General features: G+C 42.5%; 3 protein-coding genes across 3 annotated transcripts in view; 1 reads left to right on the top strand and 2 right to left on the bottom strand.

Annotated features, from left to right (window-relative positions):
* Positions 1 to 7,528: 7,528 nt before the first annotated feature.
* Positions 7,529 to 103,987, top strand: iglon5 (IgLON family member 5; the record flags this gene model as incomplete). Its single annotated transcript, XM_079227801.1, has 8 exons — positions 7,529 to 7,589; positions 86,730 to 86,808; positions 89,285 to 89,517; positions 91,143 to 91,262; positions 100,248 to 100,379; positions 100,652 to 100,772; positions 101,903 to 102,054; positions 103,884 to 103,987. 8 exons carry the CDS (start codon positions 7,529 to 7,531, stop codon positions 103,985 to 103,987), a joined length of 1,002 nt encoding a protein of 333 aa, XP_079083927.1.
* A 16,249-nt stretch (positions 103,988 to 120,236) lies between these two features.
* On the bottom strand, positions 120,237 to 121,250 carry LOC306745119 (free fatty acid receptor 2; the record flags this gene model as incomplete). Its single annotated transcript, XM_079227855.1, has 1 exon — positions 120,237 to 121,250. The coding sequence occupies one exon, from the start codon at positions 121,248 to 121,250 to the stop codon at positions 120,237 to 120,239; it is 1,014 nt and encodes a 337-aa protein (XP_079083981.1).
* A 21,520-nt stretch (positions 121,251 to 142,770) lies between these two features.
* Positions 142,771 to 144,179, bottom strand: part of LOC306745072 (uncharacterized protein) — a 4,061-nt gene continuing 2,652 nt past the window's right edge. The window contains exon 4 of the mRNA XM_079227806.1: positions 142,771 to 144,036. Coding sequence (XP_079083932.1) covers positions 144,007 to 144,036 — 30 coding nt within the window. The 3' untranslated portion in view covers positions 142,771 to 144,006. The remainder of the gene's footprint in view (positions 144,037 to 144,179) is intronic.

A 144,179-nucleotide genomic window follows, 5' to 3' on the forward strand; every position in this document is an offset into this window, starting at 1 on the left:
GGATATCAGGATGATGAATGGCATGATGAATGCTCTTGAAGTACTGTCATTTAGAAGTTTTTAATTAGTAGGGGATGGTTTGTGTAGTGAGACGCAGCAGTTATTACCGGACTGAGGGAAAAGGAGCGAACTCGGCAGCAAAGGCCTCCTCATGACCAGAAGGCAACCAGCGGACGCTAACTGAAGCACTGATGTGTTATGAAACACGACCGGCCGATCCCACATCAGTCTATGCGAAAATCAACTTATGACACTGATGTTCTTTTTTTCCCCGTGTCATTGTATTTTAATAACCCATGTCAGGGACTTGCATCTAGAAAGTCTTGAGTGCAATGATGTAAACCGTTTGATTGAGTGGCAAATTAAAAGGAATGGAAAGGGGAAGTTGCATTTTGAAAGCCGTAAAACAGAGCGAGCGAGAAAGAAGAGAGAGAGAGAGAATTGGGCAGCAGACATGATTAAATTCCATCATCTATTACAGCTCGGCTCGTGACTTTGATCTGGCTTCAAGGCCGCCCTCTCTGATGCGCTGAGGCTCCATCCGCTTCTTAAAAGGTGACTCTCCCCGCGCTGTGTTTCGTCCTTCATTTACGACCCATCATTCTCCGCTTTTGGGGAAACGCATCCATGTGCATGTATGCTTACCCACCCACACACTCACTGTTTGGTTACGGTAATGAGCAGCCTTGGCCGAGACGGAGGACAACACGTACATGTTGACCCTCAAAGGGAGAAACCTTCACCTTTTCTATTTTTCAACTTATTTTTTCTCTCCGCTTCCTCCATCTGTTGGCATGCTCTCTTTGTCGTCTCCTCCTCAGATGCAGCTCCTCAATTTCAAGGTACTTTACAAGCGTGGCGCGTGGTGGCGGCAGCAATCATCGGTGAAAAACAATTGTGTGCTTAAAGTGGATGTAACAACAACTTGTGAGGCGCAAACCGCAAGGGTTGTATCAGCAGTGGAAATGAGCCAAATTAATAGGTCACGGTTAATAAATCAATTTTCTTGAATTAGAAATCTGAGGCGTGTTCCTTTTTCAGTCAGTTTGAAACGTTTACAGAGGACGGGAACCAATTTAAGTACAACAGGTGGAGCTCTAATGTCAATCGACCTCTGTCATCTTCCTCTGACCCACCACTCCCCTCTCTTTCCTTCTCATCATCTTCATGTCACTCAAACATCCGAACCCCCATCCTCCATCCCCTTTGCCCACCGATCCAGCTATCAATCTCCATTCGTAATCCCCTACATGTATCTCCCATCCAATTCTTCTCCACTCCCCTCTGTAGCCCTCCATTTCTTCTGAAGCAGGGGAGCTTATATCACAATTTCCTCTCCAACTTCTCCCTTTCTTTTCCCTCCTTATAGTCCTCTCCCTCCTCCCAGTCTTCCATGCACGTCTTGGGATAACATAACTCAGAGGACCAGCCTTCAGAGACCAAAGACTCTCGTTCGCTCTCCCTCAGTCTTCTCTCGCTTCCTTCTCACTGGGGTTCTCTGAGGGACAATGATTACAACCAAGTCACTGCCGCCCCTGCCATGCCAATTAATGTGTGGGGCTTAAAGATGGAGCGGGGGGAAAGAGGTAAAACGTGGCCATGCCCACATCTCCATACATTAGCATACTAAACAGACTGGTAGGGGCGTCTCAGTCCAACTGGTGGCTCTAACAGACACTTCAGGGCCATGTTCCCCCAAGCAGACGCAACCCAAGTCAGACGTGTTTGCATAAACTGCACCGCACCTCAAACAAGCTCGGCGAAGTGTCCTTCTGTGTTTGTCCTTACCGTCAAGGTGCCAACATCTGACATCATAGCACAAGTCTGCTTTATTCTATATTAATTGGATGTGAGATGACTGTCATTTCAGCCCAGGCTCTCAAGGTGTCTCAGTGACTCTGACTGTGGGTGATAGTTGAATGGGCTCAGGCTCAGACTTTTACTTAAAGTTTACTTAACGAACATTTCGGCAACAAGGCGATACAAAGTGCTTCATATAAAACATCAAAATCATTGAGACAAAGTGCAAAAGAAACACACCACAAAAGGATGTTCAGATACAATCAATAGCCAACAGAGTACAATATTAAAACAAGGTCAAATAGACAAAGACATGTTTAAAACACAACACTAAAAGTTACAGTGCAGTGTAAGAAATTCTTGATTTAAAAGTAGTGAGAGTTGCAGCTGACATGCAGTTTTCTTGGAGTTTGCTCCAGATATACGGATGCATAAAAACTGAACGCTGCTTCTCCTTATTTAGTTTTGACTCTGGGGACAGAGAGTGGCCTCGTCCTAGACGTCCTGGATGGTTCATAATGGAGCAGACGATCAGAAATAAATCACTCTGTGGAAAGATTCATTGAAAAATATCACTGTTGGTTTCTAAAGCACAGACAGGAAGCTAGTGTGTCAACCTCAGAGCCCTTAGCTGATGAAGACAAACGTATGCACACATTATGTGACTTGATTATATGTATCTTGCAGAATTATAAATAGCTTGCGGCAAAGTGTGGCTAAGTTTCCGTCTCTCAAACTAACCTCACTGTTCCTCCCCCTGATGAGTAATGATGCAGTCAGCGTCATCGCGGACAGTCAATCACACTCTCTGCGTCGTGACCCCATCGCACATCAAGCAACCCCGATTACTGTGGCTCAAAGATTTCACCTCGTACGTCAAAGAAGCCATGGGAATTAAATAATGATTCGGCGATGCTATGACTGCGCCGCGACAGCGAGGCAAAGCTTGTTATTTCCGTACAAGTCGGACTACATGAAAACGGTCACTCACCGAAGTCATAAAAAAATGCAGATGATGAGTGTAACAATTTTTGCAGGATTGATTGGGATTATTAAGTCGAAATGTAGTTATCATAACCGGTTGTGGCAGCTACGAGAACATTCACTTAAAAATAAATTAAAAACTGGCAGTAAAAAGAGAAGACCGACAAAAGGTCAGAGGTCTAAGATGACTTCTCTAATTAGTACCGCCGCCGAAGAAGATGAGGTCTTCCTCTTCAGAAAAAGTCTTGTGCTTTTCTGTGAGTAAGTGGGCCGGGGAGAAATGTTGTAAAAGCTCGAAGCTAAACTTCTCTTTGGCACATCTGAAAGTATTTTATGCAACATTTGTTCTTTTCCCAGACCTTTAAGCTGTCCTGACCGTTGCATTACCTCATGCCTAAACAATGACCCACATGTGATTTGCATTACTTTGCCCTCCTTCTCCCTTCAGCCAACATATGAAAGTACAGAGCAAGCGTACACATTTCTAACCATAACCATGCACTTTCCTACCATTGTTAAATCTCCATTACCATCTTTAATTTGTTTTCTTTCTCTATTTGCCCCTTCCAAAAATATGTGTCTTCCTCCTGCATGAAGTCGCAAATGCGGTTCCCCGGGAAGTCTCTGTAAGTTGTCTTACTGAGTCCCTGCGGGTCCACCAAGTCTCTTGGAGCCCTCAAGTCCAGCTGGATGCTCACATTAATCCTGCACATGGATGCAGGATTAATAGGATTGTTCATGTTCCTCTCTGCAGCGTTGCCTTCAGGGATAAAATCTGAGACAATAACGCGTTTAGATCCAAAAAATAAATTAATACAACAAATCGATGACAATTTGAAAACATTGCAGCGGACTTAACAGCCAAGATGACTCTAAACTGAGCAGCCAGAAGATATAAAGAGATAATAACTTGCTCTGGTCCAATTCCGGTTTCATTCCAGCTCTCCACTGATGATAGAAATATTCATTTTGGTTGCTCCAACGAGCAATAGCCATTTTGGAATAAAATGGTTGAATTTAAGGGAAAGAATTTAACACATTTAGTCAAGTTTAGGCAACTTAAATGAATTATTACAAAAAAAAAAATAACAATTCAATTGTATTCATAATAAAAGTATTTTCTGTGGATCGACCCTGGTCCATTGGAGTTTAAGGTTCATTTTGGCTACATGAGCATATTCCCCACCGTGACCTCCAGCAACCTTTTGTTTCTTTCTGCTGTATAGTGTGAAACTAAAGTCTCCCTGAATATTTATAAAAGCCTGCAGATAAAGATAAATCTGCCCAATTGTACTCAACAATCCACTTTCTGTATGCCTTTCTGACAGATTGGTTTGCTTTTCAGATTTTTTTTCTCACTAAAGATTTGGTAACATTCCCTTCACATCTTGAACCAAAAGGAGCAAAAAAACACAGCAAAAAAAAGGTATATTCTTTTATATCTTCATGAAAGCAAAGGAATATTGCTCACATCCCTTACAGGGACTTTGTCTATTAGCACACAGGTCTGGGGTCCTCAGCAGTCTGAAAGTGTCATATGCAGTGTATTCTTTTGCACACTGTGCTTTTCCACCCATTAGCATTGTTTAAGTTCAGATAAAAAAAGTCTCTTCAGGATATACTGCTGAAATAGAGAACCACGGTAAGAAATATGACGTATTCCCACACCCTTCACGTCAAATCCTGCAGCTTGGTCAGTGGGCATATAAGATTCAAACAATGGAGCTTTCGGTACCTCTCTAGTGTCAGTGTCCGCTTGTACAGTGTATTTTCAAAATAAACTTTCAACGTAGGTTTAATTTCGGTTTAAGCAAAAAAAAACTGTGTGGTTGGATTTGGGGAACACAAGTGCTTGGTTAGGCAGGTAAAGATATAGGTTGGGTTCAAATAACTCGTAAAATAACTAAATAATGAATAACTGTCTATTTAACTGGTGTTAGCAAATTATAGAAGTTACATAACAAAACTATGGCAAAATAAGGTGACTTGATTTCAGATCAGCGGTCTCCTGGGTGAAAATCCTGTGTTTGTTTGACCCACCCAATCCAAACACCCCCCCCGACACAGAATTTCTCTGTTTATACCGTCTAATAATGACCCAGATGGGTTTATGTCGGATTCAGACACCGAGCGGCACTGGCCAAGTATTTGACAAGTTGGGAGTGAGAACGGGTTGACTATAACAGAAGTTTTAAGTGTGCAAGAACATGAGAACCTGTGGTGTATCCACATTTTGCATTTGATTACAATGCAAAATGCAGCCCCATTTCCTTATGCTGATGCACGTCAGTCTTGCAAGAAAGAAATATTCTTCTGTCCTCTTCTAAGCCCGCTCCCACTGTGCTCAGGATGTCATACAGTGTGATGAGAGCAGGGGAGGTCTGAGGGTAATTGGCTCTGTAAAATCTGAGTCAAAATGCAAATTTATGTCAACATTTTCCCAGGTGTTTCTACTTTTATTGAATAACTTGCAACAACTGAGTATAAACAAACTGCGACTTGTGACAGGTCTATAAATAATATCTGCGTGTTGACGGAGACCCAGCTGAACTCCTGATTGCAAACATGAATATCATTAATGAAGCTTCGCAACTGCATGTACAGTATCTCTCGTTTGGATCAGAGATTGTGGTTTTTTGGTGTCACACAGGTGCAATTGTTCCATGCTAATGTGGAGGCTGTTCAATAAGTACCCTGCGGAATTTCAGTGCAAATATTGTACGTCCAAACGAAGAGGAGAACATGCTGATTAGGAACAGTGTAGCACACTGTATGTGCAAGGAAGCAATTTGTTTGACAAAAGCATATAGTAAAGGGTGTAGTATCCATAAATCATTAATTGTGCATCAGTTACCCAAAAATGTGAAAGTGAAAATAAAAATATAACATTTTAATGAGCCAGTGACTGGCTGCTGATTTACTCCTCTGTTTCAAATCTAATTAATAGTGAATACTTATTATTATTTACGAACACATCACACACTGTAACTAATGCTGGGCCTTGATTAGCTGACTCATTAATCAGTCCCGGTTTTCTCGGTGCTTGCCCGCTCATCTCTCTCCATCTCCCATCCGAGGCAGATATGCAGTCGGTTAATCCCAAACTGTATTTATTGTAATTATGTCTGAACACTATAAATCAGCAAATAGTGTGTTACTCATGCACACAGCAGTGATAAAGGATGAATTGGTTATTTGGGGAATAAAAAAACAAGTAAAAGAGCAACACGTCAGCTAATATCCAAAGAATCATCTCAGACATACAGTAAATATTGCAAGGAGTGGACCCAGTGGGCACTGCGTGAGCTGTATGTTATGTGTTTCTGTCCGAGGATGTGATGCAACATGCCTGTAATGAATCTGCCAAATGGTGGCGAAGTACGCATGCATTTGGCAATCACGTTTTCAGAGAGTTTTCACGGCTTCCTGTGTAGCAGTCTGCGACTGTCTCTGGCTTCACGCGAGATGATTATCACCTTGTGAAGGGTCTTTTAAAGAAAATTAGATGCTCACTATAAGCAATGGCTCCTCACACTGTTTGTGTGCCAGATGCAGCGCAGAGACTAAGAGACCAACATGTTTATAAATGGCTCATTAGTACTTCTGCCTAATATAAAGTGTCTTCCTGCATGGGTTCATGTCGCCTGCCATTAAGTCAGCAGTGCGATTGAGTCAGATGGGTTGCTTTCTGCAGGGCTGTCACAATCTGCTCCGGCACTCTACAGAGTCCACCCAGTCTACCCACAACTTCTCCTCTGGTCTGACAGAATTCATTTCCAGCAAATTGAGTAACATCTGCTTATCAGCAGCACAACCTGTCATTCTACCTCGTTCTGTTTTCATTTAGGCTATCGTCTCCAAAACCCCATATGGCTCCCTCCTGCCCCTCACTCACCCTGTAGTTATTATTCCCGCCTGTCCCCCTGTGGAATGTTTTCTCTGAGTACTGCAGCAACACCGAACTGGCTATAAATCACATCGCATTATCACCGCGCCGTGCTTTGCCTCGCACTCCCCCCCTCCCCCCACCCGCCCATCGCGCGGCTCCGATTGGCCGATGAGGCTCCTTGGACGGCCTCTCCGAGCGGGGGCATCGGCGTAATCGTAAATCCCGCCTCCTTCCTTGGGCCCGGCGATTGGGAGAAAGGGGCTTTCCTTCAACTGCCAATCAAGCCGCTTCTCGTGCGCCTCGCATCCGCTGCTGCTCCCTGCGACGCGCTGCATACCAACAGAGAACCACTAGCAGGCTAATTAGACTCAAGTGGCGACTTGCGACCGGCCAGGACGCGCAGAACCCATCTTGTTCTCTGACAAACAAACACACACACACACAAAAAGATTTTTTTTCTGTCACGCCATTGGACAGTTTACGCTTTACCTTCTCTTCCCATGCGTGTTCTCACATATTTTCCTTCAAGGCACTGAGAGCCAAACTAAGTGTTCGGGATATTTGTTTTTTCTCTGATATTTTTTCTTCTTCTTCTGGCTGACAGAGTCTGCACAGGAGAAGACGAACAGCCCTCTCCGCCTCTCTCTACAGTCACGATAAGGAAAAGTCAAGTGGATAAAACTGATGTTTTCGTCCAGTCACATGTAGAAGACGCGTTGGACTATTGCTGTTGACATTCATCCACTGGTTCGTTTTTTTTTTAAATAAGAAAGGAAACAGATTCCCCGCAACAGCACCACAAAGGAGGAATACCGAGGCTGCAGAAACAAGCAGAAAATCAATCAGAACTCCATCATGGGCTGCCCCCTCTTGCGAAACGCGTTTGCTGGTTTGATCCTGGTTCTGCTGTCGAAAGGTAAGTTGTTACGAGCCACTTTGGCGACGTGCTGACGGCTCCGTGTGCTGCTGCGCCACGACTCGTGCATGTTTGCCTTTCATTTTCTGAAAGCGGGTTGTGGAGGTGAATACTAATGATCTACCTGCCTGTGAATCACGCGTGTCTGCTGTGCCACTGCGATGCTGTATGCGTGTGTGTGTGTGTGTGTGTGTGTGTGTGTGTGTGTGTGTGTGTGTGTGTGTGTGTGCACGCGTCTGGATGTGCGCGTAAGGGAGCGAGGGAGGGAGTGCGTGCGTGCGAGCGCAGCGCAGCGCAGGTTCATCTCCAAGCCAACCTCGTGGTTCGGTGTAAGCAACGAGTGATGCATGTTAAGATGTTTACTATGAGAAAAAAGAAAGAAAAAAGACTCGCATCCCCAGTCTTCTGTGAACATTCCTTTACGTGACTTGAATGGTATCCCACGCACACGACGCACCAGCAGCGCAAAGAGGGGTGGGGGTGCTGTGGGTGGTGTTGGTGTTGGTGTTTAAGTACTGGGAGAAGCAATGCAGAGAGACTCGGGAGAGAGACAGTGTTTTGTTCTATCGCTCTCTTCAAAACCAAGGTCGAGAGAGACAAATGGATAAAGATGGGCAGTTGGACAAAACATGAACTAGCAGCGAAGCTTAAATCCCCTCTTATCACTGGAATAAAACATCTTTCCCATAGCTCAACAAAAGAGACAAACACACTTCATCCATCTGCTCGTTCACGGTGTCGAGATAACTTGCACAACCAGAAGAGTCAGATGGCCTTTAAAACCGCTGTGTTATTAATAACACAAACGGACAGTGTTGTTATGTTGTTGTCCACGGGGAATGCTGACCAGGGGATATTTCAAATCCACCTCTTAATGCTCCCTCCATGCTATGGGATGTCCCACCATATATTAGTTGCGCACGGCAGTCTCCCCATGTATTCTAATTTCCCCATGCCAATCGAGCATGAACTAGACACACACACACACACACACACACACACACACACACACACACACACACACACACACACACACACCTGGCTCAATTAGTCCTGCCTTCATCCTCTGGGAAATCAGTATATAAATAAATTACTCTGGCCCTTAATAACAATAATTGATGTGTCAGTGCAATAAGATGCGAGGTTAACAACGTGCAGATGCGGACGGGCTGTAGCCTCCTGCTCCTGCGCTCAATGTGGGCAGGAGAGCCCAGCTGGTCACGGTTGGCTTGCCACAGCAAACCCCTTCACCACACCAGGCGGAGAGCAGACAGCCGGCCCTGCAGGACGTACACAATGGGTTCAGCACTGCACAAACTCAGCCATACAGAGTCTCATTACTGGTCCCAGTGCTGTGAATTTGTAACCTGTGGTTGTTGTTGTTTTTTCCCCAATGTGAAGGTGTGACCAATCACGTCAGCCGCAGTTGAGAAATGATTGGATATCGATGGGAGTTGTGCACATTGCAGCACATGTGAAGCAGATGCATCCCTGGGAGAGGGGATCCGGCTGCTGCTTTGAGTTTCTGTAAGACGTAAAGACGTCCGTCTTTTAAAATTAGAAAGCGTGCATTATAAATAGGAAGAACATGGCTGTTGAGAGGGCACCGTCCACTGCTCGATAAATCATGCAGCAGTGAAATAATCCTTTGTATCTGTGCCTCCGAGAAGCATGCCAGTGTGGTCCCTTAAATGCTTCACCGCCATTGTTTGGCAGATTGTGTGTGAGTTATTAAATGACTGTACAGTATTTTATTAGCCTGAAGATATTTCTCCTTGACTGTGATTATCACTCATTGAGCCACTTCACATTATGCACAACACAAATGTATTAGGAGAGAGCCCATTATATCTTCCATGTACCCTCAAAAACAACTAGTAAAATGTGTTTCAGACCTGTACAACGGCATACCAGCCAGGTTTTTTTTCTTTGCTGCAAAACACAATTAGGCTATTCAAAGGTTTGCTACTGGCTTGGCGTGTGAAGGTACAAAACCACTCCATGGGTGCAATGACCAGCTCCTGGCATGCTGTTTCCCTTCCACATTGATTCCCCCTTTGAGAACCGTAACTCCAGAAAAGGGGAGCGTCCAAGCGTCCGCTCACACATGCAGTAAAATATCATCTTTGTATTTTTGGCACACAAGCTGTCGGCAATAAATCAAAACCTGTTTCATCTATGAGATCAGACATTGAGGTTTATGAAACATTAAGGCTGTGAGTGTATCCACACATACACACACCTCCACACAAAATTAAACAATGTACCCTCCACTCAAAGGATTTCTGTTGTGACAAAAACCTGCAAGATCGGATAATGAGAATAATGCCGTCATTGATTTAGTGAAAAGTGAAGATGACAAGAGAAATTGTTTCAGCTTTCGGGCCTAGATAGGTCACAGCAGAGGACGTTTAAGGTTATATTGCAAAGATAATGCAATATATAGATATTTAGGAAACATATTACTGCCTAACAGATATCAAGTTACGCAATATTGCAGGGAATCCCCCCCTCACAGCGTACATATGTATGGATGCTGCACATGCTTGCCACTACTGTTGAAACAGTCTACAGATGGGTCTTCCCCCCCACATGCACCGCTGTGAGGGAGGTTGTGGTAAGAGGAAGTGGGCAAGCCAACACGGGTAAAAACAGGTGGGGTCGCGTTGCCGACACGCCGTCCTTCTTGTTTCAGCAACATATGGGGGCCAAGTGGGGTCAATGCGCATTGCACATGTTAGCACGTAGCCACACTCCATCGTCCCTGCACACACACACACACACACACACACACACACACACACACACACACACACACACACACACACACACACTCACTCTCAACTGGATCCCCAGTCTTGGCTTGGAGATGAAGAGAATAGAGATGCCAGCATCAACAGATGCCTTGCACTCCTATTCTGGAGGGGACTCTGCTTTTTCTTCCTCCCTTTGAAATCCATGCTTTCTGTGTGCTGTTGTTCTCCATGTTTGGCTTCGAAATGCCCTGCCATTTTGGCGGGTTTTATTTATCTGCAAGTGTTGGAGTGAGAGGGCCTGGATTTGGTCTCAAGAGCCTGGGGGACAAGGGTTGGAGGTTTAACCAGCCTGGAGTGGGTCTGCGGTCTGAATGTTTCTCCCTCGGGTTTCACTTTTGTCTATTTCTCTTGCTGCTGTGTGGTGACCTGTGGTGCTGAATCTATTCCTTCCACATAGGGGATCCAAGATAGTAACCTTAAGAACATCTCGCTGCGTTTTGACCTCGAACTGGCAGAGACAGGTGCTGTGATGTACAAACAAATTGGTGTTGTATAGAAACTTAATTTTAATTAACGGTCAAAATCAAAACACGATGCCGACCTGCCAAAGGCAGCATGGTTGAATAAAGCAAAGGTGAACTGAAAAGGAGTTGTGAGACGTGTTTTACATTTTGGTTTATTTTTTATACATTCCACTTTTTTTCTCCAAAGTAAATAGACGCTGTCATGGTAACAATCTTGAGATTTCATCTTTTAGCTGCAGAAACATTTGGAAAATGTAGTTTTGAAAAGAGTCAAATAGCAAGATTCAGTAGAATCACTTAATCTTTCTGACTGACATTACTACTTTACAAGTACTATTACTAAATGACGTAATATAGAAGTGAAAGACCTTCATCCTTCTGAATTCAATCCAAAGAATCATGTCATTCTTACTCTAACAACCACTCAGTCATTGGCTTTCAAGGCATTAAGGAACCACATCAAGGCCTGTTATTATTGTCCCTCACAGGAAATTGCAGCATGGCCAAACACAAATAATCATCATGCAAGGGTTCTTATATCTGACGAAAAGTTGTTTATTTTTCAGGCCTTTTTTAACAAATGTTTAACAAATGTTTAACAAATGTCCAGCAGCAGCGATCAGTACTTCTGCACAAGCCCCTGTAGTGCAAAACTGGTTATTTAGGCAACAAAACAATTTAGTTTGGTTCAGCTAAAAGATTGTGTTTTGAGTTTAAACAAGTATGTTTGTCACGTAAAATAACTTTGCCTGTTATATAACTACTAGGTGGTGCTAGTCAAGTACTGTTGTGGCAAAATGATGAGAAGAGATGTTGATTTGGAGATGCAACCCAGCGGGAAGTGTTTTAATGACCATAAGGCACACTCAACAAGACCAGAGTTTAGAACTTTCAGCATAAGCATGATAGTGTAATTCAGCTCTTCCAGATCACTTCAGATCAAATAAAGCCCGTCCGGCTTTCCAAATATTGTATGTTCTTTTGGTATGACCGTCGGTCGGGTCGAGATAACCTTTGGCAGAACACACGATTCATGTACGGGAAATGTGTTTACTCGACCCAAGTTTCATGATACAAGAAGTGTTATTGCCAGAATAACCGTACAGAAAAAGTCAGTTAAAATACGTCAACGTTGACCTTTGCTTTCCCACGGGACACGTAAAGCAGTTTCCCGGGTGAAAGAATAACAGTGCATTACTTTTTGTATCGGTAATAGTATATCCAGTGAACAGTCAAAGAATGACACACAATAAAAACAACAAAGAGAGTAAAGATATATTTGAAATGTCTGAATCTGTTGCACTTGGCTCTGGAGTGTGTGTGTTCCTCCACCCGAAAGGAAGCAGCTTGTTTAAGTGGTGATAGGTATCAGTGGCAACACGATACGACCAGAACCGAGGGGAATGTAGAATTGTATTCATTATCAGGGCCTCACTTCGTGGATTTTGCAGCACTTCCAATTACAGGCTGGACAGAGATGAATAACCCCTGAGCTGGTGACCCCGCGACCTGCCAAGCTGAAGCTGAACTCTGCATCTCATAGTGTTAGCAGCTATCTTGCCAGAGCGGTGACTGAGAGGTCACAGGTTCAAATCCTTTGAGGATGGTTAGCCGAAGTGCTGCTGCGGACGGTAGGGGGCCGTGGCACCACCTTGCTGCCCTTGAGATCTCCCCTGTCGCTTTTGATAAACACTTCACTGGGCCTCACATATTGGTTCGGTGGCTGGGCAATTACACATAGTGTCAGTGTCATAAATAATGATTACAGCAAAGCTTGTTTGCAATTATAATTGCAGTTATAATATATGGAGTTCGGTGTAATCGAAAGGAACTAGGACGGCACTCATCTCGGGACAGGTACTGTGTTTAATTACTGTAGTAATTTGCTTCGTTACAACCTCCCAGCGTCCCAGTCCCGCCTTAAAGACCTGCATCAGTCCAGGTGTTAATATGAACCCTGGCTTTGGGTTCTCACTTTAACAAATGGAAAAAAAGCTATGTTTTATTTAGTGCAGGCGAAGGATCATTCAAGAGGGAGCAGAGTGGCTGTAGAAGCAGGAATAAGTGGTGGCTCGTGTACTCATCAACCACCGCCCACGCAGGCACGCACACAAACACACACATACGCACACACACATGCATACACACATAGCTCTCAGAGAAATAAACGTATGCATGCATACACTGTGGAACAGCTTCTTTATGGGCCACTGGGAAGATGAATTTAAACAATTCCCCCTTTTTAAAGGTGTGAGCGGTAAATCAATGGAAAGTCAATGGAGCCCAGCCATGAAGGAGACATATATACAAATATATGTATACACATACATACACATTATCATAGATATTAATAACTCATTCTATTTTCTTCGTATGAACGCCATTGAAAAGAGATCAATACGTCTCAGCACAGTGCAAATTACCTCCCTTTGGTTTCTCAGGCTTCAGTCCACACTGCAGCTTGAGCTTTCTGCAGGGAAAAAAAAGAGTGAGGGAGAAAAAGAGATGTTTTCTTGTTTGGAGATGTGCAGATGTTACACATTTAAGGGGAATGAATACTGTTAGAGGGGGAGAGAGAGCACCGTGTGATTTCTTTTTTCCCCCCTCTGTTCCTCTTCCTTCTAGTCTTTTTGCGTGCCAGGGAGTTAGCATCATTGGAAACACAATTCAGATTAGTGCAGGCGGCTTGTCCTCTGGGAGCTGGGAGGAACGAGGGTCCCGCTTCTCTCCCTGTCCTCATTACCAAAAGACAAGGAGCTCGCCGGCAAATCAATGGAAAAGGCTTAGGCACTAATTCAGGCCATGCCTGGTGATGGGACTTAGCTTTATGTGTGTTTTCTGGTGTCTCAGTGTGTGCATGCGTGGGACGGGGACATACGATAGCGCGGCAGCCCTTTAATTACGCAGAGATAACGTCAGATCCATCAGCGGATCCATTTAGTCCGGTGGTAACACCGTTACTATTGTAATTCTAATTGCTCAGGGTATTGTTGCTATGACTACTCCTACTACATCAATAGCTTGCAGTTGTGTACAACTTCCTTGATGCTTAAGAATAAAAAGAGCAGCACCTTGGCTTATGCCAACCAATCTGCCGGTCTCACGGCTCAATCCGTGCCGCGTCTGTTTCCCGCCGTAGCCGATGATGCTCGCCGTCGCTCTCACATTTTGCCGTCATTCCAACCTCGCGCCTCTTTGTTTTGTTTACACAGGTAAAACTACTGGGCGCAACAAATGCTAAATAATGGTTTCATGTTGTGGATTCTCAGCCCCTCTGCCTCCTCTGACATCTCGTGGTGCTGGAGGTGTTGCTGGCTCTGTGCAAAGGGGAAGGCAGGGCGAGAGCGAGGAGAGGGAAATAAATAAAACTGTGGAAAACAGATCAATAAATATTTCAGCAGCTGCTCCCTTCACAGACTTCTCCTGAAGCCATAAGAGGTGGAGAGAGAGAGAGAGATATGGCGAGAAAGGGAGGGAAGGATGAAGTGCAAGAAAGAGAGAGAGAGAGAGAGAGAGAGAGCGAGAGAGAAAGAAAACAGGGGTAATTGTGTTCCAGACTCTCATTCACAGTGGGCGAGAGAGATGCAGGGTGAAAGAGAGAGGCAGAGAATGGGGGATAATTGTGTCCCCGACTTAAATAGACGGAGAGAGAAGGCACGAGTGAGGGGTGGAGAAGCGACACAGGGTGTGCTAACGAGCGGCACATACAAACATTCTCCGCTATGGGAACGGGAAGAAAAAAAGCCATACAAGAGGATTGGTCCCTGGACTTTGGCACGACATAATAGTGACTGTAAGAATCTCGCACATCATTTTAATTCCTGTCAGGAGTCAGCGACATACCATGTGGGTGTGTAGCTCGTGCAGCGAGCAGATCTAAATGATAATGAGCCGGTCAGCAACTGAGACGGCTAACGTGCCAGTGCCACTGTGCTCCAGTCATTAGCCGATGTGTTCTCACGTCGCGGCGGAATTTGCTCACACAAGATGCACTTCACATGCAGTGTGTAGGTTTAATGCAGGGAGCGAGAAGCAGCGGGGGATGAAAGACAGAGAGGGCTCACGAGGGTGGACGGGCTGGAGAGATGGAGGAGTTATGAAGAAATGATTGAAGCAGGGCTGCTGGGAGGAAGCGAGGGAAGAGAGACAGATGGTGTGAGGGAGGAAGAGGAGGAGGGATTCAAAGACCCGCAACAGGCAGTGATCAAGATGGATCGATTTTGCAGGCAGATGATTAGGTGGAATCAAAAACATGGCAGGTTTATCCTGCCAATGTAAACTGTGTTTTGTGATATCACCGTGAGTGGGAGTTGCACAATTGTTTCAGGGTCACTTGTTGTGTGATATTGCGGCATTAAGGAGCTGGTGCTAATGTGATATGCCACTGGTTAGGGAGTCACTGCAGTGAGGCAGCACATCTCTAATAAGACGCTCATGCAGTGCGCCCACATCATAATGGGCGGTTTGGAGCTTGTCAGGAAACCACAGGTTACATAAAAACACAGAGACGGTCTTTAAAATTGCCAGCGCACACGGCAATCAAAGGCGAACATTACATGTTTTGGTCGCCATTTGGAAAGCTACATGATTGAGGAAAACAAACTGTGCCGATGCCCAGTGGCAAGTCGGTGCTTGGCGTAGTCGCTGCCCTCCACTCTGAGCTTATGCTGCGATTCAGAGATATGCCTCAATTGTCCTGTCGTTTAAGGCCGGCACGCGGCTCCAGCGCTGGCTGTGAAGGTGCCGGTGGGATTTTCCTGTAATAAAGTGTCTGTATTAGCGTGACATCCTGACAGTAAGACTCGGTTAAGCAGAATTTCACCCCAAAAAGATTTGTCTGCGACAGCCCACAAATGGACTTACGGTAAACGCTCCGCAGTGGTTCCTGTCACAGTGTCCTTTCGGTATCGGCAGTTAAAAAAAACACGCTGCACACATTTTGAAGCATAAGATGACAGGGATTTCTTTTGAACAAAATCTCATAGTTGTGATATTGTGGTGCTAATGTAGTAATTGGGACGTTAGGTGAGATTTCATCAAACATTTGTGCAGCAATAGCCCATTAATTGGGTTTAGTAGAAGACACTGCAGTGTTTTTGTGTTATATTTCACTAATTAGATGTGGGGTTGGATAACGCTAAAAGCCTGAGCTGCTCTTCCCAGTTTTGTAATGCAGTGAGTGAAATTCCATTAGTGCATAGACCTGCATGGGGGCGGTTGTTAGCACAATATCTGACTCCCACATTATTTAAAGACATTTCAAGGATATGGTGTGCTTTTAAATTGTGTTTCAAACACATTCGGGTCCCTTTATTCATTTGTAGGGATGTGGGTGGATACTGATTGTCTAATTTGGTGTGTAAAATATTTCTTGTATGTGTCACAGTGTTATTTTGTCGCTTTTGTCTATTTACTATGTTTCTAATCTTTTTCTTCAGACATTTACAAGGCCAATCGTACCTGTGGTTCACTTTAATTATAATTTTTTCTCTTATGTGTTAGAGCAGCGGTCCCCAACCTTTTTTGAGTCACGGACCGGTTTTGTGTCAGACAACGGACCGGCCTTCACGGTGTGGGCGAAAAATATGACGTAATAAATATGACTTAAATGATACGACCGGGATAAAGACACGTATAAAGTGCATAAAGATACCACTCACCATTACGCCGAATTAGTGGGAGCCCTGAGCTTGTTTCTCTGCTACGAGCTGGTCCCATCTCAGGGTGAGGTGGTTGATTTTAATCCAGAACACCGAGTTGAAACAGTCTTTTAAGTTTCATTTTGGGGTAACGTATCACGGAACCTCTTGTGTCAAGATGTTACGTTTGAGACTACGCACAGACGGATGTATCCGGTCATTTTTCACACAGCTCATGAGACATTCACTGACCTCCTGAACCCAGTAATTACAATGACCAGTCTCCTTATTTAGGACAACTTCTTCCTGTGAACACAATAACATTTATAACATAACAGGTTAACGTTACATTGTCCCTCAGTCCGTTACAATATGAAGGAATGTTGCCAAACCAGACTCATGAACATGCACAATGTAATTCCAGAGATTCAAGTCAAATTTCCAGTTAAAATTGCTGTTCTTATAGAGCTGCGGTGTCCTAGTTGCAGCAGTTATTCCAATTCCAGAACATATGTAGCAATGCAAAGGATTACCAAAACCCACAAATATTCCCACGGTTTTCTGGGCTAATGTTTGATATACTCTTTAAATAAAGTGCTAGAAGTTCTCAATGGGGTTATCACATAAAAAACTAAAACATTTCGAGAATCTTCCTTCAGACTGTGAAATACATTTGTCACAGTAGCAAAACATCACTCTCTCTCCCGATCAAGAGGGTACCGACTGCATCAATGTGACCTTTATCTGGCCAGCAGACCTCCAGTTCCATTAGGAATAATGAGGGGTTCAGAAAAGGTCAATTAGTTGCTTAATGTTGGGCAACAGTACTCGTTTACAACATATTTGCACCGACAAGTCAATATCTATACCTGACAAAAATCGCTGTGCTTTGAGACGCAGGAGGAGTTATTGGAATTATTGACATTATATAAATGGATTTGTTGATTTATGTTCCGCTGAGTCGGTTTCACTGCCCAAAACAAAACGCTTGTACATTTCTGCTGCGATCGACCCAGACGAAAGTAAATCAGTGATAGAGATGCCTTTTAAAGTGGTACTATACAATATAAATCCAAACATAGACCGATTGATAATGTGATGAGAGGCCGCCAATACGAAATAAAACATGAGAAGGTTCAGGATTTGAAAGAAAAAACTAAAATAGTTTAGCAAAACAACAAAAATAAAAATCAGGGTGTTGTCAGAGCAAGACCCACTTTATTGAAGATTTGAATCAGATGACATCTGAAGCATAGAAGATAAACAACCCCATTCTACACTCGCCAGTAAGCTCCATGTTGGCCTATTTATCGTAAATATCTGCTTTATCAAACCTGCAGTTACCTTTGTTTGTTATTTAGAGTTTGACAGCTGTAATCAGAATTGATCTGTATACTGCAGGGAGGCAGCTAAATCAGACATGACAAATATGGGGCAGACAGTGCAGGTGTTTTCTCAATCAGGCTGACGTGATTGATCCTCTCTTGAATCCATCATGATCAAGCATTATTGACATTGAGCTTCTATTAAGGTTTTAGTTTTTTGGACGGAAAAGAGAAAAAAAGAGATAGCAGCTGATCGACGAAAGTACAAAGAATCGCCTTTCAATCCGAGCATTTATAAATCCAGAAAATGTTGGAAGGACGTCTGCTGTGGCGATTGATTTTCCTTTAATAAGATTTCTTTCTGGACTTTGTTTTGTGCTTTGAATTAATGAGGAGTTATGATGGCAGGAGGAGAGTTGCCTTAAGGTTCAATTCATTCAGACAGCTAAAGCAATGGCATCGTATGAAATGGATTGCACTTGATTAAAGGCTGTTTTGCCTGCTAAATTTGGTATCGTGTTGAAAATGATACACTTGAGCAAATATGTTTGATATCATGCGCTGAATAAGAAACGCTTTAGCCAATGTGTGTCATGTAACGCCTCATTTCTACTCCCTTCATCACAGAGGGGGTTTTATTCTCAACTATATAGATGTCCGTCGTCAGCATTTTAACAGTGCAGTCTGATGTAGTGCAGTAATTTTTCTTTTCTTTTCTTATAGCGGGGACTTCTAAACGAGCAGAGACTCTCTTTTATAGAAGTGTGCTGTACGATCTGAACACAAAGATGGCGCGACACAAGTTATCAAGCCGTATAGACCAAATGGCTTTGAAATAAATAAATAAATCTTTGAAACCGCAACATTTCAATTCAGAGGGCAGCAATTACACAGTCAAACATGCAAGTGAATAGAATTGCATTACAGTAGCGCCACATTTATAATAAAGGTGGAACCCAGTCAACTTGTGTTGTATAAGTTATGCCTTGGCGCTCAGCCCCAGGGACCCCTGGCACTCCGACTGTGCCCACTCACCCGGTGCAACTTCCTGCTCTCAGCTCATACTTAAAGATACGAGCGCAAAACCTGAGGCCATCTGTTCGCTTTTTCTTGGGCAACTGGATGCCTACAGGGATATGGCCATATGTGATAAAAAAAAATACCTTCAGAGTCACCAACCTTCTGAGGCTGCCCTGATTACCCATGGAACGCCACATCTTCACAACTTATAAAGTAATGAAAGCGGTGCCTCCCCTGCTGCGGTGCCCACTGTAACGTACTCCCTTTGCGGCAAATTTAATGTGAGCGGTAGGAATAACTTGATTCGTGCCTCGCTCGTTAAAAGATGTCATGTAAATGGTATGTCACAGCAGGTGCTGGCAAATAAACTACATGATGCTGAAATCAACCTGGTGCAGGGCCATGTGGCTGTTATCAATGACACTATAATAATAAAAATACTTTTCTAACACGTGCAAATGACTGAAAACTTTCCAATTAACTAATACAGTTGTATTCCCTTCTGTGGCCTTCAGGCGCCCCTGGTTACAAGCCGCTGATGTTAGGGTGCCATTCAATGGATTCTGTGTAACTGATTAATCCTGTTTTGAAAGAAGGTTCAGGTGGAGGTAGAACCTGTAATGGCTCCTGCATCTAAGGAAATGGTCAGGGAAAAGAAGGCTGCATTACACAAGGTAATAATTGGCAGGGCTGGAAAGGGTAAGGCCACTCCTGGGATGGACCGTACTTGCACAAAGGATGGATGAGCCAGATAGAGTTGGTTGACACAGAAGCACACCATATGGAGGGCTGTGTCTGGCTGTTTTATTTATTAGCTCTGCCAGGTTGGTTGCCACATTCATTTCATGCCTGTGTTACTCCACCTGCGACTTCGGTTGAAGCTGTGATTTTAATAGCTACATAATTCGGAAACACTTGCTTTCCCTCAAACTGCTCGAAAAAAAAAGAATAATGCGAATGTGGCATTAAAGGTAATTATAAATGACTAATAATATGCTTTTTTCTCCCCAGTGTTGGCTTTAAGCCTTTTGATCTTGTGCAAGATATTCAGATATTCAGTATTGAATACAGCTTTTTTACAGCTTCACTAAAGGTGACACATAAACTCAGCAGCAGACTAATGTTAGATTACATCATGTTCCCTGGCATGTTTGCTTTTATTTCTCACCAGCATTCCTTCAAGTTACTCATTTTAATGTCAAGTTGAATGAAGGAAGATTTGTTTGACTGAAAATAAAAATATGTTAGTACTAAATGTATGGAATATGACAGCCTTCTCTTGCCAGAATAAGACACAAAGAACAAATATCTGGATGTTGAATCTGAGTTGGAAACAAACATCGGACTCACATTCTCCAAAAATTGAGTAAGGAGAAATTTGATTTGGCCAGAAAGGTGAGTTGTTTGTAAAGTGCCAGACAAACTACAAACTGGAGGGTGGTGGAGTGGCTCAAGAGACGAGAGGAGTAAAGTGAGGAGTCTGACCTCTTGACCAATCAGTGAGGAGGGAAGGAGAGGCTCTCAGCGGCAAGCTTTCACTCTCTCATTTTAAAAACAAAGAAATAAGACCAAAAATGTGTCACGTCGTAAGATTTCACACAAACATTAAATCTGGACCAGAAATCAATTGTTTCTCCTTCACAGGTTTCCATAAATAAGAGAACACGTGTGTCTGAGACCTGACTCCCCACTTGGCGTCTTTCTGTTTTGCAACAGGATGACCAACCGGTCCAAATGTCCGAGTCAAAACCCACAGGGGAAACGGCTCTTCCCTCTTTTTCCTCCCGTTCCTTTCCCCATATCAAACAGACAGCCACCACTAAAAGATTCATGCATGTGGACTTTGGGTCATTAAAGAATGATCCACAGCAAAGCTGTTTCTTCACCCTCATTATGAAATCCAATATTCATGAAATGGATTTTCCTCTCTCTGCTCTCCCACTCACTCTATTCACGGATGTGTGTTTGCTGGTGTATTCAGTCTGTGTTTGCACAGCCTTGTTAGGCTAGCACTGGTTAATGGTATCCTAAAAGCGCATTTTCAGGCCAGACAGTTAATTACACGGGGTTGACGGATGACCTTGTTTTATATTACCTGTGTAAAAACAACGCAGAGTTTGGCCTGGGCTTTTCTGAGATTGGGGTCAGAGTAAAGACCGCTTATTTAAAGCTGTGCTCATGCACGTGCGACTCTCATCTTGCAGAGCTAGAAGTACCAAGACGACGTAATCATATTGGTATACGGGTACCCGAAGCATACAGTATGCAAATTTTGACATTCAAATACAAAATTATTGTCATACCATATCAATCTGTTTGTGATCCCGCTGTGGGCTTCTGCACATTTTCAATTCTGTACAATTTAAAACAGTGGATGTGGTGGTTAACCATTAATACTAGAAATACAGTTTGTTTCACAAAGCACGCACACACACACACACACACACACCCCCCGGCCCGATTTGTCACCATAAAAATGTTAAGGTGTGTCGTTGAGAGTAAAATGAAGGCTGAGTTTGAAGATGTGTGTGGTCAGATCAAGCGTTTTAAACCCGATGTGGCATCATGGCTGGCGTAATCCCATTGCAAAATGGTCTTTAGTTTCTAATGAAACGTGTCTATCAAATTAAACCTTATATTAAGGTCTAAACACAACAAGACGTTTAAATGTTGTCTACATCAGTCCTCCCCCACCTACTGGTGTAGCTCCAGTTTGTGAAAACAGATTTGTACGCTGTAGAATTTGATTTCCTGCATGTATGGAGATCAAATAATCACACAACATGACGCAGTGTTCCTCCCCACGCATAGCACTTGATATCCCCAATCCAGACAGCACAATGTAATGTGCTCCTGTACTGCCAAGGGACCCAAGTAAAGATCCTTCCTCTAATCAGCCTGTAATACATCTCTGACACTGGAGTTGTTCGAGATAGATGTTCTACGAGATGCCATTCACTTAAAGTCATGCAGTTTTTTGGCCCCTGGGCTGAACATTCCCAGGCAGAACTAAAACCCAAAAATGTGAAATAATTTATCGATGTTGCAAATTTCCACTTTTTCATGTTCTTCCACACCCGTGTGGGCCTTTTATGCTGCTGCCCCTTAGCCTCAGGCTAGATAATGTAAAGCTCATCAGTATGGGTGGCAAGAGTCAACAACTGAGGGGAAAGAGTTGGGAAAATATTACAGTTTATTAAATCTAGAAATGTCACTTCTGTAGGTATAAAATGGCAATGTAGCCCTAATTTAATTTGCAGGGTTGGCAAGCATACTAGATTTAAAATAAAAGCAAATGAGTGACACCAGTGTTGATACCCCAGGGCAGTATCGGTGGTTGAATATTCATGAAGTAATATGGAGGAGTGTGTTCTACAGTGTACAAAACCAAAGGGAATTATGTGATGTAAAACAGCTTTTCGCTACTGAATTATGGCAGAATGTGTAAAATCTAGAATCTCTGTGATTAAAATTGTGCCCAACAAAACACCACTATCATCGCTGGCATCACGAGCAATTTTAATCAAGTTATCTTTTTTTTTTTGCTCATATCATTGAGACATTATGCCACGTTTGATCCTCGCCACCTTCATTATGATAACCACCAACACTGTTATCATCAACACTGATAATCAGCCGAATCTTTCCTCCCCATCTCCTCAGCGTTATCTCCATCTTTATCACTGCTGCTGACTCCCAGCATCACACTTGGCTCTCTGCAACACAATTGTGTTTTGTTGTCACAGCGAGTCACTGTGTCTTTAACCACAATTACATACTCCACTGAAGCAAGGGAGGTAATCCTTTCTCTCACTGTCTTTGATTATATTTCATTGTGCTCATTCTTTAACTCACCCTCCCCTTTCCCCATGCCTCCTGTGCACCCTCCAGATGTGGACATCTGTCCTGACCTCTTTTTGTCAGTTGTTGACTCGAGGTCCCCATTGTTACCACTTCATCTACGTCAGTGTATGTCTTTTTAAAAATTGTGTTCTCTTGTGAAGTCTATCTGTTCCTTTGGGTGTTCCTTTTTTTATGTGCCGGACTTCAGCTGTTCCTCACCTCTTGCGCCCCCCCTCTTTCCTATAGAACAGGTCTACACCTTGTTCTGTTATTAAACAAACTAAACAGCCGTATTTTATTGATCTTCTCCACATGACAGCTTGTCATTGCTGTCTCTACATGGTCCTGTTAACACTTCTCCTCTGCTCCCTGTATCGCGCACGGCGGAGTTCCACCCCGTTGCGCACAGACACGTGCGCGCACACACACAGGTGAGCACTGAGGACACACAGCAGCGGACAGACAGCATCGAAAAATATGTGGCGTGAAAAGCAGACCGCTCTATCTGCGTTTTAAACGCTCCCAGGGTGAAGATGGCAACACTCGCTCTCCGGCGCACCTCTCTGAACCCGGAGCAGCTCTCCTGCTCCAAGTTAAACGAGCCAAAGTGCTCGTGTCTTCTACCCAGTGGTGGGCCGTCAGGGCCTTCTAAGCCTTCTCTGCTGGCCTAAACCGAATCACAAAGTTATAGCTATTTTATAATTTATTTGTTTTTCACAAATACACTACATGTATTATAATAATATTTCCCTATCAGGTTATTTTCTCATTGTACAGCTCTGTTGTTCAGCCTGCAGTCTTCAGCCATCAGACTGCAGCTGGTTTGAAGGAGAAGCTTTCATCCAATCATATTTTTTCTCTCCAGTGTCTCTAGGCCAGCAAGGCAGTTTAAGCAGGCCTTTGCAGATTAAAGTACACGGGGAGTGGACGTTGTGGTTGATTGTCATGGACTTCAACCAATCAGATCGTTAGTTTGACAAGCTGGGCGGGTTCTTTGACGTGCAGGGCCTGCGAGGTGGCATGGTGATTGGTCCGTGGCCCAGCGTGACCATTAACATGCGCTGTGATTGACCAGTGTGTCAACAGGGCGGCGCTCAGTGGGAGCTGGAATGATTCAGGCAGAAGCTAGAGAAGTTGTGACATGTTTTTTGCGTGTTTTGGCGCTCGGTGGAAGATAAGCGGACTTGGTGGTGGATTTGGGGCGTCGACTGCTGCTGTCGAGCGGATATGTTCTGCCCTAGAATGCGTGGAGGTTTCCGGGTCGGGAGACTCTGCTGTCCTCACCGGTCCATGGCCACCCGTTGCTGAACTTGTTGTTAATAAGGATAGACGGATGGACTTTGTCTTTAAGTGAACCGCATCAGGTGAGTTGCTTTTTGTGTTTCATCTGCGGTGGCGTTGCGTCGTGTGCTGTTTCTTTTAAATCATGGATTGTGTGGTTCTTGTTGATGCGGGGAAATCCCGGGTCAGAGAGGCGATGCGTGAGCTCTCCCCGACTCAGAAACGTCCGCTGAAAAAAGAAAGAAAAACTACTTCCACTTCTTTCTTTTTTTCCGAGAATAGGTGCGGGGGGGCTTGGCGCTTATACGGTGAAAATAGCTCCGCGGGTCGGTCCACACCGTGTGACCTCCATGCCCGTAATAGTGCAAAGAAATCGGCCATATTGCAGAGTGAGCGTCTGCTGTCCACACATGACAGTCTGTATGAAGGCGCCGTGTAGTGGGCATCGCGCCGTGTTCAATACACGCGCGGGTCAGACAGGAACTCCCGGGACACTTTTTTTTTTCTTCTTCCCCAGTCCGCACCGGATGTGGACACACGTCATTGAAGGCCTTGGTCTAAAACCCACGGCCCGCCACTGCTTCTACCCAACAATGAGCCTGCTGGCTTCACATATTACAAAAGTACAAAGTACACAGGACATACAACTAAGTCATTACTAAATACCTGGAGAAATGCCTGTACTTTCGGGTAAATGGTTACGGTACACCGTTAACAGGTTATGCTTGCGCATGCGCGACTCGCCGATTTTTGGCGTTTTGCCAGAAGTCTCCGTGAGATCGTCTTTTCTGCTGCTGCGTCTCTCGAAACAGAATACAGATCTCAGCTCAACATTGAGCATGAATTGCATCAAATCTACAACCCCGTTTTATAAAGATTTGTAGAGGAAAGCAGCTCACTGCAGCCACTAATACTGATACAACCTGATGGCTCACATATCTGCATTCTGTTTTGTTTGGCAAAACAATAAATAGTTTAGTTTTCCACAATGAGCTATTTAGTAGTAACTAAATATTAGTTATTTTTTGCACAGCTAGAACTTTATTTTCATTGTTCTACGTGATTGCAATTTAAAAAAAGAAATTGTCTGATGGAGCAATCTGATTTACTTGAAAGTGATTGCAATTTTCTTTATTCTGTTACTTAAAAAAGCACAGATGGAGTCACAAAATTATGTTATTTACAGAAAAAGTTTGAGAACCACTGCTTTAAGTGTTTGTATTGTCGCCCCCCCCCCGAAGCTGTAAACTGGGGGAACACTGAACTGTGAGTTCGCTGTGTAGCACTGGGGGCTGTTTGGGTTGCAGATCTTGTGTAACAGGGGTACTGGTATTTGAAAAGGAGGAGCAGTGTGCGCATTTTGCCTCCATGCACGTGTACATGTGCATAGGCCTATTCTTAGTGTGTATCGAATGCCCCTTTCACACATGCACCGCAACCTTGAAATTATCTAGACATTACCCGGAGGAGCACTATATGCGAGAACGCAAATGTCACAATCGTTCGGATGGGCATTAAACGGACTTTACCCTGCCAGCTCCCTCGTACTAAGTCTGTGTAATGTCCGATTGAGCCCAGGTGTGAATAGAGTTTCTCATTGTGCAGAGATTTAATGGCGAGCAAGTGGGCGTGTTGATGACGTTACTATCACAACGGGCAAAGAAAGGTCTCACTGGAGAGACAAGATCTGTCGGTATAAAATAGTAAAAAACAATAAGGAACTGCAAGAGACTTGATTGTTCGTGACCCACTCCCAGCGACTATGGGACCCGCGTCATAATGTGCATCCTGCACGCTCGACACAGGCGCCTCACTCTCCGAAACCAAACCGAGCATTGCCAGCAGGTGAGAATGGGTCTGACACGGTCGGTCTCCGCTAAAGTGAGCTACATATGTGAAACTCTGGACAACGTGTGGACCTGATTCTCCGGCAGTTGTCCCAGTTCGTATGAAAAAGTGGCTTCAGTGAATCCAGAATCCTGGAAAAAGAACTGTCAAGAGGGCTATAGTTGTGAATGCTCACTGGACTGTTCATGCATGTGTGGGTAGCACGCGCTCATGGCTGCGTGTGTGACAAGAGAAAAAGGAGTGGTCACGTCTGTGAGGGCCCAGTGCGGTGTGCACCCCCGAAACCCTGAGGGGACCTCCACCCACAGGGACAAACGCCTCGTTATCCTCTTCATTGTTATCTCTGTTACTGTCGTCCTCACCGCTGTTGCCGTCACTGCGAGGGAGAATAAAGTCATCACACACACACACACACACACACACACACACACTGAGCGGGAAGAGGAGCGCTTGCTCTATTAACAAGTGTTTTCTAATTGGCCCTGAGCACTGACAGACAGCCACGCACCGAGCAAGAGCTTTCTATAAATACAGTCTAACAGGCTTGCTTCGCCCCAACATGAAGTAATGCACACCTGCCTTCACACAGACGCACACATGCGCACAGACGAAGCACAACTTAGACAAACAAGTGGGTAAATCAGAGCCTGAATAAATCGGGGCATCTGGATATGTATTTTTTTCCCCCCTTTTCTTTTGCCTCATCCGTTCCTGCCTTCTGCTTGATCTTTCAGTCTCAACAGGAAAAGAAAAAATGGAATTAAAATGTGCTTTTGATATCTCTTCCTTGCTTCAGATAAATAAAATGATCAAACTCTGTCAAAAGGATGACTTCCTCCCCCGTTTCCCTCTCCTCCCTCCATCTCTTTGCCCCCACCTACCACCCCACTCCTCTCCTCTGATTGGAATCTGGAACCCATTTGGTGTCTTGCTCTCAGACCCAACTCTGGCCGCGTCAGTTAGTCTGTGCACGTCCCACTCAGTGCGTCTCCCCTCTTTTCCCCTCCCCTCTCGTCTCTCTTCCCTTTTTTCTCTCTTATTGCTCTCTCCTTTCGTCTTTATCCCCCCGCCGTCTGCTGCAGGCTCTGTGGAGAATTTGCCCAAATTACCTGTCATACTGGCAGCTACGTGTAAATAAGCCCGGAAAGTGTGTCGCTTTCTCAGTCACCCTCCCTCCTTCTCTTTCCTCTTCCCTCCACCCACCTTGACGCTATCTCGTCTCACTTCAAACCGCCCTTCCTCTTCTTTTCAATCCATCACATCTTTCCCCCGCGTTTTTTTTTTTTTTTTCTTGCCCGCAACCTCAATTTCCCTTTGCTGTTTATACCTACTTCTCTCTTTCTCTGTTTCCGCTCTCTCAGTTTGCCAACAAAGACTTTGTGTTTCTCTCTAGTGGGGAAAATTAGTTTGTTGCAGACTCCGTGGAAGATTTGGCATGCAGAGAAACAGGACATTGGCTACCCGTTTTCTGGCCTTGGGGATAAGTGAATTTGAAATTGCCATGTTGGTCCACTGTCCTGCTTTCTCCAAACAGCTTTGGGTGTTGGGGGCCGTGGAGTGACGTGCTTATCAAGCGGACAAAGAGCAGGTGTATGTCTAAGAAGATGTACTGACACGGTGCTCAATTTATATGTACTTTATGCGGCAAGCGTTAATCTCATTTACTGTTCTTCTCAATCCTGCAGGTGTACACTTATGTTCAAGGGTTCTTGTTTTGGTGTTTCCAAGTCAAGGTGGGTGGAGGTGGATGTGTGTGTATGAGGTCAGGGCCGACTTCTCAGTTCAATTTCTGCTTTGGAAAGATGTAATCATCTCTCGCCCAGGGGTTACAGGGACAAAGACTGTGATTTGGAGGGAGGGAGCGAAGGCAAAACCTGGAGGAGAATGTTGGAGAGAAGCGGAGAGAGCAATAAGGAGGAGGACATGGAGAGAGGGAGCTCTTCAAGCTTGTCCAGGTTACAAAGCCATGCGCTCACCAGCCACCTTTTTAGAATTCCTCAAGCACCCTCTCCACTCAAATATAAGCCAATGGAGATGTGTCATCCTGATAAACGAAGAGGCTTTTGGGTTATTTCTGGGCTTTTTAAAAAGGAGCCTGTCGGGAGCAAACACTCCAAATACCCGTCCTAATTCAAGGGCAGCAGTGTTTAAAAGCTGAGCTACTTTATGTATCATAACACAACAGTATTGATTTTATTTCCCCAGACAATTCGGTATGGGCCATCAGTTTTAGAAATCAGCAGGGTTTGCTTCCATAAATCCAGGAAACCATCTTCGCCCCTGATTTTCAGCACATTTTCTTTGCTCTTTTACTAAAGTCCAAAAGCCCATTTCCAATGATCATTCAGTCTGGGATTTCACGCTGTGCCTCTCTCTTTGTGATCAGATAATTCATACATTTGTTCTTGCTTGACACCTTCTGTGGGCACAATGAATGTGAGGCGCCGGTGGACGTTTGCACAGATGATAGCACCTGTTAGCTAAGGAGGGCTCAATCATGAGCAGTCACGCATCACCTCACTGCGATCCCACCATGTGGGAAGAGGGTGAGATATGCACACTGGGCTGTGTAACGCTCCTAATTGGAGATGGCTTGCAGCTCTTGCAATTATATATAAGGAGAAGAAGGAGAGGATGAAACACTGGCAGGTAGGACACCAAGCCCTCAGAGCATCTTTTGCGGGTGTGTTTTTCTTTGAGGGTACGTAACATAGAGCTTATGCATAAATGTGCGAATGCTAAAGCACATACGCATACATATTCTTCCACAAACTCATCCATGTGCAGCAATGTAATATATGCATAGCAGGCCCCCTGAGGCGTGGCATAACCATGAGGAAAGAAAGCTAAGAGAGAAATTCCTCCTTCTAGTGAATCTTATTAGCATACCTGTTGGAACCACGAACCTCTGGGCCTTTTTTTTGACATATGCAGTTTTCTCAGACAGAGGGAGAAGGAGATAGAGGTGGGCGAGCATGGCGGGGGTGCATTGAGAGAAATCAACAGGCGCTATTTGCAGAGAAGGATCCATCAGGGTGGCTTAGAAAAAAATGCCTTATGTTGCCTTATAGAAATGGCGGATGGTCGGATGATTACAAAAGTGAAACGCGATGTCAGAGTGCAAGTGAATGCAGCTCCCCGCCCCTGGACTAAGCAGGCAGCGGTTCGGTTTTCTCCCGGCCCCGGCAGCTTTCCGTGGAGCCGATCCCAATCCCAGCCGCAGACAACTGCCGATGGCTTTCTTTCCTGCTAAATGCGTGTGTGAGGTTGCCAACTTCCACTCTTAGAAATACAGAATGGCCGCAGATGGATAGTGACGGGTTGTTTTGTTGAAGCGTGTTTTGTTTTGTATTAGTAACCCATTTTTGTGTAGAGGGACAGATTAAACCTGACTAAATTCAAACATTCACGGGCGCTTACGAGTGTTTCGTGGTTGCCTGCAGCTACGAAGATCTCTGAAACTTCTCATTCTGCAGACAAACGTGTCTACGTTTTAGATTAGTCATGCAAGCGCAACATAAAAAAGCACTTGCTCCAAGCCCCACACAAAAATAACACGCAAGTCAGCAATGCAGTCAGTTCATTCAAAGCTCAACACCTGAGAGTTTGGTCTTTCACCACATATTTCCCAACTTTTAGTTTCATGTTTCATTGGTTTGTCCTTGTCCTGGCGTTGGTTTTAGTTTAGGAACATATTGATTTTCTAATGCCACCTTTTGGTATTTCTATTCAACGCTCTACTGGTGTGCCACAATAATATAATGCTTTTGAGTTAAAACATATTCGATATAGGTGATGTTTGTGCCAGCGCCAACACTTAAAGTCTCCACGCCAGCCTCTTGGCATCACATTATGTTTTCTCTAGATCCGTCCCTAGCTATTCACCTGCTGGACCATCTCTTACCTGTTGCTTTGAGCTTAAAAAAGACAACAGTTACTCTTGAAAGGCTGTGTGGGTAGCAAACCTGCACCTTCAACCTCACACACAAACTGTTACCATATCATAATGTGTTGCAGGCGATGCCTCCAGATTTTCTTTTGGGCTATCCTCACGTTAGGCCAGTCAGCCGGGCAGACTGGGCAGAGGAGCAGCAGAGAGGACACTAGAAACTGAGACAGCAAACAGAGTGAGACGCCTTTGATCAGGGCAGCTTTGTGCCTCCACACAACCCTATTTACTCTGGTCTCCCTGACACACAGCTGTCCTATTGTTACAACAAAGCACGGACCCTCTTCGGGACCCTCTTCCCCAACTCCTCTATGGCCTACTGTTGGTTTGACAAGTCAAAGCTGGGCTTGATTTCTCCCAAGGCTTGTGTGCCAAAGAATATCTGCAGAACAAAAGCTCAAACAAACATTCCCAATTAAAAAAGCATTCATGAAAATGTGGGCGGCAGAGAGAAAAAAAAAAATTCTATCAGCATATTGTGCAACATTACGGAGCACGAATAAGGAAACATGCTTTTTCTAATGAGCTCAGGATGAAATTCCCCACCATGCCATGTTGGCTTTTCATGGCTTGATTTCACATCCATTTATCCGCCCCCTCACAGCAAATGGGCTTGAGAATTTATGCTTTTCCACAACGATGGTGCTATCAAAGCGCGAAGCTGCCTTTGGATGGAAGAAGAGATAATAAAAAGGAGAATACGACTGGATCAATACCACAGCAGTTGCTTGTGTTCAGCCAACAACATAAAGGTGTTACAGAGATTGAAACGATTGAGCCAGATGGCAAGAAGACATGGTCTTTAAAAAAAAAATAGTGTTGTTGGTTTAATTTTGTCTCCATTTCCTGAAAGAGTAATGCAGGTGCATGCTTTGGAAACGACACTGCATTATTTCTATGCTCTGCTGCGGTTTGGTTTAATGTCTTTTTTTCCTTTTCTGTTTGATCTTTTTTGTTTGTTTGTTTGTTTTTCTTTTCACTCTTGTACGCAGGACACCAAGGCGGAGCTGGATCACACGCAGCTTTGGCTCTCCAAAGCTGATTGAATTGCTAAGCCCATTTCCCTTCAGAAAGGGAACGAGTGAAAGCTAAAATGATGCATCTCATGAGCGCTCCAAGACTATCTTCTGCCATTTCATTCTCTTACCAGTTTAACGTGTAACCAAATCCCAAACTCCGATTGAGCGATACGACCTTTCGTCGTACTTAAAATCAGCAGTAGCCCCTTTTTCAGCTGTGAGAGTAAAAACAAAACTTTCATTTGATTTCCTCTGCAAACCTAATTTGAACCTCTTAAAAATAGGACAAGTTGAGAGAGGGAAGGGTTTTGAGTCATTGATTTCTTCATATTTCCTCGAAGAGAATCCTTTGCTGCTGTGCAAATGAGCACGTAATGGTATGCCCATGATGCATTTTGATTGGATTACCCCAGTGTCCAGGAAGATGCTTGCTCAATATGTTGGCAGTGCAGTGAGAGGAGAGTAAGTGGACATGCTCCGATTGGGATTGATTTAGCAGCATGCGTCACTGGAGCGCTTGTTACTCACCAGAGTTTCCCTGGCCGCCAAATTATCCTGAAAAACCAAGCAAATTAACCCTAATATGTCTATAGAGCCCGCCTGAGTGTGTTTGTGCAGCACTGTCCAACAAATGCGTCATCTATGGCGAAATTCTCAAAGGAATTGTAGTTACAGTCGGCTACGCCATTTAATGGCAGTGAATATTAGACAGGAAGCACATCTGCAAGGATTATTAGCCATGCCTCTTGTTTTTTTTTTCTTCACACAAATGACACGAGAGCAATTCTATTTGATGTGATTCCCCAGGCGGATTAGCGCTGCAGCTCAGTGGGAGACCCGAGCCTGTCCATCGTAGCCTTCCTCTGCTGCTAAGAGGGGTCGTGGACGTGCCGCTGAGAACGTCTGGGGTCCCGTCAACTCCCCTACATTTCAACAAAACCGAGTGGGAAGACATCGAGAGGAGAGGGGTATGGGGAAACAGAGAAAAATACGAGTATTTGTTCTAATGGAGACGAGAAGTCATGCCAGTGTCGGAGGGGGAAAACACTTTGCTGATGACGGAAACACTGAAGAGTATTGTTCGCCTTGGTGGAGAGTAGCACAATTGAGAGTTAGGTGGTGGTGGGGGTTGGCAGAGTGTGATAATGAGGTGGTCAGGGTGGAGAAGACAGCAGCACATTGTACTGTGAGGAGGATGAGAGAGACGGAGAAAAGGGTGAGATACAGATACAGACTCTAGCTCCACTCATGTATTATTGCTGACCATATTGATTGAGCTGAGAGGCAGAGAAAAAAGAGAAACACTGACTGTCTTGAAACTGATGGATAGGAGCAACGGTTGGGAGGACAACAGTGTTATTTAGACGAATGAAGTGTTCATTCCCCACGATGAGCAACGTCCCAGAGCCTAGTGAGTATTCTGAGCAGAGTGTATAGTTTATCCCAACTTTGTAAGCGTCATCCCTTCATAGACTTACATAAGAGAGTCGTTTGTTATCCCTCTAGGTTAGAGGCAGATGATCTACAAAACAGAATGATTGCCATCAACACGCCCAGGGAGAGCAGACTGCATGTTTACCATCGCTGATTGTTTTTTTAATGACTAATACAGGGTAATACAAACTGGTGGTTGCTGTTGGTACCACTCCCTCCCTCCCCTTCCCCCACAGGCCATAACCTCTTGCAGAGGCAATTAGAAATCGAGCAAAGGCTTAGACATGTGAACAGAGGAAGTTGCATGTCTGGCGCACCCACCCCCCCCTCACCCTTGGGGGAAAACCACTGTCTGTGACCTTGAGCAAGGTGCACAATTTTCAGTCGGTAAGCATGTGACAAGTGCAGCAATTGCGTTGAGCAGAGCGGTCTTATCAAGCCGGGAGTTATCTCATCAAGCTGACATGCAGATAATAATACGACTGAAATAGGAGAAAGACGACATGTTTGGGGAAAAGCTTTCGGTTCGGCGCGTCTGTCTTCCTTCGAGCTCTCGCCCTTGGCCCCAGCCACGGTTTGGCGCACGCTTGTGTTGATTCTCCGCGTTTGTGTGCGCGCCTGCAACGTGCCCAGCCATGCGTTTCGATTGCGTTGGTGTGCGTGCCTGTGCGCGTGAGTGATCTGGGGCTGGAGCCATCCCTCAGGTGTCTGATATCTGATCGCCTGAATTGATCGGCCCAAGGAGAGCGTGACATTCAGCTCGTATCACGCCGCAAGCTCACCCGAATCGGGCTGTGGAGCAACGGTGGCAAAGCCCTTTGTTACAGAAAGTTAATTAGGCCTGCTTGAACCACAAGTGTAAAAAAAAAAAAAAAAAAGGAGAGAAGACAGGGTGGCTACAAAGAGTCACGTTGATTTCCCAGCAGTGGATGACGATACAAGCTTTCCACAGTTTTGACGCAGGAGGGTGGGGAGTTCCATCCGCCTGCTGTAAGGTGAGTCCCCGGGGATGCCTGCTCCGTCTTCAGAGGAGACACAGAGGCTTTTAGTGGGGCTCCAGGCAGCACAGGTGGTGCCCCCTGCATGCATTGATCTCTCAGTGCTATTACTATAGAGAATGTCATCCCTGACAATGGAATACACCCAGGCAAGGCTTAAAGACATGGTGCACTATAACTACATAGTGGAGGCTGCGTGCAGAGTGTACGGCATTGCTGTCAATACTTCTTTATGTCGAATGCATACTTCATGAAATAGCAACTTTACTAATGGAATTTAATGGTTTAAAGACAGGGCACAGCCCTATTTTACCTTACTGAGTGCATTGCTGCAATGCTCAGGTCTCTTCACTAGATTCCAGGATGACAGTATTTCTGCAAATACTACCAATTTGTTTTGAAGTAAGTAAAATCCTTTGACTGTCTTTACTAAATATTATTTGCACTAAAAAAATTGAAAAGAGAAAAAGGTCACATCCTAAACTCCCTTCTGACATTATTTGTTTCATTATTTGAATTAGCGTGTTTCCATCCTTTGAATTTGTGCTTTAAAAGCCTTATTGTTCCATTTCATATTCCTACAACCTACTGGAAGGCACTTTGCATTTGAAATACTCTTGACCTTGCCTTAAAAGGCAGTTCTGATTTAATGTTAGGGGATATAATGCTCCTCTATGTGAAGACATTTAGGACGGCAGATCATGCCCGGGGCCATTGATTCAATGAATGGTCTTTTCTTATGTGGTTCACATGGATGCTGATACATAAGAGCGCTAGTACACCATGACATCCATCTCTCATTCAGTCAAGCTGTTTTTTCTCCTCCATAGAATCCCTCTGACAGAGCTCTTTCAGTAACAGAAAGATACATTTTACATGAGGTATTTGCACTGTGGAAAGGTTTTTTTACTTATTGATTTTTTTTCAAGAGTTTAATTGTATTAAAGGGGAATTAATAGTAGGGCTTATCAAGAGCTCCAGAGTGGAGCCAGAAGTCGTAGTGGATCCCCCTGGATCTATATCAAGGGTCCTTCTAGTGGAGGATCCCACAAGACATCATTAACATTATCTTGGCTGACTGGCTGGAGGGACATATTCTCTCTCTAATTCCACAGCAACGTCCTGAGTAATCCCCAGCCACGAAACCCTCTTTAAAATGTGCAACCAAAGAGTGGTCATTACCGGCTAAATAAGGGAACTCAAGGTTAGTAAAAGCATACAAAAGGATTTTATAGATAATTGATGAGACATTCAGCTTTTGTTTCCGTATGGATCCACTGAGTTGTTGTGGTGCCAGCAATGATGGTATTTTTTTTTTTTTTCGAGCTGGCATTGCCTCGATTCAGCTCATGTCTGCATCATCACAGTCCACATTGTGTGTTTGGTCTGGCCAGGAGCCATGGTCATCTGTGGCAGTTATGCCTGTCTTTGATCATCAGCTGGGAGGGCAGAGCCTCACACTTCACAGCACCTGGTTGCCTCACGCCCCCGCATACTGTACAGCTACCCGTCTCCCCCTGCAGTCTGCCGTGTCCTTCCAACCTCCTTTAGCTACTGCTGCACTCCAGATGGAAAACAGGATGGAAGAGGGAGGTGGTTGCGGAAATGTTTTAAATATAGTCTCGTCAGACAAGTAAATGCTTGGACTTGATTCAACACTACCACACAACCCACAAGATTATTGTATGCGTTTCCTACCAAAAACTATGCAAACTCTGCATTCTGTGTAATTCAGGCGGCAACCTTCAGGTTCTAATAAGTGAAACCAATGCAGAAGTGCCTTTAATTTGCAGTGATTGAAAAGGTGGTTACCACGGCATAGTCTATGTTTTTGTCTCAGTTAACCTTTTCACAGTGTATTTTCAGATCATGAAAGTTGATTGTAACATTTTGGTCACCTAAAACAATGTATTATTATTGTGTTGTACTTAGCTTCTCCCTCTTGTATCATTTCTGGTTGCAAAAACAAACAAATCCAGATGGTAACGGCCAAAAGTCCACCTCTTATGTGCAGTGTATGGTGTAATTCTAATTAGTGTCTGGAAGAATGAACCACAGAAGCAGCAGGTTCCAAATGATATGAATTATTTTGTGGCGAGGCAGACCAGCTGATGCAACTGCATATGTTTTAGTCACTTCTTGTTTGGCTCCTAAAGATCAAACGCCATAACTGACAGTTTCTTAAAGCTATCATTTTGTGTTGACATGCAGCCCCTGTGGACGAGAGTGGTAGTGTCTATAAGCACCAAAGGCCCTTTAGAAAACATCATTTTTTTTTACAACAGCAGGGGTCTGACAGTCTGCTCATCACTGGTTCTGGGCCTCCCGGTTTGTCTTCGGCGGGCTGGTCGCTGCCAAAACTTCTGAAGAGCCTGCATGATTTCATCTGGCGGTATAAAATTATCTTCTCGTTGATGATCTAATTTACTTTTGTAGGTCATATTAACACATCAGTATTAAATTGAGACTGTTTCATAAGCAGTTAAAAGCTCCCTGCGGCAACTTTAATGTCTGTGTATTTCTCTAAGGTCAATGCGTCCCTTTTCTCACCGGTCATTTTATGTAGGGCACATACTAAACCTTTCATAATTTGCTAATATAGCTCTTCGGTTCTGAGGTCAGCTATAATGACACATTCCTCTGAACGTTTTGCTTTATCTGGGGTTTCGTTCAGAAAGCACTAATAATGTTCCATTCCAATTTGTTATTGGTAAACACTGTGAAATTGCATGAGTCAACAGCCTCACTGTGGACCTGATTTGCATGAGTTTGCCTTTTGAAACAACATCCTCCCTCTTAAAGTATGTTTTAGTCTGCACCATCTGGTCCTCAGTTCAGCTCTGAATAGTCATTCTCCACCCAAGAACGGAAGGTTTCAATTTTGTTCCCACTGTGGGCGTCTGTAGCAATGAGCGTCAAAAACCAGAGTCAATTACATGATGTAAGACTGTATTTAATCTGCTGAGCAAATCGGAATGACTATTTTGTGGATGGACTAACATCCGTCTCCTCTGTAGATCTCGGATTCCTGTCTTTTAGTTGTTTTCCTTTGAAGAGTGTTTATTTTTCTCATCCTGAAATGCCAAACTTTACAGGCCATAAAATGCTCTGCTTCATAGCAGTGGCAGTGAATGTATCTAATGTGTATTTTTATCACGCCTTTGAAAATGGGTGGCTGCCAAGTGGAAGGATAATAAGATGTGGAACGTGCGGGTGAATTTTAAAACAATTCCAATTTTGCCCTCCGTTTCCATTATCATAATCTTCAAAGATGCTTGTCTTGTTCATTTTGCTCATGACCCTGGCAAGCAAGGCATTGAATTTCCTGAAATAACTGCAAATAAGAGAGCCATCATTAAGATCCCCAGCGTGTAAGAGTGATAGGACAGCAGAGACTTAGGATATGAAAGGACATCCAGTTGATGGCTTTGCAAATGATCTGAACTCCACTGCTGACATGAATGCAAATCTGTCAAGTTTTCCTCTTCCTTCGGCAGTGCTGACTGACCCCCATAATTAGATGAGGGCTGAGAGATGTGCTCAGATTGTGGCAGTGCTGATGTGAAAGTGTTTTTATACACGGCTTAAAGGTTGTAATACATAGGGCAACTCTGATGGGTAACATTGTACCTTGAGTTGACTCAGCACAGTGGTTCTAATCTCACAGGAATATGTTATTAATAGGAAATGTTTGACTTATTTTTAGGCTGTTTTTTCTACTTTGATGCTTATTGCCAGCCTTGTTCCGCCCACAAAAAGTTACTTGGCTGGGGGTGGCCAATTCTTGAAAGTTTTGATATGTCAGTTCATACAAGACCTGCGTTTTGGTGTACTTGTAATTAATACTTTACTTTTTTTTTTAAAAGGTACGTTTACTACAAAGGCCTTTTGTTGTTCTCTCAAAGTATGCCAACTTTTACAAAGTCTCAGTGTTTGATGTCATCTTTATCACGCAAGAGGTTTGCCTAAATATTAAATTATAATTTCAGCATAATTTAATAAAAATCAGGAAACTTATTTTATTTTATCAAAGAGTAATTAAGTAAATAATACTAAGAATCCGGCCAAATAATGAATGCCACATTTTGATACTGGATTTGCTGTGTAGACTCACAAGTGGAGTCAGATCAGGTAACGTTACAAAGAGACTTGGTAAATGTTCATAAAACAGGTCAGCAACTGGCATCACATCAGCGAGGGCAAACGGGTTCAACAAAGGATGAAGGCAAATAGCAACGTGGAAGGCATTTATGCTGATTGAGGTTGATGAGAAACAGGTGTAGCTGGATGATGGTATAAGGATCCGCTGTGCGTGGGTGTTGAGATCAGGACCTTTTGGTGAACATAGCGAGGACTGAAGAGCTCAATAAAAGGTCTTGAAGAAGATAAGGAGGTCTGAGGCTGAAGGGAGAGACGGGCTGAATACAATTGTCCATATGGTCACAATGCACAGTAAAATGTTCCCACTTAACATGAGCTGCAAATATTCACAATACACCCTCAACTGAGGATCCGCACACTACAGATGGATGAAAAGCAAACTTTGCGCATCTGATCAGGCTTTAAAAAACAAATCCGAATGATTCAGCCAATGCCCGCCTCGCGTGCATTTTCAAACCGCTCTTCATCAATAAACGTACAACATAAAACAACAACAAAAAGAGAATGTCTTCAAAAATATCCACAGTCGCATCCATCTTTCTGTGGATTTTGGGTCATTTTCTGGGCAAACATCAGTAAACTGTCTACAGAAAGTCCTCTTGAGGCCTTTTATTGAATGTAAACCAATCTGTGTGTATATGCTACGTTCAGAGAGACGTGGAATAACGAGACAGCAGGCAGCAACGTAACATGAGAGGTGGGAGGGTAGGTGGTTGGGACTTTCATCCAGGACATCGCTGTTTGAGTCCCACGTGAAACAAAAAGTCTTCTTGACTCATTTGGAAGAGCATGTAAATATCCTCTTTTTTTTAAATGACACCCTGTTCTGTTTTTTTCCCACCTAGAGGAGACAACATATAACTAGTTTTGCCTTTGAGATCATTATGAGCGGATCATTAGCAAAGGATCATTTCAGATCATCCAGGGGAACTGGCCAATGAACCAAGCTAAAGCCGTTCCACTTGGGAATAAATTAATTATACTCAACTCTGTTTCATTGTATTCTGTCTAATCAGCTGATTGTGTTGTATTTTAGAGAGTGGTCCTTTGTGTTCGATGAACAGGAGGATGTGTGACTCAATCTATTTGATGAACCACTTTTTGTACTAATATTGACTCATTAGATTCAATACTTTTCACCCGGTAATAACATATTTAGAGAACGTTATCAGTAAGTAAATATTAGGATAGAACCACATAACAACTGCAGCAGCATCCAAATGGGAATATGATTATGGTAATTACATTGTTCACTTTTAGTTGAATTATTCAGAATAAAACAAAATACTGTCTCCTTTTTGACTAGCGTACCGTATAGTTGAAGGCTATCACACATTACCCCGCTACATTGCTATTGACATGTCACATTTGCCGTTATGATTGCGGAGCGTTGTTTCTGGTTCTTACGATAGTAGATCTTTGGCAGACACACAGAGCCCCAAGGTGAGCGGGAGCGTCCATGCTTGGCCTACTTAACTGAACTTTCCTCGCTCGGTGCCGCTCTCGCCAACGTTCCTCTTCCCTCAACGTCAGAAATGATTCTCGTGAATTCGTCATGTCATTTAGTTTTAAGATGCGTTCATTATTTCTGCCATCTAACAGCACAAAATGATCACGACTTGTGGGCAGCTGTTTTGTCTTGAAGTTTAAGACCAATATTAAAATATTACTTTACCAGTCTTTGAGATTTCAGTCTTTTTTTCGGCCCCTCAAGATTGATGTAGAACACATTTCAAGCGATGAAGGCAAAGAGCCTCATTTTTTATCCAAATTAAGAAATGGCAATTAGTGATATATTATCTGTTGAGAAAATTATACTTTGGGGGCTCTGCTCTAATGAGCTAACCTACTAGTCGCTATTTTAAGATTAATTAATTATTTGTGTCAGTTAGAGGCCACTAAAAGCTGTGACAGAAACATGTTGTTGTTGTTTTACAGCTCCTTAGTGTCGGCTAAACGTTAAACACCCACACTGTCTTCCGTTATTCTGCCTGATTAGATCTCTGCTCTGCAAGAGTTGGCCGGAGCTTTTTTGAGGTAACAAATCTCCATCTCCCAATAATAATGATGAAGGTGTAATTTGTCCCGCCCCAACAGGTGCAACAAAGCTAACAGTAGACTCGGGAAGACGTCACTCAATTACAGTCTGAACACGCCCACGGCGTCCTGAGAAGAGAGCTAATCAGCCAGATTAACTGGAAACACCTGTGTGGGTGTTACTCGATACAGCTACATTTCAAGTTGTGATAGATATTAAAAGTTATCGTTCATAAGCAAAAACGTGTGCGCACATTATATCAGCGCCATATACACAACCTCAGTATTCACATCAACGCTGTAAAATCATTTTAGCACATTTTATTTGTTTGATCTTATTTAAAACTCCCTCATGCTGCACTGCACTAATGAAGTCTCATTGTATCCCATCTGCAGCTGAGACGATAGAGTGGAGTGGAGTTTGTCCTGCAGCTTTTCCTTGCACTGTTGTCTTTGTTCTGTAGAACATGTGCAATGACAAAGAGCGGGTCACTTACATGCACAAACAATATGTGTCTTTACACCAGTGACATTGTCAATTCTAGCACTGCTTTGAAAGAGGATGTGAAGCGATTTTATTTCTAACTAATGATCTGAAAGAACTACTTTCTAAGAAGGGGGATAGGATCAATGTGTCGAGAAGCAAATCCTGCACTTTGCCCTCGAGGTTCTTCGCTGTTTGACTTGGTGCATAACAGTTTGGGATCAGGGGACACAGCTGGGGACAAAGCAAACTGAGTTGGCTATGATTTGCTGTGTTATATACATACTGAGCACGGTTCTACCTGGCACTGCAGAAAACTAAAAGCGGTGGGAGAAAAAAAAAGAATAAAATGCAATACAGCACTTTGATCCATTTTCAGGTGTGTCGTAGCCACATGCCGCTTCTGTGATATAAATTGCCATAGAGGTACAGTAAATAAATAAAAAACAAAGTCGCTGGAGCACTTTGAGGGTTAGGGATTGTAATCTAACTCAATATTCACACAGAGGACAAGGTAACAAGCATAAGATCTCCTACACCTGGCTGTGGCGCGTGTCCAACTGGCTGTCGGTGGCGTGCAGCCCGCAGCAGCAGGCCTGGAGACTGAAGCGTCATGCCACATGCTTTTTTCCCCCTGCTGGTGCTACTCCCATTGAGACTTATTGTTTTATTCTGTCAGTTATTCGCTTCATGGCTGCCATAATCTAATGCAATTTAAGCCACTTACATTTTTCATACAGTGCACATTAGCGAGTTAGTACTGCCTGAGTGGGCCAGGTTAAGGACCTTCGTGAAGGGCATTGTCACTGTTACACACCCCCTCATCTTGTGACCGCTGTCTTATACACTTCTTACTCTCTGTCTTTCTACCCCCAGTGTGAGGTGGATGTAAGGGCTACTACATGCTGAGGCTCCTCAATAGGTGGCTCAAAACTAATTTGCAGGGTTGAATGGCCTGGTTCTACTCCAAAACACATCCTTTTGTTTTCATTACTTTTTCCCTTTTAGAGACTGGACAGTATATCACACTGCGTGAGGGGAAAGGCCCTGAGTGAGGAGGTACTGGAAATAAAGACAAACATAAATCTCTCAGTGGCTCCCCTAAGCCAGAGCATAATGCTATCTCGTAAATGACACAGTTGTGGCTTAACATTTACATCATATATACAGTATCTGGCAGGACGGAAATTATGAATTGTCAGGGTGTGTGTGTGTGTGTGTGTGTGTGTGTGTGTGTGTGTGTGTGTGTGTGAGCGAGCATGTTTAGCCCTGAAGAGCATGTTCAACCTTGTACACAAACCCTCCCCTTGCTCACTTAATACAGCTTGTCGGGTGGCAGTCCAAGGCCAGGATATGGAACATAAAGCAGATGTTAGCTAGCTTTTTAATCATTAACCAATACAAAATATATTGGGGTGTCAATTGATTAAAATAATGAATCGCGATTAATCGCATGATTGTTCATGGTAATTGCAAATTAGTCGCACATTCTTTATCATTATCAATGTACCTTTTTAAAAGGAGATTTGTCAAGTATAGACCGTTTAGACCTTTAAACATTGAATTAAAACTGTTAACAGTATCAAAATATTAGGTTGTTGTCAGTTTAATGTGTGGTCACGTAACTCCGGCGTCTATTTACAAGTTGCAAATCTCCGATATGATGGTGGCTCTTTAAGGCAATGTGCACTTAATGTGAGCTGAATTATTTCACATAGAGTTGTGTTAATAAAGAAATGAATGGCTTGAAAGCATGTTTGTGTTAACGTTGTTTTATCGATGTAACTCTAAGTATCTAAGTATGTTAACTCTAGTATCTATTAGTACATAACAGATCATAAAACTCACAAGAAAAAAGGGAGCAAATATAACTTTTACAGATCCCTGGTCACATTTTTCTTTGCAGCTGATACTAATTGCCGATCATTGATGATCCATTCCAAATAATTTAAACCGCTCTTAAATCGGTGTAAAACATTAAAAGCGGTTAACTTTGTTATAGTCATCTATAGTGTTTGTTTCTTCATAAAAACACAATCTAAATGGTTAGGAAATAAAATATTGTATTTTTATGGATTAAAACAAATCTCACCATTAGTAGTTTTAATGTATTATAAGCTGCTTAGAGCTAGTGTAAACAGGTCATAATTCCCTCTCTAATATCTATTTATGCTGTTGTGAAAATATCCCCTTCAAACAACTAGATTTATTCAAGTTTCTCACAAACACTCCATTTTACGAGATTACATGTGAACACATCATGATAACGTTATAATTTACCTACGCCCAATACTCATTTTCACCGAACAGAGCCTGAACTCATCATAATGTAACTGGATGGAACCTTTGTACGTTGCTGCTAACATTACCAGCTCTTCTTCTGTCAATTTAAACACGGATTGGTTGTTTTCAACATTATTAGAGATTGGTGACTAGAAAAGCATGAATGCAGATGTCCTGATTGCATATTTTACTGAATATTGAATATTGTATTTCACACTGTGATGGTTAATGTTAAAGTAGGTAATTAATCAACAGTTCACATGCCTGCCAAACCACGACGGGGATCCCTACCGATCACGGATCGACGGGGGTCCGTTACTCGTATTTATTAGTCCTTATTGCCAAGGGTTAAACGGTCCTGCACTCCATTACTCTTTTGCTCACTTTTCCTTCCCCCTTTCCCTCATTCACTTGTTTTTGCTGCCTTCATCCTTCTCCTGCATTGGTCCATCACGCCGTCATGATGGTTGTCAGAGATGGAGGAGAGTATTCTGGCTATTGAAACCCACATCGATCCGCTCGCCCGCAGTCCACACCCAAACCTGCTGACTCCAGCCAGAAAATAAAGAAACAAAAAAAAAGTAAACCCTCAGCTCTTTTCTTCACTCCCCGCCCCTACATTATCACAACCATCAACAATACAGGTCACTCCTCCTCTTTTTGGTCTCTCTTCCTGTTCCATGATCATACATGCCATTTTCCATCTCACACATTTCTCTCTTGACGACACTACACGCGATATCAGATGTGGCTTTTTCCTGTGTCTGCTCCCCTGTTCAGCTTCTTTTTTTTTCATCCTAAGATCCAATTTTCCAATTCCCTTTCCCATTTCTCATATTTCTACCTCCCGCCCATCTATCTTTCACCCTGTCCTCTTTGCATCTGCTCCTTTCTGCTTCGCTCTGCACATCTATTGGCCCGTGTACACCGACACAGGCAATCAAACACACACACACACACACACACACACACACACACACGGCCCGAGGCGAGGCATTAGGATGCATTGCATGCCCCACAGTTACGCACCCATCAACCTCCCAAAATTAATTTGCGCGTTAAAAAAACAATTAGACTGATTAAAAATTGCTGCATCCACTGTAATGTATGACAATTCATTGGAAGTATTCAAGGAAGTTTTCACTGGCCACTGTTGATTGATGCGCCATGTACATATGACCAGCTGGTCTGAAGAGACCTAACACTGACCCAACAAGGAGGGGGGACTGAGGGTGCTGCAAAAAAAAACCCAAACCCCAGCTGGGATCAGTTGTTTTAACTACTGAGAGCAGCTCAAGCTTTCCAGATGGTTTCCTGTCATATTTTGTAGTGTCCTGTTTTGTCTATACTTATTGATCTGTTGTGGCAGGAGGGTTGGACCAGATTCAGTCAGCATGAATAAAATATAGCTCAAATGCAACTTTCAACCAATAGGTCAGTTGCTAAAGGTGCTCTTTAGCTTGGCTGTCACGCTATGTTGTGGGTGGGAAGTGTTTTTCACGAATGGCTAAATTACAAATGCGCTGCATGCACGGACTAAGAACATCACATTGCATTGAAAAGATACTGTGAATCTTGCATAAGGATCATGATACAAACAGCCTTTCACAAAAATAAATTAACTTAAAATTGAATTGAATGAAATGTTTGAATAAAAGGGCCCGCCTGGGTTAATCAGATACTCGCACACACACATTTCTCACTTTCTTCCCACCTGCTATTTGTATTCCATACAGGAGGCTCAGTCATAGGGGATTAGCCACAGACTTGATCAGAGTCTCGGCGGTTGCCGAGGTTGAATCTGTGGCATGAAGAGTTACACAACACACTAATAACACACATATTGGGGTCTTCGGCCTGATGCCTGTATTTCAGCTTTATGGGGCGGGCAGGACTGCTCATGCTGTATACGTGTCTTCAAGTGAGTGACCATTTTTGGAAGACATTTTAATAATGATAGACCAGCACATCACAAATCATTTCTGCACCACCAGTAAAACATTTCAACATGAAGAGGTTTTGTCATGTGCCAATTATCGGATCCCATCATCTCCCATTACCTGGTGCCCTCCAGTTGTCAAGTTATTCCAGTCAGTAGATATCTCAAGCTCCTAAAGTCAGTGAACAAGCTCCCTACAATAGAGACAGGATGCATTTGAAAGAAGAGACACTTACCCAAACAGATTTATGATTATTATAACAAATCAAGGTATTTTTAAAGAGGATTACACCTTAACTTGTTCCCTTAGTATGTCTAGATACTGCATGTATTCATATATTTCAGATAATTCTTTGCTCATTCAAAATGGATAACACTTTGGAATAGAACTATTCAAATATAAACCGATCGAGGAACAGAGAAAGTGCATAAATTATTTTGCATGAAAGATGCAAGGAGAGCCCACCCACTGCAGTGCATTGTGGGCCCATGTGCCCTAGAATATCTCCCATTTTATATTTCTGCTCGAAAGAAAGCTGTGATATAAACTTTTGAAAGGACTTACTAATTTCCCCCAATTGAGAGTCCGTAAGATCAATTTTTCCAAATCAATCAACAATCAGGAATTCAACTGGAGTTGTAAAAGAATTCTCAATATTGTATCTCCTGACAATGGCAGACACGTTTATTCTCACACGCCTTTGAGCGTTACTACAGAGGCCCTGTAATTCGATGCATATTCACTCTCCAATAAGCAAGGCATTCAGTTTCTCCATCATACAGTCCTAATTTATAGAACGTTCTCATCAAAGCCTGCGGCAAGCTGTGAGCTTAATGGGCGGCATGTCTCCTGATGTGGCTTGATACTGGACGGCAGGAGAATCAGTAACAATTCAGCTTGCGTCTGTTTACAATTTGGTATGCAGCCATGCTATTATGATACAAAGGCTGCCAATGAGTTGACAGTCAGACGGCTAAGAGCTTCCTCTCTCCCAACTGCGATAAGACAGATCTGATCCGCTCCTTCGCTTGGCTGATGTCAGCAGTATCATTAGAATAAATGAATCACCATATTGCACCGTCTCTGCTGCTTCGCTGCATACATACAGGAGGAGGCGTCTATTGGCAGAAACCTGTGTACACACTCTGCTATTTTGTTTTTCATTTATTGACCTCTGCGTAAGAACACACACACACACACACACTTGAGCTCTCCAAATGCCGTCAAAAAGCAAAACTAAAGTCCCTGTTTATTTACACAAATGAGTGTCCGTGTTCCTCGTTAGGCCTCCAAACGAGGTCTTAATTAGTTAATTGGCTTATTACGCCAATTGCTCCCAGGGCAGCCGGTGTGGGTTGGTTGTCATTCATCGTAGGGCCTCCACAAACAGTAAAACAGGGGGAGTTGCCCGGACCAACGAGAGACACGAAAGGAAAGGAGGGGGAGAAAACGCCGTGACAATAAATGTGGCTGTCGCTGGTTGATTTAATAAACTGTGGCAGTTCAGTGGCTCGCCATTCCAGAGTGGGACGGTCGCAATCTCTGTCTGCCCTCAGTTTCACAGCGGAACAGTGGGTGAGGGGTGACTTTCAATTAGCAGAATGAGCCTAATTAATCAGCAAGGAGGTGATCAGTAATGGGAACCAGCAGCATCGCCTGCCCATCACTGTGACGGGGTGAGAGGTTTTTTACCGGTTCTGTCGCCCAGTCGATGTAACCTTCACTGCTACAGATGGGGATCCACAGAGTGAACACATGACAGCCCAGAATCACTATCGCCCTCATTACCCAGCAATATGGCCAAAATGTATTTCGTTGTCGTACATATTGCAAGTGACCTGTGCTCGATGCCGCTGCCGGCTACAAGATTTAGAGCATGAAGGGGACATTTCCATTGCGTCCTCTGTGTTTAAATTGACTCATCGAATGAGCAAATCTGATTTATCACATGGTGTTTCCCCCAAAAGATTTAACATACTCTTTAAATACTCCAAATAAAAAAACATTATCTAAGAAGTCTAGGTGCACGGTGCAGAATATGTTCCTTGTTGCTGCAATCGCCCTTTCCTTCATATAACTGGTCCAGCAGAGAACTGCACACATTTCTGATTGAAGGAGATTTATGTTAAATTAAGGAAGCCTTCTGGAGCGGTGGCTTGGAAGGACTCAAGACGACTCTCGGAGCAGGAGAGTTTATTAAACAAATCTCAGAGGTGATAGCTCAGGTTAAGCCCAACATGTATTTTTTCATTATAATCCAAAGGAGTTGACCCAAGGTCCACCAAGGACTCAAAACAACTGCACTGGTTGCTTATTGAAAAGGCAACCTATGTTTACATTTTGCTTAAAAGCCATATCCCCAAACAACAACTCTCCGTTGTTGTTGAAGCCGACGGTGAACCAGCAGGTGGGTCTTCCAGTGTTTTCATTTGCACTCACACTCTTCTCATACAGGATGTTATGAGGACATGTTTCTGCTGACGTTGCCGCCCTTTTAGCAGGTGATTTAGTTGCCACAGACTTTAGACGAGCAGCGGACAGTGTTTTCCTCGAGTTCGCTAAGGGGCAACTCGCCGAATGCCGAGGGTTGGTCAAGGACCCGGGTGGATGGGTCAAACAACGCGTGACTTTCTCCCAGGAGACCACCGTGTCTGTCCCGTGCGAAACTAAAGGTGAACATTGACATTTTGTCACGTGAGTTGTTAGAGATGTTCATCGTTGGTCAGTAAGGATTAGGCAAAGAGCGAGGTAGTTGACTTAACTAAGTGTTTGTTCCATAAGTGTGTCTTCATTTGAAGACAAAGGTTTATTTTGAAAAGATACTGTTTGGAGTGGAAACTGTCACGGCGTCCAAAACTAACGCAAGAGGGGAGAGTGGCGTCTGTATTCAACGAGATAGGAGTGAGAATGTTTGGAGGAGCCTTAATGCGGCCATGTTGAGATGTCACCTGTGTCTGAAGAGAACTTGTACGTTTACTATGATTTATGGAAGATCCGTACAATAGAAATCTTCGTCCTAAACCATGAATTCAAATTAACTGATAAAATTGATTTATCGCCCAGCTTAATATATAATGTATTTTGTGGAAAGGTGGTTTCTTTTATCCAACAGGGTGATCTTCTCTCAACTTTAACCAAGTAGCCTCAGTAGCTACACATAACCCTAGCTCAATAATAGAGCTGGCATATCACAAAATGCTATCATTAGGAATATATATTCCATCAGAATATATCAAATAGGAAGAAAAAACTAAATTAACAGTATGACGTCCAGAAGTTGTATTAGGAAATCAATGTTAAAGTTTGATGCAGTCTGGCTTTGGTTCATGGTTAAAAAATATCAATATATTTTATTCCACTGTTTATATCGCCCTCTATATTGCTCTGCACTGTAAGCTGGGATTCAACACGTTAATTACCCCGTTGTGCAGATATACGTGTTTGCATGTTGGTACAATGCGGGAATCCATATGAGAGCATGAACGTATTTGCATTTGTATGCAGGGAGCTTGTTTGAAGCAGGTGTTGTTGCGCTGCTCATATGTAGGAGGTGTGTATGTGAATTACTGGGAATGGTGTGGGTGTCGTTGCTGCCTTCATATTGGTAGTGGACTCCGGCAGATCTCCCTCTTAAGGCTAAAATGTTTGCACTTGACTAAAAGCAGAACACCCACGCGCGCCCAGGCTTTTCATAACTAGCTGGCTGTTATACAAGTGGAATGCTGATGCTAGCAGCACCATGGGATCTGTCTTTTTCCTTCTTTCTCTCCGTCGTGATAACGGCATCATTGATCGCTCCAGAAGCAAAGTTTCACAAATGGTGTTACAGGGGCAAAGATTATCGTCAAATCCATTTGCGTTCTTTTCATCACTGTTGCATTGTGTTTTGTTTAATTGACTGTGAACCTTCTGGTGTGCATCCAGCTCGTGTTCAGCAGACGCCAGGCCTTACAAATGAGTCTGCAGGGAAAATAAGAGAAGGCAACAAATCAGCCAATTCGCATGCGTTTCCGCGTGCTGCATTTGGGACGGCAGTGGGATGATGAACTTGATAGACAGCCGAAAAGGAACAACAGAAAAACAACCACAATTGTGAGATGATCTAATGGCAGCGTCATTTCTTCCTCACCGTCACCCAGGATCATTGTAGGGAGTTTTCCGCTCCTCTTCTCTATATACTGCTCTCGTGCTCAACACTTATAATTACCAAACAAAACATGCTTTTCTTTTTCAACCCTTTGCGTTTCAAATTTAAGCACTGAAAGAGGTGAACAGTCGTGACACGGAAATTAACTTGCAAGACTCCGAGTGGAGGGTGAGGAGACAATGAGTGAGAAAGCAAGAGAAATAAAAACACCCCGTATGACTCACTGCAGATACTTGCGATATCCTTGATTTGACTGTAGTCCCCAGTGGACCTCGGGGAAACTAAGAGTCTCTGAAAAGGCAAGCAGTGACATGGAGTGGCAAGGAGGTCACAGTTCAGTGGGTTTAATTGTCCCTTATGGGCAGCACCCAGGGCAACACTGGGGACTGCTTTACTTGACTCAATGTGTGTGTGTGTGTGTGTGTGTGTGTGTGTGTGTGTGTGTGTGTGTGTGTGTGTGTGTGTGTGTGTGTGTGTGTGTGTGAGTGAGAGAAAGACAGAGACGGAAAATAAGTGGCGTTATCCTCCTACTTGCTCTCTGTTTTTACTCTCATCCCATCAAATGTCCCATCATGTTATCATCACTTTGTCACTCCATCCACAACACAACTCCAGGGGCTGTTTCATTAGCTGCTATTTTCAGCTGTAGCGCTTGTCGTCGTCCTTAAATTATACTTAGTTATGAGTTATGAGCCCGCTAACTTTAAGATTCCTGTCAGGATTACAGTCTCATTTGACCCTTTCCCCAGAAGGTGGCTTGTGGAGTGCAATCATGCGTCGACTCGGGCTTGCCGGCTGTCGCTCATGTTGACAGTTTTTTTTTCTTTTTTTTTCATTTTTTTTTTTCAAGTGGTGGGCCACTGTGCATTTTTATGCCTCCATCAAATGGAAATGAACATTGATATAGCCCTCTGAATGGCTTTAAAAAGTGTCCTGACCCAGCAGGGTAGAAGCACTAAAAGGCAGCTCAGAAGCTCTTTTGACAGTGACTGACGCAACCTCTTGGTTCATCGCTCATGTTTTCAGGAAGCTGTTTCAGTGACCCAGGCTGTTCAGATAATTAGCAAATGAAGTGGTTTCTTTATATCAGTCTGTAAGCCCATCATGTTTGCCTCCTAGCAAGCTGATACTGACAGGCATGCATTTAATAACTGTAATTAGCAATATCCCCGTTTCCCTCATTCTGACGAGAGTTCATCGGCGTACAGAAAGGATTGTTGTGTCAAGACTTATGTCCGAGCTAATGTATTTCTTTGCAGTGCAGGAAATCCCCATTATCCATATAACTAAGGCGGTGCTTATGAGGGCAACACTTATCCATTTATTTTCTTACAAATCAAAATAATCACACAGAAGTGGTAATTATCCACTGTAATAGTTCCCAATATCATAGCATCAATAACTTTGATTCATGACTGACTTCATGAAACACATGTCTACACTGTAACCGTTTGGTCTTACCACAAATAATGAATACAATGAAAAGAGTTTTGGGAGCCGAGAACTGCCCACAACATTTTGAAACGGGTGACAAAACATTTTGATATGACTCAAAAAATTGCTTTTCTTGTCGTCAGGCTTTCAGAACAAAAGGAACCACCAGGATACCACTCAGATATTATTCTTTAGGTGTTTCACACAACCAAGTATTTGAACTACCTCACGGCCTAAATTATTCATACTCTAAAACAAACAGTAAGTCATTACATTTAATTTGTCAATACAGCTGGATAGGATTATTCCGAGGACAACCATTTTCAAGTGTTTTTCCCACAGAGCAATGCACCACCTGGCAAGAAAGTCTCCTCCACTATCAGCGCCTCGTGCATCAGCCCAAGCTGTGCCAAAAACTCATTAGATCTTCCATCGAGCAGAAATGAGTGTCACGGGACAGAGGGAGCAGGGAGTTGCCGATACAATTGACTTTCAACGATTTGAGCAAGTGGAGCCCACACATCCATACAGGAACCAGAATTTTTTTTATCACATGTGGAATTGGATCAGTCACTTTGGATCGGAGAATCAATTCACAAGGGAGAGCGTTAGGATGGTGGTGTAGGCTTAGCTGACTGATCAGGTGGGAAACAGGTAGCACCAGAGACAGGAGCCTCGTAAAACACCAGCTTTGATGGATGAGCTTTAAACCCACGGTAATGCTAACTCCTGGCAAAGCGGCACTTGCTGTCCCTGGCCATATTCAGCCACACAGAGAAAGTGTGGTCAGCGTTAAAGAAAGGAATCTCAATGAAGCTCACCAGCACACATCTTGTAAATCCAGTCCCGTCCAGCGCATGTGTAATAAGTCAGCTCTGGTCTGCATGGCAGGAAGTAGTAACACGCTTGAGCGGACTAATTAAAGGGATCACTGTAAATCATCTCTGTGGATGCCGGGCGGACGAGCCCCGTCCAACACTCTGACCTTCAGCCTTTAGCCAGACAACTCTACTCACTACACAAGCCCGCTGACTGGTCCACTGGATTTAGGCTAACAAGCTATTAGACCATCCAGATGGTTACTGAGGCTGTGGGAACGGGCTTAAAAAGAGGCTGCTCCATTGTGTGCTGCAACTCTGCGTGTGTTGCAAGATGTCTGAAGCCACTTTGTCTCCCCAGAAGCCATCTCATGCTCATAGTTGCAGGCTGATATGAAGTGAAAAAAGACAATTCCATGCGGTTTTTCCTTGAAGTCATTTCACAAGCACTTATAATCTCTTTAGAGGGAAGAAGAAGAAAGCTACTGCTGCTGCTCCTTTTGTTTCCCCTCTTCCCCATCAGAAGCATCCTGGAAAGGAAGCAAACTGGAACAAAGAGACAACGGGGACCAACACAGAAATATAAATCTGCTGATTTAATCAGGTTGCTCTTGCTGTCTCTCACCGAGAGGGTTTACTCCCTGCCTCCAAGACTGGAGGGAACTCTGGCAGCGACAAGCAGGATCTCACTGATCTAGTGTAACCAAGGGAAGAGATAATGTCACTCTTCTGGGGTGCACGCAAGTTCAGGTACTGTTTAATTATCAGCTCATTAGGGCATATCTGCGAGACTTTAAAAGCTGAATAAAACACCCAGTGTGAGTTATTATCCGAATGACCAGTTGAATTTGATAATTAACAACGGCAGTGGAGAGGAAATGACAAAGCCGGTTGGACTCTCAGGAGGCGGTTAGACCACACCTGGTGCTGGCTAACCTATGAGATACCCAAGCCCACGGAGCCTCCACATGCTCCCACAGCTGCAGGCCCAGTAGGAGATCCCGGCACTAGAGGACCAATTTAGAGCCAAGTTGGATGATTGAATCGTAGAAATAATAAGACTGGCTGGCTGAGTATATGAAACACATCATTTCTCGCCGGTCCTACTCCCTGATCTCATCATGAATTCCTGGAGGAGTGAAACTGGGTCTCCGTGTGCTATGCAAGCACTCCAACAGCGCCTTGATGTGAATGCGTGTTGGGTAACAAGGAGGGGGAACACAACAGAGCCAAACAGGAGGCAGGTTTTCAAGCCTCCGGGGATATCGCAGTTCCAAGCATGCAGCGTCCACCATTCGACAGGGAGAAGCCCTCAAATTCATAAACAAGGCTGGGGTATTTAGGCGGAAAGGGAAAGCTAGGGGCTTTGATTTAATCTGTGTCAATGTCAGGCACTTTGTGACAGCTGATGGGGAGATATACAGTGGACTGTGTACCATTTAACCCACATGACACACTGCCTGATTCACGCTGGCTGTCTGACAGACACACTGCCTCAACCGAGTAGGCTGACTGACATAGTGACTCACAGCAACACAAAGTCTCATTACAGGGCAGGAAAGAGAGGAGACCCAGGAGGCTATTTCTGGAGCCACCTACTCTCCTTGCACTTCTGGAGGCGTAGGCCAGGATGCTGAGAGCCCAACAGAGAATGTTGTGTGTAAAGATCGCCCGTCTCTGGTCCAGAGGTGAATGGATCGTAATAAAGCGACATCATCAATGTAGGCAACAAGCGGCTGTGTCCCCAGACCAGAGGGGGTGTGTTTGTCTTTTTCAGATCAATAGTCCCTACAATGATGCCCTGAAAGACAATTTATGAGGCATAAAGGACAGACACATTGGTTCAGCTCCAACTGCCCACCCCCTGCCCTTGAGATTGCTCAGTCTGATTCTCTTTCATTCTCTTTTTTGTTTTTTTTCCTCACACTTTGGCCTCTGATTTTCCCTCATTGTCAATTGGTTTGCACCATCTTTGCTTATCTCCTGATTTGGCAGTCACACTGTCCAACTGCTCCTCCATCTTCGTGTAATTTTTTTCCCGTCACTCTTTATCTTCCAAAGTCCCACATTTAGCTCTCCACAGTTACATCTCTCTCTCTCTCTCGCTCTCTCTCTCTTTCGCTCTCTCTCTCTCTGCCCCTGTGCCAGCTGTGTGATGAGCCAGGGGCTGATAAGCGGTGGTCAGCCTCTCTCCAGATGGCAGCCTGAGCAGCAGCTGCCTGGGGGAGGAGGGAAGAGGAGTAGGTGGTGATGGGGTGGAGGGTGGGGCTGTCGGGTAGGAAGATGGGGAGCGTGGGGATGATTACAGTTTTGTTGCATTTCCAGGTGAAAATGGGCACACGCACAATAAAATCAATTGTCGGCAGCAGGCTATGGTCTGGTTGCTGAGCCACTGTGTCACACACACGCAACATCTCTGCTGTGTGGTTTCCGCTCTGTCGCCGAAGGTGCTGTGACGATGATTCGGCTTTGTAGACGATGCTGGAAACGCCGCCTCTTGTTCTGGAAGTGGCGAGCATGCATTCCCATATGACATCCCTCTACCATGGTAGCCTGGAGGAAAGTCTCAATGGGGAATCGCCTCCATATGCGGGAGAGGCAGTGATCTAAGTGTGAGCAACGCCATTTGTTCAGGTTAAGCGGACTTGTTATGCAACCACATGAATTTGTCAAGCAACATCTGCAACAAAAAAACATATCCTCCCACAATATTTGCTTCAACGTGAGTCACTGATGTGCCATTATACCCTGGTACGTGATGTAACCCTAATTCCTTCCATCTGCAAAGCTGGATATGAAATCACTGGCCTTTTGTTCTAGCCAATGTGCTCGGTCACGGCTCTGGCTTGTCTGTATGGGTATTCACAGTGTGGTTCTGAGTGAGGGGCCGTTGAAAGGGAAGAACACTTAAAAAAGTCAATACTTTTTAGCAGTTTCAGCAAAGGCCAAATAGAATTCCTCACATGACTAACTTTGCAATCGATAAACTCATAAATCTTTCAAATAAAAGTGAAATTCAATACAAACTCTTGGGTAGGCTGCGTCTTTTTCTACCTACAAGGAAAACTTAACACACATACAGTATTTCTGACACATACCGACTGACACCCACCCGTGCATGTTCCCCTCACTTGCTCTGTTGATCTCCTTTGAATGTTTAAACCAATTCCTCCACTCTCTTCACCAAATTTAAGGGTGGAGGGGCCACCCTTCAATTTGGATCCAAACAGGGGCTAAACTCTCTCAGCACCATCCACTTCAAACAAGGCCTGTTTTCTTAGAGCTGTCGGTGGGAAAAGCCAGCGCCAGCAATGGAGGGTCTCCAAGGGACTTGTATGAGAGGCATACAAGAGAACAAGGGATGGGAGACTCAGATTGGAAAGAGAAGGATTGGGAGGGAAAGGGAGTGAGGAGAGATACCCCCTGTGCATGACAATGAGGAGACCATTCAATTAGCATCGCTTTATGGCCCCTGATGTTGATTACCTCAGACAGGCCAGCAAGTCCCATCCTTTTCCTGATTAAAACCAAGATCACGGCAACAAGACACTTGGAGGGATTGGTCAGACAGTGGAGGCTTTCTAATTTCGGTTTCATAAGCAAGGAGAAACAAGGTCAATGTATCATTGGAAACAAAGCCCACCTATGTGTGAGTGTCTCTCCCACCACCAGGTAATTGGATGTAAATGGAACACAAGCTGGGAAAAGTACTCACTAGGTGTCTTTTTTTTTTTTTAAATGGGCTCAGTATGTATGTCTCGCATCTGCCAAAGAAAGTGGCGCTCGACACGTGATTAATTACACTCAGAAATGTCATTACCCCCTACAGGGTAATCAGGCCGGCCTCCAGAGGAGTTCTGTGCTGATTGCCAAATGTGTCAACAGTGACAGCCTTTGATGAGGGTCCGGTTATGCGTGCGCCATGGCCAATGATTCTCAATTTAGATAGCGGATACGGATTGACGCTCTGTGAATCATTGAAGCAACAGTCGTCTTATTTATCCTTTAAATTGATCTTTTAGTGTATACAGTTACTACTGTGCACAGTCTTTCCCACCATAGCAGGTGTGCCATTTCAGTGATGGGATAATTGGTCCCACCGTACTTTATTCTGCAGGAAAAACAATGTCAGAGGCCATAAAAGCGGTAGATGTGTGATCGTTAGAAAAACAGGAGCCCTGTTGTCTAGTTCGGAGTTTTGCGGAATCAGTTAGGAGGCATCCAACGGCAGCAGGTAAATCAGGAACACACGCATGCACCCAAATGTCTTGCGTGTGCCTAAAAATATTCAGTATTTGTTTGAGTTCTCACTGGCTTTCATATTCGTCCCACCCCGTTTTAATGGCATAACTCAAGGTGACACTGTCATCAAATTGTGTGCAGCATAATTGCGGGCACAGGAAAATAAACACTGACATTATTGCCTCAAAGGCCACTTGCAGTAAAGTCTGTGTCTGGTCTGCCTGCTAAAAAGAACTGTGACAGACGGTTTTGACATCCAATATGGGGGATGAGGTGGGAAGAAGTGGTCGGGTGGGAAAGAGAGGAGCAGAGTGAGGATGCAGAAAGAGTGTGTGGCGTCGCAAATTTACCAGTGCGGCCGCCTGCATGTCGTTGATGTTTGTTGCTTATTTAATAATTCATCCTAAAGCCACTGACCCACTCAATTAAATCCCCCACGATTCCGTCTTACATTAGCTCTTTTCTCCAAGAATGTAGAGTGGAGAAGACAAATAAATATTGCTATTTCAATATTCAAACAGTTGCGGGGAGGGATAAACAAGTGGGGGGGAATTGGAAAATATGATTGCTTCGGTAATTAAAGAAAGAAGGCGAGAAAGGAGTGGAAGAAAGGGGAATGGATGGGAGGATGTGTTAGTCATATCTGAAACGAGTTTGCGACACGATTACAGAGAAAGAAAATAGAAGCGGATTAGAAGGGGCCGAGAGGGGAGGAGGAGGAGAAATGGGAGATGGAGTAGGAGGAAGCAGGAATTGGATGAGGTCTCAGAGGCCCCGAGGTGTAGACTTAGACCGCCATGACCTCACCGCTGAAGCCCAGCTGAGGGTTGTGTGTGTGTGTTTATTTGTGTATATGCATTTCTGTGTGTGTACTAAAGAATGTGTGGATGTGTACAAAACAAAGTGCGATGAAAGGGAATAAAGGTGAGATATAAAGCAAATACGCGGAGAATGATTGTTGGCAGCTTTGTCTACTCTCTATACACTGTAACAATACATAAAGCTGCTGTTTGTGTGTATCAGTAAAGGTTTGATTGAGTGTGACACAGTTTTCAGTGGAGGATTTTCTTTTTTAGAATGAGGATACCTCCCCAATGAATCCCTCGCGGTCTTCGCTGCCACAGCTTTGATGGGGGGTATATGCCTGCGTGTGTGTGTGTGTGTGTGTGTGTGTGTGTGTGTGTGTGTGTGTGTTTGTTTGTGGTGCGCGATTGCATGTGCATTTTGTGTTTTGTGTTATGTGTTCATACACATTGTGTGTGCGTGCCGGCGGGCGCATTATGGTTCACCGCTCCTCTGAACCCTATTCAGTGAAAAGCGCGATGGAAAGTGAACATGGGTTTGATGTTGCACCGAGGTGGAGGGAGGGGGGAGAGGTGTGTTTTGCAGGGCGTCGTGGGGGCGGGGAGTGCTTGTTTTTGTGTGACGCTGACAACTGTGCAATGACGGCAGAATGGGGAGGAGAGGATGAGGAGCCAGCAAGCAAGCAAGCAAGCACGCGCGTGAGCGAGATCAATGACACGGCGGGCGCAGCTAGAACAAAGTGCCCCGGCCCTGTGTGTTGATGTGGTGGAAATTGCATCTTCAAGGAAACATGCTTGATGAGATTGTGGGATCAATAGACGACGGGCTGCCAGGCTACGGAGCCAAGGCGAAGGAGGCCGAGGCTGGGCCTGAATGAGAATTGGGGGGGGGGTTGCAGACCAAGGCTCCGTAACCTTCCTGTGATGGTCTAATACATTACGTCACCTCCGTCACCAGAGGGGCTGAACCACAGAAGGGGGGAAGGGGCCTATCAACAGAAAAGGATGTTAAGGTCTCTTGGATCCAGAAGCAAATTGAACAGATTCAATTCCACCAAAGCAATCCTTGGATTGGCTGAGAGGCTTTAAATGGGCCATGGTGCTCAATGAGCCTGGCATGCATGCAGCAAATGTAAGTGATGTCACCGCTCAAACATCCTGTCTCATTTACATTAATGATATACATTAATGGGCTGGGAATAGGATCAGTAACACGCATTCACACGTTTATGGATGCATGCAAACACACATTCACAGCATGCAAAGTGGGTTGATGGACAGTCAAGATTTGACTTTACTATACGATGTACTTTAAAACATAGTTAATACGCGCACAGTTTCTCCCTCTCTCCGTCTGTCTGTGTCTCTCAAACAGCCGTACAAAAACACACAGCATCCCGTCTCCACAAGTGCCTGATTGCACACTCATTCATAAGGTCTCTATCAGACAAACATGCACATACACACACACGCACGCACAGACACATACAAAACATTCATCCAAGTCAAGCAATGCGGCAGAGGTTTTTTTTTCTCCCGCCCCTCCAATACAAGGCTGTTTCTATGGCAACAAGCTCCAGTTTCTGGCACTGAAAAGTGGAAACTTACAGGAAGTATGAGCGGCCTCCAGGGGGCGAGCAGGGGGATGGTTGGGGGAGGTGGAGTTAAAGAGTTGGGGTTCCAGAGGGTGGGGGCAGATTTCAGGAAGGGAGATGCTAGTTTATTGTACAGTCTCAATAGTGACCAATTATTCTCTCTTCCTTTCCTTCAAGTCTTAAATTACATCTCTCTCTATCCGCTCCTCATTCAGATACACCGGTGTGCTTAAATGCATCAAGGACGCCTGATTGACATCAAAGCAACTGCTGCCAAAATGTATTGCCATGCAAATGAGGGGTGGGCTTTATGGCTCAGCCTCAAGGCCTGACATGTAGGTCAAGGGTGCTTGGAGATAGACAGCTTGCTCATTTCTTCCAGTGTTTTGTTTTCCCATCTCTTGCTCCCATTGCAATTCCTTGAAGTCCTTTCCCCTCCTGTCTTTGGGCTTATATAATTATTCTGCTCACTTTTGAGCTGGTTTCATGGAATATTTATCAATGTCTCACCTGTAGTGCAATCTTGACAGCAGAGTGACCAAGGCTGTGTTACTGTTTGTGAATCCTCTAGTCCTGAATTATAACCCAGAGCATGGGGAACACATTACACATGCAGCACTATGCAACTGCAGCTTGATTATCTGCTGGAAACATTTATATTTCATTCAATGTGAGTTTCTGTGTTGTGGAGAATGTGCCTGAAGGGGATAGGCTGATAGCTCGGCAGTTGTATTGGCAAAACAAACTGGAGGCCATTTTCACACCTAAGTCTTGCTTGACTTAGTGCAATATTAATGTCTCTCATCGCCATCCTCTCCTCTCACTTCACCTCACTTCCTCTCTGGAGAGATTTGCAATGTGACTGCGACAAACATCTGAGCTTTCTCTTTTCTATCGTCTCGTTGCTCTTGGTTGCTTTTGCTTACACTCGCAGTGTCTCTCTCTTTCACCTGCCTATTTTTTTGTTCCCGTTTCTCGCTCATTGCCGTCCTCTTACCCTCGCTTCTAAAAGCAATGGCTTTCTTTCTCCAGCTACACTTCAAAATGATTGTAATTGACATATCCAAGAGCAATCCCACAGCACATATGACTTTTAAAAATTAAGTTTTGTACATTAAAGCCAGACATACACACGTTTGAAGACATTTCATTCAAAGCATTTCTCCTCCACTTGATCCCGATGGATTTACAGGTTTGCGCACTTATCTGCCGGCTCACAAGGTGAAGTGTAGAATGTGTAGGTGTGAGCCAGTAGTATTTGTGAAGGTTGAACTCAAACGTTGTACAAAGGTAGCCGCTTGGGATACTTGATAATGCTGCTTACTGACAGTTCACGTAAGCATTGCAGATTGCGAAAGGACTGCTGAGGCATGTGGCCAGGGTTATGGAAGAAAAGAAGCTTTTTTTCATCATGGAGTTATACCTCAATCTTCATCACACGGTACGCTCTGCTACAACACTCCAATTCCTTGGCCCTTCTGGGAAAAAGTCAAAATCTCAACAACCTCCCTGCCTTTCTTGTTAAAAAAAAAGTCAAAGCGGTGCTGTACTATTTAGAGCGAGGAAAGATTGCAGTGAGTTGCACTTGGACGTGCAATTTTTGCGACTACATAATGCGCTTCCGCTGTCTGAGCCACCTGAATGGAAAGAGATGTATTTCTCTCAGTGGTCCGGTATTCAGAGTTAGCTCAAATCTGGCTGGCCTAGCTTTAAAATTCTTCGATAGAGTCCAAAACTTTGAAGATGCCTCTGACCGGCTTCTGGAAATTATTTTTTATTATTTCTTCCACAACTGCATTGGGCTCTCAATCCTCCCACAAGTCAGTCTGTCTTTCTCTCTCGCTCTCTGTGTTGTGGCTTGTTCCCCTCCCAATGTTTCATCACCACACACCCTCTACTTCTCTCGCTCTCTCATGCTCCATGTCTCCCTTGTTTACCTTTGTTCTCCCTCGATTGGACCTTAGACCAGCCCAATTCTCCTACCCCTTAGTACCATGTCCGGCCTTCAGCCTTTCCACAGACTTGAACAAATCTGATGACACACACACACACACACACACACACACACACACACACACACACACACACACACACACACACACACACACACACACACACACACCAAACTGCCCCAGAGTGCAGAAATAGGTCCAGCCTAGTTGCCTGCCAACCAATTACCACAGCACATAACCTGCCACCTGTCCCCATTGTCAGCCTCGGCGCCTCAATCTATTTCCATCCACTTCCTTCCTCTGTTACTTTCCTCACTCAGAAGAGTCTGCTTTTAGCACCTGCTTTTAGCACCTTTAATTAACCACTAGACCCAAGTTATCCCTCCTACAGGGCGAGGACCCTCTGTTGTCTTACATCTCTAACAACTCCATCAATCCTCCAGCAGCGTACCCTATACCAGTGATTCTTAACAATATGGCCGCGGCCCCCCATTGGGCTGCGAGCGCCACCTAGAGGGCCGCCAAAAACTTTCCGTTTACACCTGTGGGCCGCGAGGGCCGCGGGACCGCATATGTAATGAATTGAAGGCAGCAGAGATATCACTGTTATCCACGAGACGCTCAGTTATAATACAGCTTCCCACCACTTGGTGGCGGTAATGCGTTAGTCAGTTATTTAACAGGCTCCATTATGTCAAAGAAGAAACTCAGCCAGCTGTTAGCTTGTAGCGAAAGTTATAGAGAAGTATTTCAAACGAAAACATGAAGACGAAAGTGCTGCCGAACATCCCCCCAAACGTCTAAATGTTTGTGCAAGTATAATCCTGACTTCTTGAAGTAGGACTTTGTGAACGGAGGTAACGAGGCGGAGCCCTGAGCCCAGTGTGTGGCGTGAGGGCTAACGTTAGCTAACGCAGCACCGAAGGCTTCCCAGCCAAAGCGGCATCTAAAGACCAAACATCCAACGCTCGTGGGAAAGCCGGTGGGATTTTTCAAGAGAAAAGACGATGTACAGATGCAGAAAAGGTCTGTCGTGTCACTGACTGGCATCTCCAAATGTGCTGTGAAAGCCAGCTCTCTCAGATATGAAGAGCAACTTCTGGTTCTGCAAAAATGAAGACGGCTAAAGCATATCATTCACATCATAAGGCTATATTTTAATGTGTACTTTATTTAAATGTTATTTACAGTTTATTTAATTAGAAACATTATTTTGAATTGTGTGCTCACTTACCTGCACACTAATAGTTGCCCAATAATTGTGAACACACAGATATTCTCCTAAGAAAGTAAAAACCTTACTTTTACTGTCTTAAATTTTGAGGTTTATTAACATTTTGGATTAACCGAGAGCACTGTATAGTTCAATAATACAATTAATCCTAAAAAAAACGACTTTCCTAATAATTGCAGTGTATTTATTTTATTACCACATATTATTCATAAAATTTCAATTTTTTTTCTCAGTTTTTTTGAGAGTCTCCCTTGTTTTTGAAAAATCTAATTATTAGTTTTGTGGTAATATGCCTGACTTGAGCCTTTAAATGAGTTATTGTATTAGCTTGATTTGTTCCATGACTTGTTGTCTGTGCAGGTTTATGATCAATAAATGTCTTTGTGATGATCACATTGTATCATGTAATTTATTTGACAAGGTTTTTGCTTGTTAAACTGTAGGTAGATTTGATTCAGTTATTGAATACAAGTCAAACCAAGAGTGAGATCAGTTAGTTAATAAACCAATACAGTGTTAATATTTGAATGGGCCCCGGGCACTTTGTACTTGAAAAGTTGGGCCCCGAGGTCAAAAAGGTTAAGAACCCTGAATTAAGCTATTTTCTTCTTTTCTTAATCCAATTGTTTCTTAATATTTTTCCTCTCTTTCCTCTGCTTCCAGTCCAACAAAAGTCCAAGCTGAGCACGCTTCCTGGTCTTCTAGATGTTTCCCACTCTAATTAAAGGCTCTCTGATTTGAACACCCTTTTTCTTTGACTCTGTCCGCATCCTTGAGCGTGTAGCAGCCATGTGGTGGTCTAATTAAATATGTATCTGTTACATAATGACTGCCTACTGCTTGCTCATGGGTATCTCTGTCATTTAGTCTTATGTTTTCTAATGTTGTAGAACACGGGCGCAATATTTCCCAGATCAGCTAAAAGATTTAAGTTTCAATTTTCTTAATCCAACTGTTGCACACTGAGCCAAGCTTGTGTTTTCCTTTTTGAATGTATGGGTTGAGAAGCTGGGTGGTTTGGAAAACTCTGGGCTGTTTGTTTTTCTGCAGGTTTGTCTCGACGGACCCAATCAATCCGGGGTTTTCCTCCTCCTAGTCTTCCCCTCCACTGCACCACTACATTATATAAGATATATTTTAGTATGGGGCCGCAGCTGTTTGTCTTGCTTCTCCACTGGACCCAACTGAAGCTGTAGTGGCTGAAGCTTTCAGCTGGGTGCCTCCAGTCCTTTGCCAGGTGTATTGCCTAATTTGTTTGGCCTAGTGTATTTGGGTTGGATGTGTCGATCTTCTGACAGGCACTGTGAGCCAAAAGGTCAGTGGTTAACAGCTCCCAAGAACTATCCCGCTGCCTCCTGAGGTACACATTTTCAGTTGAAAGGTGTATTAAAAGCTTGAGGAGACCCATGGGCCTCGAGGTTAAGGCTGTGTCAACCAGTTGGAGTTGTTTACCATTGAGCAAGCATTCAGGAGAGCAGGCCGGTTTCACACTGGTGTACGGGAGGATGGCACAGACTCCAATGAGAAGTCCAACAGGAAGACGGAGCAGGCAGAACTGGTGCTGTGTTTCCTGTCATTATCAGTGTTGGGCAACTTCCTTTCAAATCGTGCTACATTGCATATTACTTGTTATTTTCATTTGAAAGTAAAAGGTTACTTTACAATATTTCTGACTGGTGTAGAGTAAAGTTTCACACTACTGTTGCGTTACTTTCGCCAACATAACCACAGAAGTATGACGAGGCATCATAAAGAGGGTAATGTCGTTTCAAGCTCAAGTGTATCGCAGATCATTACAAATCCAGTGGTGGGAAATATTGTTTAGCCTAAGGGCGTGTATCCATAAAAAGTTTGTCTCAGGCAGAAAATAACTTGCTGGGGAACGCTTCAGCGCTGCGTATGGGTGTTGTTCCAATATATTGACAACATCTCACTGATCTTAACCGCTTTGTATAATGCACTAGCACCGCACCTTTCGCTTTTTATAATCTATTTGGGCTACTATCAATTTGCCCAACATAATGTTTTTCAGCATAAGCGCCAACCGAAGGACGCTCGTATGCCCTCGTTTTTGGTTCGGATGAGCTCGTCACCGCTCAATCTGACAGCCGTAGAGCAAGGAGGAGGACGTGGGGGCATAACACGATCCGCTGGAGACGACAACAGGGTGAATAGCATCGCCTCGTCCAAGAGCTACTGTTAAATGGAGCCTGGTTTCAGGCCCATCCATGCATTCAGATGGAGAGGTTTCCACTTTGTATCAAAATTGCTTCTCGCTTATAGTGTGTGTTTTTTTTCTGGTGACACGGCCTGGATCAGTGAAAAAATGAAAATAAACATACAAAAAACACCTAATGGGTGGTAATGCTTTACTTGAAATAGTAAAAAGAAATACGAAAATCCCATTAGTGACGCGTTATATAACTGAGGGACTGCTAAAAGTAACTTTATACCCCCAACACTGGTCATTATAATCCTGTTTGAGCTGGAAACTCTCAAACCCTTTTGACAAACCTTTGTTCAGAATTAAAAAAACAGCCATGTTGAATGGGGGTTAGCTTTTCTGCAAACGTATCAGGTTGTGTTAAAAGCACATCACTTATTTGTTCCATTCATCCATAGTGCTGTTGACTTCTTATTATCTATCTGAGCTGCTTGTATCCGTCTTTTCCCCTCAATTTGCCGCTTTATATCCACAAGGCCTCGGCTTCAAAGTCCTTGTGATTATGTCGGTCTGCCTCCCTGTGTTCAGAAGTTCCTTTTGAAGTAAAATTTCAGACTGGAGCATTTCACGACCAACCTATTTTCCGTCTGTTTCCTTGATTTTCTATTGATTTCCATCTGCTCTGGTCGGGTGGAAAAGGGGAAGAAAAAGAGAAAATGAAGAAAGACGGCGAAGGAGGGTGGTGGATCGATGTCCGCTTGACCTCCCATGGGGGGATGGGTCGGATGCGTTTTGAATGAAAGTTATTAACCATTTCTGGTTTTTCTAGCCTGAGCGTAAGGAACAAAATAACGGTGATGTTTTGATTTGTTATTTTAATTCCAAAAGCTACCTCAATCAATTTGTGAGCTCACAGCCAAATTCGGAAATGATAAAGGCAAATATCCGTATCCAAAGAAGGCACTGGAGATGTTCTGCACTTCATTACTAAATCTTCCCCTACAGCTATTTCTCCATGTTAGACTGGTGTCACATACCTGATACAAATTTAACAGAAATATAGAGCAGTGTGTGTTGTTTTCCTCTGCCAATACAGTAAGAAAGTGATGTGGAGACCCAAAGACATACAAATCACAATCACAGAGGTTTTCCCCTGACATGCCGTTCATGCCCATGTAATCAGGAAAGCCACTCATTAATTATGGTAGTAGAGTAGACCTCAAAACCTCAATCCACAAATGGCACAGCTGCATGCAGCAGTCTCCTCTGTGTACTCTGTATCTGCACGCTGTATTCCTAGAGTGACTCCATACAGCACTCCCTTACCAGTCGTCCTCCATGGCTTTGGCCAAGCGTGCAAATGGCAAATGGACAGCCGACACCCCGGCAGCCCTCTCAGCCAATGTCTTATTCATGAGCAGGGGTCGGCGCGTTGCCCCTCGTCACACACCATGTCAGAAACACACTCTGCCCTGTGCACCAGAGCCTCTTACCACACTCCCCCTCCAAACCTCTTCCCAACCCTCTAAAACCCCTTTGACATTTTCACTTTCTGTGCCACTGCGCTCCTATCCTGCCTAGCAAGCAAGGTGATAATAGTTATAGCTAGCCATAACGGCAGGAAACACTCAGCTGAAATGTAATCCAATGCAACATCCAGCTTGCAGCGAGTCACCGCTCCTCTTTAAGTCACACAGATGCTGCGTCAATGTAATAATGCGATTACTGGTGGCGATTACTTATATTGCAGCGCATCAGTGAGAAGAATGCAATGTTGTGGTCAGGCTCCAGGCCAACCTACTCATAAAGAGCAGAGAGTGGAGCGAAGCAAGGGGGAGTTGAGGGGTTTAGATGATTACATGGCTCTATGGTTTCATGAAGGTGGGTCCAGCCACTATGACATCAGCAGTCTGACATTCAGGATGAAATGTCTACTGTGCAGCACTGGCACTGCTAAGCCAGTCAAGTCAATAAAGTAATAAAGTCGCATTGAGCAATGGGCTCAGCTTAAAGGTCGGGGCATTTTTGGTTGCCAAGTGGAGGTGTTGGTTGTACAGAAGGTGGCGGCATTATCAACAGTAATGTCAGAGACCCAAAACGGACTGCAACACTAATTGGATTCATTTTCAGAGCAGAAATATACTTCCACAGATCTGTCTCACCCTGACCTGTTGTTAAAGCAACAATAAAGATAACAGGTTTCCCCTTGAAGTTATCCTCAGATGAGAAGTTCACCTTTAAAGCGGCTTCATGTTTTTTAAGATCCGGCAGCTTCATTGAGGGTCAACTGATCAATTCAATTTTAACAAGTGATGGGCTTTCTTCCTGGTTTTAACATCCAATCCATCATGGCCATGGGGCTCCCTTTTTCACCTTCTACTCTGGTCTATCCATCTCTTCCGCTTAACCGGTTTGGGGAAGGGGTTATTATCTCGATTGAAATTTAATTAAAAGCCCTTTAACATTTTCCCCTACTCCTTCACCGCCAACTTTCCCCTCTGGATGGGGAGCGTATCCCTTTGGTAGCCGAGAAACCACTCAACACTCCCTGGAACACGGATTATTTTTTGCAGCTTCTTTTATTGCACCTATAGATCAGCGCAATTAAAGTCCAAAAAGGGGTTCATAAAATGCCTTTTTCCCCCTGCCATAGTAAACAACCACTCTCTGGGGGTCTAAATGGAGATGTATTGCCCCATCAACTATTCACAATTATCTATCCTGTTGTTCCCCACCTTAGGTTCAAAGTTAAGTCCACGGAAGCCAAAATCAACTCTAATTGATCCACTTATCTCACCGAATCATACAGCTCTCACTTTGACTCTGAAGATCATATCTTGAGCCATGTTCCTATGCTGCCTGCATGGCCTCAGTAACATGCAGTGGCAAAGGTCAGAATTTAGATCAACACTGGGGTTCCTGCAAGGATCCCTTTCTCTCAATTATCCTCCTCCTGAGTCTCCCGGGCCCTCAGGGGCTCTGGATTTAAATTAGTAATTGAATAGATGATTCCCATTTGGCTGGCTCACGCCATGTCAGCTCCCCAGGTGGAAGGTAGAACGTGTGGTTAAAGGGGCCTGAGAGACACGTACAACAAACACAATATTGTGTGTTTGTGTGCTCATGTGTGGGTGTGTGTGAGGTCATCCTCCGGCTGTGCTGCTGCTCCTTAATGGCCCGTGCAGTGCCTGGGAGCTGGGGGTGTCACAGCGTCGTGACTAACAGCTTGGGCAGATTGGCTGCCGCCAAAGCCCCGGCCCCAGCCAATACCCCATGCACGCACGCACGCACGCACACACACACACACACACACACACACACACACACACACACACACACACACACACACACACACACACACACACACACACAAAAACACACAAACACACACACCACGATGTCTCCTGCTGCTTAGATTCCTCTAAATGGGTTTATGTTGCTGTGGATGGCTGCCTTAAGACATTATTATGAATTTATGTGTCTGCAGGGTAGAGATGTGTGTGCGAGTGCAGCAAACATATATGTGTCGAGTGTATCTATATACGAAACGGTGAGATTGATTGTGCAGCTGGGAAATACCGCGGCAGCAAAAAACATGTATGTGTTTGGCAAAGGAAAATGCTAAACTAGGGCTGTATTAACCTGCAGGGGGGCCCCAGGACAGAAATTAGATATTCAGCCCCCGTTATGACCACCCATTAAGTATGCATCTTGTTTCCTTTAAATATCCATCAGGTACAGTGCACATAGCAGAATAGAGATGCTAAACCCCAGCACTATGCTCGGGTAAAATAATACTGCCTCAGGTTTGTTTTGTGTCAGTTAGTTTGTAATTTGACACAAAAACAAATATTTACGTGTAGTTCTGGCTAGGGCTTAACATTCTCTGATTCTCTGGATTTGACTGTATTTAAAGTACAAAAGTAAAACACTTAAAGAACTAGAGGGGTCCATTTCAAATTAATGTGTTGTCTTATATCATTTTATTAAAATCATTGATACATTATTGATGAATATGCATCACTTTAATGTTGCAGGTGGGTAAATTATAATTACTTTATATACACCGGGTGGTATCTTGTGAATTTCTCCACAGGGATCAATGAAGGCTTATCTTATCTTAAACTATAACAATACATAATTTATTTGTTAATTATACTTTGTTTTATTGATCTGAATCTGCAAAGTAACAAGTCATTCACGCTGTAAAATAAATGTAGTGGAGCAAAAAGCAAAATGTTTGCCTCTGAGTTGTAGCGTCGAGGAATATGTTATATGGACACATTAAGGTCGGTATACAAAAACAATGGGGGACCAACAGGCCTAGATGGAATAAACTAGATATTGAGATATGGCAGTTCTACAGCTCCTTTAAAAAAGGTACAGCGACCAGACATGCTGACTAGTCCGGAATTCTCTGTGAAACATGCTCACTATTGCTCACTAAAGGTTCTCAACAGGATTAAAATGCAAATGAGAATATACTATTTAGTGCTTGTTTTCAGGGCTTAGCTAGACGTTCATCATGTTCTGTCACACTTATTATGTCCACATATTAAAACATTACACGTATGAATTGAACACATGCATTTGGTGATTTGAAGATATTGTCAGCCTACCTAATGCCCATGTCTTTTCTGATATGATATTCAAATTGTGCATATTCACAATCAACTTTATATGTGATTTATCCACTAAGGAGTTGGCACACAACAAACCTGAGGCCTTCAGTGTCTGGGACCCTAGGGCACTTGCCCATGTTGCCTGGTTGGTAATCCAGACAAATACAGGGAACAACAGGTGTGTGTGTGTGTGTGTGTGTGTGTGTGTGTGTGTGTGTGTGTGTGTGTGTGTGTGTGTGTGTGTGTGTGTGTGTGTGTGTGTGTGTGCGTGCGCATTTATGTTGGTTTGCACAGAGTATGTGCGTCTGTACACATACTGGGCAGGTGAAGGATGAGCACTGCAGTGCTTTGGTGCAAGAGCTTGTGGTTAGAAATCACAGGGGGACACAAGTGACTTGATTCACCCTGTGCCTCATATAGATGCTCACCCTTCTTCACAACACACACACACAAACACACACACACACACACACACCTTGAGGATATAAGAAAAGAGAGAGAGGTGAAGGGAAGAGAGAACCCTCACATCCTTTTAACTGGGTCTCATAAATCACAGACAGCAGCATGGCAGGATTATGTTGTCAAGTAAAAAAAATGTGATGTGTGTGTGTGTGTGTGTGTGTGTGTGTGTCCAAAGTGCTGCTGCCTAAGGTAGGACAGGTGGCGAAGCATTGACACAGCATTGTTCAGTTGCTGTTTGTTGAAAAAGGGATACATAAAGCCACCTCACAAGACGGAGACAGCTGAACGACTTGAAAAGGCTCATCTAAAAAACTAAACAGGTGGATGAGAAGCTGAAACAGAGACATAGAGGTTTCACAGCGAGAGAGAGGAGGGCACAGAGTGTATTTGTGTATATATGAGAAAGGAAAAAAAGAATTAGGATGGTTCAGTAGATTCATCAAGAGAGAGAATGAAGAAAAATGCTTGAAAAATGCTTCTTGATAGAATGGGGGAAGTGAAGTGGGAGTATATTGAGAGGCAGAGGAGAAAAGATGGAACGAATGAGAGAGAGAGATGGAGGGGAGAGAGTCCATCATAGATCTGTGGTTGCAGGCTTCAATCAATTATTAACGCCATGCAGATTAGCAGCCGAGCCGACAAACGATGCAATGATGGCTGTCAGTTTCCCCCGCACCGCCGCCTACCTCAGGGAATGATGGAGAATGAGAAAACGACAGGGGGAGAAGCAGAGAGGGGAAGAGCAATGATGAGAGATGAATTGAGAGAAAAAAAAGTTGGAGCAAACTTGTTTTGTGGATTGTTTATTCCTCTGGGAGGGAGATAGATGGAGGGCCACGGTCTGTATGAGCAAGTGATGAGTGTTAGTATGGGCAAGAGAGGTCTCATGATTGGATGAAGCAGTAATTAAGTTCAGTTTAGATTTGGGACATATGAAGACATATCCTGAGGCGATATGAGAACTGGTTAGAGATGCCATTTTAGTTTTTTTTTAAACCATGGTAGCTGTTTCTTTAAAACTACTGCTTGTCTATTTAGAGTTCCTCAGACTGACAGATGATTCCATTGTAACTCTGACAGCTTTACGGAGAAGCAGTGGGGGCGAGGTTAGAGAAGTGTCAATGGATTGTTTTTCAGAAGTTGGGCTTTGGTACTTTTTCTACATTTCCTATCAAGGGAATATTATTAGGTTTTTGGACTGGTTTAATGACCTTGGGCAAGTGGACATTGTGATGGGCATTTCCCTCTATTTTTCTGACCTTGTATAGACACAAGTATGCATCTATTGACTAAAAAAAGATTAATTGAAAAGTAAAATAATGATTTGAATTTGATTGCTGTCATTTAGCGAAACACAGACTTTGCCTTTCCTTATAACTTTTATTGTGTAGATCATACACTATTTATTCTAATTTCCTGACTTCTGACTCTTGTTTTCAAAAGGGCTATTTGTTAGCTAGTGAATCATCTTAAACTTAAACAGGTTCAGATTATGTACTATATCACATAATATATTACTACCATGATAAAAAATGACTTATTCTGTGACCAAATAGATTATATTCACATTGCCCATGCTCAGTTTGTTAAGGTAATTGGTGATTAAAAGCGAGCAGCACAAGAAATGTTCTGTCTTTTTAAAGTAAGTGTAAAAACATGTGAGACGTTGTTAAATTAATATTTATTAAAAAAATAATTAAATGTATTTTTACATAACATGTAACACAGCCATTACACCTCCAAAAAAGCTGTGAGATTTTTAAGTTGAAATGCCACAATCATCATCAATCATGTAACACCAGAGGGAACATTTAGAACTTCAAGTCTACCTCAATACTCTGTGTTTAGTCCCTGAAAGTCCAGCATTTTTTTCCCCATGTGCTTTGTCTAAAATGTCAAGAGTACAAAAGCACAGCAAGGTGATGCTGCCCACTTTCCCAAAAAGTTTCAGTAGACAGAGGACTTGAACCTCTGACCTCTGCATGGGAGAACAGCTTTAACCTGGGGCACCGAAAGCAACCATCATTGTCAAGGGAGATGATGATGATGACTAGTCGGTTTGTTTGCAGAGCGGAAAGAGACAGGAGAAAAGGGAGGGTGAGAGAGAGGAGGGGAGGAAAGCGTTGGGGGGGAAGGATTGTTTGGCCCTGAAATGCATCATAATAGAACCCTCCAGTGCACCACAGCTGGGACACCCTTGAGTTAGCACAATTAACCTATGCCCCCATTGGTGCTATACATAGCTCCCTATAGAGGTTACTATAGAATAGTACAGAGCGGTACCATTTGAGCTTGTTAAATCTTCCAGAATTCATAAATCATTCAGCGTTACCTCAGGATGCGCTGACCATAGAGGGACATCCACACACGATACACTCAGTGGGCACAATCTACTCTCTGATGTCCTTGTGTACAGTACTCTAAGTATGATGTTAGAGCTGAGGGTTGGGCTCAGGTACATGCTCGTCTGGCGTTCACAGCTATCAGGGCAGCAGCAGGCTGCAGGGGATGCGTCCTGAAGGATCATTTATGTTCATGGAACCGATTATATTTAGTTTTTTAAAACTCTTTTGGTATTAACATTATATTCAACTCAAGTTAAGCACTGAGATTTCTTAATCTAGAAATGGCAAACTGAGCTCACCTAAAATGGGCACGCTCACAAATACTTGTACCTCCAAATAGTGGTAAAGATATGAAGTGACTCCCAATCTTTTTACATTCTGATCCCTTAAATTAAAGCAATGTCGACTTGCAGACGTTGTTTCAATTGTGTATAATAATATAATATATAGTACTTTTTAGAGGAATGTGTATATCAACAGGTACCATACATACGTGTGTGTGTGTGTGTGTGTGTGTGTGTGTGTGTGTGTGTGTGTGTGTGTGTGTGTGTGTGTGTGTGTGTGTGTGTGTGTGTGTGTGTGTACACGTATGTATAGTATGTTACGTGTTAATATGTTTGTAGTTGTCAGCAATAACCTTGATACGAGAAATATTATAGTGGATAGAAATCATTGTACCACAACAATGAGATTCAAGCTACAATAGACAGGAATAATGCGATTTTCATGGAGACCTTGGAGTTTCTTTTTACTGATGAGGTAATTGTTCCAAACTCCACTCCCTCCATCATTTTACAGTTTGCACACTTCCATTACTGGTGCCTTCACCCACTCTGATGCTTTTTTAGACTTTCAAAGACCAAGGCCAGAATGAAATAAGCATTGAATGCAGCAAGTTGTGTGAGTGGGATTAAAAAAAAAGAAGGAAAGGGCGTGTTGCTGCTGCGTGGAAAGAAGCAAGGCTTCAGCGTGTTTTTTGTTTTTTTTGCCCAAAGGCTCCCTTGCGGGCAAACCAGCTGCAAGCTTGCCAGAAAGAAACAAGGTTTTACAATTAACCAGAAAGCCAGAAAGATGGGTGGTGGAGAAAAGGGCAAAACAAAAGTACATTAAAAGAGAGTAAGTGGTCTGTCTAGCTGAAGTACATATTTCAGTATCTCCATGCAACTGGAAGGAAGTGGGGTTTAGTTGTGGGCATACTGTATGCAGCAATGTGTTGGGTTCTATCATCCTTTTTTAAAAAAGGCAACGGCAGACGGTTTATCGCTGCAGCACTCTCTCTCTCTCTCTGCCTTTCCCTCTTTGTTAAGCCAGGGCCCTGCCACCAGCGGCCGCCTGCTGCACCATCTGTGGCTGCAAAGTGCCCAAAATTCATTAGTGGAGAGAGACTAGGGAGAATCCACCAGGAGGGTGATACAACGGGAGACAGGGAGGGAAGAGAGGGGACCGAGAGGACAGGAGAAACTGACTTTTTAAGCTTTTTAATGAAACATCTCTCTCAAAAGAGTGTAGAGCAGAAACGAGAGGAAACGAGTCGGACTCAGACCATGAAAATGGAGTCGAGAAGGTTGAGGTGAACCGAGCAAACGAGAGAAGGAAGAGATGATCCAGAGCTAAAGAGAAGAAGAAAAAAGCGCGAGGAATGTAGTGAAGCAAATGGAGAAATGAGGCGAGAAATGAGAGGAAGTGACAACAGAGAGAGAGAAGCTTGTGGAGATGGGGAGCCGAGGAAGAGGAAGACTAACGGGGGGGGGCCTCTGTGTGGCAGCGAGAAGTTATTTGTGCCTGTCAGACTAAAGATCAGGATTTGTGCGACACATCTGTACTAAATCTCGAACGACAATCTGTCTGTCTCTGTCTTCATCTGGGGAGCTGCGTCTCTCACTCTCTCCATATTTGTTTTAACTTATAACCATTATGCACATCTGCTTTGTTTCTGTCCTGCTTCTGTTTGGAATTACATATCTGCTATATTTGAGATAATCTGCAGTGATGATCTGTGACAGGACGCCCAAGCGTTTAGTTTCTGCTGCCCATTCTAGAGGGGATACTATTTTCGTGCTTTCATTTCCATTATCTTAGTTCATATTTCCCCATATTTTGATTACCTTTCCCTCTTTTCTGCACTTCATTGCGTTACCCTTGCTCCATATCGTTCTCCGTCTTCCTCAGCATTCCCCGGGCTGTTCTTCCTCCTCCTCATCTCTTTCCGTCACCGTCTCAACCTCCCACTTTCCATCACCCCCTCCCCCCAACCGGCTCTCACACCATCATCTATCCGCAGCACTGACTCATGATTCCCATGACGGCTGCGAGGTGACAGGGATCATGGAGCTTTGTGAAACTTGCATGGCCAGATAAGCTGCTGAATTAGAGAGTGGAGACGATCAGCTTTGGCGTTGCAGGGGAGAGGAGAGGAGCGAGCAGGTGAGAAGATAAGAACACAGGGAGGTGAGTAGAAGAGAGGAGGAAAAGGGTGAACGAAGACGGCAAAAGGAGAGCAAAGCGGTTGGGTTAGGATGAGTAAAGTATGAGGAAGGAGCTGAGATGAGGGTATTTAAGGTTACTACGCCTGTCAAGCTCTCCGATGACGCTGGCAGATTTGTCCAAAAATTTGAAGTAATTTTTTTATTCGGCCGTTAATTTAAGACGTAGAAGAAGAGGTAGACGAAAGCAGGCTTCTCGGTTCTAGCCAGCTATGTTGATTTTGCTGGCTGAATCTTGTTGAAATCGTGTGAAAACGGGTTCTTAACTGCACACTCCAACAGTGCAAAAAGACCAACCAACTGTACAATCAGATGGGTTTTTATTCTAATAAAATCCAGTTTGGCAGCTTAGCTTACATACTTTTGTTTGTATTTTACATTATGTATCTATATATGTTTTTGCGTTCAAAGTAACAAGTGAAAAGGCTTTTAGGGGAGAACTAGCCGACATGCTTGGCAGACGTAATGCTATAGTGGGTAACGCTGGTCTGGAGTTGCTGAAGTGTAAACTCCAGCAATTGAATTGAACTCCCTAAAATCTGGGAAAGAGCTGGACCGAGCTGATAAAGTCTGTTCTTACTAAATCCCTGTGCACACTGCATCGAAATGTGGACACACAGTTCAATCAGGTGACACACATCAGATGAAGAAAATATATTTGTTTATTATTAACAGATGATATGTAACGATAAAGTTTCGAGTCTTTGGCGCTTGGACTCTACAGGGAGATTTGTAATCGAGGGGCTTCTGCCCTGAGCAGCAGCAAGATAAATCCCCCGTGGAGTCAAGACACTGGTGGTGCTGATGAGGTAATGAAGCTGATGGATCTGCAAAGACTGGGCGGAGATGGGGAATTGGAGGGGTGCGGAACAGCAGCAATCATATTTGAAAGAGACAGCAGCAAGATGATTAGCTAACGATGTAATTGTTTCGTTGTGCTTATTGGATTGAGAAAACCAGCTGATCTAAACAGCTGATATCGTGATTGACAGCCCCGAAAAACGACGCAAGGACATTTTGAGTGAGCATGCGTGAGGAGCGAATGGCATATGAGAAATAAACTACGAGCCTAAGCACACAAGAGTCTTCCTGACTGAACTCACGCTGGCGCTTCATTTGCGAGGCTGCGATTGGATAAATGGTTTTGGGGGAGAGGTTTAGGGCTAACTGTATTATCAGTCCTCAGATTTATTGTGCATGCAAGCTGACAGCGTTGTATGCAAACATACACTGTGTACCCTATGGCAACAACATGGAGAATGACAGCCACGCTCACAATGTGAAAGAATTATGCAAACGATGACAGCTATCGAGAAGTAAGGAGAAGGCAGAGGGAGAAAAACATCTCATTTGATTCTGACAATGTGTCCAGCTCAGTGCGTATAGGATTCAAACCAAATTAAAATCCCCCTGATAAAAACAACTGCAGGAAGTAAAGAGTTAGAGGTCAGAATATGTTTAGAAAAAAAAACAATGAGCTGCCACTTAGTGTTCTCTCTCTTTTTGTATTGCTTCTTCTTCCCGTCAGCTTCTAATATCATTCTCCTTAATACATTAAGGTAGTGTATGTAGTCTATTGGTGAAATAGTGTTGAACAGCAGTTTTGGTTTTAGTAGATTTAGTTTTTACTTCATCAGAGACAGTTTCTTTTTTTTAAGACTCACCAGTATGCGCCAAGGCCAATCAAATTTAAAAAAGGAGAAATTCTGTGTAGCCTAGACTAATGTACCAATTTCTCAGCTGACGGTAGCCTCAATAGAACGAAATGCAGAGCAGGTTTTTTTTTTTAATATTAAGTTTCAAGGGCATATTGTATTGTGGGTAATAATTTCTCAATCTAACATCTCACACTCTTGCTCCAACAGTACAATTCAAGGAACCACATGAAATCTCTAGCTTTAACAAAAGTGGATGAGGCAGATTGCGGCAAAGTGGGTACACCAAAAAAAAAGTCAATTGCATTACCACAAAATAATTCCTAGAACACATTGAACATCATAGATCGATGATACGTTACATAACAGTGTAAAAGAATCCAAGAGCGGATTTCTTTTGTTTGAAAATATTCATCTAATCTTCTCTAGCATCTTTGTTCAAAAAAGTTTTTGAATGTACTGAGACGAGCATAACACTTTCTTGCTGAAGGTTAGCTTGTGATTCAGGGGGTTGATTTCAATCTTTTAATGTAAGGAATAAACATCTGGATAATGTTTTGTGGGGTCATTTGCAGAGGAAGTTGGTGCCGATGCAGTACGGTGTGAGTAAAGATAATGAGACGGATCGTAAAAAGGTTAGAAATGATGTACTAAAAAGCAATCTCATCACGACACATGCACTTGCTCACCTGCTGAATAGTAATAATGAATGACATGTAAATTAAGGAAGCTGTCTGATAGTCTTATCAGTGTGTTTCACACTACTGTACACTGAGGCCATATGACAAACTCTTTGCGACATTAGCATGCATTTTTACACTTAAACTTTCTGTTAATTTTGAAGTATTTTAGGGAGAAATATTTCTTAGAGCACAGAAAAGGCTTTCACTTGAGCAAGATTCCTTGCCATACACATTCATATTTTCTCTTTGTCATTTGCAATACATCCTGGCAGCTGTGCTTGTTTTATTATTAATATTTCAATTTATGTCTCAGGAATATGGCTACGTCTTGAGGTCCATTTCTTCCGTAGTGTATTATGTAAAGCATGGTTGGCTAAACCTGGAAGCTTCTATCAGTCTTTAAATTGCATGCGGTTACGTTTTGGGAATAAACTACAATGTGGCTTGAGCATATTTGTAATATAATGCACTGTATGTTAATTGCACTTCTTAATTTGAACACTCACTATCGTCATTACCATTATTTGTAACTACTTGACCATAATTGATTGCTAGTGGATGAAAACATTTACCTCGTGGATTGGGTAAACAAGAGAAAAGACAAAACATTGGGAAAATATGTACTTTTTCACAGAAGTCAAGGGAATGAAAGAGTTTAACGTTAGAAGACACCATGAAACTAAACATCAGTCCCACATTTCTTGCCATGTAACTGGCTGAAAACTAGGCATTTACGATTGTATGGCCCACAATAAAAAAAAATGTGCGGCTTCCTTTGCTGTAAAGTGGAAGATTTTACAGTCTTTCTCAAGTGGGAATGTATGTAATGTGTATATAAAGTCTGCTTCTATATTTTGATGTGGGTATAATGCAAATGTATAAGGAAAGGCTGCAATCTTCACATGCCTGTGTTCACAGCTCATTCTCACAGGAGGAAGAGGGGAGCTGCAGATCATTTTCAATGCTCCACATGAAGGAGCATTAATCCAACTCAAACAGCTCCGAGGAGACGGACCCCTAATAACTTATGATGACTTAGAAATGTGTTTATGTTTGTAACAGTGCACTGAAAGATTAATAACCCATACACAATGTGAGTTATACAACCTTTTCTGCGAGAGAACACAAAAGGAAAACAGCGGAGAAACTGATGTGTAGCGATAAATGAAAAGCAAATTAGCCAGTGGCATTGTATTTAATTACACATTATTCCTATCACAGCTTTAGTAATGCCCCTGATTTCCTCAATGGCCTCAGGCTTTGGTAAAGCAGCTTTATCAGTTAGATGAGCCAGCAGATTCATCAGTGGCTCAGTCCACCAGGGCTGACATAAACACACAGCTTAGCTTCGCCCCAAGTAGCTGGCTGCATGCGTGTTTCCTGCTCAAACAGACAATGACACTTTAATTCACCTTTTAACTTTCTTTTCATCTCGTTTTTCTCGATTCTCAGTATTTCTTTTGTGCATGTCATACACAAGACCCCTCTCCGTTCTGCTCAGCAGCAACGCTGTAATGGGCTTTCTATCGATTTGCTTTTTAATACAACGGCCACTCTCTAAAGAAATACCCAGAGCATGGCATCACCCAGGCTGAAAGAAGGGGTTGGAGGGTGAAAAGAGAGGGAGACTGGGTTATATTTTTAACTCAACAAGATGAAGAAAGAGTAACCAGGGAGCATGTGAGCGAGACTATCACGCTGTTGAGGGAATGGGTCGGGGCTTACCTGCAATTGAGCAGTGACAGCACGCCGGTGGAGCCAAAAGTTAGCCGGGTTGTCATCTGCCCTCCATCTGTTGCGAGACGAGCACGCAGAGAGACAGAGAAAGGAGGCATGTTGGAGGAGAGGGCACTGCTGGCGAACCAAGCTTTGTTCCACAAAAGGAACGACCCCATCCAAACTCCCTCTGACTTACAGTCCAAGGCCCGAGCTTGGTGGTGGTGGTTTGAATGTCTGCCACAAGCTCTCCAGCCCAGCTGTAGCCAAACATAACTGGCACGGCGTGCTATGTGTGCAGGAGCTAGCGGAGCCGAGTCACAGCAGTGGAGCAACAATGGCAAGAGCTGCCGCGATTCCGAATGCAAATGAAGCCCATCCACAGCTGTAAGGGCGGCTGTGGGCACAGCCAGGCGGAATTCAAATGCACACAAACAGGCGGAAGTATGCAAACAAATGCACGTAAACACACACACACACACACAAACACACACACACAGATTCACAAAACGCACGCAGAAAACCGTTTTACACAAGCTTGCAAATACATAGATGCACATTCATTCACCTTCTCTTGCGCACACACACACACACACACACACACACACACACACACACACACACACACACACCGTCTCAGTGCACTGCACCATGCCTCCCCTCCTTTATTCCCCCCTTTTCTCCCATTCCGTCCCTCAGGAGCACCCTCCTAAGCAGGTGTTAGCGGATTTTAGCTCCCTCAGGTAATTCTGTTTTGTTCTTCGCAGCAAGTGCTGCTGCTGTGAATTATCCTGACAGCACCTGACTCCTGGGCTCGGGCCCTCACCTCTCCTCTTCTGCTCCCAGCTTTGTTCCATCTCTTTGCCTGCACCCTGCTCCCCCATCCCTCCCTGCTCAGATCTCCTCCTTTCATCCTCACTCCCTCACCACCCCACCTGTGGTGCATGGTAGCGAGACCCCTGGACGAGCTGCCTGGTGGTGCTGAACAACGCATCAGCCCACCCTCACGCATAAACAAACACATGCATGCTGAGATGGTCCTACACACAAACCCTTTAAAAATGTTCAATCGCACACACATGCCAAGACATAAACACACATGCTGAGATGTAACCCAGGTGCACTTGAAGCCTGCTACGTTCACCGTCGCTGTCTGCATTCATTGAGATAGAGTGTGTTGATTTGAAAATGTTCCTCTGCTCCCCTGAAGCCAAAATGTTGTTCCCTTTTGTTTTGCTGTTTGCAAAATGGCACAGACAAAGAACGACTTATTTTAGATTGCTTATTACCACGGCGGCTTCAGACAGCGGCAAATTGCCCCTCATTCAGACATCACAATTAACTGGTCTCATTACTCTGTTTGAGTATGTTACATATTTTGCATATTTCCACAGAAATATGTCATTATCAGCATGAAATGAATTGTTGGGTGGGAAGGGGTTGTTAATAGTCAGTGGTGGTAAAGGCTTATGTATGCAAACAAAAATAAAACATCCAAACAAAAAGCTAAATGAGATCTTTTATTAAGCCCCACATTGAATTGAGATTTTGTTAAAAATTCACTGAATGCATTTTCAGCACCTCGTGTTTTGTCTTTAATGGAAATTGCATGATTTCATCTTTTTCATTGTAAATGAATGTCCAGATTAACAACAGCGGCAGTAATTCTCAAGCGCTCATCAAAGTTATTTTTAACCCGTTAGTCTTACTTTTCAAGTGTGTCATAAACGGCCATTGGCAGCTTGCGTTGGCTGGCCATCCATTTCACACATACTGCCCAACACTCAACTGACTTTTTGATGCCTCATTCTTTTTGACTCCACTTTAGAGCCAATGGTCCTATCAAAATAACTGCTCCCATGCTATTACACTCCTTTGTCTCCTGTCACTATCGCCCAGTAATTGCTGTTTTTATTGTAGCCTCTTAGAGGCTTGAGTGTAAACTATAGGGTAAGCCTCGCCACTGTGCTAGAAGCTTAACCGCATGGCTGGAAATATTTGTTCAGTCTCACAGCATCTGACAGAGCTTCTATGAACACTAAAAATATGGCACACCAGAACGTATTCACAGTTTAATTACACAGTTTTATTTATTTATTTTGAAAAAAAGACAGAATCAGTTCTTTCAGCAAACGCCAAGAAAACTGTTTAATTTGTGCAAAAGCAATTTGTTACAGTTATTTAAAAGACACTGATAAATGATGTTGTCCAGCATGTCAGATCAACCCCTTTTGTGTCGTTCAGTTTAATTGCAACAATTTGTTTTTTGCACATTGCCATATGTCATGTTCATCATGTCCCTGGCCAAAAACTGCAACGTGGTTATGAGATGGACGGCCAGATGGTGACGTTTCCACGTCCAATGATAGTCCAGTTAGACCCTCTCCTACAAGAAAAGAGAATATTGATCAACTTCATGCGTCTTGTTTTTATCTTCTTTAAATACAACAACATTTGATTGATTTGGTTGGGAAATGGTTGTGATCAGACGGCCACACTGTGACGTCCACTGCGAGGACAAGTATTACTCGACAACCATTTTTTTAAACATTTAAAAATCAATTTTTATTATAATTCCAGTTATGTGTAAATTATATTCCCGTCTCATTTTTAAGCCTGTGGTGTTTCTAAGACACAAACGTCTTCCAGGCTTTCTTTGGACACAGGAGAAATGGGCTTCAGGGCTTTTTCTGTCAGAAAGTCAGGAGACGTAGCAAAAAGAGTGACAAAGTCCATTTTGACAACTATATTTGAACCAAAACCAGACGTCTAATTGGGCGTGTCAATATTGAGCAGTGATTTGAAGAGCAGATCCCTGCTGTGTTTATATCTCGTTGTTTTAGGACACACACATATATACACCAATAGACACTTCTGACGATTATTTAACGCTTTTCAGCGGTCAGTAGAAGTTTGGCAACAAGAAACGTTCAATTGCACCATACTAGGCTGGGAGGGAGAAAATTGCCAGCATGCATGCGCATATGTAAACAATGCAAGTTTCAAAACATCTTTGCGGAAGTTCTCTGTGGAAGGAAATTACATGTTTATTAACCCTCAAAGATACACAAAATGCATTTGGGAGGAGATGCTGCATATAAACATCATCTTGTATGTAAAAAAACGTTTTCAAACCCCTCAAGAGTAATTTTTTACATAATACCCAGTATAATAGACATGCATATGAATGTGAAACTAACAATGAGTCAGTAATTTTTTGCTAATATTTCAGCCTTTCCATCCACTGTACCTTTATAGTGTTCCAGTATTATTGAACTCTCACAGGCTCAATAAGCAGTATAGACCTACAAGATTTCATGGATGCAATCCAAGACAATCTAAGACATTTGCATTGCGAACAATTTGCAACAGTGCCACGCATGGACAAAAGCGGAAACACCACAACAATATATGTCTGTATTCACATTTGTGAATAATTGAACTGGACAGAGCCGTGTTTTAAAAATACACTTATAGAGGCATTTGCAAGTGACACACATAAAAAAATAAACATTTTCCATGCATAGACCTCCCAACATTTGTTGTTCAGTCTTTAATGGTTTAAAGGTTTTTTAACGCTTTAAAGTATCATTCAAGGGCGACCCTCCATATTTCGCACACTGCTTTTACGATAACATAACATTTAAATGTAGATATTAATATGTGAACTCAGCGTCATTGAAGTGAAGGCCAAAAATGTGTGTTATTGTCCGAGGATGCTAGATGCAGAGCTACTTGGGGGTAAATCAGTATTTAAAGGTTCTCTGTTCCAACAGTGGCAGCACTTGCCCGCAAATCTGTCAAATTACCAGTGCACAGGGTGTATTTAGGGGGGTCTGCAGGGCCTTGTGTAAGGCCGGCGTGTGTATGTACTCGCTGGGAATGGAAGTAGCAGTTTAACTACTGTATTGATTCCGAGAGTGCTAAGGGGTTTAGGCGTCAGTGCAAGGAAAATGGGGGGTAAAAGAAAGCAGAGTGGGGCTCGTCCCTGGTTTTAGCACGCTTGGCTTTTTTCCCCAGCCACGCTTGATTCAATGGTAAAGATCTGTGGCTGCCCATTGAAGTTGTACAACTGCTGCATTGAGTACTGTATGGCTCCGTGCACTCTGCAGTGCTCTATTGATTGATGTGTGAAGAGGGATTAGAGAGTGGGAGGGAGGGAGGGAGCGGAGGAGATGCCGGGTGGGAGGGAGGGAGAGAGGGCCACAGCGACCAGAGGCAGAATTGTGGATTCAGCATGTGTACTATAAAAAAAGGGGGCAGATGTCACGTCTTTGGTAGAGGCCGAGTCAAACACCCGAGGGTGATGCTTTTTTGTAAATGCTGATGGTTTTGACATGCTTCTGAGCTCAAGCTGTGTTAGCAGTTGTATGTGTGTCAGAATGGTTGGTAAATGGGGGCCAATAAGACCAGCTTGATATATGTATGACTTTGAGAGACGAGCGGCAAAAATGGGCAATCGATCCTCTTGACGCGTTAGTACGAACTCACCAGAGCCACAGATCACGTAAACACTCCTTTTAGTCATCTCACGGCATTCTTTCCACAAAGAAAAAAAAAAACTCTTTGGTCCGTGAGGTTGGAAAAATGACTTCACCAAACAGATTCAAAACCATTCTTTCACCGTGACTTCTCTGACATTTCTTAGATTCCTGTCAAGTGGGTTCCTGCTGACATCCATTTTGCTTCACCAGCAGTTGTGGAAAGCAGGCAACCTGTATATCCATCGTTGTGCTGGTTGTGAGAGCGTCGCGCCCAGGTGGTTTCTCACTCCTCGCTCTCCCGTCGCTCTGTCCCTGACAGGTGGAAGGAGCAAAGAGGGGAGTCATGGATTTTTATCGACAGAGTAGAGGGGCTGAATGAGTAGTGGAGAGGAGGGGGAAGAGGAGGAGGAGGAGGAGGAGGAGGAGGAGGAGAGGTGGACATGAGGTTCGATTTGGGCCGTCCAGAGTTAATGGGATCAGACGAGGAAGAGAAAGGGGTATCTGTGCCGGTTAATGTTTAATCCCCCCACCCCCAACCCCTTGTCTCCTGCCCGAGGCTCCCAGCATCTGATCATCCTTGGGCTGCCTCTGTTCATCATCAAGGTGTCGGAAGGGAAGTGCCTCTGTAAATATTTAATTGGCTGCAGCCTGCCGGTGTTAATTATGCGGGTGTGTCTTTCCTTTGCTTTGCTCTATGCCCCATCGTTACAGACTGTGTCCTCGCACTTTCCTCCCCTTAATATCGATGCCACTTCACTGCTCCCTCTCTCTCTCTGCTACTATTAACGCCAATATGGCTATTATCACCTCACACTGCTGCTGCTACAACTGTATAACTACCTCTTACTGTGGCTGCTACGCAACATCCTGTAGTTCCTTATTCCACTCCAGCTTCGCCTCATTCTCGATGCTGTTTCTTTCTCAGGACCTCACCTCACCCTGGCTATCTATTTTCACCTCTCCCTTCCAACCTTGTGCTGTGCCTCACTCCTTCTCCTTTCAATTTCAAAACCACGGCAGCTTCCGTTAAAACGGATTATTGTTCTGGGTGTCATTATAGCCTCCGCTGTTATCCGTCTTGACGCCAATCATGCTTTCAGAAGTAGCTTTGCCGGCTCTATGTGTGCATTTGATCGTCAAGGGCAATGCAAAACAGTACAAAGACGGCCTTGCAAGGACTACACAGGCTAAAGTTGTACAGCTCAATAGAGCCCTACTCATAAGTGTCTGCCGGTAGCAAGTGCAATTACAAACAGGCACATGTAAAAGTCAAGAGAATACAAATCACATAATAGACGTCTCAGGGGTACGGAGAAAGCAGCCCTGCAATGCTGCCAAAGACACAATGCTGGAGAAGAGCACAGGGGATAAAACACTGAACCACAAGCAGAGAGGGTTTATATATATATATATATATATATATATATATATATATATATATATATATATATATATATATATATATATATATACACACACACACACCTATGGGCCAGCAATAGATAAAGTGTTATCCACAGATGAGTAACACAGATTTCTGTGTTTGCAGTAAAACAGCTGAACTGATTGACAAAACAGCTCCACCGGTAAAGCAATGGTCTGCTAGCACAGTGTTTTCCTGTGTGTAATCCCTCAGGCATCACCATCAAATTCTATTCTCTTAAAAATGCCAGACAAATCTAGCCCCGAGGCTCAATACTGTGTGCAGACAAAGGCTGCAGGGGGTCATTTGGACAGAATACAAGTAAGTGTGTGTGTGTGTGTGTGTGTGTGTGTGTGTGTGTGTGTGTGTGTGTGTGTGTGTGTGTGTGTGTGTGTGTGTGTGTGTGTGTGTGTGCCTGTATGGTATGGAGACGGGGTTTCCTTTTGACTGCCAAAACAGCAGGTCATAGCAAGGACAACTGATTCGGGTAGCCATGGCGCACTGTTTCTGCTGTAGACAACAGTGAGCAGGGAAATGTAATATGCCTGAGTTCTCACCAACACCAGGGGGCCACTGCAGGATTCACCACCAATACTGTTCTTACACGGTTATTTATCATTTCTCTATTCATACACTGCTTACTTGTGGTTTTATATAGGCTCAGGATTTGTCTCTCTCCGAAACAAATCCATTTTTGTCTTAGTAAAGTAGGGTACTAAAGCATTGAAGACAAAAAGCTTTCTTTTGGAATTCACATTGTGTTTGTTTCCGCATTTATAGTCTGCAGGGTAGACGGTGGGTTAAGCTTCCCCTTTGGCAAGCTGCACACCCTTGTTTTCTAGAGTGTCAATGGGCGAGACTCCTGAATCCTCCTGGTGGGTGCAGTTCATCAGCCTGCATGCTGAGCGCCAGGAGGGAGCAGAGACAAAAAAGCTGAATTTGAGAGAGGGATCAATAAAGCCAAAAGTAGCCCATGACTTGGTAGTGATGTTTGACGATTCTGTTTTGGCCGTTCAACAGCCCATTGCTGGATGCACTCCGGACTCATTATTGTTCCGTTTGATCATGTCCTCTGTGTTTGGACGGCAACATTTGAATTAATTTCCTGAAAAAGGGATAAATCATGTGGATTACATCAAAGGGTTTGCGACACATGCTGTCATCCAGCCAGATGATGTTTACACCCAACATTCCACTGTCCTATTAATGAGGCGCCGCAGATGCACACTTTATATTCATTTATCTGTAGAAGCAATAACCATTATAGCATTTAATTTGATTGCTGTGGCCAATTTTGAACAACAAAATCTCCAATGTGCTATACTCTTCACACAAAGTCTTGCAATCCTACATTTTGGGCTGGAAAGCATGGAGATTGAAAACAGGTGTATTGTATTAGGGAATGCATCATATGTTCATAATTAGTTTTTTACCAAAGGAAGTGTCAGATACTTTGGCATTTCGCTCAAGTCAACTCATGCCTCATTACAGTCTGACAGCTTTTAGTCTTGTTATACAGTAAGAAACCCAAGTGATATACTGTTTTGCACTTTAGACATTTTGAGGTTGATTCTCAAGAGACATTCAAGAGTGGAGCCACAGCAATCATAAAACCCCTTTTGGGTTAAATATTTCCCCATATGAGTGCATGTTTTCATGATTGTTTCAACTTTACTAGAATCTGCAGCCAGTTTATCCACATTATTCCTGAGGCCTGGCGCTGTACACATTGTGGTCTGCTTTAGATTTTCTATAGGGGCCAAAACAAAGTAGTTTAGCTGTCAAGCAAACGTTGATATATTTCTCAATGCTTTGTTCTCCAAAGTGGAAAAAAAAAGAGGATGAATGTTAGCTTTTGTCTCGGGACAGAGGTGGTCTCTCGTCTCTCAAATACAGATTCTGGTCCTGATTTGTTCTACACAAGCTGTTGATATCTATTACAGTTTTCATAGTCTGTGCCAAGGTCAATGCTTTCACTGCACGCTGAGCATTCAGAGTGAATGAGGGGTCATGAAAAAGGTTGCAATGTGCAGAAAGCAGGAAGATGCTAGATGCATCTGTGTGTGTTTGTCTCCCGGATCTTTGCTTAGAACGTTGTCACGATGAACTCACCCTCCGTCCCCGCTTGTCTGTCGCGTCGATGAGTGTGTTTGTGTATGTGTGTGCAAGTTAACACGTCCACGAGTTGTCCTGTGATGCAGTGTGGGAGAGGAGATATGGACTGAATGTGTTGGCCTGGTTATCGTGTTGTGCAGCGTCTGGAGGTGGAGGCGGGGCGACACAGGTTTTAGAATGCGAGGTGCCAATCGAGCTGTGAAAATGGGAATTCGAGTAGGGAAATGGGAATTGCTCCCCACTGGTTTGTAACCTTCGCAGTGTTGTTTGGAGCATTCAGCGTATGCATTCATCATTCATTCAATCAAAATGTGTGCGTCTTGCGTGTGTCCCACTGGTTACATTATGTGATGGCCTTTTCTCTACGTGTGTGTCTGCGATTGCGATTGCGGGGTAGTGTGTGTTTATGACAGTCACACCCGTCTCCAAGCCCCAAGCCCTGGGACTGAATTGAATTAACCTAAATAAATTCTAGTGTGTAGAGTACAGAGCACTTGAAAGGGAACAGCTGAGCACTTGAGCTGAGGACTGTCTGAGTCTAAGACAGGACGCATTAGCACAGCCATGCAACATTACTCTGTAATAAAAGCCACAGATGAACGAAAGCTTGTGACAGTTTTTCAACATTGGACACAATGGCCAATGTGCTATGCCCCTCCCCCAAGGCTTTCAGAGAGAGAGAGAGAGAGAGAGAGAGAGAGAGAGAGAGAGAGAGAGATGCAGCCAGTTCTGGGATCCTTGGCCGGTCTAGATAGCGCGGCAGCAGTGGCAGCAGCAACACCCATTAATGCGATTACAGCTTTTAGCAGGAGATTTTCGGGGCCACTTTTCTTTTGAGGCGTCATTAGTTTGTCCTCCTTTCTTGTTCTCCACCGGTATGTCAGCAAACAAAACGCACAAATGAGCAGCAGACAGCTACTGTAACTGCTGAGCAACACCATGCACCGGTGCACACACAACCGTACACACATGAATATATGAATACACAATGTAGCCTATATTTACTTTGAAATATCCACTTAGATATGCCAAACAGCACGGCATTAACAAACACGCAGAAAAGGCATAATTAGTCTGTATTTAAATAGATGATTAATTATAATTTAGGGAAGTTGTTCGTTCTCTGGACTTTCGGTTATGCAGTTTGAAAACCTTTGGATTTGGAATCCACGAAGTGCATCGTATGTCTGACGCCTCTAATTATTCTTTGTAATCAAACCATGATTCCACAAAAGACCCTCCTTTAATTCAAAGCCCACATGCTTGTAGTACTGCATTGTCTTCATTTTGGGTCGTATCTCTTCCCGGGTTTCCTAATCGGCATGCTTAACATGTCCTTGTGCGGTTATTTAACAAACCTTGAGGTGCTTCTAAGCTCCTCACTGCACCGGCTTCATTTCATAAAGTCACCATTTATTAAACCTCAAGGCTAGAACACAGCAAAGGCCCACTGGAGATATTGAGGTCATTTTGCAGGCAGAGGGAGAAGAAGATTGTCGGAGATGAAGGGGAGACACAAGCCGAGGTATCTGGTGTCATGCTGTGATTTGGCAGAGTCTCGATGCACCGGCCCAGGAGCGGCCCGTCGCAGGAGGCAATATCGCTGCCAACGTAGAAGGTCTTTGGTTATCTTTGTTTGCAGTCCAAGCAAGTTCACAAAAAATGACTTCAAACTACTTTAATGGGTTTTTCCCCACCCGTGTGTCTAAAACACAGCTCATAGATGTCAAGTTTGAATCTCCTCTTCAACTAATGGCACTCAGTAAGTGTGTGCGGGTGTGTTTGTGCTTTTGTAAGCATGTGCCTCTGTTCTCTGAGTGTGTGTGTGTGAGTGTGTGTGTTTGTGTGTGTGTGTGTGTGTATTGGTAGGCAGGATGAGCATCCCTTCTGTTACTGTTGCTGTCCCTTCATTTCACGCTCCGGCAGCTCCGCGTGAATCCTCTTCCCTTGGCTCATTATCAGCGCTGTTCAATGAGCGCGCATCCCGCCAGAATGCAGGGTAAAACCAAATCATTATTCAAGTATGGGGGTCAGTGCAGACGTTGTGACTCTTTTGTTTAGTATATTTATTACTTTCCCTTAAGGATACAGAGCACATCCCCGCCCAACCTGATTGGGTGAGGTAGTCGATTCTCAAGCACCTGACCTGAGATTGATGAAAGACAGTGTCTGGTGCCGTGATTGGATGCTCATCGGTTGCTTCTCTTTATTTTTTTCTGCAGCTTCCAGTGTGCACGGAGGAGAGTTCGGACACCTGCCGGACAACATTACAGTGTTGGAAGGAGAAAGAGTCACTTTGAGGTAACTCCTGATCCTACACCTGCACCTTCTAATTACATGAAAAATGTGTTTGTGTTTCTCCCCCCGCCCCTCTTCATGCCGATTTAATTACCAATTCTCTGTCACATAACTTCAATTAGGGGCCTCAAATTGTGCCATATTTTTAAACTTTGTCTGTCCCGGTGATAATTGAATGATAATACCCGTCACATGTCGCTGGAGTCATCCCGTCTGTCTGCAATCACCTTTTACTAAATGTACCAATAATGATGCGCAGGTCAGCTCAGTGGACGGACCTCCTCCGCACCTGACTAACTGTGAGTGATAAAGTAAAAATCACAGCTTTCTCCGGCACCCAGCCAAGCAGAAAAATAGCCAACAGCTCCCCCCACCCCCGTCGTGTGGATGTGACCAGGCTTGGCAGTACATTCAGCAGCGAAAAAAATAAATAAATCCAAGCCAACATTACTTTCATCACATTTAAGCCTACACCTATTCGGTTCTGTGAACAAATTATTCTTTTAGTTTAGTTTTCTCTTGCAAGAAGAATGGGCCGTCCACCAAAGTCAAACATGTTACAGGTCTGTTAATATTTGTCAACATCAACAAGTCTCTTTCAAAGGTGGGAGTCAAACAACCATGAAGGTTGATCTACAATGTTATCAAGACGTGTCGCCTGAGGCTCTTCTATTGACACAGTGGAGAAATCGAATCTATATCATTTATCTGGATGTTTAAAACACCAGAAATTCTGAACTGAACACAACTGGGTTTCGAAAAAAAAAGTGCTTTCAATGTCATCATTTATTCCTTTACAGTTTGGTATCTGGAAAGCTGTGAACTAGCAAATTCAAACCCTTTGTATTCGCTAGTGGTAATCCCCCTTCAGTTCTTTAAAACCAGCCTTAACAACCTTTTTGCCTATTCACTGTGAAAACAGAAGCTGTGCCACTACTTGTGGCTCCTTGTTGCTTAAGTCAACACTTGACCACTTCCACTAAAGGCTGATTATTCCTTCAGCACATGTTTTATGTGAATTCTTTTAAAAAGTAGTAACATTATCCAGTAACTCACAAGGAAAAAACACAAATATGAGATCAAAGTCTGAAAAAATAATCCAGTATTTTTTTCTTGAGTTTCCTTCTTGTTGACCATCTCCTGATCCCTCAGGCATACAGTATGTGTTATTTGGGTCTCCTGTGTTGAACCACCACTGCACCTGCAGTACTCCGGATATTATTCTGGAAGTTTGATTTCACGGTACAGAACTGACTTCAGTCGTGATTTGATGGCACATTTTGTAATCAGATGTGTGTAAGTTTAGTCTGCTATATGGACGTTTGGTAGCTGACAAACAGCAGACTAAACAGCCGCATAAATAATATCCATTTTCATGTAAAATCACTTTTGCCCAAGTGGCACAAATACTTGCGTTCTGCTTGAGACAATGCTGTTGTGTTGGCTTTGATGTGGCCCATTAAGACGAGGCACATTTGATGCTATTATGGTGCTCATTTCCTCTGGGTGTGCAGTCCTGTAGCAACATCATCAGTGCAGAAGTGATTAATTTTAAAAATAGATTAATAGATAGTGTACACAGATAATGATCTTTTTTTTTAAATGGTGGGATTTCTTACTGTAACGTTTCTATCTAAATTAACCAGCCACAACAGTTAATCAACATAAAGTATTTTCTTCTTCTTTTCCTCTTTTTCTAAACCTGTTTGGCCCTCAAGTCACATCAGCCCAGTGCCTTGCAGTCGGTTTGTTAAAGCCTTCCAGGCTAACCTGCATCTTGGTGTCACTGCCACTGACTTGGCAGGTGATCTAAGATCTACCTCAACCTTGATATTTATCGAGGTCACATCAATTAAACATGAGGACAATAGAGGCCAGGCCTCGCAGCTAGTTGAAGCTGGGTAAGGACATCTAGTGGCCAAGCCAAGAATTGAAGTGACACCTTTGGACCTTGGTTCCGATTTTGAAGCGTGCCACATCCTTTTTGGAACAACGCCAGGGATTTACTGCGCTTTAATCAACACCCTCACTCATATCCTTCCTTATTTCCACACATTTTACAACCGCTTCTCATGCGTTGCTCACAACCTACAGGGCACGCATGAGGGGACCCTGAATGGTTTGATTAGTAGAAAAGGAAGTGAATCATGTGCTATGACCTTTGCAGTCACTGTATTTCCATGTATTTGAATACCTATGGGAGATTTTGGACTAGCATGTTTTTCCACGCTCCCCACCATCATAAAACCACCAAAAGAGAGAGTACTTTGGGAAAATGATGTCCAATTCTTTCAGTAAAAGAAATGTGTGTAATCTATTCTGAGGTGCATTGAAGCGCGTCAGCTGTATGCAAAACACTGTGTCAAAACAGTTATTTTGACATTGCATCCGTGTGTATATCCTTATGTAATGATAAAAACACCTCTCAGCCTTATTTAGGATCAACCCTACTCATGTCTCTCACTTCCGGCCCACTCAGATGTCGGATCGACGAGGAGGTGACGCACAAGGCCTGGCTGAACCGCTCCAACATTCTGTTCACGGGGACGGACAAGTGGTCGCTGGACAAGCGTGTGACGCTCGCCAACAGCAACAACAGTGACTTCTCCATTCACATCGACCAGGTGCAAGTAACCGACGAGGGGCCCTACACTTGCAGCTTCCAGGCCAATAACAAGCCCCGCATTGCCCACGTCTACCTCATTGTCCAAGGTGAACAGCCGAGTCGAGACAGAACAGGAATCTGTCACAAGTGACTTAAAGCCTGCAGATGTGATGCAAAAAATAGCAATGTGTGCATCGATCTTACTATAAACAGCCTTGGTTACAAACTAAATGGCTTAATTATGCTTTTCGTCATTCATCCAAGCATAGTGCTGTCTATTGGGTGTGATTTAGGTTTGACATCAAGGGAAGCAATTAAGATTTACTATGGTTACGTTTCAGTGTTCCTTTTCTGATTAATCAAGGTTAAATGTATAATGGAACAGTAGATAATGTTTTTGTATCATGGTTGAGAATACAAGGTTGGTATTTATATCAAACTGCAATTACTTGCTTATGTTTTGAAAGCTCAATTGGCCTACGTATATGTGTGCGGCTTTAGAAAAACAAGCTGAGCAGGCGACATAAAGTCAGTTTCAATATGAAGGCCAAGCCCATTTGTTATTTCCATGTGACCAGGTAGGGTTGCTTGTCTTCATAAGCAGAGCGTTAAGCAGATCAGATGGGTGCGGATGTGTGTGGAGGAGATGTGGTACACAGGGGGGGTGATGTCCAAGTGCCTGACTTAATAACTGACAGTGCAGGACCACGACTGGGGCTCAGTCATCAAGTCAGCAACTAAGTGAGTGAGAGTCTGACTGATCCTGAGTGACATGATGTATTGGCACAGAACTGCCCAGAGGATGGATCTCAGACCTGTTCCCCCCTGCATGTGTACATTTGTATGCATCTTTAGGATAGTGCTTTGAGCAAATTGCATTAATACACCACCGACAGGATGAAACTGAAAACATTTGAAACAGGATATATTAGGGTACATTCTGCTGGAATGAAACAATTGGTCTGGCTCACAGCTCACGGGTGGCGGAGACAATGTCAGCTGCTTACTAACAGACTTTTCGTACTGCAGCCAAACAAACAACTCTTGTCTGCAGGGTGCAGAGCTTGGCACAGATGACCATATATACCTAATTCCAAATCGCCTGCAATTCCAGCCCTAGCTTGATATCACACAAAATAATTACACCCTCAAGTCAGTGCATCAAGCAGGAGCAGCTTCACCACCACTCCAATCTGTGCTTTATCGCTGCAAGTATTCAACTCCAGCAAGATAGAGAAAAATGGGATCCTCGGTAGATGTCTTGCAAAAAAAGCAATCTCAGGGCTGAGCTCATTAAAATCAATGATAATGGGCCATTTAAATTCAAGGGGCCATCTTGTTATCAAACTAAATACATGCATAGCGCGCCAACCCTTCATGAGTTTGGGGCAAAACGGTATCCAGGAGCGGCCTTTCACCTAAAAAGTAAAAATTCCAACCACTTCTACGCATTGTCTTCTTTTCTTTAAAATGGATTAGATGTCAGAAGAAGGAGAATTCCCATTTGCAGCAATTTAGAATTCGGTGCATTTTAAGCAGACAGACAAGCATATTGTTGCACAGTTCAGTAAGCACGGATCATTAATCAGCTGATTGCCTCTCTGTCTTAGGTGCACAGATTTGCATCATACCTTAAGCACCTTAATAGGCTGAGGCCATACCTCATCAATAATTTATGAAATAAAAAGGAGATTTTGAGGTCATATTTTAATGGCATAATCTTGTTTTTCAGTGCCGGCCAGAATTGTCAACATCTCAAAAAACGTGTCGGTGAACGAAGGCGAGAATGTAAACCTCTACTGCCTGGCTGTGGGTCGCCCTGAGCCCACCGTCACCTGGAAAGACCAGAAATGTAAGTTATCCCTTGTTGCTTGCTTGTCTCCAGAACAACTCTTGTTCACAGCTTCACCTTTATCTCCCCGACTTCACATTCATCCCAAACCTCTTTTACAGTCTTTATTTCCCCCCATTTTCTTCCTCAAGGCTCATCAGCATTCAGCTCTTGTCCAAGTCTTTATCACACATACCTGTGTCATCACTCTTAAACCCAGCTGTTAAGTCTGTCCCCATCTTAAATTCATACTCTTCATATTCTCCCTATGTCCCAATGTTTTCTCCCAAATAACCACACATTATACATAATTACCCCCACCGCGCCACCTGTAATCATCAGCATCTGTCTTCATCCATCCTGTCAACCAGCGTCACGATGTCAACCTACGCTAACAGCCACTTAAATAGGCTATTTTTAGCATCCATTATTGTGTGGAATCAGAACTAGTTCAAAATGGTCAGGATGCTAAACTTAATAGTTGACGTCAAATCCATTAGATTTGATCAGCAATGCATTTATTTCCCTTTTCTCTGTTTCTTCCCCCCCACAAATGGCAAATAACCAAAACATTCTCTTTAAAGGTTTTATGGTTTTATTATTTGTATCTGCCAGAAGATAAAGAGAAATGCTGTGTGAGTGAGTGTGTGCGTGCATCTCTGTGTCTGTCCATAGCTAACCTTGCATACTGCTATATTGTACTGCATAATAGTTTGGGCACACATTTACAGAGTATACTGTACCACAGCTCGTTTAACAGAATATTTATGCTCTCAATCACCATGCCTTCAACCCACGGACGCAATGATCTAACTGTGACCTGGATTTTACTCGATGGCCATCACATGCCTGAAAGAATTAACATCTTTAATACACAAGAATCCTCATGCAGTTTTTTTTTCTCCTCTGTCCCCTACTCCTCTTGCCTTTTTTGGGTCCAGTCTTTGATAAATTGTGTCTCTCACTCACTCTCACTCTCTCACACACACACACACACACACACACACACACACCTTACTGCATTGCCACAGACATTTATTCCGTGCCTTTTCATTGGGCAACAACCTCATGTTTACATGCGATTGTTAAAAAAAATGTACTTGAAGCCTAAATAATTGCATGAAGTCGCAATTACGCCCAAGAGACAGAGCTGAGTGCCTGCAGAGTCAGTGCAGACATCTGCATAGATTAAAATGAGAGTGTATGTTTATTGTATCTATTGGGTTGCATTCATTCAATAAAACATTGATTGACAGCAGCAGTGGTCGTTGCAGACACACCTGGTGGAGATCTTCTCTCTACTAAGAGCGCCATCCCCTCCAGCCATCCATCTATCCCTTCATTAGCTGTAACCGCTTATGCTATTCAGGGATCGCATGGGGTGCTGGAGCCGATCCCAGCTGACATTGGGCGAAGGCAGGGTTCACCCCACACTACCGCAGGGCTGACACAGAGACAGATAACCAGTCACGCTCACATTCACAGCTATAGTCAATTTAGAATCATCAATTAAACTAAATTGCATGTCTTTGGACTGTGGGAAGCAGGAGAATGTGGAGAAAACCCATGCTCAGGAGAACAAAGCAAACTCAACACAAGTGTCATCGAGGCCCCTCTTGCTCCGAGTCGACAGTGCCACCATGCAAGCCCACTGAGTGTGCCTTTCTTGTTAAAACCGTAAAGGCAGTGATGTATCATAGTTTGGTACAAAAAGAAAATTGTACTGAATATACAATTGCACTGTGACTCAATATTCTTAATGTAACTTACAATAATTGTCAGCATTTAAGAAAAAAATGTTTGTCTCTTTTGACGTGTGTAGTATTCTATGATTTGTTGTTCCTATCAGTTTGGCTAAAATAAATTGCATATTGCATGAGCTCCATGGCCTCTTTGATGAAATATGAATACTGAATTTATTTTTTTCTTGTGTGAGATGCCAAAAAGTTCCAAAGTATATCTCAGATTGAACTTTTGAACTTCAACTTTAACAGTTACGGGAAATATTACAGAAAAAGGATTATCATTCTCGAAGTTTCTGTTTTTGGAAATTCAAGTTTTGAACCCTTTGTGCCGCTGGCATTGCATCCGTGTCGCAAAAGTCTTGGTTAAAGCATTTTCATCACACAGCAGTATTGGCTGAGTTGTAGCTTGACGACAGCAGCAGAAACGCAGATCAACTGCAGCACAGAGACAGCAATGATAAAAAGGTCAGTGTGAACAACTACTCAACACACTGTAATTATTCTGTAAACCGCAAATAAATGCACAATCTATACTGCACTGCTGTACTTACAGACAGCTTTGGGCTTGCTGAAATGTCTGTCCCTCCTCTTTCCCTCGTTTGTTCCTGCGGCGGCCTGCTGTGCGTATAATGTCCTTCTCTGCACAATCAGTGTTTGTGAACCTACACAGAACCTCCGAATGGGACAAGCCTATGGTGATCATAAACATCCAAAAATAGAGGACAAAAGTAAAGCATGCAAGAACGCACACCTGCAGCAAACACACACACACACACACGCACGCACGCACGCACACACACACACACACACACACACACACACACACACACACACAAACTGTGCAGTTGTCCTCACTTGCAAGCCCACAGCATTTCTCCTCTGTCAGCAGTAATCCTCCCTCTCTAGCCGCCCCCACCATCTCACACCGCCTCTCCCCCAATAACCCTTCAGCTTGCAGTGGAAGAGATAGGGGCTGCATTGCTATTCCGTGGAAGTCTGTGCAACCAAGCCATCAGTTGCAGGAGACCAGGGGCGTTGGATAAAAGGGGTGGGGGTGGACTAGCCCAAAGAAACAGCAAGAAGCTGCCAGCCATCTGTCCCCATTACTCAGAGACTGCATCGAGGAACTGCAGGGAGGGGGGGATGTGGCGAACAGTGTACGTGGAGGTTGAGTGGAAAATGTGCTTGTGCGTCATGCGGTGGTGGACGATAAGGAGGTGCAACACCTTATGCCGTGTTCACACCGGACGCGACGCGAATTTTCGGCGCCGCGTCCACCGCGGAAGTTTACTTGTGCGAGTAGAAAGAGGGTGTTCACACCAAACGCGAATTTGCGGCGCGACCAAAGGGGCGTGGCTTAGCTCTGTTGCTTGCCTCTGTGAGAGACAAGCGACGAAGCTTTCATTTCCGCTATCGACCATGGAATAAATAACCACTAGTTCTGCTTTATACTTGTTGTGGAAGTCCCAAACATGTCGGAACATGAAACGCCCTCGTATTTGGGTTCAAAACATCATCCGTATCATCGCCCTAGGTCAAACGTTCTGTTCGCGCCGCCTCCAACGCGTCTATCTCGCCGCACATTCGCAAATTCGCGCCACAGTGCGTCTGTGGATTGACTTTACATGTAAACTGGTCGCGCCGCAAATTCGCGTCGCGTCCGGTGTGAACACGGCATTAGAGGTGAGACAGAGACCCGCTTGGTCTGCAACCCCTTTGCAATTTGAATACGTTACCAGTTTCTCACGTCCAGATAGTGGGGCTAATCTGTGCTTGTTGTAGGCTCCGCCTCCTTCTTCTGCACCAAAGCACAGATATAATCTGTCGTGCCCATTTACTCTCACTGGCATCTATCAGCTGACCCATTCAGAGACATACAGGCATGCTGTCTCATTCAGTTAAATACACCAGCGCACCAGGGCCTTATCATTTGACATCCCATCCGTTAAAAGACTAGTGGGCTTGACTTGAACGAATGAATGCACGGGTGCTTCTTGTGGCGTGGAGGAGGCATGCACTATTCACTTAGAGGTTAGGGATATGATAAGCATAACAAGTGTATACATTTGTCAGATAGTTAGATTTGAGACTTAAATGTTTTGGATGTTGTGTGGCTCCAAATGCTTGACGACTACAGTGCAGGTAGGATTGAAAAGGGAAGGTAAGAAATTAGCAAGAGGCAAGCAGTCAGCAGAGCCAAACAAATCCAAAAAGGACAACACTGTGCTACAGTTATGGCAGCAAGGCTGATGTGGAGTTGATTAGCGACAGGTGTGGCTTTATGAGATAATTAATAGCAGGTTTGCAGGTTGAGTGTGGAAGTCAGATCGATGGAAAAGGCAGGAAAGTGTTGCCAGAGAGCACTCAAGTTTATTTTTTAACTGTACAGTGAAATGTCCAGCTCGGTACATATATTGGTCACAATTAGTTCAATAAACAAATGTAATGGGTATTTAGCACAATGTTTATGTGCTGGATGTTACATTTGAAGGCTGGCAATGTTCTATATTTTTTATATTGTTAACAATCCCATTAAGAAAATGATACCAATAGTGTGTTAATCTGTTCTGAAACTTGTCTTCCCATTGGGTAGCATCAGCCTCAAGCCCATGTGTTCATACTGAAGACAGTTTTTTTAATACACAGCTTTTTTTGTTTGGAATTATTACAAATGATTTCCTATAACAGTCGGGCACTGTAGGGTTGAGCAAATGTTACTCAAACAGGAGTAAATATTGTTTGTACAGTTTTTCTGCCATGCCTTAGGTGTGCCGCGAATCAAACTCAAGTCCCTTCATTTCCTGAAACCACCAGAGGTGTCAAAAGTATTCACATTCAAGTAGAAGTATAGATACTAGGGTTTAAAAATACTTCTGTAAAAGTTGAAGTATCAACTCAAGCTTTTTACTTAAATAAAAGTGTAAAAGTACTGGTTTAAAAACTACTTAAAAGTATAAAAGTAAAAGTAATGTAAGGTGAATGTTTTTTTTCCATTAAGGACAAACTCTTAAGCCTCTCAGGGGCCTATAGTGCACTACCCCACCTCCCCCAAAACAATCATTTTTATAAAGGCCATAATGACTATAATGTTTTAAAATGTGGATACACTAGGCTACCCGTTTCAGCTGCATATATGCCCATTTAAAATGATTACATTTTATTACAATGCAAATACATTAAAGTACCATATGTGTACTGAGCATTAACATGCGTTTCATGGAGCGGAAGACATGATAACTAGTTGCCTATAAGTATTGTAATAGTGCAAAATAGACGGCGACTCCGACACAAACACATAAAGCTGTGGTTCTCAAACTTTTTCTGTAAATAACATAATTGTGTGACTCATCTGTGCTTTTATAAATAACAGAATAAAGAAAATTGCAATCACTTTCAAGTAAATCAGATTGCCCCATCAAACAATGTTTTATGTAAGTTCTACCTGTGCAAAAAATTACTCATATTTAGTAACTACTAAATAGCTCATTGTGGAAAACAATAAGCTTTTAATTTTTTTTGCCAAACAAAACAGAATGAGTGCAGATATGTGAGCCATCACGTTGTATCAGTATTAGTGGCTGCAGTGAGCTGCTTTCCTCGACACATTTGTTCTAAACGGGGTTTTAGATTTGATACGGCCTCTCTCAATTCATGCTCAATATTGAGCTTAGATCTGTTTTTTTTATTTTGAGAAACGCAACAGCAGGAAAAGACGAGCTCACGGACCTCACGGCGTCGCGTCAAATCGCGCATGCGTAAGCGTAACCTGTTAACGGCGTACCGTAACCATTTACCCGAAAGTACAGGCATTTGTCCATGTATTTATTAATGACTTAGTTTTATACCCGTGTACTTTGTACTTTTGTAATATGTGAAGCCAGCAGCTCATTGTTGGTAGAAGACACGAGCACCGTGGCTCGTTTCACCTGGAGCAGGAGAGCTGCTCCGGGTTCAGAGAGCTGCTCCGGGTTCAGAGAGCTGCTCCGGGTTCAGAGAGCCGCTCCGGTGCGAGTAGAACTCCGGTTGCTCCTCACATGAGAGCTGCTGTTGCATCTTCACCCTGGGAGCGTTTAAAACGCAGATATAGCGGTCTACTTTTCACGCGACATATTTTTCGACGCTCTCTGTCCGCTGGTGTGTGTGCTCAGCACTCACCTGTGTGCGCGCACGTATCTGTGGGCAACGGGGCGGAGAGGTTTTTTGTGTGTGTGTTTTTGAACGATGACAAGCCGGAGTGAAAACAAACCAAAATGAAATAGTAACGAGGCTATTTTTAAAATGTAGGGAGTAGAAAGTACAGATATTTGCGTGAAAATGTAAGGAGTAGAAGTAAAAAGTCGTCTGAAAAATAAATACTCCAGTAAAGTATAGATACCCAAAATTTTTACTTAAGTCAGGTAACAAAATATTTGTACTTCCTTACTTGACACCTCTGGAAACCACTAACGCTATTCATTACCAGCAAGTCGACAAATCACTTTGTTTGAACAAATCTGACAGCATCCAGAAGAGAGAATCATGAAACTAACGTTACCAAAAGATTCCAAAGAAGGTTTCGTTCTTGAAAAAAAATATAACATTTGGTGAAGAGCACATTTTTACCTGTTCAGGACTTGCCTGTCTTGGGACTTGATTTGGGAAGTGTAAGGACTTAACACTTACATCTTATTCATTGCTTTGTATTAAGTATTAGTCTTCATATGCAGGACTGATTCATTGTTGGTTTTGATCTTTTCATAGGATTTGTTGACCATAAGAAAATATATTAAAGAATACTAGTCAGGCCCCCTTAAAAAGAAATGTAACCGTAGAATGTGTAGTCAACTACTCTGGACTCATTTTAGGTTTGTGCATTAGGAGCACTGGGGAACAGTGGCCTTCCTGGTTTAAATTCTGCTGTAGCTTCATTTAGCTCAACTAACACACCTTTCAGCTCTTTATCTTCCAAGGGACAGTTTTTTAGTCAGACTGTCCATCCTGCTCTGTTTTAACCCAACATCAGACCTCTCTACCTGGATGGTAGTTTTTGTAATGGAAATGGATAAGAGGAGCAGAGGAATCAAGTGCCCTGATGATCGAGACAGACTCAAAGTGCTGCCGGGGAAATAGAGCACAGTTTCACTGTCGGGCAGGCCAGAGCCCCTGATCCTTTCCCCCCCTTCCTCTCATTCACAACACCTCCTCCCTCTCTCTCTCTCTCAGGTGCAATCCAACTATCTCTGGTGGTCAGGAGTCAGGCTCCTTCAAAAGCCATAAGTGGTTGATGGAGATGTATTTTACAGCCCATTGTAGAAGTGCCAGGGGCCGGCTCCAGTCAGATATGATCTCCCACCAAAGTGTAGCGCGGTTGTGCAATGCCCGTCCAGAGATCTCCGGGGATGGAGAGGGAGGGAAAGGGAGTGTGAGAGGGCTGCTCTGCACTGTCATATTACATCACACATAGGTGCTGAGGACGAAAACTCCATGAAAGAACCAACCACATCAAGTACTCAACTTGACATCTCAACGTTTATGTTGCCGTTTCTCTCTTTTTGCTCTATCTTTATATCTGTGTATCTCTTTTAGCGTCTAGCTCGGTATCTCTTGCAAATTACCACTCTCTCCGTGTCTGTAATGCGCTCTCTAGCGCTCGATTGCTCTCATTTATTGATCTATTATTTGTCCTTTTTATTTCTTGGAAGTCATCTGTAACAGCCGTGTGTGTAATTCCTCCAGTGCTAGTTGTCTGATTATATCTTTTCACCCCCCCACCCCTCAGATACTGCCTCAGTTTCCCCCCTCTGGCAAAGTTGGGTGCTCGGCTTGCATGACAGAGATGTCACGAGAGAGCTATATTTATTAAACTAATGGAATGAGTGAATACCATTGCACCCACCCCAGCCCAACAGCAAGCGCTCGCCTGCACTTGCTCGGGCGCCACAAGCAGCCATCACCGCGGTTGTCGCTCGCTGCTCAGCCTCTGCCGCAGCAGCTGCAAATAATCGTCTCCAGCTCAGTAGCCACACTAATAATCCTCCAGTATAATCTTCAATTAGAACCGCCGCGCTAATCTCTGACAGGAATAATCATGGAGTTTAGCGTCTTTTTAGTGTGTGTGTTTTTTGAGTCGGTGTTGCTCACAGACGCGCTCAGGCGCCGTTTGTGAGGGCAAGTAAAGGTCCACTGATTGACAGTAGCTGTGTGTATGTTTAGGAGGGCTTTGAAAGGGAAAAGTGAGCAGCAATTTAAGAGCTGGATTTCCTTGTTAGTGGTGAGATTATATATTATGTTGTGTTCCACAGTCTGACTTCTTAAATGGAGTAAAGGGGAGGAAAAAAGGCCTAATGGTTTTGGAGGCCATGAGACAGCTGTCTGCTAAGACTGCAGGGAGGAAGGGGGGGTGCACTCTCACTTTCATTCTTCTTCTCTCTCTCTCTCTGCCGCTGTCGATCCAATAACACTCCCAACATCCATTCCCTCGCATGAAGGAGCAATAACGTGTAGCCCGTCTCCTCGACTCTCCCCTCTGAAGACATTCTGTGGTTGTTTGTCGCTCCGAGGAAAAAGAGTGTGAGACTAACTAATTCGGTTTGGGTGCACCTGGGAGTTTGTCAACATCAAATGAGAGCTGAATATTCTTCTCAATACGTAATGTAAAGAACAGGCCATCAACACTTGTGGCCATGTCCACTGCCTGGAAGAAAACACAATTCTCACAATTTCCCCTGACACATTAAAAGAAATGGTGTCACTGCTGTCAAGTCATGTTTGCATTTATACAAAGATTCTCCAGCTGACCCTTTATGTTAATGATCAAAACAGTTTGAGGTCATGGGACGAACATTATTCAAATATAATTCATTCCTCTTACAGACACCACATGGTGTTTTGTTGATGTCGTCAGGTTTTTTTTTTCCGTGGCATTCTTTATTGATTTCCTGTTTTCTGTTTTTACAAATGGTGAATCAGGATTCCAAGACGCAATGTAAACAAAGTGAGAAAAGTTTGATTAAAAAATGCCATTCATTGCATTAAACATTAATATCTGTAATCTTGCTTTTTGATAAATGTATAAATTCCTCATAAATATCATGATATTGATTTCCTTATATGTTGTACATCTGATGTATGGTGCCTCCCCCATTCTCCTAAATCATCGTATCTAAAGGTTGGTTGTCAGTCCACCTGTCTCAGTATCTTAAGTGCTAACACTTAAATCAGGAGCCTGAGTCACAATACATCTGATATATAGTGACCCTTGACCTAAGCCTTATGTCAACAGATGGGTTGGTGAGTGACGGCGAGTTCCTAGACATCACAGAGATCAAGAGGCAGCAGGCCGAGGACTACGAGTGCATCACCAACAATGGAGTGGCTCCACCAGATCAGCGCAAGGTCAAGGTCACGGTCAACTGTAAGTATTCCTGTCTGTGCCGCACAACAGCCCAAAGGTGATAATTCAAGTCCCACAGGACCTCCAGTGTTATAGTACAATGATGTATACATTATTTATGTTAATACTAAAGATGCATTATTATGTATGAATTCATACATCTTAATTTTGCTCTCCCTGTGGGGGTTTTCAACCTGGTTTGCAACCCTGTACTGACCCGACTCGACTTCTCGGTGAATGCATGTGTATACTAATTGCTGAATTCCCTCTCCTCCCTCGTTTTTCTCTGTCAGACCCTCCCATGATCACAGACATGAAAAACATGCCGGCCCATTTGGGGAAGACCGCCATCTTGCGTTGCGAAGCCATGGCAGTGCCGCCAGCTTCCTTTGAGTGGTACAAAGACGACCACAGGTGAGTCCACCAAAGAACACATTTTTCTGGTCTACACTTGAAGCCAGCTACATCTAAAAAATACATGTGTTGTTTTTCTCTCTCCATGGCCTTCGGTCCTCGCTAAGCTGATGCGATTCACACACAAAATTAAGCTTTTTGAAAAATGCACTACAGAGCGGAAAAATCAATAAACACCGGCCTTGCATTTCAGTATTGATGTGTGAAACTGAGCTTCTGAAAAAACGGCGTATAGGCCGGCTCAGACACGGTTTAGAGGCTGCAGAGGTTTTGCTTTGCGGCGTTGATTGGTCAACGTCTCAGTGCAGCCACACAGGAATCAGGAAACAGCTCGTCTGGTTAATATATAGTTTTTATGAGCCACAATGACATCAAATTATTATACCAATCATTTACCTGGCATTCACCTGACAACACAAACAGAGTATGTTAATGAGAACTGTTGGACTTTGAGTTCAGCAATATAAAAACAAAAAACAGATGCAGCAGGTGACAGAGAAAAGGAGGAAACAGGACAGATATCAAATTGGGCTGCATCTGTTTGTGGGGACATGAGATCTTTACAAACATCTGAAAAGTTATTCATTTTCCCACATGAATGACATTTTCACATTAAGCCAGTTTACTGCGGACGTATAGTCTTGGCTGTCGTCCATTCACCTAACCTCTGACCTGAAGAAAGGTCTGAGATAATTGTAAATGTTTTTTGTCATCTCTGGGGCAATATTAGCTTGTTTGAAACCTATTTGCGCTCCATAACACACGCATTATCTGTCCTTCCAAATTTGTAAAACGTCCCAGAGAGGGTAGAAGAGTTCGAATGATTTGGCATCAGCCAAAATAAGACGCAGAAGTACTTAGACAAGCCTTTGCCAGCCAGAGAGAGCTGTTAATAGAGTATAATGGGACCCAGCAGGAGGTCTGTGTTATTTATGGGCTGTTAGATTTCACTATTAGTACAAGGTGAGACAGAGCCTGCATGTGGAGGGGGACCGTGTTGCACACTCGTCTCTGGAGAGACGGAGAAACAAAAAGCCTCTTATGCAGAGCTTCTAGCTGTAATGTTATGTTGTGTTATCTCACTTTTTTTCTGACACACTCTTCTTCTTCCTGCTTCCACTACCACCTAGGCCGGTAGAGAGTGACAACACCCTTAGGATCAAAAACGAGAAGACGCGCTCGCTGTTGCTGTTCACCAACGTGACAGAGAAACACTTTGGCAACTACACCTGCTTTGCCTCAAACCGCCTGGGGGCTTCCAACGCCAGCATGCTGCTTTTTCGTAAGTTATCACAGAGAGGTGCATGCACACAATGACACAGTGTGCGCATGTGTGCCAGCCCAAGCTGCCACAGGAACTTAAGTGCACTCGCATTTATTTGACGTGACTATCAAACAGACATGACATAAAAAAAAATACTAAAACCCGATCCATATGCATTGAAACACTGTTTTTCCCTCCTCGCCCAGTCTCATTTTTGCTCTGCACACTGCACAACATTTTCTCAGCCATCTCCCACCTCCTTCCTCCCCATTTCCGCTATTCTCTGCCCCATTAAAGCTTTGCTTGCCTATATTACCCTCTCTCACTCTCTCTCTCTCGTTCGTTCACGCTCTCACCCTGCATCTCTCATCCATATATTCCTGCATGCACAAACACACACACACATACACACACAGTCACTCTGCTTTCCCCCGTTACCCAAGAAGTTGTCATTTCTCTCCATGCCCAATTCACATTAACCGTCCCCAATGAGCGATTTCCTACCCCACCCCCCTTTAGTGCATTCAGCATTACCATCTTAAGTGAGTCCTTCATCTATCCCCTTTCTTCTTTCATTGCTTTACCCATTATCCCGGCCAGTCTCCCTTCAATGACTCACTCCCTCGTCAGACTCATACATCTTCCTGCTCTCTTTTTCCACCGTAGCTGCCACTTCTGTCAGCCTATCTCTCCGTCATCTGTCCTTTTGCCTCCTCTTTCCTTCCTAATCTCCCCCTGCCATCATTAGAACACAACAAATCCCTTTCTGTTCTGGAGCAGGCACGGAAAATCGGGCCATAATCGGATATTTTTGTGGTATTTCTATCAATACGCTGCTCCTCCCTGTCATTGCCTCCCTGCCATCTTCCATGCTTTTGTACCTTTTTTGTAGCTCACCATTTTTAAAAGGTAAAAAGTTTTTAATATTAACAGCCCACCATCACATCAGAATTGATGTAATGAGCCCATTACTGAGGCCACTGGCAGCCTGCACCAGTTTTCACTCTCCACTGTTCAATTATAAAACACCAGGTTGCATTTTGTCAATATACTAGAATGCCAAAATGGCACAAAACGGGAAGAAAGAATGTAATTAAAGTGTTTTATTTGTAGTTGTTCTTTAAATCAAGGTGTTATTTTGTCTCCCAAAAATGATATTCTTGACTTTTGTTTTGCTTGTTGAGAATTTTGAATAATTCAATCGATTTTTGTCACTGTGGACATTTTGACTTGTGTCAGACTCGTGTGTAACTAAATACATTAATATAGGTTGCATTTCATTGAGGTGTTTGCTGGCTGGTTTAGATTTCTGGCACACGCAAATGGAGCATTAGTTTCACCTGTTAGTCAGAATGTTCGCCCCGAACCGCATATATGTTTCTAAATTCAAAAATTCAATCTCCCTTTTTTTTTTTACAGTGGTCATTTAGACGTATCAAATAGGTAGAACTAATAACATTAATGGCTGTGCTCTTGTACTGTGCATGCAGGATCAGTGACTTGCCTCCCTGTCACACGTTAATGGAACAGAGCCATGATTATTATTGTTAATAGTCAAACGTCAAAGCTTTAACAAAGCTTCTTCAGATGGTGCTATGAGTGTGAAGCTGAGGAATACTGGAAATGTTGTTATAATATGGATGCTGCGTTCCAGGAAACTCGGTACGCAAAAAGGTCTGCTAGGGAAAGTACAATGGGAAGCAACTCAATGGCAATGTTCTTACTTGTAAACTCGGTAAACTCATTGTGCATCAGAAACGCTTGGAGGTCAATTGTAATAATGATTTATTTCTGTGTATATTCAACGGTGCCCTCTTCTCTCCTTTGATCCGTCTGTTTTCGTGCAGGACCGGGGGCCATACAGGGGCGAGGGACCGGACTACATGCAGGGATGAGTGTCGGCCTGTGTGTTTGGGTTTCCCTCTCCGCTGTTCTTCTGCTGAAGCTGTAAAGATCGAGCGCCACTTGGAATTGTCCCTAAACGGCCCCCCCTCCCCCTCTTTCTCTCTCTCTCCCCCTCGACGGAAGGAAGAAGGAAATGAAATTCTTTAATTACGAACCCATCACTGTGAACAAAAAGAATATGCATTATTCCAGGAGCCATTGAATCATTGCATCAAACACGCAACCACATTATTACCCCCCCCCCTTCTCCCCAAAACCCCGACTGATTCAATTTCTCACACACACGTCTTTCACTTTTTGTCTCCCAGCATGCCTTGCAGATTTGTCTGACTTGGTACTTCCCTCCTCACCTCGTTCTCCCCTCATTATTACCACTGGGCCGATGTTGATAGAGAGTGTATATTAACAATTATTGTGTCGGTGATCAATGAGAAAGTAGATAATCTAACAACTGGACGATCATTTATGTAATATACATAGACTAATGACTGACCTACAATGTTTGCCTTATGGAAATGATACGTAAAATCTCAATATCATGGTGGATATTTATAGAATTATAGTAATAATGTGTTAAAGACGGTCATGTGACCTTTGAAAATTGTTCAATTGGTGGCCATGTGGAGTGTCACCCTCTGATCACACACACCTACACACACACACACACACACACACACTCACACGTGTATGGCTTTTTGATTTTAACTGTGTAGCAGTGAAGCTGCTATGAATGATGTCAAAATGTATAAAAAAGGGTGGGTGGTGACGGCGTCAGTCTTAACTACCCCTTTATGTAATTTTGGGGGTTTATACCAAGGTTTCGCATGTAGACCCCCTCACTACCCAAACCTTTTTAGCCCCTCCCCTCCGCCCTTCTGTTCAACGTGCTCCGTCTAGTCGCCCTTCGCATCGCTTTCGTGTTCTCTGCTCCGTGTCACCCCCCTCCTGTCTTCCTCCCCAGTGTAAATATATGCAGTTAAGAGGCCACGCCGGCGACTTTTGAGTTGCCCGGCGCCGAACGACATCTCCAATCAGCCTCGACTACGCTCCAGTTTTCTGAAGCAGCAAGAGACTGTCCAGTGACAACGATATCTTCTGTTTCAAAGCTGCGACTCCATCATCTTTGTCGCTTGTTGATAGCATGTACCGGTTAGAGATGTTCCTGTTGTGAGTCCACACTCCCTTCACCCCTCCCTCCCTCCTTCCCTGCACTGTGTCTGTTTTACTCTGCAAGGTTACCTGCTTTTACTTTTTTGGTGTTAATAATAGTACAGATGATGATGATGTTAATAAGTATTTGAAAAACTATGAATAGTAATTCCATGTGAGAAAAAAAAAGAACAAAATCTGATGGTACTGAGCCGTGCGTGGGAAAAAATGTTTTTTTGTACTTTACTCTGAGAAGTCACACACATTGAACAACCACATTGAAAAAAGAAACATAAAAAAAGAGACATGTAAAGTTTTCGAAGTAATGTGGTCTATTTTGCCATGACAAGCTTTTTAAAAACGCATTTGAAACAGTCTGAGGGATTATTTCATCCAAATCCAGAAGCAGTGAATGATGATGTTATTTATAATTTGTAACAGTTTATGTATTGGACTATTTATTTTCCATGCCTTTAACTGCATCACAGATTTACAGCATATTAGTCCAGTTGCCATAGTGTGTCTCTCTCCAACCAGATAGATAAGTGATTTGGATCCATGTCAGTCTCTGATTGTGGCTGTAAATCGGTTCTTGTTCGGCCGGACCACAGGGAGATAAAGATGTAATTAGCCATTACCTGTGGCTGGCTAAGTGAAGGAGCCGGGGCTCCACCTGTCCCTCCTGCCAGCCAGTGATGACCCCCATAAATCAAGCTCATACCTGCCACTGACAGGAATCCTCTTCAAGGACAACCCCGCCTTGGTGCACCAGTCCTCCCTCCAATGTGTACCTGTGACATGCAGGCATGGGCACTACCAAATCCCCATGGCACAATTATCCATCCACTACCCCCTCACAGCACAAACAGTGGGAGGTAAGCCCATATTTCAATACGGTGGCACTCGTTTCTCTGCTGAAGCACTGTTTCCACTCACATGCAGCGACTATATGCAAATTTGCCATAACGAGCCTGCTCGGAGAGATGAGTTTACCCCCGCTGAACCCTGACTACCGCGACCGTACAGGGGAATTACCCCGTGTTGAATCAACTGTCTGAATGTGTTCCGTTTGATTTTGTTTCAAACCAGCAATAACCCCTAACTCAACTGTGCGAGAGGTATCAGATATGGTTAAAGCTGTGGTGTGATATCTGAAGAGATGATATTAACAAGGTATATCAAATAAGTCTGTTGTTGTGCTTTTACTGTGTACAGTACTCTGAACTGATTGTGAAGCTCTGTTTAAATGGCCCTTAATCTAAAACACTACATGTTGTACTCAAAAAGTCTTACCCTCTGCAATGTAGTCGGGTTGTCTGTGTGGCAGAACACACTGTTTGTGCATGCATCTTGTTGCTCCAAAAGTAATGACGGACTACATTTCAAGCACAAGAGCAGGTTGTTTGGTCAGTGCTTCTTTTTTCTGTCTTTGTCTTATTTTTATCCTCTCAGTATCTCAGTCTTTCATGCTGTTTTTTCCCACTTAAATACTGTACTGTTCCATGTCAGCGTCCCACTGGGTTTGTCAGTGGCATATAACATCTCTATGTACATAATCTGTCCTTGATGAAGAAAAAGAACAAAAATAGAAGAAAACATCCCCAACAAAAAAAAACACGGACAAAAAAAAAACATACTGTCATGTTTCTCTATGTGGGATTGAAAAAAAGCACGTCAATGTTGGTGTATGGGTGGATTTTGAAAAAAAAAAAGAAAAGAAACAAGCAAACATTGTATGTTGTGTTCAGGTTTATGGGTAAAAGGTCCAGATGGGGGGATTCAGGCAATATGACTTGAAATCTTGGAGTGATGATGAACAGAATGTGGGCCTTTGTACAAACAAGCAGCTAAAGAATCATGAGTCATGAAGTATGTAAATGAATCACACCTCTGGTATGAGTGAGTAGGACTGGAGAGGGTGTGGGGAAGGAGGCAGCAGATCCCCTGGGTGCAGAATTTGAGGGTAGATGAGGATGCTGTTGAGGGAGCACCCGGTTGACGGGCCTGTGGGAGGATACCCTGACAATGCAAATCCAAAAGCTGAGAGCCAGAGGGATATGGGATGACACTAACCAGACTGTGAACCCTCCAGTTAGGGGGAGAAGACAGACAGACCCTCATATTGCATTTCCAAACTTGAGTGCTGTGGTCTTTCCCAGGGGAAGGTGTACACCACACACTATTTATGGTTGCACAATGTAATATGAAGAGCATTAACATAGCCTTGATCGCAAACACAGTCTGGCCTACTTCAAGTGTATAAATAACACCCCGACTGGGGTTCAATGAGTTTACAGTGATATAAACAAGACGTTTGCTCGGCCTCTAATTACATTCGGCGCACCCTGATGAGAAAGTGTTGATTGGCTCCTGCAGCTGAAGGTTATGATCTGTTTACCGAATCTTTGTTGACACAAAGCTTTTATCTGTGAGCTCACAAAACTAGGACGTAGCTCCAGTTGACAGTGTATAAGCATTGTGTTGCACTTTAATAGCCGTACTTTTGACATGGTCAGATTCGAGTAATGGAATTACACCGGCGGAAAAGGAGGTGAATGTATATAGCTGTAAATTAATGGCCTTTTTTTTTGCTTTTGTTCACATATCAGTACAGTGTTTAAACAAGGACTTTAGAATAGGGTTTGTAAAATACCTTGAACAGTTTCAGAGCACTGTGCCTTTGCTGAGAGGAGTAATTAAGCTCTTCAGAGTGTAAGAAAAGATACCGCACATCGTTCTTGAACTGTTGCAGTAAAATAATTATGGTGCTTTAAAGCCAAGACTGTAGAATGGCAGAAGAAATGCAAGCCCGGAGAAGGTTTGAATGTACTGCTGTCTTCATTTTGTATGTGGCAGGCTAATGCTGTAGCTTTTCCTACAACACCCTCCCGACATGGAACCGATCCCAGACCGACTTTCAATTCTGAATGCAATGGTTAATCAATACATTCGACCAAATGGTTTTGGAATAGAGCAATTTCTCCCTGCCCGGCCTCACCGGGCCCCCAGAAGCTGAATTGATCAAGTGTCTATAGACCGGCCTTAAAACAGAGAGCATAATTCATCAGGCCTGATACAAGACACTCCTAATTGCACATTGATTTTAAACCCTTCTCTGAAACTATTTTGGCAAGCTGTAATGTCAGCTCAGTAAACTATGTGTTCAAAGCTACACTTCAGATCCAGAGAATGAAGAATTAATCATTTGTTTTTCAAGTCAATCCAGGCTGGTCTTTGTTTTTGCTACGACCGTACGCTTTTGAATGTGCCGTAATGTTACATTACATTTTATTAGCAATGGCAGAGATGAAACCTGGATCATTTTGCGGTCGCCGATGTCAGCAGCCATTGACACTGTGTATCCAGAGGCTTATTTCTGGATGTAAAATACACAAAGTTAAGATGTGAGTGTGCAATACAATATTGAGAATTTAAACATAGCGGATCATAATTGAATGATCTGAGGAATTGCAAACATTGCTGTACCAGAGTCAGTATACCAAAAGGCTATATATACGCACAGTGACAATTATATATGAATGATTATCGTTGCTCTAAATCCCCTGCTCACATCCTTTACAGCAAAGCACGCCTAATTCCCATATATTATCCTAATTATCCATTGTTTACCAACCATTCCAGTCCATACCAGTCCATGTTGCAAGTCTATTAAGGCCCAGTACGTTTCCATTACCGCAGCTAATGAGTGCATTAGTATACAGCATGCGAGACGGAATTGTGATGACGGAAAGTCTCAGTGAGCATGAGCACACTTCAGGTATTGGAAATGGCATCCGATTTGTTAATTAAAGAGTCGCATGACATTTACACGATGAAGGTTTAGATTATTGTTCAATAGATGGATAGAAGGATAGATAGATAGGTATATAGATGGATAAATAGATAGGTATATAGGTAGGTAGGTAGGTAGGTAGGTAGATAGATAGATAGGTAGATAGATAGATAGATAGATAGATAGGTAGGTAGGTAGATAGATAGATAGATAGATAGATAGATAGATAGATAGATAGATAGACGTTGTAATGCCATGGTTAGTGTTAGTATTTTGTTGAGAGTAGATAAATAGGTGTTCTGTATATATTTAATACCTCAGCTTGCAGCAAAGATGTCGGGTCACAGAGACGCCAGCCTCACCTTCTTCGTCGCGACCACAGATGGCGTCTTGTCAATCACGCACCTCTCTAAGAACAGGAGCGTCTGGCTAATTAACAGAGTGCCACCCTCCTCCAGTTGAGCAACATTCGCGTGGACCAGGCAACACAATGGAGGCATCTCGCCCACCACGTCTCCCCTAGTCATTAAGTCGCCCACCTCACATCTCCGACATAGGAAGAGTCCCATTACTTGGCCCCTCTGAATCACCAGCCCACGCCTGGCATTTTGCTTGTCAATCAACCGCGGGGTAAATATTGGCTATGGTGCTGAGAACTGACAGGGGAAACTTGGATTTCTTTCACAAGTGACAGCGCCAACTGGTGTTTTTTGTGCTGATTTATATTGCGGTTGCGTGGCGGTGGGGCTGTGATGAAGTCATCGATGCGGGCTGCAAGTGTCTTATTAACGTGTTAGGTGTGCTGGAGGCTGGGACACATGACAGGATGTATGATAGGGGCTGGCCATGTGCTTTGTGCCTCAAGAGGGCAATAACAGTGAACGAACTGCAGGAACCCTCGCTGCAGACTAATGGAAAATGTCCCATTTGGAAACTAATAACAAATTTTACCAGAAGAGAACCAACCGTGTATAATTGAGGGAATGAGTTGTCTTAGGTTAGTGTTGAATGTGGAGCCCATCTCCCTCTCCCTCTTCTTCTCTCACTCTCTCGCCTCTCTACACACTCACACACACACACACACACACACACACACACACACACACACACACACACACACACACACACATTTCCGTCATGTTTTCTGTCCTCCATTTATTTTTGTATGGAGATAACCTGTGATAAGTCCTGTCTCCCACCTCTCGGTACTCCAGGTTTACCCACTCTACCGTTTCTGATATAAATGAAGTGTGTGTGTGTGTGTGTGTATGTGTGTGTGTGTGTGTGTGTGTGTGTGTGTGTGTGTGTGTGTGTGTGTGTGTGTGTGTGTGTGTGAGCTGCACAGGGCCGGCATGTTTGATTCCTTCATAACGCAGATCTGAATTACAGACAGTATTCCATTTCTCAAGATCTCATCAATGTAAACACACGACAAAAAAACACACACAAAAACAACGAAAGGAGCAAAACATTTGCCTTCCACCGTGACAGGTGTTCAGTGCTGTGAAGCGATGATTGTACTTCCTTTTGATCCGTTTAGTTGCTGAACGTGTCTTCGACTTTTATTTCAGTGTCTTCTTTTCTTTCTTTCTTTTTTTTCAAAATCCATGAAGTGGAGTTAAAAATCATATCAAGTGGAGGGAGACAAAAAAATAAAAAATCTGTTTTGTTTTTAAGCGAACTCGCTGTGTGTGGTTTGTTGCTGCAAGCGAGGCTCTCTGTTGGCCCCTGTGGTTGGAAAGGAGCTGAGATCAGGCGAGTTTCTTCAGCTTGCTACTTGCTTCCTGCTGAGTAAAGAGCCTCTGCTTTTGTTGTGTTTGCAGGTTCATCTCAGAGTTTTGTTTTGTTTTTTATTAAAATGTCTGAATGTTCAATTTGATGAGACTGTCAGAATAAATGGCTCATACCAAACCCCTTGACAACAACTGATTTAAATGCTATGAGTGGGTGATAACTTCATAATAGAAATGATCTGTGTTAATTAACAATCATGAATGTGAAAATGTTAACTAGTTTGTCCATTTTGATTAACACTGGCTGTTGTCATTCGGTTCATGTTAAATTCTTACAGGCAGGAGGAAACTCCCCACTTCATCCTGTATTGCCAATCAAATCGATCATCATTTTCAGGAGTAAATCTGCTCTAATTCACTCATTCGTTAATTCAATATTGGAACAATATTCTGTTTGTGGGAGAGACCCACGTAGACACTTTTTCTGTTTTAGGGGATCTTTAGGGGGAGATAACAGATCAACAGTGTATACCATATATAAGTGGTGCACATCATATGAAAGCTGGGAACCTAAATATTAATTTGAGCCGCAGCTCAGCAGTGTGTATCAAGCTATCAGAAATGTGATGTGAAGTTATCGATTAGTTAATCAAAATACAATGTGGAAGTATATGATGGCCATTCCCATGCTGAATTGTGTCTCATTAGTTGTGGCAGCAATTAATGGATGTATTCCATTCATTACACAGATTTGGTGCCTAATTTAAATGAAAAATTATAAAAAATTTAAAAATACCACAAGACAACAAGACTTTGACGAATAGAGGTCACCACCGGCCATTATATGCAGTGACCTCAAGTTTGTTTTGGGGTCTAACATCATCACATGTTAATACTTCTTGGTTCATTGGATCCACAAGAGTCTCAGCGTTCCAGTCATATCAAATGTCTATAAAGACTCTTTAGGGCTCCCAGTTTGCAGAAATATTAAAATACTTCATGTTTAGAATAAGGAAAAATAAATACTGCATGCTAAAAAAAATGCATCGAAGTATAACTGTAACGTGGTTAACTACTGTAGTGTTCACATATCTGGAGGTGAGAGCTCAAGGAACACCTTCAAAAATCACCATGCCAGTTTTCTTTAGCCAACATGCGTCTAACTTGGGAGCAATACAAGCTAGCATGACAAGGTGGGCACCAATGGTAGGTCTGGTTTCATATATCAGGATCTTAATTCCAGCCCAAAGACAGTAGGCCTAATTTCGGTTTCCCAGTGATCTTTAAATCTGTCCAGAGAGGGTGACTTTATTTAGTCTGGGCCGAAAAAAAATCAAGTTGTATTCTATTGTAAATGCAGTGAAACAAAACAACATAGACATAAGAATCATGTTTGTATATTATTTGAATCACAACATAAAACCTTCCCAAGAAATATAAGTACATGTGAAATAAGAGTGTTCGCTTTTTATATAAGTGTATACTATATGGACACAGGTTTTTTTTTTTACTGAGTATTCAGTAATACTTTGCATTACAGGTACGTTGAATGTTATTTGGTAAGTACATGAAGTTGTGGTTGTATTCATTGGATATGTTGGACTTGAAAAGGTGACATTGACTTTTACTAATACGGTCAATAAATTATATTGGCTTTTTTAAGAACAATGTGAATCTGAAAAGTCATTAAATGTTTGCTTCACGATTGCTCTCTTATTTGGAATAAATATAACTTTATTGTTTCAGTTGGGTCTCACTTGACGCTGTTTTTAAAGCCCCTTGACTTACAAACAGCAGAGTAATGTGTTGCGTGATTCAACTTCAAGTGGTGACACTCGCAGTGTTTTTACCAAATGGCTCATCTGTCGTTTTCAATTTAGATTGAAAAGTTTTAGGCAGACTGTTTTTCCTCAAGTTGAACTTGTATTTTTAAACTTGCGTGGCTTGCTTTGATGCCGATGATTGCACCTCATACCACAAGACTTCCTTCCCCCCGGAGGGCACAGTTCTGAATTCATTATACTGTCGCTCATTAGGCCACTCAGGAAATTCATATTTACAGCTATTGCACAGGAAAAACTCAAAAAGCCAAAATCAAAACAAGAGTTTTTTTTTTAATGCATCAACACATTCAAACTAGAAGACAGAATGTGTTACTACTTGTAAAAGGTTTATTGCTCAAAACTCAAAATACTCAATAATAACTTGCAATAGCAAGGGTTCTTTGTTTTATTATTATTTATTTATTTAAGTAATACTCAATTGTTTGTCAGGTAACTGGCTGTAAAAAGAAACATTCAGTGGCCTAAGGCTTTTTGGGGAAAACATTGAATGAAAACATTTATTCCAAATTACTGCAATAAAATAAATAGTTTGTGTGATATAAACGGCGTTTGCACGACTGTAGTGAAACACAAACCTTTAGAATAATGGCAGCAGCACTTCCTAACTATTGCACTGTGGTTTCTTTCAGCATGCAGAGAGTGGTTCTTTATTTGGCAAGATACTGATATTTGTCTTTTTTTTTCACCCAGAATCAGGTTTCTTCTGAAGTGTGACCTATTAATGAACCATCACCTCTAGCCATAGAGTGCAACAAGACAACAAGCTGACACCATCATGTTTTAAAGCACAGCCAGCTTCAGACTTCAGACTTCAGACTTCAGAGTGTCTGAGCAATTATTGCAGCACTCAAGATTGGAGTGGGGAACATCAATGTCAAAGATGCCTCACCTGTGTTTGCTTCTATTGCTGGCCGGCCAAGTACCAGGTCAGTCCCAATCCAAGTCATGTTACAAAATGTGTTGGCTTTGTTCTTTAGTTTCTTTAAATACACATTTCAAAAGTTTTGTTAGACATTTGAAATGAAATAGCATATTTGTTCATCAGGTTGAGAGACGCTACCTGTATTTTTGGACCAGTTTTGTATTTGCTGGTCTGATTCTTCATCTGCACTCCAATTGTGTGCGTCTGAGTGTTTTGCTTATCTTATCTGCAGTATTTCATCATCGCACTTAATAATCACTTCATCACACTTAGTAAGACAAGCCGTCGCCACAATCAAACAGATACTCCAAAGCTGTTGGAATCTTTTTTTACTTGAGAGTGCATTAGTTTTTTGTTTCAGGGGGGAAAAAAACATTTGTTGTTCAGTGAAGTTTATCACATTGAGAGACATTCAATAAGTGTTTGGTGCATTCTAAAATTATACCGAATCGACTTCCAATTTAGTTCTCTGAGTTTTCTGCCGCCCAGGAATACTAAACACACATTTCAAGTATTTGTAGTTGACCGGCAGATTTGCTCTAGACTTTTTTCAAGTTCTTTGTATGACACGTTTTATTAATGGCTCTGTCTTTAGCCCTGACAGCAACTCCAGAGGGACTGAGGGTGAGACAGCACCCCACCTCTCTCCGTGTGATGCGGGGTGACACGGCCACCCTGTCCTGTCATTTCAAAGTTGAATCCCTCAAGTATGGGGTTCAGTGGTTCAAGCTGAAGTCGAGAAAGCAGCCCATTCCAAAGTCACCCAGGAAGTCCGTTGTGGAGAAGAATCAAACGTCCTCCTTGGTGATCACCGAGGTAGCACTGGAGGATTCTGGGTGGTATTACTGCGAGGTGAACGTCCTGCAGAAAGACCCGGAGTGTGGCAACGGGACCGAGCTGGTCGTCTTGGGTGAGAAACAAATTGTTCGTTTCAGAAATTCATTAGGGCGGCTCTGCTTGGGTGATGTTGCCATGTTGCTGGTAATTATGTCTCATTTGTAGAGAGCCACGGTGTTTAGTGGGAGGCAGCTCGATACGAGCGCCGGGGAGGACCATGAGTCACCATAACAGGAACGGCCAGGCTCAATCTATAAAGAAATCAAGCCATGTGAAATTCCCTCAGAGTTCATCTTTTTGCCTGAGCAGTTTCATGACAGATCTAGAAATAATCACCCCGGCTCCATGTGCAGTGCCTTGTATCGATCTTGCCCAGGGAATTGAAACTCACCAGAAAACAAGGCATGGAAGGATGGCCAAATTATTATGTGGAAATCATTCATGCAGAGGAAAAGCTTCCTTTGAGTTTCTCTGAATGCATTGTTGCCTCCCCCAAATACTGATCCATATTGCATGTTTATACTTCTTTATTCTTATTTAGTTGTTTTATTTCAAATCTACACAGTTTTATCCCATTTAAAAACACATTTTAGATTTATTTGACATTAATGGAGTTTTTATATGTGAAAGGTCAAAGGTTTTGTATCATTTGCTCAATTACATTTGTGGAAATGGAAATTATAGTAATTTATAACGCAAATGTATCATATAGTGTATGTTTTTGTTTTTGTTATGTAGCCTTCTATTTTACATATATTTTATTTGTCTTGATCTCAGCAGGCTTTATTTATGCAGAGTGCATATTTTGCACTCTGCATATACTTTCATTAATGTGTACTTTTCATCAACACATTTGCTCTTAATTTGCCCTTGTTTTTAAATAAATGGCTGCATTATAACTACTACACCATTGACTTGTCATATTCTGTTGGATTTAGCCTTTATGGATATTCTTATTTCCTGCTCCAAGGACCCAATTTAAATTGATGTTTTTAACTGCTGTGTTCGTCTTCAGATATTAATGGGTGCTCATCCAAAAATCACAAACTTGGCAAACGTCTCACAATTAAGTGTTTATACTTTGTTGCACAAATGCAAAAGAAAAATGGCCAAAGCTTCCCGAAAGAGTTTCTAAACGGGCCCGAGAAAAGATTTATGACCAAAGAATTTTAAAAGCATGTTTGTCCAAGGTTTGTGAAAAATAGTCTTTTATGCCTAATGCTCCTCCTGGTAAACAATACCCTGTTGCCCTGACTACCATCTCTTCACCGGTTTCTCAGTTGGTAAATTGTTTTGGCATATTCTGTCGAAAGTGATGTCTTGTAAACACTTGAATTCTGCTGGCTTTTATGTTTGTAACCTATGGTTCGTGGGTATTGAGGCTGTTGTTAAGGGGAAGAGCTGAGGAGAGGAAAGTCTGTTGAGTATCTGTTGAGTATCCTGGGGGCGGACATGAAGAATTACTGCTGTCTTGTTCATATGAATACAAATGAGTATTACTGATGTATTACTATATGTATTGATGTCATGTAAATGTTCTTATTCTTTGTTTGCAATTGGTCACATATGGTTGTCGCATTACCAGAAAGAATCACATTTCTCTCCTACTTTTCTTACTGAGAATGTCTGTCTTTTGATGATGTTGTATTAATTGTTGTGTTTATTTTATCTGTAGGTTATGCACAGGATGAGTTTACATATATTCATACGTGCATTTTGGAATGTTAGTGTGTGAATCAATTGGTCATTTATCTTGTTGTTGCAAGATGAGAATTATATAAAAGAAAATTGTATAACTTTTTTATAACTTCTCTATATTTATCTGACGAGTATGGTTGTTTTTTAAGGATGTGTATCAGTTGGGTTTTAATCAACAGCTGGTTCCTGCTGCTTTTTAAGAGGGGTCTTACACACAAACCAGAGGAAAGCCTCGGGCTGAAACATGCCTGTTTACTTTTGCTGCTGTGTATCATTAAAAACACGTATTTGAGTGCTGAGAACTATTCACCCACTTGTTGTTCTTATCCTTTTTCTACTTCTAGCACCACCTTCTGCTCCCAAGATTTACCTCCAGATTCCCCCCGACCCTCGGACTGGTCAGTGGGTTCTCTTCTGTCTCACTGGGGGGTTTCACCCCAGTGAGCTCACCCTCACGTGGACCTACCAGAGCGCAGCAGCCAATACCGATCACCCGTCAGTCACTAATTGCACCCTTCCTGCGTTCTACCCTCATGGTGACCTGTCTGAACACCTGGTGGACGGAGCCCTGCTGTCCTCAGATTGGTTGGTGAACTCCATGCCTACAAGCCACTCAACGTGTTTCCAGGTGATGGACAACCACAGCCGGGAAGTGTATCTCTTCAGTGTGCTTGTCCTCCCACTGAAGGAGTCTTTGGAAGCAGGGATCACCTTCACGTGTGGGGTGCAGGGCCACCCTGCCATGACCACGGTTCTGACTGCCTCCTTCACTTGGGGTAAATAAAAAAGGGCAATCAATCCATTTCCCAAATATGATCAGTTTTGAAATTGGTCTTCAGAATCGTTTATTGCCAGGAGGAATCTGACATGATGAAAGGTGCATAACAATAAACATAGAATAATACAAAATAGAATAAAAAAGAATAACACAGTGCAATAATATTTAAATATGGTAAATAGCAAACAGATAACAGTACTTGAAAACAAATATTTATTTTAAAATAAAAGTGGCAAGTTTTTATTGTATTTTAATGCCACTTTTATTGTGGTGTTTAAAATAAACAAGTGTGCCACCCAGGAATTGAACTCAGATCACAAGAATGGGAATCTTGCATGATACCACTACACCAGCAGTGCTTTGCTGACATAGAAAACCATTATTGTGGCATATTATTTTCTGCTAGCTTTCTTCTCACGCTATCTGCAACATAACAAATTTGACAATAATATGGAATTATACTATATTATGCCAACCAATTTTCAATATTTAACTTAATCATGTTTTTTGTTTGGTGTGACATAATAATAAGTATAATTCCCTGCTCTAGCAAATGAGGAGCACATGTCTTTGCAATTATGGGTGAAAGAAAACAGTGCACTTATTTCCATCTAACATTGACCCAGAAAATTAATATTGTCTGATTTAAACTGCTGAATTAATTATCAGGTTTATACAATGTATAACCTTTAGCTTCAGCCTGCAGTAAACTGTAAATACATCATCGATATTACACCTTAAACAGTTGATAATGTGTTTATGTCATAGACATTATTTTACATTTACATTAAGATGGAGTCTTTAACTGTTTGGTGCTGGACCGGTATAGTTGGTTTATCTGAGTTCATTTGCAACATTAAAACAGTGAAGTAGTGGAGCAGAATACTGAAAATGAAATAGCCGAAAAACTAACGATTTTTACAAAGCTCAGTAGAGCTGAAGAAAATTACATGTGACTCCTTTTAATTCATTCATACATATTAAGTCATATTGAAATATTGGTATGAGCAGCTTTATGTTTTTATGTACACAGACTTATAGCTTTGACAAATGCAGCTGATCAACTCTTGTACTGATAGAGGTGTTCATGCCTCCAACCTTGTAGAAAGTAAACAGGATTTCTATAGGATTTCCAGGAAGGAAGTCTATAGGCAACTTCCTCCCTAATAACACAGTCTGGACTGACACAGAGCTCAGGGACGACGGGGCCTCACATACCACAAGTCGCTTGTTCAGTGTTTGCCCTACTTGACTGTTAATGTGGGTCAGACATCGATCATTCCAAGGCAACAGATTGCCTGCAATACTGCATACTTGAACAAATTAATGATTTACCCAATCAATGTTTAAACACCTCTCTCCTCCCAGCAAGGAGGCGAATGTCCATCAACCGAAGCCAGTTCAACCTTCCTGATTTAATTCTGCCGTGCTCAATAACATGATAAGTCAGTGCTAATCAGTTTTTTTTTTTTTTTTGCTCTACTTTCCAGATGCCTCCCCGAACGAGCTGATTGTATACTTGAACATTCTGAAGATGTGTCTCCTCTCTGCATTGACCGTCGTCTTTTTATTGGAAGGTAAATGTGAGTAAACCTCTCAGTGAGAATTACAGGAAGCGGTTAAAATAATATATTTAATTTATGTGATCCCGCTCTCAATAGCTGTCAAACATTTCTGCGTGCAGGGGAAATAATGTCTGCCAGGTGAGTACAATTTTCTCCTCTGCCTTTGGCAAATAAGTCATGTACACACACACACACACACACACACACACGCACACACACACACACACACACACACACACACACACACACAAAAAGAGTCAACACTGACGCAATTACCAATTATTGTCTTCCAGGAAATACAAAATGAAGTGGGAGAAAAAACAAAAAAAGAGCCGCTGGGTGTTCAGTGCGAATCATCTCAGCCGACCAACCTTTGACAAACAAAATCACACAAATCAAGTCCAGAGTCATCGCTGATGATCAGAAATGAGAATTAACTGGGTGAACAGCTAATTTTGCACTATGAGTAACTGTATAAACCTCTCTCTCTCTCTCTCTCTCTCTCTCTCTCTCTCTCTCTCTCTCTCTCTCTCTCTCTATTTTAAACCTCTTGCTGTATATTCTGCTTGGCCTTTCACCCACTGTCTATCCTCTGAACATTGATGCCATGCTGATTTCTTTCTGCAAATCAAAGCTGTTTTTCTCTGTAACTCCTTATCACGCCGGCGAGCTGACTGTTTTGGGATCTGCTCAATTGGCTGGTAGTTGGCACCTCTTCGTCATTCACTCGGGTCCATGTGAATGAGTGAATGCTTCATGCATGATCCACTTGTCTAACAGACACGGTGATCATCTCAGGCCTAATCCTCGCAAAACGGGTAGCATTGTTTATGTGTGTGTGGGGTGAGATCATGATTCATGTGTTGGGGGAAGTTCAATTTAAATGTAGGCCTGCCCACATTACTAATAGCACCAAATACTGCCAGTGATAATGATATTTAGAGCAAGAATATGTGTCTACATCTACAGTACAACCAGATTAGTCAAAACGAACAAGAAAATCTGCTCAATAAACTTGCTATTGCTCACCATTAATGCTTATTTTCTATTTTATTTGTACGAACATACATAACTGATCTGGTGATCACATCTACATTCGGGTAATGCGTTTTTTATATCTACATGCATGCAACGTTCACATCCGTCCGTCTTTCAAAGACAAATTATTATATTGCGGTTTGTCTTGATGTTGTAACTTTCTATACTTCGGCTCAGGTACGATCACACACACATTATGCAATTATTATTTGTGTATGAAAATAGTATTCCTGTGTTTTGTATCAGGTAATTACAACACCCGTCATACAGTTTTCAGACGTATATTTTATGCATTAAAACATATATTCAAACATGTATGTTACTTTATTGCCACGTATAGTTTAGATATAATCAAATCCTAGTATGATTGAAGATAATGTAAACAGAAATCTGCATGAAAATGGTCATAGCCATCGAAGGCAAAATACACAAATATATGTTCACATAAAAAGCAAACTGCATATTTGCTGCATGTTTGTTTGTGAGTTTCACACAAAGCCCTGTGACTTTCATCACACTTGAATCTTCTTCAGGATCTCACACTTCAGTTGACACATAATGAGCACGTTGCTACAAACAGACATTTCCTGTTCGCGGTCCAAGCTGTTCGGAAAGCATGATCTCTTATTGCTGAGAGGTGACATCCGCAGCTGTTATAAGAAGTATTTTTCATTTAAATATGACTGTTCAAAGGACTGTCTGTATGGCTTGCTCATGACAACGCATAAAAACACCTGTGGCCTGCTCAAACGGACAGGTGTCCTCTTGTGTCTCGTTTCCTAACAGGAAGTGCATCAGAGAGTCAAACAGTATGCTGTATGCCCAGTCATTTTCTCACGTGTAAAAACACAAGCATGACATTGATTTCCTGCTTCCAGGGATGAAGAAATAACAAATTAGTGAAGGCAGCTGCTAATGGCTTTTTTTCCCCGGTCTGCTCAGATAGCATTGATCTCCTCTTGTTTGTGTTCCTTATCAATCGCAGTCTTGTTAATCCCCTCACACAAGGCCCAGAGCATGTGACAGGACATGCACCTGTTAAGGCGACTCCTAACCCCTTCCATCAAACTACCCACAGTCTTTCTCACAGCAGAGGAGGAGAAGTAGAAAATAAGAGGGTCTAGACAAGCGTTAAAGGTGCTGCACAGCAGGGCTTTGTCTCGCCAGTCGGGACTTTTCCACATAACATAACCGACAATGTGCGAGATGTTATAGGGGCCGAAACATAAAGCGAACACCAGCAGTGTTCCTAAAGCCATGCCAATGGCCCGGAGCTGCCGGCGCCGGTCAATGTGCTGCAGCTTGGACAGAATCCTGATGAAGTTGATGTAGCAGAAACTGCTAATCAAAAAGGGAATGCAGAAAAGTACCACGCAGAGCTCCAGGCGCACAGGCAGGAGGATCTTCAGCTGAGCCTGTGTGAAATTCTCATAACACACTTCTCTCTTTTCGCCACCAACGGCAGAGACATTGTGGCCTGAGGTGGCGTTCAGGGAGTTGCCAGGGCTGATAAAGGGCACGATGAATACAATGCTGAGGTTGATGAAGGAGAAAATCCAGAAGAAGATGCTGGCGGCAACGGCGTACACTGGTCGCCGCTTCAGGGTGTGCTGGATGGGGAAAGCCACGCCGAGGTAGCGCTCTACGCTGACTGCAGTGAGGAAGAAGGTGCTGTTGTAGATGGTCATGTAGAAAACGAAGCCAGACAGCGGGCAGAGAGGGTAGGGCATGTCCCACCGCATGTTGTTCATCACTTCCTGCATCTTGAAGGGCAGGAAGGCGAGGAAGAGGAGATCGGAGATGGTCAGGTTGAGGAGCAGGATGTCGATCGGTGTGGGTTTCTGCTTCACTTTCTTGCAGAAGGTGTAGAAGGCGAGGACGTTGGCCGGGAAGCCCAGCACAAAGGTGATGATGTAGACAGACAGGCACAGTCCAGTGTGGCACTCCTGCATGGTGGCCTCGGTGTAAGTCAGTCAAGGGTGGAGATGTGTCACATTATGTCCTGGACTCTGGGGGGGACGCATGCACTGCAGCACAGGGAGGTTTGATCCGTCGGGCAGTGAGAATCGCAGGAGACGGAGGCTTCTTATTGGGTCAGTGGCCTGGAACAAACCCGGCGAGACAGCGTGGTTTTCCTGTCCCAACCGATAAACCAACGCTCATCGTTTCCTCGAGGGTTTTGAGCTCTGCTGATAAGAGAGAATGGAAGGAGATTACAACACTGCACTGCACAGTATTTCTACCTACTGTCCATTTGACACTTGGTTTAAGAGCGCACTGCTCGACTTTTACATTTGTAGCCGACAAGCTGAAAGACCACTGGAAGAAGAGAGATAAACTGTAATTCTGTTTTTTCTATATTCCCTCTTAATTTCCTTCTATAACCCTACTTCAGAGTTTATTGTGAAGCTCAATTATCTCTTAATGAGGAGCCAGTGTTTTGTCTGGCGCATGGGTTTGTATTCAAACCATAATGCTGTCTTATTGCTTCCTCCGTCGTAAATACAGAACAGTGATGCTTTTATCGCTAATGTCCAGCCCCTGTTTTCAGTATATGCACATTTACTAGACATATTGAGAAAATGATGACCCTCGTAAATGTAATGACTTAACTACACCGGGCTCAACGCAATAGCTGGTCCAGCTTCACAGCACACTTTTGTCATCAAAACATCTGTATCTAATTTCTGTATCTTTTTATGAAGGAAATACAGAATAAAAGCTAAAGGAAAATTGTAGAATTTAAAGAAAATATATGATATTAAGAAAAGCTGGTTTCTTACCCTTTATGCAATGCATCACACAAAAGTGAACAGTGAGAAAGAACTTAACTCTTATAGTCCAGAGGTTTTTTTTGTAAATGCGAGAGAGAAGTGTGAAGAAATTGTAGAAGTGCCACCAATTTAAGCAACTTCCCTGTCTGCCGTTGCGGTTTTTCACTTCAAATATTTCACAAAAACTCTACAAGCTTCCTATTGAAGCCTGTCTGAAAAGAAACTACGTCAAGAATAAGAAGTAATTGTTGCTTGCCTTATTCCACTGCGTGTTTCTTGGCACACCCATATGTGGTGATTGCTCAACTGTTTTATTTGATCTCCTCTATTCACCAGCCTCCAGCTCCTAAATGCTGTCGGCCGGCACGTCCCCTTATTTGCATGATAATCTAAACATCCAGCGCAGATAATAGAAATTATTATGAGGGAGATACTGCTGCAATTTATCTCCCTCGCTCACCAAACACGGTTACTGTGGTAACACCTAGCCTTTTCGCGATATGAGTGGCGCAGAGGGTCTCTGCAAGCCTGCCTGATCATAGGTTATTAAATCATATGTAGTTATTCATGCCTACTGCTTATATGGATGTCTCTTTTTTTATGAAAAAGAAAAATACATTTGACACAAAAGCAATGACCTGCTGTCAGGGCATTCTCTCCCTTTACAACATGTGCTATATGGTTATCCAAACAGAGGCCAGTTGTTTGAAAAGCCATATACTGTACATAATGATTAAAAAAAAACACGACTTCCCATTGTGAGATGATTCTGTATGCGACAGAAAAACACTCAGGGATGTTAGAGATCAGTGGCTTTTGTATATTTACTTAATAAAATCACAGCGGGGTCAAGTTTCTATTAAATAGGTGAAACAGGTGAAAACGCAGATAGTCACGGCTAATTCCACAAAGTGAGAGAAACGAGCTTTTGAAGTAATAATGACTCAGAGGTGTACAAAGAGTCTTTTTGATGTATGTAAATCACTTTGAGGCACCTTCACTTGAGTTAAATCCTTAAACACTTGATTCCCATGTGTGAGTTTCGGATATGTTGTTACCCGTCTGACATGAGTCCTTATTAAGTATTTGTCCCCTTTATGACGTCAATCACTACCTGGCTCACACTGCTAATCTCATTCAGAAACCTTCTTTTAACTTTTAACTCGCATGCCTCTGCACCGCAGACGAGCGGCCACAGAAGAAAATGTTTGAGCTGGTTTTACAGAGTGGTATCGGGGAGGGGGGTTTCTGACATGCTGTTTGAGCTCAAACTTCCCTGTAACGCTTGGTGATATTTCATAATTTCAGGAAAACCTTCTTCAGCAAGTAAAGAGACTATTTACCCTCCTGCAGGAGACACAGGAGCAAATGTGTAGACAGGGTCCCATTATGCACTTTCCATATATGACTTTTTCTCATCGTCTAAAAGGATATCAGAGGAAGAAGATACTTTTTCACATGAAGCAGGGCCGTAAAAATCCCCCCGCCTTCAAACCAAACAAAATTTAGATTTTGCATATTGTTCAGTTACTTTCCATGAAAATATGATGTGTTTGCTGTATATTATATTTCCCAACATGAAGGTCTGAATGCAAATCTACACAGCTGGAAAGATTTGACTTATTTGATCCTGGCGTAAAAGAAGTAAAAGGGAAATTTAATATGAAATGTGTTGTTCTACAGAGGACGTTCAACAGACAACGTGTTTTGTGGGGGAAACTGACGCCCTCGGGGCAACAAAGATGGCTGATTCATTTTTCCCGAGTTGTTGTGTGTGTTAATAAATGCGCTAAATTAACAAAGATGGAGGTTCCAGCCAGGTGTTGCAAGGGTGTGTGTGTGCGTGTGCGTGTGCGTGTGTGTGTGTGTGTGTGTGTGTGTGTGTGTAAGTGATAAAATAAGGGACTTTCCCCAGCAGTGTCGGGCAGGTTAAGTGTTGTGAAAACAAGTCATGAATGGCAGCAGCAGCAGACCGACAACCCTGAAGTGCTTTTCAGACTTTGGGACACTGGGGATGAAGTCAGACAAAGCTGATGCAACAGGGTGATATTTGTGAAAGAGCACCAAAAAATAGAACAAGGACATGGCTCAGACGCACAGTGGTGAGGTACAGAGAAAAGCCTGCAGAGCTGTGGTTTCTGAAGCAGCAGGAGTAGAATCATACTTTATGAAACCCGAGGAGGAGAAAGATTTATTAGTGTGCCAATGTATCAGGTCCCAAATATCAGAAACAATCTCTCCACATCGGAGCAATCCATCAAAGATTTTTTTCTTCTCTTTTATTTATATAGTTTTCTCATAATAGATATACTTTATTGCCCTAACAATTGTTTTCCCCCCTCTTAAGTATCCTAGAGGTTAAATAGAGAGGGTGGGCAATAGTGCTTAATGGAGCTGCTAACTGTAGATGAATTGCGTTAGTGAGTATTTTAAAGGAGTATTTTAGTGTCCAGTGGAGTCTCTGAATATTTAATTAAGGAATAAAATGTGGCGGAAACAGCTAATTGTTTTTGAGTTAATTATCAGACTGCGAAATTATTCACGGGAAAACTGAAGACTAAGCGCCGGCCTTCAGGAAGCCGCTCGGAGCTTAATACGATTCACCACTCTGGACCCTGATATTGACCAGAAAACCAACCGGCCCTCACTGTCTGCGTCCCTCTGCTCTGTGCTCACGAGGAAAGGGCACTTTGAAGTTCAATTGACACGGCTGTTGTGAGCGAAGTGTGTTGTTAAAGAGCACAAACATGGGCAACGTACACAAGAGCTGCTCTATGTAGTCAACGGCCCTTTGAAGAGCTGGGAAGAGGAGAGAGAAGAGGAGATGATCGAGTGGCTGAATAGGCGGACATGATTGTCTGCTTCCCCCTTCTTGATTTACTGTAAACGGAGTAAATACAAAAAATAACAACTTCTCAGCTTCCGAATATTTTACGAGAAGGAAGAAGGAATAGAAAAAAAGAAAAGTTTCTGTTGAGGTAACTGACAACATATGCAACTCCATATGACGAAAACACAAAAGTTTACATTTTTTCATCACCTGCTACTAACTCTATGGAAGCCCGTTTCCGCCACAAAAAAAAAAAAAAAGAGATGAAAAAAAAAAAAAAAAAAAAATCTCATAATTATGAGATAATAAAGTCGAAATTATGAGATAAAAAGTCATAATAATGAGATAAAAAGTCATTATTATGAGATAAAAAGTCATTATTATGAGATAAAAAGTCATTATTATGAGATAAAAAGTCATAATAATGAGATAAAAAGTCATTATTATGAGATAAAAAGTCATAATAATGAGATAAAAAGTCATTATTATGAGATAAAAAGTCATAATAATGAGATAAAAAGTCATTATTATGAGATAAAAAGTCATAATAATGAGATAAAAAGTCATAATAATGAGATAAAAAGTCATTATTATGAGATAAAAAGTCATAATAATGAGATAAAAAGTCATAATAATGAGATAAAAAGTCATTATTATGAGATAAAAACCACAACAGTCAGAAGCAGCTCTTTTGCATAGGTTACCCTCTGTTTGACATAGAAATGGATTGTGAGTACATTGAAGACTACTTTAAATGTGGCTTTACAACAGATGAAATACTTCAAATGCTTGCTAATTCACATGGGATTAAACTAAGCAAACGCACCCTAGAAAGGATTTTAAGAAAGAAGCAGCTCTGGCGTAGAAAGAATAAAACCGATGTGGCTGAGGTGGCCAACTTCATTGAACAGCAACTCGAAACATCTGGTCAGTGTCACGGTTACAGATGGATGCACCAAAAGTGTTGGTTACATGGAATTGTGACAGACAGAGAAACAGTTAGAATATTGCTAAAGCTATTGGATGGTGAAGGTGTTGATCTGAGGTCAAGAAACAGACTGCGAAGACGTGTTTACCACAGCTGTGGTCCAAACTATGTCTGGCACATTGATGGCTACGACAAGCTTAAGCCATTTGGAATTGCAATCAATGGATGCATTGATGGGTTTTCCAGAAAGATGATATGGCTTGAAGCTTACAAAACAAACAATGATCCAAAGATCATCGCTGGCTACTTCATGGATGCTGTGATCAATGCTGAGGGATGCCCTGCCAGACTCAGACTTGATTTAGGAACGGAAAATGGACATATGGCTGAAATGCAGAGGCTTTTGCATTTGTCAGAGAACCAAGCTGAGACAGACAGTGTAACCTTTGGTCCAAGCACTGGAAACCAGCGGATTGAGCGATGGTGGCTGACCTTGCGAAGTCAGTGTGCCCAGTTTTGGATGGACCTATTTGACAAACTGAGAGAAGATGGCTACTTCTCGGGCAACTTCTTGGACAAGTCCTTGATCCAGTTTTGTTTTCTTCAAACGATACAGGTAATTGACACATACTCTATACATACAGGTGATTGCCTAATACTAATACCACAAATTATCATGTGTAAGAAAGCCATTGCCTATGTTCTGTGCAAATAAATGTGTAATAAGTGGCATTCCATAATGATGGAAAAGACTCCTTTTATTTTTAAGTTCTTTAACTACGTTTTGATAGTTGTGAAATATGATTGCAACATCTGTTGCAATGCAGCAAATTACATTTGGCAGGTATTGTAGGAAAGGGGACACCTATCTCTGTAACTCTTTGTGACTGAATATTATTTCCCTCCTAGGAAGAACTTAATGCGGTTGTTTTGACTTGGAACAACCACAGAATCCGTCAAGTCCACAACTCACGATCACCTCATGGACGCCCCTCCATCCTGCATGCAGTCCCCCAGCTGTACGGAGGCAGAAATTGTTTGCACCCTGTGGACCTGGAGAAGGTTCAAGTCTGCCTTGAAGAGTGTGTGTTCAAGAATTTCCCATGTGATGAAGATGTGTTCCATATCTGTGTGGACCAAATGTCAGAATATAATCTAAAATTAACAAATGATGTGTTTGAAACAGTGAACCTGTATATCGAACTCAGACATCTGATAAACAATGAACTAGATCATTAACTTTTCTGGGCCTGTGTCTCATTTCATATTTCCGAAATTTTCTTTTGTTTTACCGTTTTATTCCAGGAGAGAAATGAAAACTGTCAAAATTACCGTTACAGCTGTGATAGATGCAAATATAATTGTAGCTAATATATTTACACACAAAGTACATTGTTATTGACTATTTTTAAAAACTGAGTAAAATGCAAAGTCCACACATTTATTAACTGAATTATTTATTCAGATATTTAAACAATCACAGTATACACAACTGCATATCTTTTCATTTTAACTGCATTTTGCTTAACTTGCAACAGTAAGAAGACTATAAAGTAACCCATCAATAGGTTTATGGCTGATTGCCAATGACAAGCTATATTTTGGTAAATAATAAAAGCACTTGAATATAAAACAGTGCTTGCAGTGTGCTTGCAATGTCAAATGAAAGGAAAACGAAAATGTACACAAGATTGGACTATGTGACTTGGATTTGTTTTGTTATATGAACAATAAATATTTACATATAAATGAAGGTATTGTAAAACCAAAGTGCTGAAATAACTTCTTCTGAAGTTAGCTTCACTAAGAAAATTACAAAAATATTGCTTAGATGTTTTAAAACTAGTGAAACAGATATAGTGCTTTTGGAGCAACAGTTATCTGAACATCAGGTAATGAAATACCAGTTTTTACAAATAAAAACAAATATATATGTAAACAGTCTTAGTATATTTTCCACAGCAAGATGCACTCTCTTTTCTCACATTTTCTTAAACTGAAAACAATGTTTAACAACATAAATTGGGCTAAAAGCAACTGAAAAATGTGGACCGCATGTTAAAGACACTTAATCAGGTAAACAAGATAGTTGTAGTACGTCCATGTCCATAAGGCAAACATCTGGAAACCTACAAAGTTTGAACATTAGTCTCTGATGGCAGTCCAGTTCCTGTTGGCTAAAATCTTTAGCTTAGGCAATGTCCATTACCCACACGTTGCTTTCTAGAACTTTGTTAATTTCATGTCGAAAATCCGGGTAGTTGTCATAACTGACCGGCAACTCCAAGTAACAGCCACACGTGTGAGCAACCGGTCTTCTTTGAAATCCCTGAAGTTGTGTGAAGCTGACAGTGATGTTCTTTCCCGTGAACAAGTCTGATCCAGTGCAAAATCTAAGGAAAAGGGAGAGGTGGTGGTTGTCTGATTCTCTAAGGAATGCACTTACATACTTGACTATTAGTTTGTCCTGGGCATTCTGGGTACTGGGGTAAGTGATCGATCTCATGATCTTTCTTGCTGTTGGTTGTAGCTCTTCGTAGGCTGCTGCAATCCCTTTCAGCTCTGATTTAACAGGTGCAAGCATGTTCCTCCACTGTTCAATAACAAAAGCCGGTTCCTGAATTAGCTTCTGGTGAGCAAGCTCTCTCAAGATTTGCTCAATACTGTCTGCTGTTGGAACCCTACGGCAGCTGTGAGTATCCATTATTTCCAACAATTCTTCAAGGTCAACACTTTCGAAATCAGAACGGCAGGATTCCAAGATCACTCGCTCAGACTCTGATACATACTTGAAAAAGCAGTCCACAAGATCGCTCTCAACAAAGCCCAAAACAGTTTGCTCCAGAAGTACAGGAGCAAGTTTGATAGGAAGGTACTTCTCTTTTTGCCAGCCTAATCTGATTATTCGTCCTATGCTTTCCCATTCTTCCTTCCCAAAATCATGACGTAAGAACGGCACTTTGAAGCCATTCCCCATAGTGCACTGCTCATAAAAGTCTTTCCAGAATTCTGACAGTACATCCCTCAAAACACCACCATCATCCACAGCCTTTTCAAACTTTCCATCAGGAAGAATAATTTGAAAGTAGACATCATCCTCCATGATACATTCCTCTGAAAAAACTTGAATAAGTTCTCTAAGCATCTGTCCACGATGAAGAACAATAATTTTCTTCACTCTTTCTCTCTGATTGGCCTGTTCCTGCAACACATCCATGGAAGGAGGCAAGGCTGATGCAAAAGATGGTTCCTGAGAGAGAGGCAAGGTATCATCGAGACCAGAGTACTCCATCCCAGATATGCTTTCTGTGTGGAAAGTTACAATGCCACTATCCTCTAAAGCATCTACGTGATGTAATGTGTCAAGTTCTAGCAAACTATACGCATCCAGTGGGTCGTCTGTGGTGTAAAGACGGGTAACGCGCTCACTGCTTGCATTTGCAAATACTGTGCTACTTCCAACATAAATGATATCTGAAGTATGTATCTCCACAGCATCTGTTGCAGAAGTATCTGGAGAATGGAAAGCAGGTCTGTCATGTGTCTTTTCACCTTCTTGCGCAGTAGCATCCCTATTCTCCTCCTCAAGGTGTATGTCACTGACAAGGTCTTTCTTCTTGGTTGTTAAGTAGAAACGTAAAAGAGGTAACTTTGTCTTTTCATACAGTTCGCCGACTGTTATACTACTATCTAATGAATGCTGCTGAAAGTCAGTTACATCAATGTCAAAATCGGTGAGGCTCCCCTCTGCATTTGTTCCACCTGGGAAAAACAACAGGGCAGCCTTTTCAATCAAGTTCTGTTTTATACTGCCCTTCGGCACAGTCTCTTTTCTGGTACCCCCACCCTTTTTGGTGCGTACCTGAACAAATTCCCCTTCTCTAAAATTCATCCATCCAATCTCAATTTTTCTCTGATCCTTCTGAGCATTCTTTGGAGGTGCTTGATACTTTCTCTGAGTCACATGATCGTCTTGGTTTCTTGAGAGCTTTCCTCTAAGTCGCTCAAAGAGCTTTGACTTGCGACAGCTGGGTTCTTTTTCCTTCCGCCTGCAATATCCAAAAACAGCCAGTCGATCACCGTAGGATGGCAGGTACTCTTTAAGCTGGTCATCTGTCATAAGATGTATGACACTGGAATCAATCTACAATGAAGGAATACTTTATTATTAGTTTGGCCTATTAGTTTAGGCCAAGTGCATTCAATTATAACAGTGAACAACCTGCATAAGCTGCATCAGATATTTACAAAGATCTTCTAAAAGTCTTCCAAAAAGTCAAAATTAAGCATTTCTTATATTAGCTACCTTCTCCTGTTCCATTCGCTGTATGTCTCCCTCAGGCACATGTCGTGACCTTAAGTAGTCACTTAGGTCCTCCATTTTGTGACAGTTCAAAAAAACTCTGCACCTCTGTTGAATACAAGTATAGCTCAAATGTGACCTTAAATCAAACATACATCTATACAGTTTTATAAAATCTTTCTTTGTTTGTAGTTTTGGAATTCAAACTTATTCACAGTCAATTCATGTTTAAATATGACAAAACCCTTTACTGTCTTCTAAATTCCTCAAATTAGGAGAAAAAGAGCATTTTTTTAAATTTAATTTTTATATTTAATACTTTATATTTAGTACTACGACATAACAGGTTAATAATACACAGTCACTGTGGTCCAGCAGTTGAGCTGGAACCTTACATATTGTAGCAAACTGAGTGACGTGTAATGTTAACCTGTTATGTTAAAGTGTTATTGTGTTTACAGGAAGAAGTTCTAGTTCAAATAGGTTGTTGCAATTACTGAGTTCAGGAGGTCTGTGTAGCTGTAAAAAAACAACTGTCAATCATCCTAGCTACCTATGGGGGTGGGCGGGACATGAGCGTGTCTGCGATTAGCGCTGCGAATGAGGTGAGATGTGTTGCTGTTGAGAGCAGTGTTGCCGACTTTCCAAACCCTCTTGGAGACTTTTTTTTGTGAAAAGCGACTAGAGAGACTTTTTTTTGTGAAAAGCGACTAGAGAGACTTTTTTTGTGTGTAATTGGAGACTTCCTGGTGTCTTGGAGACTGACGAGAAAGCGCCGCACGTATCGTTCTGTCCTCAGCGAGCAGCGGGTGCTGCCGTGAGCCCCCTCCGCCGTCCCAAAGCACCCCAAAGCCTCACAGGAGCCGAGCGAGTCGCGCAGCAGCAGCGGCAGAGAGGAGAGACCCACACGTCTCCGCGTCCAGACTCAAAATGAATCGCGCAAAGCCGCCGCTGATCCCGCCACGGCTGGATGTAAATGTTTCTTCACTGTTACACTAAAATAAATGACCTCAGTCACCTCGTCCACTTTGTGTGCCTCTCTGTGACATCAGCTAAACATATAGTCATCATGTCTCAGTCTAACTGTACGCTCAAAAATACAGAAGGAGTGGGAATAAAACCCTGAATTCAAAGGCTGGCTGTAGCCGTTTATTGGAGATGATACACGGCCATACTGCCTGTACTGTGAAGCAGATGTATGTCACACTTTGTGTTATAAATAAACACATGACAACTAAAAAACATACTCAAAGACAAAGCAGCTTAACAGTTCCACCCAAAGCAAGCTGCCATTAATGAGTAAAACAATTGCTATATCACTATATTCCTGTCTCCTATAGCTTCCATTACAATTATGCAAATTAGGCGATGCCGTCATTTAGCGACTTCTAGCGACTTTTAGGACAGCCAATAATGATTTTTCTTGCTGAGGAGTTGGCAACACTGGTTGAGAGTTGGTCTCGGACCGGGAGCGGAGTTTGTGTACGTTAAGAGAACGTTTAACGGTGTTGACTGTTGTTGGCGGAGCCTACGGCCCACAGTAGCCTGTGTTCTGTCCCCAAATAAACCACACAATGAGCAATATAACGTCTCGTAGCTTTCCTGACCAAGGGTCGCTACAATATACTTAAGACTCAATGTTGTTCTTCATTCTCTAGATGGTATTGTGCTAACACACTTTCCACTGCAATGCGCCTGTCTAAACGACAGAGGACAACTTTGTGCACAGTTACAATATGTGTGTTACTTGTCAACATACTGCATTAGCGTTAGTAGGACATTACGGCTGTGATGACACTTACCAAATCTTGATGAAAGGGCTGTGTGGAGTCTGTCGTTAAAAAACGTCAATAGTTACCATACCATGCATACCGTTTGCATGGACCGGCGAAGGGATGAAGAGACCTGTGAAGACAGCGACTGAGGCGCATGCGCAATTACTATCTCATTATTTCGACTTTTTATCTCATTATTATGACTTTTTATCTCATAATAATGACTTTTTATCTCATTATTATGACTTTTTATCTCATTATTATGACTTTTTATCTCATAATAATGACTTTTTATCTCATTATTATGACTTTTTATCTCATTATTGTGACTTTTTATCTCATAATAATGACTTTTTATCTCATTATTATGACTTTTTATCTCATTATTATGACTTTTTATCTCATAATAATGACTTTTTATCTCATTATTATGACTTTTTATCTCATAATAATGACTTTTTATCTCATTATTGTGACTTTTTATCTCATTATTATGACTTTTTATCTCATAATAATGACTTTTTATCTCATTATTATGACTTTTTATCTCATTATTATGACTTTTTATCTCATTATTATGACTTTTTATCTCATAATAATGACTTTTTATCTAATTATTATGACTTTTTATCTCATAATAATGACTTTTTATCTCATTATTATGACTTTTTATCTCATAATTTCGACTTTATTATCTCATAATTATGAGTTTTTTTTTTTTTTTTTTTTTTTTTCATCTCTTTTTTTTTTTTTTGTGTGGCGGAAACGGGCTTCCATAAACTTCTGCTGCTGTATTAAAGAAAGATATGATCTCTAAGTGGTAGTCTCCATTCCTTTACTTCAATAAAGGCTCCCATATCACACGGTAAAACATAGAGCTGCACATGAGGAAAGCAACATTGTTGAAAATCATGATCACTTTATTGCGATAAATAAACAGATATTAAAGTGTACTTATGTCCAAAAAAATGAAAGTATATCCTTTCAAAAATGATTTTATTTGACACATTGCCCATTGAACTGAATACAAAAGTCACCAATAAAAAAGGATGATACTTGGATTTTAAAGTGCATTTATCTACTTTTAACTAACTACCGCAGTTTGTCGCCATGTGTTATTATGATATAAAAAGGATCGAAGTAAAAATTACTCCATTACATGTAAAACTCCTGCAGATAAAATCATCGAACAGACGTATCAACAGTCAAATATACTTAGCAGCAAACAGCTATTTGCTAAAGATAAAGTGAAATAATGGTATTGTGGGCAGAGAATGAGGAAGTTGTTCTGCGTCTGTGTGTGTGCGTGTGTGTGCGTGTGTGTGCATGTGTGTGTGTGTGTGTCGCTATCCGAACCTCTCTGTTTGTTGTTTTGTCAATCAAACTGGTGAGAGCCATATGGAGGCAATCTTGACCAGACTATAAATTGTGTTTACAGCTCCTTTAAAGTATCAATTTAAAAGTACTAATTTTGGCTCATGTGACTGATGTATTATATATTCGTTGTGCATAACATCATGAGGTCATAATACTGATCGTCAATGTGTCGTCAATAACTATTTTACTGTTGAAGCTGCTCAAGGCGGAGCTTATTTTAACTATTACAGGGTTTTCTGATCTGAGGGATCATGAGACGATTAATGAAAAGAAACAACAACAACAACAAAAAGTTCTGCTGCCCAAATTTGTACTTGTTTTTTTTGGATTTTTCTGAAATTCTTGCCTTTTTGCAAAACATTGAACGAGTTGAATGGGAAAATCTCTCTTTTGCATTATCATTGCGAATAAATCATAGCCATCTGAACTTTTGTCTGGTGGGAGTGGCCAGCTTATCTAGTGAATTTCACTAAACCTGCTCCGGAGCAGGTTAAGGGATTTCAATGTGTTGCTATGGTGATTTTTCTAAACTTGCTTTGAAGAACCGAAAAGCCTGACCTACGTCATCTTATCCTGAAAATTATCCAGCTAACTCAGTAAACCAGCTACGAAGAATAGGGCCCTGCTTTGTTTATGAGAGCCTGACTGTGGAAACAGTTAGAAACCAGCGGTTTACTCTTTAACAATGCGCTGCAATGTGTAAGATTGTCGTATATTTTTATGTTGAATCTTAATCTAAAAAGTAACACGTCCTGCTGAACTGTCGTGCGTCGCACTATTTCCACTTAGTTGAACACAGTATAGAAACAGCCATGCTTGCTACCTCAGACAGCTGATTTGTCCAATTTCAGAACAGCATCTCTCAGCGACTGACTCAGCTGCCTCTTATCAGCAAATTTGTTTTGGTCGACATCCGGGGAGACGAGCCATTGTCTCACACAGGACTGTGTGCACAGCTAACAGGTCAGATGCAACACGTGACTGCTACTGGAATGCACTTCCATCTTGCCTCTTAGACCGCAGTGCATTTGAAATAAATAGTTAATTGTGTTACCTCAAGTAGATATCTCGACAATGAAGAGATTGTGGCTCTGTGCTTCACAGACTTGAGCCTCCTTGCTAATCCCTCTGTTAATACCCAGAGCATGAACCTATAAGCTTCCTTATAGTCATGGCGGGTGGGGGGGGCGGGTGGGGGAATAACAATATAATTCTTCCATCCCGACAGAAGAGTTCAGTGGTTGCTAAGCCGCCATATTGCTATTTGAAGGGTGACTTTGCTTCCAATATACAGTGGCTGGACTCATTTTATTCCCAGTGACACATTCATATAATAAAGCTTGTTGAAATGTTAAAAAGATAATCTTGTACATTTGGCTGGCAGTATTATCACGTCTGACCTGAGTCCAAAGAAGAACTGTATTAGGACAGAAAAGAAAAATAGATGACAGTGTGAAAGCCATGGAAGCAAAATAGATTCTCTGCCTCTGGCTCCCCACCCATACCAACTAATCAGTTTTATAATCATCACATCAATTCCTTTTAAAGAGAAATACCAAAAGGAAACTATTGTGTCGTCTCATTTCAAAGTGCTACTCTCACTGCCAAAAACGGGCAATTATTATTTCAGCCGACAACACGTGGTGATAGCTGGCTTTGTGCGAGTCTCGTAAACACAGAAACCAAGATTAGTTTTTAAGCTCAAGCTTATGGTCAATGTGATGATTTTTCAAACTTCTGGGAACAAGACCAAGTTACACACCTACACAATGCATCCAAGTCGTGGCCCTTTATTGGGTTATCTGGTGTTGCTGGGAAGTCACAAAGTGGTTGTAAAAGCAAAGCTGATATCGAGGCTGATGAATGTATGGACGTGCTTTGAAAGTGGCCAGAGATCATCGGCACAGCCCTAATGTTTGAGGTTCCTAAGCAATAATGCTCTTGCGTCATCGGCTCTTCATTATGAGCCTGAAAATGATAAATATGCACGACAAGAAACAGCTCGTTGATTGTTTACCGAGCTTGTTGAGCTGTTCTCTGCGCCGACACTATTATGTTGCCTTTATTTGAAAAGCAGCCTCCATTATTTGTCTTCTTTTTATTTATAATACAAACATCTTTGATTACCAATACTTTAGTTCCGACTTTCACACAAAGCTTGTCTAAATTAATCAGTGATGATTCAAGGTCTTTTGTACAGAATGCTTTTAGTCGGGTTCATAGCCGATATAATTTAGTTCATTGAGCAACTACAGAGAGCGATAAATATACTGAACTGAGCTGATGTTGAGAAGCTGCTGATCCCCAGACCAGAAGCTTAGATGATAATATCTTGAAAGATCAAAAGGAATAGTACTTAAAATGCATCTCATTATGGGAGCAAAAGAGAGTTGAATCAATGGTTTTGTAAAACAGTGGGCAATTGGTGAGATAAAAGGAAACCCCGATTGTACCGGAGCCACGAGACGGTGGTATCACACTCGTTCTTGGAGGTCGATGAAACTTGAAAGTCACTGCTCTTCTGATTAGAGGGAAATTGCTCACGAGATGTACAGAATACACCTCTTTAATATCTTTGCAGCGTAAAAGAAACAACTGAGCTGCTGTGTTCAGGTGAGATGAAATTTTAATGATCACCAACGGGAACATTTGGTAACATTTGAGAGCATTTAGATGCAAAGTCAGCTGCTAATGGTTTCACACCAACACTCTTATAAAGAAATATACATATCGCTTGTACCAATAACTGCGCTTCATGATTCCATTTCTTACAAGAAATTACTATTATTACTTATTACTTATTTTTTTTATTGGGATGCACATTTAGACATAAATTACATTCAAAAGGTCAAATGAGGGAGAAAAATAGTGCTCTAGTGTGTATATATAAATATATGTATATACTATGTGTATGTGTGTATATATATATATATATATATATATATATATATATATATATATATATATATATATATATATATATATATACATAATACATACATAGTATAATGGAAAGATTAATACAAGTAAATGTACATTACTGTGTTCCTTTGAAGAGCTTTTGTTTGGTCAGGCTGATAGAAAGACTTTTTTAAGGTCAGCAGAAATGTCATTTCCTAAAGACCTTCAATGTCCCTTCGAAAATATTTTCCTTATCAAAAGCTGCTCAAAATTTTTTGATAGTAAGCAATTCTATATAAGTGAACCCTTGCCAAAACATTTTGTAAATGTCACCGTTAACTCCCCCAGAGGCTTGCTGAACATGAGGTCACATGGCACAGCAGTGGCATTTTGAAGGGCAGAGATATTCCAAGGCTTTCTCGGCCACATTTTTCAACATAAGGTCAGACAAACACAAAATAAGCAGGAACATGTTGGTCTACAACCAATGATGGCCTTCATTATCAATTATATTTTCAGGATTAATCATTTGGTTTTAAATGACAGAAATAATGACAAAAGCCCATTACAATTTAGCAGAGCCTCAAGTGATGTTCGTTTATTTCCAGATGAAGTAATTTACTAATTAATAATGTTACGAATGAAATTAAAAACAATAAAGGTTTGGTTGTTTTTATGTACGACTAAAGCAATGAATAGATTCTCAAAATGAAGCTTTTCGGCTTTCGGATGAGTAACTGATCTTTTGGCAAAGTCACTCATCAGCCGGTTCCCTTGAGGCACAGAACCGTCTTATTGTACATTTTTAATGTAAGTAGCGATTTACAGGAGACGGACACGCCATCAAAGTCCATTTATCAGATGTCCTCATAATGACCTTTAAGTCTACAGCACTAATCAACGTAGAAACAATCCTGAAACCACAGATTCACATCGTGTCCGCTTACTTTCTGTTGTGTTTTGTAATTAACATGAAAATCTTCCTGCATCGCTCTCTGCACGGGCCTGGTTCTGTTTGATCAATAATACTTTGGTTGACGTGTTTATATGAGCAGCAGTAGTTGTAGGAGGAGGAGGGAGACATTTATCGTGTCCCGTGTACGGGGATAACGGAGCACAGTTTCAGACGGTCTCTCCCAGAAGGCCTTCATGGTGATGCCCCATGATCCTTTCTCTCCTCCACACAGCTGATCAATGGCAGAGAGAAGTGGGTGTGAAACTTTGATTATCAGTTTCGTAAAATTAAAGAAATGATATTAAAACGTTCAGTAGACTATTCCACCATCCTTCAAGGAGTTCTGAAGAAGCAACCTGGCAGCTTTAGGGCCTGCAAGTGGGTATGATTCCATCAGATTTGTGTTGGTAACACGTGATTTTAACTTATCAATCAATCAAACTTTATTTCAGACTCAAGGTCCAGCTAATACAAAGCAATTAAATTGTATAAAATACATACAAAAGCACAATTAAAATACATATACCTACCAATGGTTTATAAAGAGACAGCTGTACCTACGGCTCCACAGCTGGGACTGGTAGCGTGTAATAGTCCTTAGCATTCATAAGCAGTGTAGAAATGGTTCAAAACACACTATAATGTAGATGTAGGCAGATAAAAAGGTTATTTAAATGTTTATTAATGTATTAGTGAAAACTATGACTTCTCCTTTGAAGCATCTGTAATGGTGTATAGACAGTAAATGAATGATTGACTACACATCATGACACAGCTGTAATCATATTTAATGGTTTTTCGCACGGCACATTATTCTCAATATATATTCTACAAACACACACACACACACAAACACATATATATTTAAATATGTCTGTGTGTATGTGTGTGTTTTCATTGTTTTAAACCCGTAATGTTCCTTTTAGATTATAACTGTGACTGAAACCAATGCAAATAAATTCGACTTGACAAGATACTGCAATCCAAAATTGTAAATGAGTCGCTAAAACTCAGATAAATTAATTACCGTTGGCAAATCTGTCACTCATATCCATTCTCAATTCCTCCTGTGGGTGTAAAAAGATATTTTTAGAATTTTAGAAAGTAGTCAGGCTGAGCTGCTGAGCCCAAATAAGTAGGGCAACACATCCGTATCAAATAGCACACATTCACACACATACTTAGGGATGTGGGGATGTCCACAAGAGCCTGACCAATGGTATCGGCTGATAATAGGTTACTGATTTCTGTATTGGCATGGCTGAGGAAGAGGAAGAGTATATGAGCACATCACTACTGTTAAGCGGACTCTATAGTTTATAGGAGGGCCATGATGGCTGGCAGAGCAGCTGTGCAGATATTGGTGCAGTTACACAGCTGTAAAAACCTGCCTTCAGTGTACACACACACACACACACACACACACACACACACACACACACACACACACACACACACAGAGAGAGAGAGAGAGAGAGAGAGAGAGAGAGAGAGAGAGAGAGAGAGAGAGAGAGAGAGAGAGAGAGAGAGAGAGAGAGAGAGAGAGAGAGAGAACCTTTTATTATGAGTATTTTTGATTGTGTGTGTTCTGCTTTACGGTCTCAAGAAAGTAGGCCAGTGTCATAACTCAGTCGAGGAGTGACTGAAATCCGTCCAGCCAGTGTTGTACAGATATAAGTCAAGCTAAAAGCAGAGTTTAGCCGCTATCCAGCAGGCTATTTAAAGTTCCCTGACTTATATTTAAAAAGTATACACGTCAGGCATGGCAGGTTTGATCAGCTTCCTATAGCCACGTACAGCACAATTACTCAGCATGACAGAAGTGGGATAGATAAAGAGAACTTCTCTCTTTTTCTTCAGCCCCTCCTCTATCAGCGGAGCCGTCTGTCCTTCTGGATTCATACACTGAACTCTGTCACCTGGTATTGGTTTGTTGGGATATTTGAAACTCTTGTCTACTTTTAGGTGCGGGGGTTGGTTACATGGCCTGGAGCAATGTTTGGTGTAATGCAGTCCGAACAAGGCTCTGCAATTACTGAAGTGTGTTGTGCTGGCATTGCACACACAACTATGTCACTTTTGACAGAAGAAGTAACACGTTGTTCTTCTTACAAATGAAAAGAACAAAAGTGAGCAATAGAAAACGCTCAAATCAATTCACTGTTTTTTGCTGCTACTGTCTCGATTGCTCTGCTGTGACCAACACTCATTTCTCCTAAGTTATGCCGAGTGTAGTTAGAAATGCAGAAAGTGGACCAAAATGCATAAAATGGAATATATAAACAGAAAGTGTGTACAAAAGCCATGAACCACATTTTGTTAATCATGCCTCCTCTAACTACAGCTGTGATGCTTTCCTTTATGTTCTTGGCTCATATATAGCGACTCGTGCATCTGCTCTGTTTTGTACGATCATCTCTCTTTCTTTCTGCTGACTTTGGATTTTTCTTTTGCTGCAACACATGGCTTAATTATGAGAAGAACTAGCTGCACTGCCATTCGAAAAAGAGCCGTTTCTTTGAACTGACTAACAGAAGACGCCTGTGCACTGCGCATCTTCTTTCCGTTTGTGGTTTCAGTCTAAACTGGGAACCTATGTTTCCATTAAAACTGTGTTTAGTGATATGGTGTCATGACGTCTATGGCTGGTTTCATTTTCAGCATGCATTATTATTCCTTTAAACATCAGCTTTATAACCAGGAAAAATGTCTGTAAATATGAATGTGTATCTACACTACAATGCTATCTAGGACAAATTGATTTGTTTTTTAAAGGCACAGAAGATATCAAAGATCTATTAAACTGGCTTTAAAGCGCTGAATTTCAACAAGAACATGCTTTCTCTTTTGAATAAAGACGTATTTACTGATACTTCTCATAAAAAAAAAAGCAGAGAAGTATCAGTAAATAAGCCTGTCTTTATTCAAAAGAGGAAGCATGGTGACAATATGAAACGCGACATGATACGCTCAACAAAAGATTATGATAAGACACGAAACTCTTTGAAGTTCTCGTGTTTACTATGCATCCCTGAAGGCAACAGTTCACCTTTAAGCATAACAAGCCAAATGACAACTGAGGATTTCCTTGTTGCTGCACACGACTGTATTTCTTTTTTGTGTGCCGGACTAAAGACAAGAATAACTTTGCCTATGGCTTGTATTTTAATTTCAGCAGTCAGCATCAAAGTTGAACATATGGTGAAGGCCTTGAGGAGAGAAGAAAGAAAAAAAAAGGGAGGAAAGTGATCAACAGATAACCTAAAAAAACATCCTCTCTCATAGCTCCCCCTTGTGGGATGACGAGGCATGGAGTCCCCCGGCTGCTACTGTACAGTTTGGGTGTGTGATTTACATTTTTAACACTCCCATCTCGAGCGATTTACAGTCAGTGAACTGTTGGGGATTCACTGTCCTGCTCAAGGACATCTTGACTGGATAGATGGCGGTGGCACAGACTGAAGCTATAAACTCAGGGTCACTGTCACACTCTAAAATGTTGAGTTTTATTTTTGTTCAGCTGCCCTAGTGTGTAAAGTTGAATCATAAATTTGTTTCATTCCATATTCCTCTGGGACTCGTGTGGCATTTCACTAAGGCAGAGGCAGCCGTTCAGTGTCTTGCTCAAGGACACGTTGACAGGGATATCAAAGGACTAACAAGTTCACTTTAATGATGATATGGACTTATAAGGACTATCAAGGTACTGGAGAATACTCAACATCACTACAGTGAAAAAAAGAAAGGCAGCATCTTGACTTTTCCTTCACTTGAGGGGATTCACGAGGTAATTCTACTTAATTCTGTTTGGGCCTTATAGCACCTCCTACGTTATTTTAAATTACAAAATGCCATCAAATCTACAAAAATATGTGTGCCTGCTGAGCTGGACTGAATTTAAATTAAAATTGGATTCAGATTATATTGGCCATCTTGTTGTATTAAGTTTTCCAGTGCAAATAGTCTCCAGAGTAGAAGCAACACACACACACACTTGAGGCAGGAAAGCTCTCTGCTGCTGCAGTTTGACACACACCGAAACGAGCATTCATCAATACTAAAAAAGGCCCTATTTGCACACAGCGCACTTGAGTTATGTTTGACTTTAATTTATGCTTCCAAAGGGATGCGTAAACAATTACAATTACTTGCGGCAGTCACAGTAAATCATGGCAAATCAGTATAATAAAACAACACCAACAGATTTGCATGCAAATTGGCCCAGGAAAGGAGGCCACATCAGCGTTTGAGGTTTACTGTGTTGTGCGTTTCAAGACGACACCGGGCCTTGTAATTCCAGTTGTTTAGGCCATAAACAACACACTTCACTTCAAAGACAGCAGGAACAGAATTTATAAAACTGCTCCAAACTTCTCATAAATCACAGCTTTCATCTGGAGCCGGTGCAGGCGATGCCGCAACCTTTTCTATCACCAGGTACTCAAATGCACTCCATCTCCACTCGTTACAGTGCTAGACTACCGTGAAGTGTCTCCAATAGTGAGCAGCAGGACTGTTCATCAGAGGTGACGTACACGTGGGAGCAGGGGATTGGGAGACTGATGAAGCTGTGATCCAAACACACACTCTGCACCTCCACAACAAGCCGAAGGAACAGATTCATCTAAAGGAGAATCAACAACAGCGTCGGGTGTACACAGGCACCATGCATAATTAGCACTATAGACACAGTGAGCAGAAATATGCTCAGACTGCAAACAGCTCTGTGATTCAGAGAAACACCAGAATAAATCGGTGTTTTTGTGGTCTGACTTACTGTCAACATACATGAGGAGGTGTTTTGTACTGGAAATCAAAAGATCCTCATGTTTGAGAGAAGGTGCTCATTTTCAAAGTCGAGGCAAAATAAAAGTAATGATTGTGCATTGTGCTGTGAATAGTCTACACAAGTGGCATCCACTGTGGTGGAAATATAACAGTGTGTGAACAGTTTGAGCAGTAGACTTCACCCAAGTTCTACAGAAACTTTGTTGTTATTATTGAGGAAAGAAGATTTTGGAACAATTCTGTACAAATCCTTCCTGAGGAGCAAATATACTGAAATGCCATGCTTGCAGCATCTCACATGAATATTCAACATCTGTATTAACTATGTACAAACATTAATTTTCTGAAAAACAGCACCATTTTTCAAGGCAATAAAGGGAATGTGTTTGGTTGGAGCCACCAGATGTGCTGCGTATTTGCTCATTAACAGTTTTCAAATTTGGATGTTCAAGTTTATGTCTTTTGACTTTAAAAGGATGGGGCATTATAGTCAGTTCCATAAAAATATATATTGATTTTTTAAACAACTATGCATCGTTTGATATCCCTTCCCTGCTTGTGGTTCTCGGCCCACTTATTGCTAAGATATCAATCTTAAAAAAATTGTTTTGTTTTCATAAACGGCCAACTCATTTCCTGCAACAGCTGGACACTAGCTTTTCGTAAAATGTGACTCTCACAGCAGTAAGTAGTGCATACGTTGTGGACTATTTTCAGCTAGGGATTAATACACATTTGGTGCCGGTGTGAATTTATAGCAGCAGGATAGCGTATGTGCGATCGACTCCAATAAACTACAGAGCTTGTGTTTATGGAAATAATTTACCATGTCACCCAGAGCAAATGTGTAGCTCACTGATGTGGTTTTATTAGACAACAATGGAGCTCTATGGCACAGAGGAATGAGATATGTCACTTGTTTGAAGGAACAGTTCATTCAGGATTTGTTGACAATAATTAACATATAGAATACAACCCCTCTTATCCATGAAATTTCATATGAAATAAACATTTATTCAATAATAATGGCATTCATCCATTGATGCAACCTAAACAATCACAATCAATTGCAAGTTTAACATAAAGCACAAACATTATAAATCAATAAATACATAATTGTTAAAAGTAATACCGGCATCCCATTGTATAAAAGATGTGCCGTCCGCGACCCAGTGCAGACAGTAAATTGTTACATTGTGCTTTTTCAGCAGAAAGCGTGGCCGCTCAAGTCTTTGTGCTGACCTCATTCATGCGAGGGTGTGATTATTTTCCCAAGTCATTTAAAGCATTTAATTAATAAGCACCCATCCATTTGAGGGATACCCCTTCATAGTTAGCTGAGCATTACTTCATCGCGCCACTGAGGCAAATCTGCTTAATTGAGAAGTGTCATAAGAGGCATCGGTAAACAGAAGGCGCAAAATAAATAGCTCCATGTACATTAAAGACCACCACTATGGCTAATTTCTTCCTCTATAATCGTCACCGTCACCCAGGGGCCAATTCCCTTCTCGCTTACTGTCTGCCGCTAACAGATGAAGCACACATATTCATGCCAGCAGCTCAAGTGCATTTTATCAAGGTGGTGTTGTTAAGTTTTGATGATGAATGGATGATGGGAGGTGAGTTTGGTCTAGAGCTATGGATCACTGAACGTGTCTACGCTGAGCTGGCTTTGACGCATGACCAGTGCTTCAGAAGTCAAAGTAGTCCAATACATGTGGGTCTAGTGTGTGTTTGGAGAGAGCGGTTGTTGATGGGGGAGCATTTTATCTAAACATCCTCCAGTATCACCATGTAACTTATTGTATGTACATTCAGCCTCCTTCCTTCAGATAATTTGTAATTTATTTGTAAGACTCTATTCCAAAAGGTTACATTTGTATCATCCCCATGGGAGACATGTTCATTTCTTTCATAAAAAAAAAAGAAAATGTCGGTATGGCATCGTTTCTGAGAGCGGACCCTTATGCAGTCAGTCTTGCTTGGTGGTATATTGGATCACGTCTGTCAGCTGTTTGTTTGTGTCAGTAGATGCATGCGAGACAGTTGTAGTGTAGTCTGCTGACATCTGTCATCATCTTGGTCTCCCTCTGGGAGCCTGATGCTGGAAAGACACAACAAGCCCTTCATTTCCAACATGTCAAGCAGAAGAAAAGACAGAACCTCAGACACACAATGCTACTTTTAAAAAAATGCCACAGTGTCACAAACGCTCAAGACTAAATACATTTTTATGGCACCAAGAAG

The sequence above is a fragment of the Taurulus bubalis genome, assembly GCF_910589615.1.
Source record: "Taurulus bubalis genome assembly, chromosome: 12".
NCBI lineage: Eukaryota > Metazoa > Chordata > Actinopteri > Perciformes > Cottidae > Taurulus > Taurulus bubalis.